This window comes from Arachis stenosperma, chromosome 1, assembly GCF_014773155.1.
Source record: "Arachis stenosperma cultivar V10309 chromosome 1, arast.V10309.gnm1.PFL2, whole genome shotgun sequence".
Lineage (NCBI taxonomy): Eukaryota > Viridiplantae > Streptophyta > Magnoliopsida > Fabales > Fabaceae > Arachis > Arachis stenosperma.
The window spans coordinates 134111438-134212791 of NC_080377.1; the positions used below are offsets into that span (position 1 = coordinate 134111438).

The window sequence follows — 101354 nt, forward strand, 5'->3', positions numbered from 1 at the left end:
TTGCTTGTCCCCAAGCAACTGAAAATCAAATAGGATAAAAGAAGAGAATATACTATAAAGTCCAAAATATCAATGAATATTAATTTAATTGCATGAGCGGGACTTGTAGCTTTTTGCTTCTGAACAGTTTTGGCATCTCACTTTTTCCTTTGAAGTTTATGAATGATTGGCTTCTCTAGGAACTTAGAATTTCGGATAGTGTTATTGACTTTCCTAGTTAAGCATGTTGATTCTTGAACACAGCTACTTATGAGTCTTGGCTGTGGCCCTAAGCACTTTGTCTTCCAGTATTACCACCGGATACACAAATGCCACAGACACATAACTGGGTGAACCTTTTCAGATTGTGACTTAGCTTTGCTAAAGTCCCCAGTTAGTGGTGTCCAGAGCTCTTAAGCACACTCTTTTGCTTTGGATCACGACTTTAACCACTCAGTCTCAAGCTTTTCACTTGGACCTTCATGACACAAGCACATGGTTAGGGACAGCTTGGTTTAGCCGCTTAGGCCTGGATTTAATTTCCTTAGGCCCTCCTATCCATTGATGCTCAAAGCCTTGGATCCTTTTTACCCTTGCCTTTTGGTTTTAAGGGCTATTGGCTTTTTCTACTGCTCCTTCTTTTTTTTTTTCGCCATTTTTTTTCTTTCTTTTTTTTTCGCAAGCTTTCTTTTTCACTGCTTTTTCTTGCTTCAAGAATCAATTTCATGATTTTTCAGATCCTCAATAACATTTCTCTTTGTTCATCATTCTTTCAAGAGCCAACAATTTTAACATTCATAAACAACAAGATCCAAAGACATATGCACTGTTCAAGCATTCATTCAGAGAACAAAGAGTATTGTCACCACATCAATATAATTAAACTAAATTCAAGGATAAATTCGAAATTCATGTACTTCTTGTTCTTTTGAATTAAAACATTTTTCTTTTAAGAGAGGTGAAGGACTAATGGATTTTATTCATAGCTTTAAGGCATGGTTACACACTAATGATCATGAAATAGAGACACAAAACATAGATAAACATAGTATTAAAAACCGAAAACAGAAAGAGATAAAGAACAAGGAATGAATCCACCTTAGTGGCGTCTTCTTCTTGAAGGACCAATGATGTTCTTCAACTCTTCTATGTCCCTTCCTTGCCTTTGTTGCTCCTCCCTCATTGCTCTTTGATCTTCTCTTATTTCTTGGAGAATGATGGAGTGCTCATGATGTTCCACCCTTAGTTGTTCAACATTATGACTCAAATCCTCTAAGGAGGTGTTGAGTTGCTCCCAATAGTTGTTGGGAGGAAAGTGCATTCCTTGAGGCATTTGTTGATGATGCACTTCCTCATGTTCTTCTTGGAGGCCGTGAGGAGCTTCCCTTGTTTGCTCCATCTTTTTCTTGGTAATGGGCTTGTCTTCTTCAATGGAGACATCTCCTTCTATGATAACTTCAGCTGAGTAACATAGATGGCATATAAGGTGGGGGAAGGCTAACCGTGCCATGTATGAAGGCTTGTCAGCTATTTTGTAGAGTTCATTGGAGATGACTTCATGAACCTCTACTTCTTCACCAATCATGATGCTATGAACCATGATGGCCCGATCCACAGTAACTTCAGATCGGTTGCTTGTAGGGATGATGGATCTTTGAATGAACTCCAACCATCCTCTAGCTACAGGCTTGAGGTCCAGTCTTCTTAGTTGGACTGGCTTGCCTTTGGAGTCTACTCTCCATTGGGCGCCTTCCACACATATGTCCGTAAGGACTTGGTCCAACCTTTGGTTAAAGTTGACCCTTCTTGTGTAGGGGTGTTCATCACCTTGCATCATAGGCAAATGAAACGCCAACCTCACATTCTCCGGACTAAAATCCAAGTATTTCCCCCTAACCATGGTGATATAGTTTTTCGGACTTGGGTTCATACCTTGGTCATGGTTTCTAGTGATCCATGCATTGGCATAGAACTCTTGAACCATTAAAATTCCAACTTGTTGTATGGGGTTGGCTATGACTTCCCAACCTCTTCTTTGAATTTCAAGTCGGATTTCCGGATACTCATTCTTCTTGAGTTTGAAAGGGACCTCATGGATCACTTTCTTCTTTGCCACAACATCATAGAAGTGGTCTTGGTGGCTCTTGGAGATGAATCTCTCCTTCTCCCATGACTCGGAAGTGGAAGCTTTTGCCTTCCCTTTTCCTTTTCTTGAGGAGACTCCGGTCTTGGGTGCCATTGATGGTGAATGAAAAACAAAAAGCTTAGGCTTTTTTACCACACCAAACTTAAAATTTGCTTGTCCCCAAGCAAAAGAAAAGAAGAGTAGAAGAAGAAGAAAATATGGTAGAGAGGGTTCGGCTATGTGGGAGAATGTGGGTTTGAGTTGTGTGGAAATGTAAAAGAAAAGAAGGGTATTTATAGGGAGAGGGGAGGGTATAGGTTCGGCCATATTGGGTGGGAAAGGGTGGGAAATTGAATTTGAAAGTAGTGGGGGTAGGTGGGGTGCATGGGGAAGAGGGGTTGATGTGAATGGTGAATGGGGAAGTTGGGAAGAGGAATTGAGGTGATTGGTGAAGGTTTTTGGGAAGTGTGACATTGAGAATGAGATTTGGATTAGGAGAGTGTGAATAGGATTAAAAGAAATGTGGTAGGTGGGGATCCTGTGGGGTCCACAGATCCTGAGGTGAAAAGAAATACCATTCCTTCATCATATAGGCATGTAACATGCCTTGATGCATCATTCTGGCGTTCAAACGCCCATTGATGCTAGTTCTGGGCGTTAAACGCCCATGTTATGCATGTTTCTGGCGTTGAACGCCAGTTTCATGCTTGTTTCTGGCGTTCAGGGCCAGATTGTCCTCTGTGTGCGCATCCTGGCGTTAAACGCCAGGTTGTTGCTTGTTTTGGGCGTTCAGCGCCAGAATGGTGCTCTGTTCTGGCGTTGAACGCCAGAAAGATGCTCCTTCTGGGCGTTGAACGCCAGCCCGTGCGTCCTCCAGGGTGAAAAATTTTTTTCTTCTGTTTTTGACTCTGTTTTTAATTTTTTTGATTTTTTCGTGACTCCTCATGATCATGTACCTAATAAAACACAAAAATAACAAAGAAACAAAATAAAATAAAATTAGATGAATAAAATTGGGTTGCCTCCCAACAAGCGCTTCTTTAATGTCAATAGCTTGACAGTGGCTCTCATGGAGCCACAAGGTGATCAGGTCAATTTAAGTGTGGTATTCCCAACACCAAACTTAGAGTTTGGATATGGGGTTTGGACACCAAACTTAGAGTTTGGTTGTGGCCTCACAACACCAAACTTAGAGTTTGACTGTGTGGGCTCTTCTTGACTCTGAACTGAGAGAAGCTCTTCATGCTTGCTCTCTTTTGTCACAGAGGGATAGCCATGTGCTTGAAACACAAGATATTCTCCATTCAATTGAAGGACTAATTCACCTCTGTTGACATCTATCACAGCTCCTGCTGTGGCTAGGAAAGGTCTTCCTAGGATGATGCATTCATCATCTTCCTTCCTAGTGTCTAGGATTATGAAATCAGTAGGGATGTAAAGGCCTTCAACCTTTACTAGCACGTCCTCTACTAACCCATAAGCTTGTCTCACTGACTTGTCTGCCAGTTGTAATGAGAACAAGGCAGGTTGTACCTCAATGATTCCCAGCTTCTCCATTACAGAGAGTGGCATAAGATTTATCCCTGACCCCAGATCACATAGAGCTTTTTCAAAGCTCATGGTGCCAATGGTACAAGGTATTAAGAACTTGCCAGGATCTTGTTTCTTTTGAGGTAGAGTTTTCTGAATCCAAGTATCTAGTTCACTAATGAGCAAGGGAGGTTTACTTTCCCAAGTCTCATTACCAAACAGCTTGGCATTCAGCTTCATGATAGCTCCCAAATATAGAGCAGCTTGCTCTCCAGTCACATCTTCATCCTCTTCTGAGGATGAATAGTCTTCAGAGCTCATGAATGGCAGAAGGAGGTTTAATGGAATCTCTATGGTCTCTAGATGAGCCTCAGATTCCTTTGGATCCTTAATAGGAAACTCCTTCTTGCTTAAGGGACGTCCCAGGAGGTCTTCCTCATTAGGATTTTCGTCCTCCTCCTCCCTAGTGCATTCGGCCTCTTTGATTAAATCAATGGCCTTGCACTCTCCTTTTGGATTTTCTTCAGTATTGCTTGGGAGAGTACTGGGAGGGGTTTCAATAACTTTCTTACTCAGCTGGCCCACTTGTGCTTCCAGATTTCTGATGGAAGATCTGGTTTCATTCATGAAACTGAAAGTGGCCTTTGACAGATCAGAGACTATATTGGCTAAATTAGAATTATTTTGTTCAGAGTTCTCTGTCTGTTGCTGAGAAGATGATGGATATGGCTTACTATTATTCAGCCTTGCACGTCCACCATTGTTAAAACCTTGATGGGGTTTTTGTTGATCCTTCCAGGAGAAATTTGGATGATTTCTCCATGATGAGTTATAGGTGTTTCCATAAGGTTCACCTAAGTAATTAACCTCTGCCATGGCAGGGTTCTCAGGATCATAAGCTTCTTCAGAAGCTGCCTCTCTAGTACTGTTGGATGCATGTTGCAATCCATTCAGATTTTGAGAGATCATGTTGACCTGTTGAGTCAACACTTTGTTCTGAGCCAATATGGCATTCAGAGCATCAATTTCAAGAACTCCTTTCTTCTGAGGTATGCCATTGTTGACCGAATTCCTCTCAGAAGTGTACATGAACTGGTTGTTTGCAACCATGTCAATGAGTTCTTGAGCCTCTTCAGGCGTTTTCTTCAGGTGAATAGATCCACCTGCAGAATGGTCCAATGACATTTTCAAAAATTCAGAGAGACCATAATAGAATATATCTAATATGGTCCATTCTGAAAACATGTCAGATGGACATCTTTTAATCAGCTGCTTGTATCTTTCCCAAGCTTCATAGAGGGATTCACCATCTTTTTGTTTGAAGGTTTGAACATCCACTCTCAGCTTGCTCAGCTTTTGAGGAGGAAAGAATTTGTCCAAGAATGCAGTGACAAGCTTATCCCATGAGTCCAGGCTATCCTTAGGTTGTGAATCCAACCATACTCTAGCTTTGTCTCTTACAGCAAAAGGGAAAAGCAAGAGTCTGTAGACTTCAGGATTAACTCCATTTGTCTTTACAGTGTCACAGATCTGCAAGAACTCAGTTAAAAACTGGTAAGGATCTTCAGATGGAAGTCCATAAAACTTGCAGTTTTGTTGCATTAAAGCAACTAGTTGAGGCTTAAGCTCAAAGTTATTGGCTCCAATGGCAGGAATGGAGATGCTTCTTCCATCAAACTTGGATGTTGGCTTAGTGAAGTCACCAAGCATTCTCCTTGCATCATTATTATTATTTTCGGCCATCACCTCTTGTGCTAGTGTTTCTGAAAGGTTGTTTCTGGATTGTTGTATTTTAGCTTCTCTTAATTTTCTCTTCAGAGTCCTTTCAGGTTCTGGATCAATTTCAACAAGAGTGCCTTTATCCCTGTTCCTGCTCATATGAAAGAGAAGAAAACAAGAAAAGAAGAGGAATCCTCTATGTCACAGTATAGAGATTCCTTTATGTTAGTAGAAAAAGAAAGGTGGTAGAAGAATGAAGAATGGGTTCGGATTTATGGATGAAGAGAGGTGAAGAGAAGTGTTAGTAATTAAATAATTAAATAGGATAAGAAAAGAGAAAAGAAAATTCGAAAATAATTTTTGAAAAGGGGTTAGTGATTTTCGAAAATTAGAGATAAAATGTAATTAAAATTAAAACATGAAACAATTAATTAATTAAAAAGAATTTTTGAAAAAGAGAGAGTTATTTTCGAAAATAGGAAAGAGAAAAGTAGTTAGGTGGTTTTGAAAAAGATAAGAAACAAACAAAAAGTTAGTTAGTTAATTGAAAAAGATTTGAAATCAAATTTGAAAAAGATAAGAAGATAGTAAGTTAGATAAGATATTTTGAAATCAAATTTTGAAAAAGATAAATTTCTGAAAAAGATAAGATAAAAGATAAGATAAATTTGAAAAAGATATTTGAAAAAGATTTAATTTTAAAAATTACTTAACTAACAAGAAACTACAAGATAAGCTTCTAGAATTTAAAGATTGAACCTTTCTTAACAAGAAAGTAACAAACTTCAAATTTTTGAACCAATCACATTAATTATTAGTGAATTTTCGAAAATTACATATAAAGATAAGAAAAAGATTTTGAAAATATTTTGAAAAAATTTTTGAAATTTTCGAAAATAAATAAAAAATTTTGAGAAAGATATGATTTTGAAAAAGATTTTGAAAAGATAAGATTTTTAAAATTGAAATTTTGACTTGACTTGTAAGAAACAACTAATTTTGAAAATTTTTGACCAAGTCAACCCAAAATTTCGAAAATTTGGAGGGAAATAAGGAAAAGATAATTTTTTGATTTTTGAATTTTTAAAGAAAAACACAAAAATGACCCAAAACATGAAAATTTTGGATCAAGACACAAGATGCATGCAAGAATGCTATGAATGTCAAGATGAACACCAAGAACACTTTGAAGATCATGATGAACATCAAGAACATGATTTTGAAAAATTTTTTATGCAAAAAAAATATGCAAGACACCAAACTTAGAAATCTTTAATGCATGGAAAACATGAATGCAAAAATGCACATGAAAAACAACAAACAACACAAAACAAGAAAACATCAAGATCAAACAAGAAGATTTATCAAGAACAACTTGAAGATCATGAAGAACACTATGAATGCATGAGATTTTCGAAAAAATGCAAGAAAAAATTTTTAAAGCATGCAATTGACACCAAACTTAAAAATTGACTCAAGACTCAAACAAGAAACACAAAATATTTTTGGTTTTTATGATTTTCTAATTTTTTTGTATTTTTATTAATTATTTTCGAAAATAAAGTTTTGAAAACACGAAAAATCAAAGAAAAATTTTGAAAAAGATTTTTGAAAAGAAAATTACCTAATCTGAGCAACAAGATGAACCGTCAGTTGTCCATACTCGAACAATCCCCGGCAACGGCGCCAAAAACTTGGTGGACGAAATTGTGATCACTTGTTATTTGATTTGACTTTTTGGTCTTGTATGATTTTACTCTTAGGGCACTGTTTATTTTCACAACTCCGTTCAACTAACCAGCAAGTGTACTGGGTCGTCCAAGTAATAACCTTACGTGAGTAAGGGTCGAATCCACAGAGATTGTTGGTATGAAGCAAGCTATGGTCACCTTGCAAATCTCAGTTAGGCGGATTGAACATTTGTAATAGTGATAATTGGATTGTTCTAATAAAAAGGAATAATAAAAGGGATAGAGATACTTATGCAGATTCATTGGTAGGAATTTCAGATAAGCGGAATGGAGATGCTGTAGAGCTCTCGGACGCCTGCTATCCCATTGCCTCTACTCAATCCTTCTTACTCCTCTCCATGGCAAGCTTTGTATAGGGGTTCACTATCAGCTGTGGCTACTTTCATTCCTCTCGGGGAAATAACCTGTACGGCTGTCACTCGCACAGCTAACCAGTCTGGAGGCATCACCCATGGTTGATAGCTACATCCCATCCTCGCAGTGAAAGCTAATGCACGCACTCTGTCACAGTACGGCCAATCACCAGTTGGTTCCTGCTCCTACTGGAATAGAATCCCTCTTTTGCGTTTGTCACTAACGCCCAGCAGGTTAAAGTTTGAAGCACGTCACAGTCATTCATGAACGGAATCCTACTCGGAATACCACAGACAAGGTGAGACTTTCCGGATTCCCAGGATCCTACTCGGAACACCACAGACAAGGTTGGACTTTCCGGATCCAGATGAATGCCGCCATCTATCTAGCTTATACCACGAAGATTCTGTTGGGGAATCTAAGAGATACACATTCAAGCTTGTGTTGCATGTAGAACGTAAGTGGTTGTCAATCACGCGCGCTCATAAGTGAGAATGATGATGAGAGTTATTAGCTCATCACATTCATCATGTTCTTGGGTACGAATGAATATCTTGGAATAAGAATAAAAGAGGAATTGAATAAAAGAAAATAGAACTTCATTAATCTTTGAGGTACAGCAGAGCTCCACACCCTTAATCTATGGTGTGCAGAAACTCCACCGTTGAAAATACATAAGTAAAAGAAGGTTCAGGCATGGCCGAATGGCCAGCCCTCTCCACGATCAAGTGACCGAATGATTAAAGAGTTTAAGGTGGTCAAAAGATGGTCAAAAGATGTCTAATACAATAGATAAATGTCCTATATATACTAGACTAGCTACTAGGGTTTACATGAGTAAGTAATTGATGCATAAATCCACTTCCGGGGCCCACTTGGTGTGTGTTTGGGCTGAGCTTGATCAATCCACGTGTAGAGGCATTTCTTGGCGTCAAACTTCAGGTTATGACGTGTTTTGGGCGTTTGACTCCGGATCATGACGTTTTTCTGGCGTTTTACTCCAGACAGCAGCATGAACTTGGCGTTTAACGCCAAGTTACGTCATCAATCTTCAAATAAAGTATGGACTATTATATATTGCTGGAAAGCCCTGGATGTCTACTTTCCAACGCCGTTGAGAGCGTGCCATTTGGAGTTCTGTAGCTCCAGAAAATCCATTTCGAGTGCAGGGAGGTCAGAATCCAACAGCATCAGCAGTCCTTTTGTCAGCCTTTTTCAGAGTTTTGCTCAAATCCCTCAATTTCAGTCAGAATTTACCTGAAATCACAGAAAAACACACAAACTCATAGTAAAGTCCAGAAATGTGAATTTAACATAAAAACTAAGGAAAACATCCCTAAAAGTAGCTCAAACTTACTAAAAACTATATAAAAACAATGCCAAAAAGCGTATAAATTATCCGCTCATCAGGGAGTCATTCTTCTACTACCGCTCTTGCTATCACCACTGATGGAACTTGCTATTGAAGAAGCATTACCTGTGTCGCTGGTGCGGGACCATTTCTGCCACTGTCTTGGACTTGCTCAGATCCATCGATGACACTACCGTGGCACTATTATGGTTCTGCTTCTTCTTCCCTCGAATATGTCTCGCGGCTATTTTTGTTCCTCTATTCTGATTTTGTTGATCCTCTACTTGGACTTTTCAGCACTATTCTTGTTGATTTCCAATCGATTCGAACCCATCATTTTTTCTGGTGCTGTGGTCTTTGTTGTTACAATGGAAAGTTAATGTTGATGCCACTATTGTAGTTGGGGTTGCTGCATTTTTAATTTCTGAGTTTTGACTAATTGAGGTAGGGGATGCTTATTTTACAAATTTGGAATGCTTTGAAAGTTTAGAAAAGACGTGTATTTGAGTTGATGAGTATTTTATGGCTTGATTATCTCTATTAAAGTTTGATTAATTAAATTTTAATAATTTATTATTATTTTTCGTAATTGAATGAAATTGATAACAAATTAAAAAGGAATTAATAGCTCCAACAATAAAATTAATTAGTAATAGTGCTCAAAGTCTTTTGGTGGATGAATTAGAATTTGGACAATTTTTTTTGTTTTCCTAATGTGTGAAAATTTAATAATTTAAAAATAAATTAAGATAAAAAATAAATACATTAATATTAGAAATTTGATTTGTATAATTGAAAAATTATTTGGTATTGGAAAGATTGAGAAGGGTTTGAGAGATGTTTGCTTTAGTTAAAATTCTTGAAGGGTGAAAAAAATCTGAGTTTTAGAAGAGGTTTTGTCAAAATTTTTGTAAGAATGAAAATGAAATTGAAAAGAATGATAAACAAATTTGTGTTGCCTAAATAAAAATATAAGATTTTGTCTTGGAGGCTAATTAAGTAATTTCCATAAAAGAATTATGTTTTGGAGCGTTTTAGCGAATTTAAAATAATAAAATTGATTATTTAAGGTTAAATAAAAAATGAGTTTGATGATCGTGTTAAACTATGAAATTGATTTATGAATTAACTTACTTGATTAACAACGAAAAGAATAAATAAGTAATTAAAGTTAACTTGAATAGAGATTTAATTAATTAAAAATTTTAAAAACTAATTAATTATCAACTCAAGAGTTGAAAATAGGAAGTGTGAAATGAGTTTTAAATGGAATTAAATATAAGAGTTGAGGAAAAGAGAGTTATTTAAAGAATATGATTACAAAGTTGTAGTTTTCAAGAGTTATAAGATAAATATTAAGGAGCTTTAGCTATATTCTAAAGTGAACTTGAGGATGACGAGAGTTTGGATTGTTACCCATAAAGTGAATAATTGAGCAATAATTGAATGAGATTGAATGAGGAAAATATGATGTATTTGAGTTAGTTTGAGGTAGGTTATAAAAAATTATGTTCTATCCGAGTTAGTTTGCAACCTTAACCTCGAATTTAGGGTAGTATTATTAGATACTTCAAACCCATAAACTGTATGTAACAGCTTAAGCTTAACCGGTGGATATTAAAACATGCGGAGTAGAAAGTAGAGTTGTGTTGATAATTTTAATGAGAATTATATTTGTTATGAGATTGATTATGAGAAATGAAACTTGATACGAGGCTTACAATAAAGTGAGAGCGATATGAGACTTATGATAAGAACTTTGGTTAAGTTGAGATATATGCAGTAACTTATGATTTATGATGATGATTGCATTATTGATGATACAATTGCTAATGATTATGATTATGATAATGGTTTTGGTTGATGATGGTATTAGCAAGGATGTGATTTTGTCTCGTTTGCATGATTATGATTGAAATGTGATTACTGATAGGCAAGGACGTGGATTTTGTCCTACTTACGTTACTAATGAGACACCTGCACCTAGTAAGAATGGTGGTTTTGTCCCGTCCTTATTCTTTTTTATCGTAAGGGAGGTCGGGCACAAAATCCTTCGATTAGCTAGCCCCCAAGAGAAGGTGACAGGGCACTTTTTCTACGAGACCAGTTTATATATGCATGAGATATTTTTCTTTTGGAAATGCACAATAGAAAGACGATATCTAGGTTAGCTACCGGATGTGTTGGGTTTGGCAATTTAACTGACACGTAAGCTCATGGCTAGTAGGACAGGTATACATCATATGCATTTGATTGAATTATTTGGGTGTATATTTTATTGTTGTGTTGTGCTTATGTAATTTATCTGATTATGTGATGTGTTATGTGCTTTATATATGTGCTTACTTGTGTGATTTGATTGTTTGACATGATTGTGATTGCTGGTGCATGGAGGTAATGGAGGTTGAGGCGGATTGAACTCAGTATTGTCCTTAGACTTTGGTTTATATGTTGAATGAATAGAAAAGAGAGATGGTAGTCTATTGGGTAAAAAATTCTAAGGTGTGTCTCTAAGCTCTGAAGAAAACATTTAAAGATTTATTTTGCTTTTCCAGCATGGTTAAGAAATATTAAGATATACAATTGTATATATGATTTAAAAATAAAAGAATAAAGAATTCAAGCTTTTATAAAGATAAATTTTTTTGAGATATGTGTTGACCAGGTGTATTTATTTCTATTACATTTGTGATATTCTCTCTTCCTACTGAGGACCGTGTGGTTTGATTCTCACCCTTCTATATCTCATATTTTTCAAGAAACAGATGAACGAAGCCTTCAAAAGAGTTTGTAGAGTATTGGGCGAGCTTTATTTGTTTTCTTAGATGTTCTATCGCCTTTGTTATTGTTATATCTTTTGAAAGAGGGATAGAAGTTGTAATTATATATATTTATATATTATTTATATAAACTATTGTAAATATGAAGTGTGGTTATGAATTATAATGTATTTATGTATATCAGTGTGATTTATTTTTAGAAGAAAATAAAGTGTATAAAAAATACATATCGATTTTTTTCAAAGAAAAGTCATTAAGAATTTCAGGTAAAGGCTTCTACTTATTATAGTTATATATAGATGAGTAGTCGTACTATCCTCGCTAGCAGAGTGGCGCAGCCGGAAGCGTGACATTTTGGTGGTGAGGGTGTTACACAATCTAAATGACCAGAGAAAAATTATATCAAGGTTAAGTCATAAAAGTTATTCTTCGATGGGTTAAAAACACAAAGATGATGCTGGTATTGGCATTTTAATTATATCTTCAGGTGATATTTCATCAAAATTTTTGTTTGATCTAAAGTATCCCTGTCCTAATAATTTGGTTGAATATGTAGCGTTAATACTAAGTTTAAAAATCTTGATTAACAAAGGAGCACAAGATGTTGAAATCTTAGGAGATTCCTTATTAGTGTTAAAATAGTTGTTGAAAGAGTTTAAATGTGCAAATGAAGTGTGGAAAAATATTTTTCGATGATATGAAAATTATTGGTACCATTTCGACAAGTATCCTTAACCCATGTCCCAAGGATGTTAAATGAAGAAGCAAATGAGTAGCTTAAATTATTTCAAAGTATAAAATCTCTCCCTATACTATGAAAAAATTGGCAAAGGTACAATAAATTCTTGTACCAATTAGAGAAAGAGAGGTAATGGTTATAAACAACTAGGATGATGATAATTGGAGAAAACCAATGCATAGGCTAATCGAAAATTAAAACTGCAGTCGATGAATTTTGTGATATTTGGAGATGAGTTGTACAAAAAGAGTATTGATGGGAATGTCATGAGATGCTTAAACAAATCTAAAGATTTGATTGTTCTTGGTGAAGTCCATGAAGAGATTTATTAGTGTGCTGTAATCGGGTTCCGAACAGATCGGGTGGATAGATGCAGGGGGGAGGACGCCTTGGCTTGAGTCGCACTGCTTGCGGGTTGTCGAGTAGCCGAGCTCTGGAGCACTTGGTCGTGGAGAGGTGTTGAGGGGGGGTGTCACCTGCAAAGACACTCCGACGCTCAAGTCAGCAATGTGCAGGCGAGCAGAATGATAGGGGAGAGGATGTGACGTACCTCGGGGGGAGAGCCATTCTTCCCCTTATATACATGTCAGTAGTGGGCCCCCAGAGAGGACAGGCCCATATCCCCAAGGACATTGTCCTGCAGCCGCGTGCCGGACCGTACAGGACGCGTGTCCGGGTCGGTTAAAGGGCGCGTGTCCGGGTCGGGTAGAACTTGGGTCGGGTCGACCCGTGCGGACCTTGGGCCAGGCCGTAACAGTGCCCCCACGCGCCAATGGTAGTCGTGGGGGCTACCAATGGCGCGTCGCCTCGCAACTCGTCTGGTCGGCCGCTCGTGGGGGGGACATGCCCCAGGCGCGCGTGTCCTTTGGTTGCTCAGCAACCGTTTCATCGCTTCGTTTCCTGCGTCGAGCATTAAATGCTCATAACGGGGTGGAAAAACCTTGTTTGAAAAGACAACCTTGCCCCCAGCCGTTTCGCGCTTCCTAGGGTGGTTTTTAAATGTTTGGTTTCGTACGTTCTGCTCTTTTTCACACTCCCTATTCCTCTCTTTCTTCGCCTCTGCTACGAGATTTCTGTGCATATTGTTGTGGTGCCTTGCGTTTTTACAGTTTCGCAACTTCATCTTCTTCTCATCAATTAAGGTAACTTTCGAATCATTCTCCCTTTTGTGCATTATTTTCGCATGCTTGTTGCTTGGTTTTGTTATGGTTGTGTGGCCTTCCAATGGCGGTTACTCGTGTTAGGGAGGGGGGAGCCATTCCAGGGTAGGATTTTTCCTGTCCGCCTCTAGTGTTTTGTCCTTAGTTGGGGAGTAGTGGTGTGCTTGAACTGAGCAACCGATCTACCGATCTCTTAGACTAACTGGATGATCCCCCCGTGTAGGTATGGCTCGCACGGTCTCCCGGGCTTCCGTTAACCCCGCGGCGTATGATCCGTATGCCTGGGTCGTTTCCGACGTGAAGGAATCACCCAATCAAATGGGCGAGGAGGAGCTCACCGAGTTCCGACAAGCCGGGTACCTATGTGGAGGGACTGACGAGGAGGCCAATTACGATGTCTTCGTCCCGGCTCCTCACGAACGATTGTACGAAATCAACTTCCAACCTCGCCAGGTCGCCGACTGGATCTGGTTCTATAAAGCCATGTTCACTCAAGTCGGAGTCCGTATACCGTTTTCTGCCTTTCAAATGGCGCTTTTGAATCGAATCTCCGTGTCACCGTCGCAGTTGCATCCGAACAGTTGGGCCTCAATCCGCTGTTTCGAGATGGTCTGTGAATATCTCGACCTGCCGGTGTCCGTGGATGTTTACCTCTTCTTCTTCACCCTCACAAACCCTTCCAAGGAGGGGAAACACAAAAAAGGGTTCATGTCCTTCCGGTCTGCCCAGGGTCGGAAGATTTTCGGGTTGTTCGAAGATTCTTACCATGGTTTCAAGGACAAATATTTTAAGGTCCGCCCTGTTAAAGGTCGTCATCCCTTTTGGTTGTCCTTGGAGGGGGTACGGCTCATCCCGACTTATTGGAGTTTCGGGGCGGGGTCCAATAGTTTTATTAAGGTAGCTTATAGGAGTATGTCGAAGGTGGATAAGCAAATTGCCGAGGTATTGATGGCGGTTTTTGGGAAGAACCCGGTAAATCCCCACCTCCTCATGGGTGACCGGGAATCCGGCCGTAATTATATTTGTGAGAAGCTCTTTACTTTGCCCTTTACCTTTTTTCCTTTTATTGATATTGTGTGGCGACTAACCGACTTTCCTTGCTTTCCTGCAGTGGATATGTCTGCGTCGGTTACAGGCCTTCCCGACTTGTTTCAAACCTTTTTGGGCGCTGATGACGAGGAGGGTGATGAGCAACCCGCTCCTGAGGGGTCTGCTGCTCCTCCGGAGGATCAGGATGCTCCCGAGCAGAAGGCCGCTACCGACGACATCGGCACCTCGGCCCAGGGTGCCGCGGTTGATGGTGGCACAGCAGTCCACGCCTCCCCTTTTCGCGAGGTGATCGAAACTGGAGGCTCTGTGCCTAATCCAGACGATGATGAAGAGGTGGAGGAGGTCCCCAAGCTTAAGAGGAAGAGGAAGATGTCCTCCAGTCCCGAGGGGGCTCTTACCGTTATGGAGAAGAACTTTGACGCTGGGAACTTTATTGATTCCCAGCTGATCCCTGGTACCGAGGAGCACTTCCAGGAGTCTTCCCTTGCCGGGCAAGCGAGGTGGATGTACCGTACCCTCCTGCGTGGCACCGTGATAGCCCGGAAGGCGGAGTTTGAGCTATCCGGGATGGAGTCCCTCCGTAGGAGGTTGGAAACTGCTGGCAAAGCAAATAATGAATTGAAAAGTGAAGTTGACACTCTCCGGGAGCAGCTGACCCAAACAAATGAGAAACTTGACGCCGCAGAGAAGAAGGCTACTGCTGCCGAGAAGAAAGCCGCCACGGCTGAAGAAAAGTTGAAAGAGTCTGGCGACACGGTTTCTCGTCTTGTGGAGCGTGAGATGACTTTGGAGAGTCAAGTCGGCGCGGCACAGAAACGGGTGGCCAAAATGGAGAGGGAAAAGCAAGCCGTGGAGGCCGAATTGGCGACGTGGAAAGCTAAGTATAAAGATGTCTTGAAGCAGGGGAAAGGTGCGATCCTGGCTACCGAGGACGCCCTCAAAGCTCAAATTAAAATCGTCGCCCCCGAATTCGACACATCGGCGATTGGTGTCCGCAAGGTTATTCAGGATGGCAAGGTTGTCGATGTTCCCAAGAAATGAGTTCTCTTTTTATAGTTTTAGCCGCTTTGTTTTGACTTGTAAACTATTTTGGTTTTAGCCGTTTTTGGCTTGTGGACAATTTGTTGTTTAGCCGTTTTATCTTGGCCCGTGATTAACGACTGCTTTAATCGTTTGCTCGTCTTGCCGTGATGAATTTCTCTTCGTTCATTTGGTTGTATTTTCATTTCTTTTAACCGTTTTTGGTTTATTGTCGTCACTTATATCAATGGCCCATGGCCTTTTGCGTAGTTGTTGCGATTGGGGTTGACGGGTTCCCGGGGTGATCAGTCCCGGGGACGTGCGTCGTCGTTGGACGCGGTGGTTTATCTGGAAAATTAAGTGACAAAATAGGAGAGAAAATTTGCACAAGTATATCTTATTCGGTAACCACATAAGGGACTTGAAAACTATTGTAAAGTTCAAACGACAAATTAACTACTTAGCTAGATTAGCCGGCATGTCGTTCTGTCCTCTAGGAGTAGAATCTTCTAAGGTTGTCCACGTTCCATGTCCTCGGGACCTCCTTGCCGTCAAGCTTTTCTAACTTAAAGGCCCCTTTCCCCATCACCTTTTTGACTCTGTAGGGGCCTTCCCAGTTTGCCGCTAGCTTGCCCTCTCCAGGGGTCGGCAGGCCGATATCATTTCGCCTTAAGACGAGGTCGTTTGGCTCGAACTCCCTTTTGAGCACTATGGTGTTGTAGCGTAGAGCCATTCTTTGCTTCAGCGCCGTTTCTGTCAAATGGGCCATTTCCCGAGCTTCATCTATCAGGTCCTTTTCCACGGTTTCCTCTACTCCTTTTAAAAGCAACCGCGGACTCAGTTCACTGATCTCTACGGGTATTACTGCATCCACCCCGTACGTTAGTCGGAAAGGGGTTTCCTTGGTGGAGGATTGCTCGGTTGTTCGGTAAGACCAGAGGACCGATGCTAGCTCGTCAGCCCAGGCACCCTTTTTGTTGTCCAGCCTCTTCTTTAGCCCTGAAAGGATAACCTTGTTGGCGGACTCTACCTGTCCGTTCGTCTGAGGGTGTTCTACCGAAGAGAACCTTTGCCTTATACCCAGGCCGTTGAGAAATTCTGTGAACTTTTTGTCAGTAAACTGTGTACCATTGTCCGAGATGACGACTTCCGGTATCCCGAATCGTGTTATCACCTGCCTCCACATGAATTTCCTGCAATTGGCCGAGGATATGCTAGCCAGTGGCTCGGCTTCTATCCATTTGGTATAGTAATCAATTGCCACTATGAGATATTTGACCTGCCCATGGCCGACCGGGAAGGGTCCTAAGAGGTCGACTCCCCACTGAGCGAATGCCCAGGAGGTCGTTAGCAAGCTTAGCTCTGAGGCCGGCGCCCTGGCAAAGTTGGCGTTCTGCTGGCACTTCACACACCTTTTGACAAACTCTTTGGAATCTGCCATCATCGACGGCCAGTAGTATCCAGCTCGGATTAATTTCCTCGCTAGGGCTTTGCCTCCGATGTGGTGCCCACAGCAGCCCTCATGGACTTCCCTGAGGACGTAGTCCGTCTGGTCGGGGCGCAGGCACTTCAGTAGGGGTTGGCTGAGCCCTTTCTTGAATAGCTGTCCTTGGATGACGGCGTATTTGGCCGCTTCTCTCCTTAACTTCGCCGCGTCCTTTTCATCGCCAGGGACTTGGCCGTGTTCTAGGAAGTGGATGATGGGGTCTAGCCATGAAGAACCTAGGCTCGTTACGTGCAGTGTGATTGCTGGCTCTCTTGTCATGCCTTGGATGAGAGATCGGTTGCTCTCCCCTGGCTTTGTGCTGGCCAACTTTGATAGGAGGTCTGCCCGTGTGTTTCTTTCTCTGGGTACATGATGAACCGTGATCTCTTCGAACTTTTGACTCAAGCTTTTAACCTTTTCCAAGTACTTTTGTAGCAAGGGGTCTTTGGTCTGGTAGCTACCGTTTACTTGGGAAGTGACGACTTGGGAATCGCTGCATATATCCAGCCTTCTCGCGCCGATCTCTGCCGCTAGGGCTAAGCCTCCTATGAGGGCTTCGTATTCCGCTTGGTTGTTCGAGATGGGAAACTCGAATCTAATCGACTGCTCGTATACGACCCCAATCGGGCTTTCCAGGATGATCCCGGCACCTCCAAAGGTCTGGTTGGAGGCTCCGTCCACATGGAGCGTCCACCGTGTTCCCATGTCTTTGCCTGGGTCTCCCGTTGCTTCAACTAAAAAATCCGCCATGGCTTGCGCCTTGATGGCTTGCCAGGGCTCGTACCGTATGTCATATTGGGAGAGTTCGATGGACCAAGTCATCATTCTTCCCGCCAGATCGGGTTTTTGGAGAACTTGCCGGATCCCTTGGTCCGTCCTGACGACAACTTGGTGACTTTGGAAGTACTGTTTTAACCTTCTCGAGGAAGTTAGGAGTGCTAAGGCTAGCTTCTCCAACTTGCTATATCTTAATTCTGCCCCTTGCAGGGCCCTGCTTATAAAATAGACTGGCTGTTGAGTTTTCCCGTCCTCCCGTACCAGGACTGCGGCCAGGGCTTCGCTTGTTATAGCGAGGTACAGGTATAGTGGTTCCCCGTCCTTTGGCTTCCCGAGAACGGGAGGTGCCGCCAGGATTTCCTTGAAGTGTTGGAAGGCTTCTTCACATGCGGGTGTCCACTCAAACGCCATCCCTTTCTTCATGAGGTTGAAAAATGGCAGGGCCTTTGTCGCCGAAGCCCCGAGATAGCGAAGTTAACCGTCCTGCCAACCTCTGGACGTCCTTGATGCAACCCGGGCTCTTCATCTGGATTATTGCCTGGCATTTCTCCGGGTTGGCTTCTACCCCTCTCTGAGTTATCATGAATCCCAGGAACTTGCCGGCTTCCATAGCGAAGGCGCACTTGAGGGGGTTCAGCCTCATACCGTGTTGACGAATGGACGCAAATACACTTGCCAGGTCGTTCAAGAGGTCGTCAGGTCGTGTTATTTTTGCCAGGATGTCGTCCACGTAAACTTCAACCGTTTTCCCTATGAGGTCGCGGAATATTCTGTTCATCAGCCTTTGATATGTTGCCCCCGCATTTTTCAAGCCGAATGGCATTACCTTATAGCAAAAGGTTCCTCCTGGCGTTATGAACGCCGTCTTGTCTTCGTCGGGACGGTGCATCGGTATCTGATTGTAACAGGAGTAGGCGTCCATGAAACTAAGATACCGGTATCCCGCCGCGGCGTCGACGAGTGCATCTATGTTGGGGAGGGGGAAGCAATCTTTGGGGCATGCTTTGTTAAGGTCTGAGTAGTCCACGCACATTCTCCACCTGCCGTTGTGCTTTCTCACCAATACCACATTCGAGAGCCATGTCGAGTAGTCCGCTTCTCGTATGAAGCCTGCTTCTAGGAGGCCGGCCGTTTGCTTGGCTACCTCCTCTGCTCTTTCCGCCGACATCTTTCCTCTTCGTTGAGCCACTGGGCGTGCTTCCGCTTTGACGGCTAGGTGATGTGAGATGATTTTTGGATCTATGCCTGGCATGTCGGCTGGTGTCCAGGCGAACAAGTCCCTGTTGGCCCTTATCATTTCAATCAAAGGCTCCTTCAGCTCACGTGGGAGGTTCTTGTTAACGAATGTAAACTTTTCCTCTTCGTCACCGATTCTAAACTTCTCGAGGTCCCCTTCCGGTTCTGGCCTCGGCTTGTCCTCTACTCTGGCATCAAGGTCGGCTAGGAACACGCCGGATGCTTCCTTGGACTTCTTCCTGAGGGAAAGGCTGGCGTTGTCACAAGCGACCGCCGTCTCGAGGTCTCCTCTTATGGTCCCTATGGATCCATCATCGGTGACGAACTTCATAACTAGCAGCTTGGTGTTGATTATGGCTTCAAAATCATTGATTGTTTTTCTTCCCAAGATGATGTTGTAGGCTGTGGAATCTCGGAGAATCACGAACTCGGCCATCGCCGATCTTCGTCCTTGGATCTGCCCCACCGAGATTGGTAGGGAAATGACTCCGTCCGGTTTGATGAAGTGGTCGCCTAACCCGATAACCCCGTGTTGGTGAGTCGTCAAGTCGGCGTCCTTTAGCCCTAGTGCGTCGAAAACGTTGCGGAACATGATATTTGAATCAGCTCCTGTATCGACAAGGATTCGTTTGACGAGGCCGGTTCCCACTCTGGCCGTTATGACCATGGGGGGGTTTCCGGGGCGTCGCTGAACCATTGGTCTTCCGGGCCGAAAGAAATGGACGGAGGTTTTTTAGAGCTTTGTACTGGCGGGGATGAGATCGCCAGAACCTTGGCATCTTTCTTGTGCGCCGACCGGGATTTTGGTGCAGCGTTTTTTGCCGTTACCACGTTTATCACAGTGAGGCCATGGTCTCTGTCTTCGGGTTCCTGTCGCCGCTTGGCCGAGCGCGTCTTTCCTTCCTCGTCTTGGTCGCGATAACGTCTTCTCGGCTCCCTGATGAGATGGGAGAACGCCGCTAGCTTTCCTTCCCTTATCGCCTGCTCTAGTGCATCCTTTAGGTCGAAACAGTCTTGCGTTTGATGGCCGTACCCCTTATGGTAATCACAATAAAGGTTCTTGTTTCCTCCTGTACGGTCCTTAAGTGGTCGAGGCTTCGGAAGAATTCCTTTCTCAGCTATTTGTTGATAAACTTCCACGATGGGGAGGGTGAGTGGAGTGTAGTTAGTGAATTTTCCGACTCGAGGGAACGACCTAGGTGCTTTGTTTGATGCCTCCTCCCTGGCCTTTTCTTTTGCTCTCTCACCGTCGCCACCGAACTGCCGAGCCTGGCCGTAACCGGACTGCCGCTTGTTGGCAGCCACGACTCGGCTGACTTCCTCGTCGTTTATGTACTCCTTGGCCACCGTCTGGATTTCGTGCATTGTCCAAACCGGCTTCGTGGTGAGGTGTTTTCGGAAGTTCTTGTTGAGGAGGCCGTTTGTCAGGCAGAGATTGGCCACCGAGTCGGTTAAGCCGTCGATTTCCAAACATTCATCGTTGAACCGATCTAGGTATCTCCTGGTCGGCTCTCCTTGTCTCTGGGTTACCCCCAGAAGGTTGATAGGATGCTTGGCCTTTGCTATTCGCGTTGTAAATTGGGCCAGGAATGCACGGCTGATGTCCGTGAAGTTGTAGATGGAACCTTGAGGGAGGCCGTTAAACCATCTGATCGCTGGTCCTGCTAGGGTTACCGGGAAGGCGCGGCACCTTACTTCGTCTCCTACTCCTTCTAGATTCATCCTGGCCTCAAAGGCCGTGAGGTGTTCTAGGGGATCTTGAGTTCCGTCGTACCTCATGTCCGTTGGCTTGTCGAAGTGTTTCGGCAGCCGGACCTCGAGGATAGATCGGTGGAACGGGGTGACGCCCATTATGACAGGTTGCCGTGTTCTTCCGTCTTCGCGACCTCTTGTCGCTCGATGGGTCGGTCTGCCGCGGGAGTAGATGATCGTATCATTTCGTCTCCTTCTCACGGGTGACTCCTCCCGCGAGCTTTCCGCTCCCGTCCTCAGGCGGCTTCGGTGGGAGTCTTCCTCCTCGCTTCCAGGAGACGGGGTGTAGCTCGGGTCGGTAGACCGTCCCTCCCGCTCCCGGTCGGCAAGCTGTCGTTCTAGGTTCTGAACTCTGTGGCGTAGCTCCTGCATTATTATGGCGCTATCGTCGCCCGTTCCTCCGAATGGTCGTGTCCTCGTGTGTCGATGGGGGGACCTCCGCCGCCCCCCTTGCGAGGCGACGGAGGCTGCCCGAGCGTGGTCGCCGGGACCCAGTACGACTTCCATTTAGACGTCCCCACAGACGGCGCCAATGTGCTGTAATCGGGTTCCGAACAGATCGGGTGGATAGATGCAGGGGGGAGGACGCCTTGGCTTGAGTCGCACTGCTTGCGGGTTGTCGAGTAGCCGAGCTCTGGAGCACTTGGTCGTGGAGAGGTGTTGAGGGGGGGTGTCACCTGCAAAGACACTCCGACGCTCAAGTCAGCAATGTGCAGGCGAGCAGAATGATAGGGGAGAGGATGTGACGTACCTCGGAGGGAGAGCCATTCTTCCCCTTATATACATGTCAGTAGTGGACCCCCAGAGAGGACAGGCCCATATCCCCAAGGACATTGTCCTGCAGCCGCGTGCCGGACCGTACAGGACGCGTGTCCGGGTCGGTTAAAGGGCGCGTGTCCGGGTCGGATAGAACTTGGGTCGGGTCGACCCGTGCGGACCTTGGGCCAGGCCATAACAATTAGGATAAAAGAAGAAAATTAAAAAGTCATTTTTTTGGATGAACAATCATGATTGTCAGTTGCAGAAGTTAAAGAAAGCTAATGAAAAAAAAAGCATAAGTTGTTGCTATAAATAGTGAAAGGTATACCAAATTGAAGTATTCGATGTAGATGTTGAAAGCTCGAAGTTTGGAGGACGACAATGACAGTAATGTCAACAATGAGAAAGGCGTTACTTCAAAGAAAGAAGAGGGTTCTGGAAGGGTGAAATTTAGAATGGAGAGAAGAAAACTAACATTTAAGTTTTATATGTGTGTCTTGAAGATGAAATTTGAGAAATGGAAAAGGCACAAAAAGATTGATGAGAAGTGAAAGGACGTGTACACATTTAATGGAATCATGATAATAATGGCAGTTATTTGAAAAGTGAATTATTTATATTTGGAGTATCATGAATTTATTTAAAATAAAATTAATTGTGGCAAAGGATCGATAATCCTGCCTCGAAATAAAGCCTCAACAATGATGATGATCCTAGGAAAAAATTTTTAGGCTAGAAAGTTATCTAAAAAATGAAGCGTTCGATCGAAAAAGTTTCGATGGCGATCGTCTCTACAAAGGTAAAATTGGTTAAAGAAATTGGTAAACTTGGTGTGCAAGACAGTTACCTGGTCTAAATTTGGCGAAAACTATTATTTTTGGTTTGCTCCAAAGTCGACATATGATAAGATTGGCTGAAGATGTTTATAAACAGAATGATAAGCAACTACTAAAAGATTAAAAATTCTCACTTAAAAACATACTTATTCTCTCACACATTCTAGCAATCTTTTATGACTTGTCTAAACTAATTCTCTTTGTAGATTTTCTTCCACATGTTTTACTTTTTAGTTTTGTATTTTTTCTTTTATGCAAATTTGTTATTTTAGTTGCATTTTATCAAGTTATTATCTTTTGTAATTTTTAATAATTCAGAATTCTGTAGAGTATACCTTGCACCGAAAACACTTTGAATTTCTTAAAGTGTTTGATTTAAATTTATTAAGTAAATATATTCTTGTTTCCTTGTTGGTTATTGATTCCGAAAACCCTTCTTTTTCTTCATCATTGATAAAGTAGAGATTTTAATAAATAAAAAACTAGTATTTGTAAAAAAAAATATGTTTTATTTCAAGTATTAGATTTCAAATCGTTTCTAAATATTTGCGATTGTTATTTTTTAATCATAATTCTTGATTATAAAATATTTACCTAATAGGATGTATCATCCTAAATTTGTTTACAAAATAGACTAAACTAAACAATAAACATAAATAATTTTTACATTGGCCTATTACATTTGATATCACTGAGATTAATAGGATCTCTCTATAAAATCAAGAGTTAGTTACTCAACATTTTCTATTATTCCATCACTATTTGATGTCTAAATATTACTCCAAATGACTTGTATAAATTATACTCTTGAAACCTTTGCAAATCCCTATGTTACCTCCCTTGAAGGTTAGCTATCTGAGAAAACAAAGCAGCATTAACATCTTTGATATCACCCAAATTATCTGCATTATCAATATCATTATCCACCGCATCACAATTTCCATTTTGCCCTCCTTGTTGAGAACAAATTAAATTCTTCCCGCTCAAATTATATTCTGGTGCATCAACATGTGATGCACCTTCTTGTAATTGCAAAGCACATTCCAAATGCCATAACACATCACCAATGCTAGGCCTATCAGCACCATGATCCTCCAAACACCTCTTAGCAGCTCCCACAAACATTTTTAGGGATTTAGGGTTTATACTCTCAAGAATGGAGGGATCAACTACCTCATGAACCATGCCTCTCTTGCAACGTTCCATTACCCAATCAACCAAGCTAACTTGTTGCGTCGAATTCGGACAAGTCCATATAACCGGCCTTCCACACAGAGCCTCAAGAAGCACCACACCAAAAGAATACACGTCAGATTTCTGTGTCAATTTCAGCTTTCTGAAGTACTCAGGATCAAGATATCCAAAACTTCCCTTCACTGCAGTGCTAACATAAGCTTTGTTAGGGACGGTTTTCGACAATCCAAAATCCGAAACCTTGGCGACGTAGTTTTCATCTAAGAGGATGTTTGTAGTCTTGACATCGCGGTGAATGATACTCTGCGCTGCGCCGGTGTGGAGATAGTACAATCCGCGAGCGGCGCCGATGCAAATCTCGAGCCTCTGTTTCCAAGAGAGGGGACGGAGGTTGGCACCGTAGAGGTGAGAGCGAAACGAGCCATTAGCCATGTACTCATAAACAAGAATCATTTCCGAGTTCTCATCGCAGTAGCCTATTAGCGACACAAGGTGGCGGTGGCGCAGCTCAGAGAGCATGTCTAGCTCGGTCCTGAATTCCTTTAAGCCTTGTCCTGAACCGCCATTGGCTCGCTTAATAGCCACATTCATGTTGTCTTCTTTCAATCTTCCAAGATACACCTTACCGTAGCCTCCAACACCAATCACTCTACTTTCCTCGAAGTTGTTGGTGGCGCGTTGTAATTCGCTGAGATGAAAGAACCTTTTAGGGCCTTTTCTTGGAGAGCGAACTCTAGAAAACGATCTTGAATAGAATGGATGGATCATCCACCAAGTGAAGCCTGCTTGCATTTCCCAGCTTTTAGTCGATTTACTCATTTGAACACATGTCATTAATAGCAACACTAGGCCTATTAATGCCAATACCAATCCAACAAAAGCTAACGTCCTCATCTCCGCGTTGGGTGGAAAACTCTGCTCTTTGTAATCTCCATCCACGGAGAACAAACCGTCGAAGCTATTTGCCGAGTTGATCATCTTCATGATCTCGATTCCGTTCAAGATCGCGTTGCTTGTCCCGAGCTGGAGATCCTCGGGTTCCACCTGAACGAAGATGAAACCGTTTTCGACGGCGGAAGCGTTAAGGACAAAGTCTTGGTAAAACGCTGTGGCTAGTTCTCTGGTTTGAGAAGAAAGGTCCAAATCAGGCACACCAACCATACCATTGATGTAGACACTGAAGACCAATTGGTTGAGACTCTTGCTTACAATGTCGCAGAAATGCAACCTTATCAAATAAGAGTAGCTATTCTCCACGTTCATCATCCAACTTAGATTCACCTTGCTTTGAAACTGCATGTCTTTATGATCTTTAATCTGCACCGCCGTTGCGTAAACCAAGCTAGGAGCAATCAAATCTGCTCCACCGAATTCAGGGTATTTGATTCCTTTGTAAGGAACAGCAACGTTTACAGAGCCATTTGGATTCGCATTATAAGTATCATCAGGCTCCCATGTTCTTGTTAAGGTGTCATTGTTAGGGGCTATGATTGCACCGCCGACGTTAACGCGGTACAGTACTTGGAACTCAGATTGCTGTAGTCCTTTGAATTCTCCGTGAGGCGAAACGGCGGTGGCGGAGTCGGAGATGAGCGTGTCAGGGGCGGAGACAACCTCTATTGCGTTGATGAATGCGAATGAGTTCTTTATGGGCTTGAACTTGAGAGAGAATCTGTTCTCAAAGACGGTAACGAGATACTCCTTGAAAACAAGATTGTCGTTGTTTCTGGGAGAGAATTCATGGAGCAGAACAAAGTGGTTGGTGTGGACGGAGAATGAAGCGGTTGCGAGATCATAGGAAGGGTGAGGGAGAGCGTAGAAGTAAAGACGGATCCAGATTCGACCGCCGGTTCGGGAGATGTAGAAGGTGTATGTGGATTCGTCTGCGAAGATTCTAGCGGTTTGAAACAATGGAAGTGATGATGGAGGAACAGAAGAAGGCATGGTTATGGCGATTGGTGAGTGATTTGAAGCTTGGATGTCTTCTGTTGTGGATAGGAGGGACGTGGTTTGACGATCGGATTTGAAGGTTCTGCCATCGTTGAGGTGTGTGTGGTTGTAGGCGCCACAATCAATGAGGTAGTTAACATAGGGTGTGTAACAATTTGTGTGGCTTAAGAGGAACAAAAAGAGAAGAAGAAGCAGAAGAGAAAGGTGGTGGAGAAGTGGCCGTGAAGACATTGTTATGTTTCGTAAATTCCAATACTGAGAATTGAATACGATACTCTACAATACATGAATAGTAATTAATTTTATGAATGAATTAATAGTCAGAAATTCAAAAAAGCTTAAGATATAGCAGTATTAAACTATTCATGCAGATATGCCTATGGTGTATACAGGATGGTAAAAGAGATAGAATTGTTCCGGATTTGGAGAAACTAAAGGGAATTATTAAAGAGAATGTATATAGTTTGTTCACTTTGTTGGGAGGGAGTAGTAATAAAAGGAAAAAAGGAGTTTAAAGTTGGTTTGCATGTTGGGGGGTTTGTTTGTGTTAATGCATAGATAGAATAGAACAGAAATAGTTACTCTTATGGTTGCTTAATGTAACTAAGGATGTAAATGAAACTGCAAAACGCGTTAACATTCATTGGCTTTCCCAGAATCACAGTCGGACGTGGTGAGTATAGTTAAAATGCAAAACCATATTTTTGTTCAAGAAGTAAATGATTCTGTTTGTTAGTATTCTATAAACCAATAGTTCCTATCACTTTGTTTTACCCGAGTATAAGGTTCAATCTTTCGAATAAGGGTTTATCTATCATTTACAAATTGAAATTTTTTTATTAAAAATATAAAAAAATTAAATTTTTAATATATTTATTTTATATTTATTAAATAAAAATTTAAATTTTTTATTAATAATAAATTTATCATATATCTTTAAAACACATATTAATTAAACTCTTTAAAATATATATGAATGTAAAATATTTGTTGTGTGTAAATATATGTATGGGACATTAGGTCATGTGTACTATTTAAATTAATAACTATATATCACATGAATACAAAAAGTTCAGCTTTAATTAGTTATTATATAAATATATATAGTGCTAATTTAATTAATTAGTTGTAGTGTTTATAGAATTTGTTCTTTAAATTGATTAAGTTTATTTTTATTTTCATATATATATATATATATATATATATATATATATATAAAAGTGATGTCTGTGATGGTCAAGGCAAACTAGTGGTTAAGATGATTAAAGATGACTTTTTAATAAGATTTTTATTTATGACAGTTTTAGAAAAATAAAACTAGTAATATTGACGGTGCTAAAGATAGTAAATTTTTAAAATGTAGACTATAATGTCTATATATATTTATCTAATTTATTAAAAGAAGATAAAAGTTAATATTTAATTTAAAAAATATAAAAATAAATAATTTTTAAATATTTAAAACTTATCATAAAGACCAAATTCAAAAAATTTAGTACCAAACTTATAGACACTAAAAATTTTTTTAATTTTTAACGAAGACTGGGTAAATATTTTATATATGTAATAGAAAGTAATTAAAAAGTTAATAGTGGATGTTGGAATGTTCAAGTCCAAAGTATGTAATAGAAAGTAATTAAAAAGTTAATAGTGGATGTTGGAATGTTCAGGCCCAAAGCAGGTTCGAACTCAAAAAACTCCAATCCTGACTTGATTCGACAAAAACTGTAAGATGACACTTTTTTTTTTCTTTTCTTTCTTTTTCTTGGAATTTATTATTCTAACCAAGACGACGTATTTCCACTGTGCTACGAGGAAGACCACTCTTCGAGTGCCTTCGCTTTCAGTATTTTCCGTTATCATCGTCAACTGTTGGTATTTGTCGTTGTCAATCGATTGCGAGATAAGGTTTCTCGAAAATGACTTGATGTTGCTGCTGAGATTCTCTCCTGAATGCAGCCTCGAAGATATCACCGCTGTTAATGACTGAAAGCCTAATAATCATGGCCGCTATTACTCAAAGTTAATGTCCAGACTAATTTCTTACCAGAGATTGCTGACGATAATTTTGTCCTTGCAATTTTTTTTTTTTGGTATAGAGTTAAATGCAATTCATTTTTAAAACTTAGATTAATTCATTGAACCATTTTTTTGAATAACTATTTTTTTGTGGATTTCGGTTCACCTGTATTAAAGTCTACATTACATGAAGAGTTTTTGGCTTGCGAAATTTCCAAATTTTTGGGAGGAAATTTTTTCTAGTAGAAAAAAAATTGGATTGTGTTCAATATTTAATCTTACCATTCATTGTTTTTTCTCTTTTTTTTATATTTGATCCCACTTATAAAATTAAAGGTGAGATATTACACTTTATTTTTTCAAGTGTTAAAATATAGGATCTCGCTATGAAAACAATGAATTATTTATACAATGTGTATAATAGATTATTGAGTTACAAAATGAACATCTCTCATATTATCTAGAATAATCATTTGAATACTAGGAATAATAAACATCTTTTCAAAAGTTTGAACTGATTTTAGAGTTTATTAAGGATCGAATACCATATTATGATACCACTCACTTCAAAAGTTTTAGCTGATAAAAAAAAAATAACACTAATAATTATATCTCTAATACTCCATAAACCTTTATTATTCATATTATACAAATATTTCATTGGCTACTCATACTTCTCAAAAAAAATAAAGAAGATCTATTTCTCAAACTCCCAACGCGGTAAATAAGAGAGTGTTATTACACTAATTACTAACAAGCGGCACCTATTTTAACACGGCTGCTCCTCAAACTTCTCTCTTGCTATATGTTACTTATAATGCCATTGACGGGTCAAATCTTGGCCACAGTTAGTCACTATAAATCATTTTAAATTTTTGTTTAAAATTTTCATCAACTTTTATGATGTTTTCTTAAATTATTATCATTCGAAGAATGGCCAATAGTAGTTTCCAATAATTCAATCTTTTAAGTTCCAAGTATGAATTTAACGTGAGAAAATGTATTTGAAAAAAAAGTTACCTATAATAAATTTAGTTTGATAAATCTTTTAAATAAATATTTATATTTTTTAAAAGTATAAAATTTTTATTTTATATTTGATAAATTAAAAAAATTTATGTATTTATACTTACTATCTTTAAAAGAAAGAAATACATTTAATTTTTTTTAATTGATATAATGAAATTTTATTAATAGAAAACAAAATCACAAAGAGTGTGTCCATGTTAGACAAAAAAAGGGTAAAATGTCCACAAATAAATAAAGCCATTTTTAATAATTTATTGCATGAAGGTATTTAAAGTGGATTTTCTTTTAAGTTTTTATTTATTAAAATTAAAAATTTTAATATGATTTTTGTTACGTTGGGTAATCGGAGATAATGGGCTTGACTCATTAGGTTGGCCCAAACGCTTGTGGAGGGAAACCTTCGAAAAGAATCGCGCTCTTAGGATTCCGTCCGACTTGTGAGTACGAGTGAATGGGGGTGGTACCTGCAAAGACACTCCGATACTTAAGTCAGTAAGGGTGTGAGCAGGTCTAGAGAGTATTGGGGCTTAGAGATACCTGAGGGATGTCAGTGTATTTATAGTGGTGAACCCATAACCACCGTTGGAGTAGTTCCGCCTTTTAAGGGGAATAACCGTCCCTTTATCTTAGGGAAGTTGAGATATGGCTCCTGGAAGTGGTTAGAGAGATTTTAGGGGCAGTTATCCTCTTGAGTGAGGGTTTATCTGCCAGCTAATCCCTCGTTCCCGACTTCTTTAGAGCAAGTCGTGGTAAGTACCGACTTCGTAGATTGAAGGTTGGTGTAGGGTGAGGCTCAATCCTTTGGATTGGGCCTTTCGTTGGGTCCTGGACCTTATCATTGGGCCAGGGTATGAACAGTGCCCCTACTCGAGCCCAATTTCTTTTAAGATTTGGGTTCGAGTATTCTACTTGGGGTCGTAGCCGACCTAGGAGGGAACCGACGTGATCATTGGGAACCGACATGACTTTTCGTGGCTTTTGATTTTCACAGTTACGTCTAATCAAACATCGCGTCCGTTAGAGGTTCGCGTAGGGATTGATTACCTTGGTAACGGTGCACTCATTAATGACCGCTTCTGTTTTTACCATTATGCCCCTAACGTGTTTATAAATACTTTCCCTCTCTTTCGTTGTTTCGTTTCTACGATTTTTCGAATTTTCTTCTTCTCATCCATTCGTGGGGCATTCCTTGTTTGAAGGTTTTCATCTTTCTCTACCTTATTTCCAAATAAAGGTTAGTCTTTTCTTCTCTTCTCTTTTTACAACGTGCTTTCTGTTTGTATGCTTTTATTTTTTAGAGAGAGAGAAGTTGATTCGTAGGCTTCTGTTTGATTCCGTACCCCCCCCCCCCTTAGAGACCATGTTTTTTATTTTCTTTTCTTTTTCCTCTGTAGGTTTCACTAACCCTTTTTAGGAAAAGAAATGTCTTCCGTAGAAATTCTTGCTCAGTGGGTCGATGTCACAGTCTTAGGGGAGGAACCTTGGGTTGACACTGATTTTATTACTGATCTTTGCACTCGTCACCGGCTCTGCACCTCTGATGAGGATGAGCCAAAGTATGAACTGTTTGTCCCGGATCCAGAAGACCGGGTTTGCTTCGGGAGGGCTTCGGAGGCAGTCCCTCATTTCTTTTATATGTATGAGAGCATGATCACCCGCCTGGGCATTTTTCTTCCTTTCTCTGATTTTGAGATTGCTATTTTACGTCACTGTCGTGTTGCACCTACCCAGCTTCATCCCAATTCCTGGGGTTTTCTGAAAATTTATCAGTTTGTCAGCCATGCCTTAGAATTTCCGACTTCTTTGAGGATTTTCTTTTTTCTTTTCCACATGACCAAGCCCTTCAGTGGGCAAAATAACAAGCAGCAGTAGGTGTCCTTCCGAGCTATACAAGGTCGGAGGGTCTTCACCCTTTTTGATGAATCTTTCCATGACTTCAAAAATTACTTTTTCAAAGTTCAAGCCGTAGAGGGTCACCACCCCTTTTTCTTGGATGAGAATTCTTCTCCTCGCTTTCCTCTGTACTGGTTAGAGGCCTCCCCCTATGAGAAATATGGTTTGGACGACCTGGATGAGGTGGAGGCAGCCGTTGTGGGGTTCCTCCGAGAAGTGTGGGGGAGGGCCCCATATTTGGATACCAAAAAATTTCTCCAGAGGTCACCGACCTTTGTCCAGACACAACTAGGTAGCTTTTTATTTATCTACTTTATTTCCGACTTGTTTTTACCGACTTGTTTCGCTAACTTTTTGGCTACTAATTGTTTTCTTACAGAGATGGCGAAGAAGAATTCCAGTGAGTCTTACCAGAGAGTCCAGGAGGCCAAGGCGAGATCTCGCGCCAGGACCGACGGTGCCAGGGTAACTAGCTCCTCTCTTCCTCCTTTTCCTCCTTCTTCTCAAAATTTGGGGACCCCTTCTCGACCTATCGTCATTTCTTCCTCGGCTTCTTCTCAGCCGCCCCCTCCCCCCCGACCTTCTCCTGAGCCAGAGAAGAAGAAGCGTACGACTTTAGAGTATGGCTCTTCTTTTGAAGGTGAGGCTAAGGTGGATGCTCCTGCGTTTATCTGAAAATACATCTATCCCCATACCCGTATAGGTATGGATGATGTTTCTATCCGGAACCACCTCACCATTCTGGCTCAGGAGAATATCAAGGCGGCGGCAGTGTACACCAAGTTTCTTGATATTTTTGAGAAGACTTCTCTTAGCTCTCTAGGTTCAACCTCGAGGGTTGAAGAGCTGGAGGAGAGGTTTCTCATGTATCAGAAACATGAGAAGGAGTTGAAGGAGGATGTCGCTAAGTTGAAGGAGGAGAGGGATGGCCTTCGGGAGAAGGAGAGCAAGTTACAAGCCCAATACAATATGGAGGAGGGCTTGAGGAAGAAGGCGCAGGAGAGTTATTCGAGTTTGTTCAAGGATCTCGTGGAGGTGAGGAAGGACTTGTTGAATTCTCGAAATGCTTACGCCGAGTTGGAGGACTCTATTGCTGAAGGAGCCGAAGAGGCCAGGAGGATTTTTAAGGAGCAGGTCGGGGTCCTTGCTCCCGACCTGGATCTCTCTCCTTTGGATCTTGACAAGATCATCATTGATGGTGCCATAGTTTATCCTCCTTCCTCTCCTAAGCCTATCACAGAATCCAATCTGAAAACTCGGGGGTAGAGGATAATTGAGTCCCCTCCTCGTTCCAAGGATGCTCCGAGTTCCTCGAAGGCTCACAGAACCTCCTCTCCGTCTCCTATGGATACTTCTCTCCCTGGACCTGATGGCACTCCGACTGCTCTTTCCGACTCTGGTGGTGATCCGACTATTCCTGGTGGTGATGTTTAAAAATTTGTTGGCTATATGGGGGCCCGGTCTGTGGGTCCCCTCCTTTTTAAATTATTTTTATGTTTGTGGTGGTAGTGGTCTGTTGACATTCCTCTTGGCCTTTTAAGGCCGTAAACAAAATATTTATAAATACCATTTTTTTGGATAAGGGTTTAAGTTACCTTTGGTGTGCATGCTTTTCTTTTGATACTTTAAAGAATTTTTGAAAACCTTTTTCTTTGGCTTGTCTGTCCTCTTGAGCTTTTTCGCTTTAAGGACTTAGGACAGTCTTTTGGATTTTTAATAGGTTTTTTTTATCTCTTTTCCATTATTTCTTATACTCAACTTTGTGGTTTATTGAGTTCCTATGACTTAGGTTATTTTTGCGATGCGTTTTTTCTTCTATTAGGTTATTCATTTCGACTTATGAGTCGGAATGTCTCCGAGTTTCTCACGATCAACTTTTATAACCTCTTTACACCGACTTGTACCTCGTCATTTTATCCTGACGACCATCTAGGTCGGTTCATGGGATTTTCACGCTTTGTCGAGCTTAAGTCGGCGCGTTTCGTAGAAAGAAAAACAGACGAGAAGGAATTTATAAGAGATATTGTGAAAGATCTTTATTTATTTGGGAAGGTACTTTACTGCTACTAAGGGCCTTTGATAGTCTATTTTCCCTTAGCCTCTACTGTGATGCCTCGTTAAAAACCCTACTTCAGAAAAAACCCTTTGATTTTTGGGAAAAAATCGTGAAGTTGGGAAAAGAGTACATTAGGGAGTAGAGTTTGCTTTTAACTATAGTACCTTTTCAAGTTACAAGCATGACACGACCTTGGTAACTCGGTGCTGTTTAGGTCGGTCACCTTATAATAACCTTTTCCTAAGACCTCACTAATTTTGTATGGTCCCTTCCAATTAGTAGCGAGTTTTCCTTCCCCCGATTTGTTGACTCCAATGTTGTTTCTGATCAAGACCAAGTCGTTTGGGGTGAAGCTTCTTCGAATGACTTTTTTGTCGTACCTGGTAGTCATCCTTTGTTTCAACGTTGCTTCTCTTATCTGGGTTTGCTCTCGGACTTCGGGGAGCAGTTCAAGCTCCTCTTTGTGCCCCTGTATGTTTCCAATCTCATCATGGAGAATCACCCTTGGAATTTGTTCACTGATTTCTACTGGTATCATGGCTTCTATGCCGTAGACGAGTCGGAAGGGCGTTTCTCCAGTGGCAGATTGTGGCGTCGTCCGGTAAGCCCATAACACTTGTTGGAGCTCCTCAGCCCAGGCTCCTTTTGCATCTTGTAGTCTTTTCTTTAGTCCTGTTAGTATGACTTTGTTGGCTGCCTCGGCTTGTCCATTTGCGTGTGGATGTTCCACCGAGGTGAACTGGTGTTTGATCTTTATACTGGCCACCAGGCTTCTAAAGGTAGAGTCAGTGAACTGGGTTCCATTATCTGTGGTAATGGAATATGGTATCCCATACCTTGTGATGATATTTTTGTAGAGGAACCTCCGATTTCTCTGGGCTGTGATGGTGGCTAATGGTTCTGCTTCTATCCACTTTGTGAAGTAGTCTATTCCCACAATCAAGTATTTGACTTGTCCTGGGGCCTGGGGAAAAGGGCCTAACAGATCCATCCCCCATTTTGCAAAGGGCCATGGAGAAGTTATACTGATGAGCTCCTCGAGGGGAGCCACGTGGAAATTTGCGTGCATTTGGCATGGTTGGCACTTTTTCACAAATTCTGTGGCATCTTTCTACAAGGTCGGCCAGTAGAATCCAGCTCGGATTACTTTCCTAGCTAGCGACCTGGCTCCGAGATGGTTTCCGCAGATCCCATTAACTGAACCTCCTCTAGTACTTCAGTAGTCCTTGAGGTCGGTACACACTTCAACAATGGCGTTGATATTCCTCTTTTATAAAGGATAATTTTCACCAGAGTGTAATGTTGTGCTTCCCTCCAGATTTTCTTAATCTCTTTTTCCTCTTTGGGGAGGATGTCGAATTTTAGGTATTCGACCAAGGGATTCATCCATCCGAGGTTTAGCCCAGTTACCTCTAGGATATCTCGTTTGTCCTCTACTTTTACCACAGAGGATTCTTGGAGAATTTCCTGGATCAAGCTTCTATTATTCCCTCCTGACTTGGTACTTGCTAACTTGGATAGGGCGTCTGCTCTGCTATTGAGATCCCGGGTTATGTGCTTAACCTCGGTTTCCGCAAAGTGCCCGAGGTGCTCTAGAGTTCTTTCCAAGTATCTTTTCATGTTCGGGTCTTTAGCCTAATACTCTCCATTTATCTGGGAGGTCACCACTTGAGAGTCATTGTATATCATCACTTTTGTTGCACCGACTTCTTCTGCTAGCTTCAATCCTGCGATCAGGGCTTCATATTCTGCCTGATTATTTGAAGCTGGGAATTCAAATTTGAGGGATACCTCTATTTGGGTTCCCCTTTCGTCGGCCAATATTATGCCTGCACCACTTCTTGTCTTGTTTGAGGATCCATCTACGTAAAGTTCCCATGCAGTTGGCTTCTCCTGATCTCCCGCGTATTCTGCTATGAAGTCGGTGAGGCATTGGGGTTTGATTGCTGTCCGAGTTTCATACTTTAAGTCAAACTTGGAGAGCTCTATTGCCCATTGAACCATTCTCTCTGCAACATTCGTCTTTTGGAGGATTTGCTTCATGGGTTGGTTCGTTCGGACTCTTATCGTATGAGCTTGAAAGTAAGGTCGTAGCCTCCGTGAGGCTATTACTAAGGAGTAAGCAAATTTCTCTAATTTGTGGTACCTTAGTTCGGGGCTTTGTAGAACTTTTCTGATGAAGTACACTGGATGTTGTCCGACCTCGTCCTCCCTTATCAGGGCTGATGCGACAGCTTTGTCTACTACGGACAGATATAGGACGAGATCTTCCCCAACTAGAGGTCGGGTCAGGATTGGAGGTTGGCTCAAGAACCTTTTGAACTCCTGGAATGCTCTTTCGCATTCTGGAGTCCATTCAAACTGGCATCCCTTTCTTAATAAAGAGAACAGTGGAAGGGATTTTAATGCTGATCCTGCCAAGAATCTGGAGAGGGCTGCAAGTCGGCCATTTAGTTGTTGAACCTCCCTTAAGCATGTCGGCCTCTTCATTTCCAGTATAGCTTGACACTTATCGGGATTGGCTTCAATCCCTCTTTGCGTCAGCATAAACCCTAGGAATATTTTGGCCTCCACTGCGAAGGTACACTTTGCGGGATTTAGCCTCATCCCGTGCAACCTTATGGTGTCGAAGACTTGCGAGAGGTCTGTCAAGAGATCAGCTTCTTCTATAGTTTTCACTAGCATGTCGTCTACGTAGACTTCCATTAAGCTCCCGAGGTGGGGGCGAACACCTTGTTCATCAGCCTTTGGTATGTGGCCCCTGCATTTTTTAGTCCAAATGGCATGACCACGTAGCAGAAATTTGCTCAGGGCGTGATGAACGATGTTTTCTCTTGGTCTGGCTCATACATAGGGATTTGATTATATCCCGAGTAGGCATCCATGAACGACAAGTATTGATACCCCGAGCTAGAGTCTACTAGAGTATCAATACTTGGGAGTGGATAAGGGTCCTTGGGACACGCCTTATTTAAGTCGGTGTAGTCGACACACATCCTCCATTGGCCGTTTTGCTTCTTGACTAGCACTACATTTGCTAGCCATGTTGGATATTTAACTTCTCTGATGAAGCCGGCTTCTAGGAGTGCCTGTATTGGCTCCTCCACCACTAGGGCTCGTTTCGAGCCGAGCTTACGCCTTCACTGTTGTACAGGTCGGGATCCTGGATACACCGAGAGCTTGTGGGACATAAGCTCGGGATCTATCCCCGGCATGTCGGAGGCTTTTCAGGCAAAGAGGTCAGAATTATCTCTTAGGAGCTTAGTCAACCCTTGCTTCAGGGTTTCCCCTAGGTTGGCTCCTATGTTGGTATTTTTCCCCTCCTCTTTGCTGACCTGTATTTCCTCGGTTTTTCCACCTAGCTGTGGTCGTAACTCTTCTTTGGCCCTTGCACCGCCGAGCTCTATGGTGTGAACCTCTTTGCTTTTTTCCCTCAGGTTCAAGCTTTCATTGTAGCACTTTCTTGCCAATTTCTGGTCTTCCCGCACCATTGCTACCCCCGCTGTTGTCGGGAATTTCATGCAGAGATGGGGGGTGGATACCACCGCTCCGAGTCGATTTAGGGTAGCTCTTCCGATTAGGGCATTATATGCTGACCCTACGTCGATGACTATGAAGTCTATACTCAGAGTTTTGGATTTTTCCCCCTTTCCAAAGGTAGTATGAAGGGGTAAGAATCCCAGTGACTTTATTGGCGTGTCGCCTAGCCCGTATAAGGTGTCGGGGTAGGCTCTTAGCTCCCTCTCGTCCAACCCTAGCTTGTCAAATGCGGGTTTGAAAAGGATGTCCACCGAGCTTCCTTGATCTACTAGAGTTCTGTGTAGATGGGCATTGGCCAGGATCATGGTTATCACCACTGGATCGTCGTGTTCAGGGATTACTCCTTGCCCATCCTCCTTTGTAAATGAGATGGTAGGAAGGTCGGGCGATTCGCTCTCGACCTGGTAGACTCGCTTGAGGTGTCTCTTGCGAGAGGACTTGGTGAGTCCCCCTCCCGCGAATCCACCTGAGATCATATGTATATGTCTCTCCGGAGTCTGCGGTGGTGGGTCTCTTCTATCCGCGTCATCTCGCTTTCTCTTCCCATGATTGTCCGACCTTTCCATGAGATATTTGTCAAGTCGGCCTTCTCTGCCAGCTTTTCTATCACATTCTTGAGGTCGTAACAGTCGTTTGTTGAGTGACCATATATTTTATGGTACTCGCAGTAATCGCTGCGACTCCCCCCTTTTTTATTTTTAATGGGCCTAGGAGGCAGAAGCCTTTCAGTATTGCAAATTTCTCTGTATACGTCCACTATAGAAACCTTTAGAGGAGTATAAGAGTGATATTTTATGGGTCTGTCGAGACCAAGGTCTTCTTTCTTCTTGGGCTCCCTCTCCCTTTCTTTTATCGAGGGAGGGTGCCCAGATCGCCAACTCGACTCTCTCAGTCTGGCATTTTCCTCCATGTTGATGTACTTTTTCGCTCTCTCCTGTATATCACTCAAAGAGGTCGGGTGCCTTTTTGATATGGACTGTGAGAAAGGTCCTTCCCTAAGTCCATTTACTAATCCCATGATAACTGCCTTTGTGGGCAGATCTTGAATTTCCAAACACGCTTTGTTGAACCTTTCCATGTAATCACGCAGAGGTTCCCCGACCTCCTGTTTAACTCCCAAGAGGCTCGGTGCGTGTTTTACTTTATCCTTCTGGATGGAGAATCGCATCAGGAATTTTCTTGAGAGGTCCTCAAAGCTGGTAACCGACCTTGGAGGGAGGCTATCCAACCACTTCATCGCCGCTTTTGACAGGGTGGTCGGAAAAGCCTTGCAACGTGTTGCATCAGAAGTATCAGCCAGATACATCCGACTTTTGAAGTTGCTTAAATGATGCTTTGGGTATGTGGTTCCGTCATAGAGGTTCATCTCAGGGCTTTTGAAGTTTCTTGGAACCTTCGCCCTCATTATGTCCTCGCTGAACGGGTCTTCTCCTCCCAAGGGCGACTCTTCTCAGTTGCCGCGGGAGTCTCGGGCTTTAAGGAAGGATTCAAGCTTTGTGAGTTTTTCTTCCAACTCTTTTCGTCGTTCTATTTCCTCCCTGAGGTTTCGCTCTGCCTCTCGTTGTCGTTCTAGTTCCTGTTCCAGTTGCTCCAAACGACCTTGGTAGCCGTGGACCAGCCCCATTAGCTCGGTTGCATGGGGTGGCCCTTCCTTTTCGGACTCTCGTCCTTCCGAGGAATTTGCCTTTGGGTTTTTGAGCCCAAAGGTGCCTTCTTTATGCTGGTCGCTGGTTCCTTGATGAAGGGTCAGGTCTGCGGCATTGTTTCCGGTATCTGGATTTTCTTGCTCGGAATCAGACACTGTATGTCCATCTTCTGGTGAGTTGTCCGCCATTACTGGTTGATCTCTCGGTCCCCCGGCAACGGCGCCAATGTTACGTTGGGTAACCGGAGATAATGGGCTTGACTCGTTAGGTTGGCCCAAATGCTTGTGGAGGAAAACCTTCGAAGAGAATCGCGCTCTTAGGATTCCGTCCGACTTGTGAGTACGAGTGAATGGGGGTGGTACCTGCAAAGACACTCCGATGCTTAAGTCAGCAAGGGTGTAAGCAGGTCTAGAGAGTATTGGGGCTTAGAGATACTTGAGAGATGTCAGTGTATTTATAGTGGTGAACCCATAACCACCATTGGAATAGTTCCGCCTTTTAAGGGGAATAACCGTCCCTTTATCTTAGGGAAGTTGAGATATGGCTCCTGGAAGTGGTTAGAGAGATTTTAGGGGCAGTTATCCTCTCGAGTGAGGGTTTATCTGCCAGCTAATCCCTCGTTCCCGACTTCTTTAGAGCAAATCGTGGTAAGCACCGACTTCGTAGATTGAAGGTGGGTGTAAGGTGAGGCTCAATCCTTTGGATTGGGCCTTTCGTTGGGTCTTGGGCCTTATCATTGGGTTAGGGTATGAACAATTTTATATATTAATTAATTTTTAAATTTAAATTTTATATTTATATCTATTATAATATTTTTAAAATTTTAAAATTATTTTATTAAATATATTTATTATTGATTATATTTATTAAAAATTATTTTTAATTTAATTTATTAAATATAATATTATAATGGACCTTTGGCCCCTTACTTAATTAAAAAATATAAATATTATTATTTTGTAAAAATTATTTTTTAAAAGTTAACTTTTATTGTTTTATAGATAGTTGTAAGAATTGAATTGAATTGAGAAAAAAAAAATATCTAAAAATAGATAAAGCCATTTCTAATCATTTATTGCACATTTTAAAAGTTTTTATTTATTAAAATTAAAAAATTTAATATAATTTTATATTTATGTCTGTTATTATATTTTCATATTTTAAAGTTATTTTATCAAATATATTTATTATTGATTATATTTATTAAAAATTATTTTAATTTAATTTATTAAATATAAATATTATAATGGACCTTTGGCCTCTTATTCAATCAAAAAAAATTATAAATATTATTATTTTATAAAATTTATTTTTTAAAAGTTAACTTTTATAATTTTATACATAATTGTAAGAATCGGATCGGACCAATTGGTTCGATCGAAAATTAGTAAATTGGTGATCTGGTAATAATTTGGATCGAAGGCACAATTAAACTGTTAATAACTGGACGGTTAGTCACAAACTAGTCAAAATCAGCCGGTCCATGTAGAAAGGCTCGAACTCATATCCTTTTGCTGCACTCCATCAACGCATGTCACCAGGCTGCTTTGTTCATTTAAGATCCAATTTGGATAAACAATTTAATTAAGTTTTTTTTAAATAATAGTTTAAATAATAAATGTCTATATTAAAAATAGTTTATAAATAATTTATTTTATATTTGAATTTTTAATTCTAAAAATGTTTATTTTAAAAAAAATATGATAAAAAATTTTTTATTATGAGAAAAGTCATTTTTTTTTACTTCTTTATAAACTCTTAAATAGCTTTTTAGAAAGCTACAATTTAGTTTTAAAAATTACACCAGACATTAATACTACTATTTTTCATAAGTCAAAAATTAAAAAAAATTATTTTTAAAACTTTTCAAAGGGCCATTATTACTTTATGTGCTAGTTATTACATATATTATATACATACACAATTGAATTATTTTATATTTATTTAATTTAATTTTAGTTTTATACTCACTTTTTTAATTTATAATTCTTTAGAATTTATACGATTATTAAAATAATTATTAAATATTTTAATATTTATATTTACATATTAAATTAATTTTTTTAAAGTATTGAGTGAAGTAGTAGATTTTCAAAAATTTTAATTTAGGACTAGTTAATAGAAAATAAAAATATATAAGTACTATCATTAAATTTCACATAATAAATTAATAGAAAAATATAACGTATTTATTATTTATTATCATAAAAAATTAAATTTATACTTTATTTTTTTATAAACAAATTAATCTAAAGTTAAAAACTTCAAACATCTAATTATCATTTTATTTAATTTTTTATTATTTTATATTTTTTATTTACATAAAACCAATTTTACTAAATGATTTAATGGTTAATAGAATATTTGTTGAGACTAGAAAATGGGAATTTAGTTTATTGAATCGAAATTGAACAATGGCACGGTGAAAAAAGCGGAGCCTAATTCCTTGGATCCTCTTCCAACTGGGAGATTCAATTGAAGCAATGGTGGAAGATCACCATCATCATCATCATCATTATTTACCTGTTCATGTTCCTTCGAATCCCTCAATGGTTGTAATCCGAAACGCCTTCGATTACGACGCCACGGGTGACTGCTCCGTCTTCCCACCTATCAACCATGAAAACCTCCCTCAATCACCGCCTTCATCTCCCTCCTCCTCCTCCTCCTCCTCCTCTTTCTTCTTCTTCTTCTTCTTCTTTTCTTCTTCTTCTTCTTCTTCTTCTTCTTCTTCTTCTTCTTCTTCCCACGATTCTGACACGTGGCGTCTCAATTCTTCGTGTCCCATCGATTCCCAGCTCGGCAAGCGCAGCGACTTCGTTAGATTGGTTTCCATCGGCATCGACATCTTGCGTTCCAAGCTTCTCACCTTCACCTCTTCTTTTAGAATCGCTGCTTCCACCCGAGGGGCGTTTTGGTCAATTTGGATGCCCGCTGCGGCGGTGCTGGTGTCACTCTGGATAATCATCCGGAGGAAAAGAAGGAGGAGGAGCTTCACGGACGGTGAGAATCGTTTGTTGGATATCATTCAGGAGAAAGATGAGGTTCGTGTTGTTTTGCATTCCATGTGTTCGTTTTAATGCTTGGTCCACTTGGTCTTTTTTTTTTTTTGGTTTTTGCTGCTGCTTGGTGTAGCTGTGTCCGAGAAAATTACGAATTTTGATTAGGGTTTTTATTTTTTGAGGAAACTTCATTGGAAGAAGAATTTGGTTATGTTTTTAGTCTTGCCGTGATTCTTCATTACATGTTTTTATTATTTGATATATTATTATAGATTGGTTGGAAGAAAAAACTCTATCTTGTCGTGAGAAATTTTGGTGCTTCCGTTACATAATTAAAAAAATATATATATATTATAGTATCATATTACAAATATAGGTTCAGTCTCTTAAAAGATAGAGGTTCCGGGTCAAGTCATAGGAATAGAAAAATCCAGTCTGTCTTTTAGGTTCTTGGAAAATGGAACTTGGATACTAGTGCTTCAATCTGGAGTTGCAAGTTTTTTGGTTATATAGTTGGCTGAGATTTTAGCATATCTGCGGCATAGATAGCTTACCCTTTATTAGTCCGAGACTGTGAATTCTATTGTCCCATCAGCTTCCTGTGTAGTACTCTCATGCATTAAGCTTGTCAATTGTCAACCATAGATGCCCCTTACAAGCATTGGTACTTGTTTCATTTCATTTGGATAGGATGATATTGTCATGCCTGTTCTGTTTCTGCTTTGTGTTTCTGTGGTGTTTGTAAACTTAGCTAACTTGTGCTTTCATTGCAGAGGATTTCCCAACTCTTGGACCAGATTGGACAAATGAATGAATTACTTATAGCTCGTTACAAAGCTTTGGCTGCAAAAGGGACTGAATGATTAAGACCTGTGATATGGTAGCTATTGAATTTGTGTGAGTCTCATCATTAAGATGATATCCTTTTTTTTTTTTTTCCAATTCCATTTTGAAATACCACTAGTAGATTTTGCATGGCTTTACGCCAAGCTGTAAATTAAGGACAGAAATTCCTGATTCTTATTCCTACTAGAGCAGAGTGATTGAACATCCATGCCCAGAAGTAGCATCTCAAGCCTAATCAGAGAGAATAGCCATTGAATGAACTGCCGGATTTTGGGTTATATCTGTGATGCATGGTGGTCCGCCCAGCCCAATGAATATGCCGCAGTCTGCCAGATTCGTGAATGACTAGCTCAGTTGGGAACCACGGAATTTATCAGGAAAGCTATAAAACACTCTTAACAGTAGTAAAATACTCATGGTTAGTGAGTTGTGTTTTGAAGCCCTTGATGTTAATGACTCCAGCATCCTTGGCTTAGCTAAGGAAAGTCCCAAACGAAAACTTTGTACCTTTAACAGTCCTGTAGAATATTATTCTTTTTTCTTTTTCTTTTGACAAACAACTCACACACATGACACACCCAAACATATTCTACTAAAGGGTTCTTCACCATTGTCTCAACTGAGACTTGAACCTGGATATCTGGTTTATGAGGCTCATGGGTTGTCCACTAGCCTCAGAGCCTCACCACAAAAGCTTCTGTGAATTGTAGCCGGACGTAGATATTTTACTGTGATTCAACTAAAAAAAATCAGATCCAGTTAATTAATGGAGACTTATTCAGTTATTTGACATTTGTTCTCATCTCATCAAATATGCAAGTATATTTGCAAAAGATTTTAAATCCAGATCTTTAAAATCAAATCTATACATGTTATCATTTGATTTGAAAACTGGTTAAAATAGATACAGGAAAAGTCGAAGTTTGTTTTGGCCTGTGAATTTCCACTAATTCTTGATAAATCTTCTTTTCAGAAAAATTATTACCTTACAGATACTTTATGGGACATGTAAGATTGAATTAGGTACAACAGAAGTTAGAATAGAATCATGGCTGGATTGAATTTCTCATTTTCCAGCTTTGCAATCATAAGTGAAACGATAAGAATGAGCATTAATGAAAAATAACTCCCGGATTCATTTAGTATTTTACCGAAAGAGAGCCATGAGGAGCATATCAAAATATGGTCTTCCTTTTAGCATTATGAATAACGTTTTGAAGTAGTGATCAATAAAAGGGATTCATGCAACGGATTCAAGAGGAAGTGCAAATATCTCTTAAACTTCTCGATTCATGCTCCACAAGTGAAAAATACAAAGTCAAGTATACATCAGATCACCAAATAAATTCTGTTTGCTGATTGCTCAAACATAACAGAAAGGAAAAAAATAAATAAACTATGAAAGAATTAGATGCTATCATTCCCAGAAGAGGTATCAAAGTTAAAACAAGCACAAGTTAACATGTGAATTATGTCACCAAAGAGAACAACAACACTTCTAATTGCTGCCTATAAAAATACCATTATCAAAACAGGTTTTTCTCACTGGCTTTTTGATTCACTGCTCACTGTAGAATGTCTTCTGATATCAAACTGATCTACATACTCCAAAGGAGTAACTGTCTCATTTCTTATTCTCTTGATCTTAGGGCTCAACAAGCCACGGTGACGGAAACCATAGAGCTTGAGCACCTGATTATCAGCAAAATTGAAAGCCCTCTCCATACTACTGAGGCACCTCTCAACAGGATAATCTCCATAGCTCCCACAAGGTTTACATCCCACAAAATGTGTCACGAAAGGCCACCTCTCATCTCCTAATCCGGGATGGTACTTCTCAACCATCTCTTCATACCGGTCAACCAAGCCAGCCCAGTAGCCGTGCAGGTAGTAAGAATTCTCAAGGAAAACCTTATCCATCCACTTCTCCTTTTTGGACAACAAAAGGTATATCAATGCAGATTGATCATCGGCCTCAAATGCCGGGCGACCCTTCAAATTTGCAGTTAAGACCTTACCAGCCTCCTCCCTCACTGGACCCTTGGGGCCCATGGGAGCCCAATCATCAAGCAAATCTAAAGACCACTGGCAATTCCGAAACAAGAAGCTGCCGGTATTCACAGCAATCCAAGACTTCTGCTCAAACAACAAATCAGGGTAACCATGAAGTACCAAATTGTAATCATCATACTTAGACAAAGGAAGCTCAAAAACCATGTCAGTGAAGAAAGCATCACTATCCATCCACCAAATCCACTCCACCTCAGGGTGTGAGAACATCAACCTTCTAATCATTGGCAATTTGGCCCAATACCCAGCAAGTTCCTTATCCAAATGCGCCAAATTGTACACAATCTCAATCCCGTGCAATCTACAGTAATCAATTTTGTTCTTAATCGACTTCAACAAATAATGATCACCAATTGGGTTGTCACAGGGTTTTGGAGGTGAACCAGTGAGGAGCAAGATTCGAGCTTTACCTCTCACGAAATTAGGGTATTCAGGGTTTTGCTGGAGCCATTGGTGGCGTTGTTGATCCCAATCGGAGATCTTGGGGCCTAGGGAGAAGGCGGCGGTGGCGTTGGGGCTGAAAGGGGTGTCGTTGTCGTCGGGGTCGGAGTCGGAGCGGATCTCAGCGAGAATGCGGTTGGTCTCCTCGATGAGGCTCTGGTTGACGGCATCAGCGTCGGAGGAGGAGAGGTTGACGCCGATGGTGCCGCGAAGGACAAGGATGGTGACGAAACCGCAGAGGATGGTGATCTTGATGTTGTTGAAGGTCTTCTGGATCTGGCGGCCACGGGGGGCGGAGCGTGCTCGGCCGTTGGTGGTTGGAAGGGCGTTGGCGGCGCTGCTTCTCTTGTGAGCTGAGAGGTTCTCTTGCCCCATCTCACAAACTCACCAATTATGTTAATGGTAATGCTACGCTCTTACAGTTACTGTATAGAAATGGAGGGGAAAACAACTTTCGACACGGAAATATGGAATCGGAATTCAACAAGAATTAGGAACGGAACAAAGCCGTGTTTTTTGTTTTTCTGCACAACAACTACTCTCTACTTTGGTCACCCGCAATTAGTGTTGGTAATGATAATGATAGCTGATACTGCTTCATATGCTTCAAAGCTCAAACGTGTCCTTTTTTTTTCTTCGTTAACTTACTTTTAATTTAGTTTTACAATCATATATATAAAGAAAATACGATAAATTTATTGCATACCTTCTTTTAAGAAAATATCTTCATAGATTTTTATTATTGTCGAAATTTGGATTCAAAAATAAATATCTATTAACTTTATCCCTAAAGATATTTTGATTATCCATGGTTATAAAAATGTAAGAATATAACCACTAAGAAATAACATAATCCAGCTCCGATCGTTCTGGCAATGGACCCCCTTGGGTGGTGTGTGTCTGAACTGTTAAGATCCAAGTACACTAAATAGTAACGCGTTCCTCAGTCAGTTCAAAATCACAAGATCCATGCACATATACATCATTTTGTGACTTGTGAATGTGTTTATACCGGAAAGTGCCCATCAAAGGAAAACGGTCCCACAATATCCTCATCTTCGGGCACCTTGTACTTTGTATTTGCCAACTTGTCCTCTTCTGCAAACTCTAGAATAATACACCTAGGAATATCGTTGCTAAAATGCTAACAATATGATTTCTTAGAATGGAATTACCAAATATATATTATTATCATATTTAATTTGTAAAAACAAGATTTATGAAATATTAATATGTCTAAAAATGCGTTGATTTTTGTTTAGTTTAAGTTTATTGTCTTTAAAAATTTCATATATTAATAACTAAATTTTATATATAAACTGTATATAAATATAAAATAATATAAATAATATATTGTTATTTTATAAATTATTTAAAATATTTCTAATATCAAATATTTTTAATAATTTTTTTCCTCTAACTTTTTCAAATAAATATAACTATAATAAAATATTATTTTCTATTCTGTTTTTTAAATTTATTAAAATATTCCTAATAATAGGTATCTTTAATAAAATTATTATTGATTTTTTTAATTTACTAAAATACTTCTAATATCAAATATTTTTAATTAAAATTAACAACATTACAATTAAAATGAACACAAAATACTTATCTAAATTTTCAAAAATCTCATAATTCGTCTCATAATTCATAGTTGAACTTATATAAAACAAATCCCAACAATTCTAAACACATGTATTAAAAACTGAAAACCTAATAATCCATAAAAATCCAAAAATAACCAGATTTAAATCAATATTTTCAAAAGTGATGATAGTTCTTCAGGTTGAAGTTGGAACACAATGTCAATTATATTATTGTTCCTTGCAATGCTAAGGGCAGCCTTCATTCTATCTTCAACATCCAAACCAGGAATATCCCTCAATAATGTCATTAGCTTCATTTTACGCTCAACTCTCTCTTTTGCATGCTTAAAACAAGAAACCATATCAACTAAAACGGCTGTGCGTTCTTAATAAGCACCTTTCATATTTTTAATTGATTTTGCTATTATGTCAAGCACTTCCTCACTTTTGCTCTCTCTTTTTCTTTTATTTTTTTTTTTTTTGGTAGATGAAGAACTTGCAGCTACAGCACTAGGAGCATCAGAAGCACCAGAAACACTAGGAGTTAGAGGCTCCTAACATATAATAAACCAAACAATTAGGGTAAACAGTCGGTCTTTTCCACCTAGAATCAACTTCACACAATATGATAAGCAGTTACTCTTTTTTCTACTACATAATTTTTTTTAATGTAAGACTTAAAATGATCAATCTAAATACTCATAGTCGTCTCTGAGATTCGCGTAAATACTCAATGTAATCCTCAAGATCCCGATTTCTCCATTTTAGTCCTCCAGATAGAGTTCCGAGTACTCAAAGTGGTCCCTAGGCATATTTCTAGTGATGAGTCATCACCGAAGCGCTGATGTGGCCTCTGTTTGCCACGCTGGAGGGGTCCAATAGCTATAGGAGCTGGCCAATTTTCAATTTATACCCACGTTGGTCCCTCCCTTTATATATAACCCTAAATCCCTAAATTTTTGTAAACTTCATCTCTTCTTCTTGTTCATCGCACTCTCTTCATTCTACAACAATCAATTTCCATTGGCGAATTGAAGAATGTGGTGAACGGCAGTGAGGCTTTAATGGCAAGAATGTCTGATAAGGATGGCATTGATTCTATGATGTTGGGTTGGTCGTTTGATGAAGTAGACGAGGATACAGTTAATTCCCAGATGGAAAGTGACAAGTTACGACCTCACGCTAAAATATCACTAGATCATTGCAGAAGTTGCTATATGCTTCCTTCACTATGACAGTTGCCCTCTTTGAAGCACTTATCAATTTCATATTTTGCAAGTCTGGCAATTGTGGATGCTGAGTTTTACTTTACCAGAACGGTGAATCTTGTTTCGAGACACTACCATTTCCAATACTTGAAACTCTTTCGATTCACTCAATGTGGTGATTTGTCCTACTTTGGCATCCCTCGTGAGAATGCATCCCCCTATGCAAATCAAATTTATTTGGTACTGATAGGAAGCAGGATGAGGAGTTGGATGAGTTTAGTTTAAGTGTATTTGTGAAGGCTTTTTCTTCTTTGATTCAATATTAGAAGCTTAAGTGGCAAGCCCAGGTAATACTTGTTTAGTTGTGTTAATGAAACTTATTCTCATACTTCACTCTATTCTTATGATAAGTCTTGTTTTTTAAAATGGTCAAAACGTTGATGCTTTTTCAGGAAAAGATTATAGATGAACTGGGTAATTAGATGGTCAAAACGTTGATGCTTTTTCAGGAAAAGATTATAAATGAACTGGGTAATTAGATGAACAATACATCCAATCATTTAGATTTTGTACAAGTGAGTTTCTGCATCTAGTTTTCTTAATCATGTTGAGGGGTTTTTGATATATACCTTTATGATTGCTGTCACTAACTAATTGAATATCTATTAAGTGAGCAAAGGATTCACTATAAAGTTAAGGCCCTCATTAGACATGCCTCTATATATTGATGAATATTGAAATGTTCTATTGGATTATGATTTCAAAAAAAAAATGGCAATGGTGTAGATAAAGGCTAGTGCAAAGGGTCAGATCATGAACCATTTATTTTCCTCTTCATCTTGGTGTTCTTCACCTAAACTCATTTGAGATTGGCCCTTGTTTGTACATGAAAAGAGAGATACCTCAATTTTTGCGAGAGGATACAAGATTGTTGGACATGCTTTAGTGTCTATTAATCAAATGGAAGCCATTTTGGTATTTCAAGGCAGTAGAATTTTATGATTGTGATGATAAAGGGACAATGTAAAGATTTAGATTCTCTGAACATTTGGATTACAAATATGATTGGATTTAGGGTTATTCGGATTAAACTTGGGGATATAGGGTTAGATATAAAGGGAAGGACCAACGTGGGTACAAATTGAAAATTGGCCAGCTCATATAGCTATTGGACCCCTCCAGCGTGGCAAACAGAGGCCACATCAGCGCTTCAGTGATGAATCATCACTAGAAATATGCCCAGAGACCACTTTGAGTACTCAGAACTCTATCTGGAGGACTAAAATGGGAAAATCGGGATCTTGAGGATTACATTGAGTATTTACGTAAATCTCAACGACGACTATGGGTATTTACTCCACAAATCAGCTACTATTTTGGGCTATGGTTCTTCCTCATGTAACTATGTTCTTGCAGAAAATAAACAACTAACCAGAAAACAAAATTAATATTAGCATAAATAATCAAGAACAACCCTGTCAAGATGGCTATGATAAAAAAAAAAAAAAAAAAAAAAAAACCAGTAAGATTTCTTTTATTTTACACCTCGATAGAGTTCAAAATTTTACAAAATTCAAAATTTTCCTAACTGGGAACTCTGTTAATAACATCCATGTTCAAATTGATGAAGGGTTAGAACTTAGGAGGTATGAGAATTTTGAGATCCCTTCATTAACTTGGTTAGAGGTAATTGTTACCCTTTACCAAGGTCAAGCCTGTGTGTATATGTAAGTAGGTGAGAAAAGACAGATATTGGTAGATGACATGTTATACTCAATTCGATAAAATTTTCTAGAGGGTGGGGTGCCCTGTTTTAAGAAGTGCTGTGAATGCATTGGTGATTGTTTCACATTGCAGAAACTGCTGACGCACCAAAACCTTTTTATGTAACTATGTTCTTGCAGAAAATAAACAACTAACCAGAAAACAAAATTAACAGTATAAATAATCAAACACGTTGAAGTCAATTGCTTACATACTTGAGAATTAACTTCATATTTAATTTCCGTCTCTTCCAAATTTACTTGGGTGTTTTCACTCATTTGCCAATCACTCGAGTTTGCTTCGTGCTCAGCCTCTATAATAGCAACTGCTTGAGCTATATTTTCTGCATTGCCTCCTTGAGTCCTATCTCTACCAGATGCTATTTCCAACTCTTCAAAATGTGAAAATGGTTTATTATAGAAGCCACTAGTATTAGAATGGGACTGAAATTAAAAGAAATATAATTAAGCCATAAATATTAAAATGCTAAGATAGATAAACTTGTATTAAGAAAGTTACTTAGAATTTATACTCTTTCTATTTATTGAAAATTTGTTGCTCCACTATAATCATTTTATCTTTGCTGTTCCAACCAAATCTACTCCGAACCGTGCTCACCATCTCAATTATTACAAAGTATTGTCTCTTTAGCAACATTTACCCTTGATTCAATGTATGGATAATTCAGAGTTTAGCACTAAAAAAGCTAATGATCTCGAGTATAAAATCACACAATTAAAAGTCTTATTCATTGCCACTACTTATTCAAACTCATACCAGTAGTTATTACTACTAAAACTAAATTCAATAAACTTACCTGAAAGCTTAAATTCTATACAGAAGAGTAGCAATGTATTTACCTAAAAGCTTAAAGATAAAAAATCAGTGACTATACAGAAGAATCATCAACCTGCTAAGAACATAATAGAAACAAAAAAAATAAAATAAAATAAAATCAGATTCCAAGAAATTCTATAGTGAGCACAGATGGAGGGGTTGAATATTCATTTGATCAGAAGTATTTACTAGCAAATTGAATTTCTATTAACAGAACAGTATCAATTCATTTTATTATTGTTAGCTCAACATAAAAGGAACAAGTAATAAATATACAAAAGTCCATCATAGGTTCAACACGTATGGCATGCTTCAACAGTACCAAATACCAACAAAATCCCCTTTCTCTATATTACATAGTCAATTATCATAGCAATTCTAAATAATAAAGACCATACTTACACCTAAAATACCACAACTCTTCTTATTATATTATGGTTCATTATATAGTGTTGACTCATTAATCAAGATTCTTCGTCAAGCTATTGAAATCTACAAGCCTGGCCAGAACCATGCAATTGGTCAACGATTTGAGTATTAGACACCATCATCTTAGCAACACACCATAAATTTCATGAATCAGTTTAACATGAAACAAACCCTAGAAATTAACCAACCAACAAGAAAATCACAAAACAAGAAAGCAAGGAAACCAAACCTTAACAGAAGCATGTGGCGATGGTTATGTCTTAAGAGAAGAAAATTCAACCCAAGTACAGTGTATGCAGGCAGTGAATCGTAGGAATTAATTAAACTCACATATAAAACAGTGTATGTAGGCAGTGAATAGTAGGAATAGACCTGTGAAGGCTATTATAGGCACACTATATAAATAGTTAATAGCAGCAAAATGTTAAAGAGAAGGCAGAAAAACAAAACACCAAACTTTAATGTGGGAAAAAACCTCTCAATATAAGAGAGATAAAAAAACCCACCAGAAGGTAAAAGCTTCACTATTATCCAAATCAAAGCTACAAAGACGCAAACATACACAACTCTTGTACAAGAACAGAAACGCATCAATAAAATGAAATCAATGTTGCAATAGACAGCCGCTGTTTACAAACCTTCTGGCAGTTCTACTAGAGGAGAACTCAGTTCTACTTGATCAGACTAATGCACTACGGGAATATAGAGAGACGCTCCAAAAAGTGTTTGCTTGGGCCTCACACATAGAAAAATGAACACAATTATCGAGCGTGATGTCTTCTCCTCCATTGGTTCCACATTTCTTGTGCAAGTTGATCCCTCCATCTACCCCAAGCATCGCTCGTCTCAATATAGTGGATCGTCCCACCATCTAATCCAAGCATATTTTGATTTTCTATCTCATCAATAAGATTCACAATCATCACTCTTCTAATGTGATTATGCAAAAGGCAACAAATAGTTATAACTCTTCCTTGACTCTTAAATAGGATAAATGGCCTTCCCCTTAAAATTCTCCATCTTGCTTTCAATACTCCAAATGCCCTTTCAATGACATTCCTAACTTGTGAGTGTTTCATATTAAAAAGCTCTTGGGGTGTATTAGATTGATTCTGTGGATTAAACTCACTCAAAATGATATTTTTGTCCTCTATAAGATGCCAAAAACCCTTCACAATTCATGTATCCAGCATCACTAGGTAGTAATGACCTAGTGTGACATAAAAGGTTGAACAAAATTAATGAAATATCAAATGGTTACTTTGATAACATACTAAAGTCTCAATAAAATACATTGGGAAACACTAAACCCATTGCGAGATAGTGCATCTCACATACCTTAGAATCCACCGCTGAACCCTCCCAACCCGCCAGTGCATTAGATAAATTGCATATCGGGAACAACCACTCCAAGCACATTGGTTGTTATGTCACCTTTTCTGTCGATATCTAGGCTTACCAGCCCCAAGGACATTGACTTTGATATGGGTGCCATCCAAGGCTCCTAGGCAATTCTAAAATCCAAAGAAAAGATCAATTGACTCAATCCTAAAGCACGCCAAGCATATTAGGTTTAACAACATTAGCAAGATAAATTACCTTGAACCATTTCCATCGTTCATCCATTCTATTCTGGCTAAATGGTTGAGGTTTCTTCAGTGAGAGATTATGACATCTCAAAATAGCAAGCAATACATCATTAAACCTCCTACTAATTGTTTCTTCAGATCTCAAAAATTGTATCTTTATTACTCTAATTTTGACGCCTTGTGCTATAATATGTAAAAACATGGCAATCATTTCTTCTACACTCATATTCCTACTTGGTTCTATCCTTCCAACCCCTCTAAGCATGTTACACAATGCATGAAAGGCACGCCTATCCATTCTTGTGTTTTCTATACATGCTAGATCACTAAAATACATAATCCTATCAACACTAACATCCCTTAATTCTTGCCTACTATAATTATCATTCCATTTTCTTTTCTTTTTTCTCAATTGCAATATAATCAAAACATAGCAAATCATCAAAAAAAAAAAAAACATAACCATAAGGTCATTCATTAATTCTAAATGTAAAATTGAGCAAGCAATAACTCTCATTTTCTATTTGGGATCCATTCTGTCAAAAAAAGAGGAAGAAAACATTAAAATGTTTAACTAGAAGATTTTATTGTTTATTTATTCTATATAAACTTTTTTCTATCCTTTAAAAAACTGAAATTCATAGCCAAAAGAACCACAGGAACAGAACTATTAATTGTATTGAAAAAATGAACTATAAAAGATATCATTGTTAGTTCATGGCAGAGTGCCTCAGGGAATCACTTTTCGAATGAAATAAAAATGGAAAAACAAGAATAAGATGTATGAATTAGACCATGCCAGGGAAATAAAAGACCATGTACAAATACAAGTTGTAAATAGACCATTTTAAAAGAGAACACAAGATACTACAATGATGATAAAATATAATATACTTCCCCTTTTTAAAATTTTTGTAGACAGGGATCATATATAAATATATAATTCTTGCTTTTATTTATTTTGTTTAGATAGTTCTAAAACAGTAAGCTACCAGCTCCAATTCCATTAGAGGCGTTAATATACAAGCCATAATTTCAGCAAAACTTATATACATAAGCTTAAAATAAAACTAATATATATAGGAGAAACATTAATCAAGTAACATTAAACAAATAAATAATCTGAAGCTTAAGCTTAATCTCTTTAGTCTTTATTGAGAAAAATCATCAAACACTTCATTTGCATCCAACATAACTACAGAGAACACAAAAAAACCAGTAAAGTGATACTTGCATATTTACAAATTCATGCTAGTTTGGAGATCTTGATAAAAAGCTGAGAAGTGAATATATAAAAATATTAAGAAATTTTATAATCAACCATTAAAATATTTTAAGAGATAATAAATTTTTCAATTAAAATCAATATTTCTATTCAGTTTTTCTTTTCTTTTAAAAAAAAAAAAAGGTTATCTGCAAGAAGACAGCGTAGGCGATGATGACAGCAATAGGGAACCAATCTGGGAGAGAGAGAGAGAGCAAGTAAGAGCTGAGAAGCAAAGCACGAGTTGTGGGGCAACTCAGACAGAACTGCAACGGGATGGCGGTGACCGGCGACTAATCTAAGGTGGAGACGCAAAGCTGCGATGGAGACTGCGATTTGCGAAGCTGAGAAGCTGCGATGGATGCTGTGGAGCTGTGGTGATGAGAACCGAGATGATGGAACACGAACGCAAACGAAAAAGAAAACTTCCTTCTAGAATGAAGTGTGCAATGGTGGTGGAAACTCAATTCACAGCGAGGCGGAGTAGAGGTCTCTACTAGGGTTTTGTTTGAACGTGAAATAAGAAAGGGAGAGAAGTGAATGCGAGGGTTGGGGTTAGATTAGAAGGGTAATTTAGTCTTTTTCTTTTGTTATTCAGATTTCATTTCCATGAAAATTAAACATACTCAAGGGAGAGATGCGAATTAAAATGATGGTATTTGGATTCTTATGAATAAAATTTACCTGGGAATAATTTTTTAAACCTTAAACCAAATATGAAAATATTATATTTCCATTTTAAAATCCGTGAAAATACTCTATAATTCTCCCAACCACCCAACCAGATACCCCCAAAGGTCCAAGCACATATTCTAAGGTGATTTGAAGAAAAATTTGAAGTTAATACAAAGTAAACTATGTCATTGACTGGCCAAGGTAATTCATGTCAGGAAATGAAATTACATAATTTCCCAGAATCTGGTATAAAAAATACAGAATATGCCCAAGGCTAGAGATAGCATACAGTTAACAATTAACTAGAACAACATGCAGGACAGCAGGAGTAGAATGCTAATCCAAGATAAGCAAGCCTTTATACTATGGAAGAGAGGGAACAGAGAACAACTATATAGATAATCAAGCCATTAAAGGTGCTGTAGATTTATTTATTTATTTCTTCTCTTTTTCTTCTTCATTGAAGCAGATTTTGTTCTCATCACCTTCATTTTACTTGAAAGTTTTTTTACTTTATTTGGAGGCTTAGTTATTGCACTGTCTTCAAGGCTGACTTTTTCTGGCCTTTTAGGTTTGAAAACTTCTGTTATTGAAGGATCCAAAACCTCCCTTGAGCACTGAAGAGAGATCCCCATGCCTGTCGCTTCATCCCATAGCTCTCTTCCCTTCTCAAAATCCCCTCCTCTACAAAGCTTTGGAATGAGCACATCATACACTGGTCCATAACCACCCAATGAACTTCTCTTCATTTTCTCAAAAAGTTCAAGAGCGCGATTCACCCTTTCAGCCCCACAGAGAATACCAATCAAACTGTAATAGAACTTATGGTTTGGTACCAAACCATTTCCGATCATTTGATCCACTATATCTTTTCCTTTGCCAAATCTGCCAGTCAGAAACAACACCTTTGCTACAAGATAATAGCTGACCCAATCTGGAGCACAACCAGAATGTTCCATTTTTTTTAGTATTTGACAAGATTCTTTAACCCTTCTGGTCTTTCCTAAACATGAGAGCAAGATGTTGTAACTGATCGAGGTTGGGAAAACCTTGTAAGACTTCATCTCCATCATCACATTTAAGGCTTCAGGCACAAGCCCTGAAGGATTACGTCTAAGATTCCGCTCACAAAGGCACCTGAGGAATGTGTTGTAACAAATTAAATCTGGGGCAACCCCATTTGATTTCATCTCTTGAATAATCCTCCTAGCTTCTTTCACATTCCTCTGCACAGACCACCCATAAAGGAGACTTCTGTATATGCAAAGCATTGAGCCTGCAATCTTGTCTTTGTGATGCCAAACTACCCCTTCAGCCCTCTTAGGATGCCCTCTAGAACAAAGAGCATTAATGATTGCAGTAACTGTGAATTCATCTATAGAGCACTTGTACTTGTCCAAATTCTTAAAAATACCCAATGCCTCATCTTCTTTCCCCAATTTGACCAAAGTCTCAGCTACAAGACCAAAAGTCTCGGCATCCATAACTCGACCCTCCTTCTTCAGGTCTCCAATCAAGATATCCATCGCTGTGTAGTCTTTCTTTTCTGTGAAAACTCGAAGAGCATAGTTATAATCTTTATTTTCTAACTTACAACTCAAATTCTTACTAGACCATAAGAAGAACCTGAGCAATCTCCTAGTATGTGCCTCATGCTTACAAGAATCAATAGCCTGAGTTACAAGAGATGAAGTCAAAGAATCTCTATACTTATTCAGACTAAACTCCAATTCATCTAACCCACCAACAGTGCTTGTAACAACACTGCACAGCTCTTGCAACTGGAGAGGTGATGGTGTTGATATTGGGGGCAATGTGGAATAAAGTGAGATTGAAACTCTCATAATTTGACCCAAAGGGCATTTGCAAGCAGAGTTGAGCAAGACATTCATGCTGAATTTGATTTGAGCAATTCTTCAAACACATTATGAGCATCAGTTGTAACTTGAAATCTTCATATCAACCACAAGGGCAGGGTAGCGGGAAAGTATGTGACTTGTTACTTTGGTATCATTCACATCCAAGTTATTCGTGGAATCAGATGTTTCTAAGCTTCAAGAAAAGTTATTCGTCTCCATTCACGCTTCCTCATTGGTTGAGGCAGAGAATAATGGAATTGCCATCCAAGCACGCTGAAATCGCGGAATCGAGCCACTTCCACCTCAAAGAGGGAAGAAAGTGGAGCCTATTGGTGCCGTTTAATTTGTCCTCGCCATTGAGGTAGTCCTCGGAGTTCATGAAATCCTCCGGTACCACTCCAGCTGGGACTCGTGGTCGGTGGGTTGTGGTTAACGTTAAGTAAGGATGGTTGGGTGGGGCGGAGATGCTATACCTCACACGCTTGTCATCGTAGCGCCACTCGATCTGGCCAATGAGGGGGTTGAGACATAGTTATTAGAACCGAACCGATAATCGACCCGGTAATACAACTGGGTCATTGATTCAACCGGTTGACCCAATCACAATTAAATATAAATATAAAATTACAAAAATAAGCTTAAAATTAAAAATTCAAAACCATGTCTTTACAAACACATTAATAACAATCAAGTATCAAAATTCTAGGGGAAAAAACAGAAAAAATAAATAAGTTAATGATAAACAAACTAATTAAAAATTAAATTCAACTAATTATACCAAAACAATACTGCTTATGTAAGAATCAAATCCATCAATTCTAAGAATCAAATCTATTCTTCCAGCAACAAATTCAGCTCACTGATAATTTCCAACAACAAATTCAACTAAGATAATTTTCAGCAACAAAAAGTTTAACTCCAAAGATGATTTACAGTAACAAAAAGTTTTGGCTAAGCAATTATTTCAGCATGACATCAACGAATTCATCTTTCAGTCATGATAATCAGCAACAAATTCAACAAATCCTAGTTCAGTCACGATTTACAGCAACAAGGAAAATTAATCGATTAGCAATTTAGCAACATGGAAAAATACAGGGAGAAGGGAAATCTGGAGAAGAGAGAATAGGGGAAGCGATGATGCAGGGACTCACCAACGGTCCATGGCGACTCGGAGAGGGCGAGGATCCCAAACCAGAAAACGATGAGCAACGACGATCCCACGGAAGGCGACAAAGAAAGCGACAACCCCACTAGTTGCTTCTGCTGCCAGCGACAAGGATACCGGGAAGGCCGCGAGACGTTGAGACGACGACAACGAGACTGACGAACGACGAGACACCGGCAGTGTGACTGAGATGAGACGAGACTCGACTCGAGTGAGACTGAGAGGCAGAATCGAGCAGAGACAACCACAGGTGCTGCAGTGCAGGCAGGAACAACCACGGAAGACGAGCAGCAAAAAACACACAGCTCGAGCACTCACTGGCGAAGGGAGGTGCCGCGAGACGCGAACAGCCAAGCACAGACGGTGGAGAGAGGCGAGACGCGAGCACAGGTCGCGGAGGATCCGGCGAGAGCACGGCGAACGTTCAGTGGTGACTGTGAACCGAGGTGAGCTGTGAGCAAGGTTCTGAAAACCAGATCAGTCATCAAACCGTTTGTCACTGGTTCATTAGTTTACTGGTCCAACCGGTCTAACCGTGGTTCAACCGGAAAAACCATTCCATAATAAAATAATAAATAAATTATAAATAAACATCCTAAATATCTTTCAAATTTAAAACCCTACGTAAAATATCACCAACTAAATGTAATTAATCATCAAAATATGCAATAACTTGCTGCAAATTTGTTGACAATTAACATAATTATACTTCCATTAAAAATAGCTGGATTGAATTACAATGCACAAGTTAAAGATAGAGAATATTGTCTTAATGTAGCTAAGTCAAAAAGTAAAACAAAAAATGATAGTGTTGCACAATAAACACACAACAGAGCCCGAAACAAGCACACAACACAACAGAGGCTGAAACAAAAACACAACAAAGCCTGAAACAAAAAGAATCCAACACGAAGGAGGGGTAGCAAGTCGGGGGAGATCGAGAACAGGGACAGTGCAACCAAACAATGAAAACAGAATTTTGTTTATATAACAAAACAATCAAAACATGAATCATACAATCACTAATTGCAAATTTTTTCTTCATAAGAACAGAACAATGAAAACATGAAGCATATAATAAATCAAAAATACCAATTGCAAATCTTTTAATAAGAACAGAAGTTAGAACAGTGAAAAATGAAGATTAGTAGTTTTCAACCCAATTTTAACAAAGCTCATCACAATGATTAACAACAACAAAAAAAGCAACGAAGGAACAGTGAATCAATAACATAGGCAGTGCAAATTCAAGAAACTTTAATAAAATTTAACTAGAGAGTACAGAAACAGACAGTAAAGCAGTAATAGAGTTATCAATTTAAAATTTATCATCAAATACATTCAGTGAGCAAAACCAATCAACCAAGTACTGACTGGGCATTCAGAAAAAAAAAAAGAATGAAAAGAACATTTAAATCAAAGCAAAAACACAACAACAATAGGAACATTTAAAACAAAGCAACCCAAAAAAAATCTAAAAATCACCATTGCTGAAAACAATGATTTGATCCGTGTATGCTCAGAATTAAAAGCTAAGCTCACAGGAAAGTGAAGAATACCAAAACCAAAGAACCTTCAATCACAGCTTAAATCAAGAACAGAAAATCACAACAAAAACAAAAAAAAATTAAAAGTAACAGAAGAACAACAGAACAACACAGGAACAATTAGCAATTAACAAATTCACAATAACAGTTAAAATTTACGAGAAGAACACTAATGCAAGTGGAATCATCATGCTAATATGTTTTCTGCAAAGATGCTATTTGTGCAGCTAAAATTTCCTAATTACTAAGATCCAATTATTCTAATTTCACATGCAATCAACTTACTAAGTTTCTAAAAGCTAGAAATTATAAAACCAACCAGAAATATGGTTAAAGCATTTCATCAAACATGTTCAGTGCCGTAAAATTAAAACAAAATAAGAGAATTCAAAGCTTAATATCAATGTGATAGAGAAGAGAACATAACTATTGTAACTTTAATTCAGTCTATGAAAAAATCCAAACCACTACCAAATCAAATAGTTACTTATTGTAATAGAAATCAGAAGTTGCAGAGTTTGAAGCAGAGTATTGGTGTTGTGTGAGCGTATTGTCCGGTGGCGGGTTTAGGGAACTCACGGCGGCAACAAAAGAGAGCAGTTGGACGGCTAGGTGGAGCGCGCGGGTTGGTCGCAGTGTTTGAAGCAGAGCAACGTGGCTTCCAGACGAACACGAATGCGAACTCAGAACGGCGAGTGAACGCGAACAGTGAACGCCGAGCGAACGTGAACGGCGAAGAACGCGAACGAAGACGACAGCTGAACGAAGACGCGAACGTGAACGGCAAACAAACGGCGACGGAAGCGCGGCGGACAAAGACGACGGACGCCGAGCTCGAGGAAGCAGCCGCGATCGGTGACAACGAACAGGGGTTGAAGACTTGGATCACGAGGGAAGCTAGATAGACGGACGGATGGCGAACTTTGAGGGCGACGGACGCGGCAGTATGCCACTCCTTGCGGCGGTGGTGTAGGCTTACAGTGCTAGGGTTTTTTGGCTGGGGTTGTGTGATTTGATTTCTTTCTATATGAAAGAAAGAAAGGGGGAAAGGGAGAAAGAAACGAAGGAGCTCCCGTTTTTGTGTAAACCGGGTGGGTTCCGGTTCGGTCCAACGATTTTTCACTAGTTTTCTAAACGATGGTTTTACATGTTTGACCAAATCGTTAATGTTGCCAGTTTGTGATTGAACCGATCCGACTGGTCGGTCTGGTTCAGTTTTCAGAATATTGGCTGAGAGAGAGAGATGGGGGTGAGGTGGGCAGCTTCAGAACTAGGGTTCTTTTTTATTAATATTAAAGACGTTAAACGACCTCGTTTGGAGGCACGGATTTTAGGGAAAAATAAATTCTTAACCAGTTCGGGTTTTTCAAACCCGGAGGTTCACTAATTTTTTTAAAACCCAGCTGGATCAAACTGATTCCAACAGTTTTTATTTTTTGTCTGGTCCATTGCACTGTTCGCACCAGCCTAAAGGTTGGATTGTCGACTTTTTTATCCGACCATTTGAGTCGGTCTAGTTTTTTCAACTATGGATTGAAGACCACCGAGTCCTGGTGGGATGGAGTAAGTCGAAAACGGAACAAAAGTCACGAGACAATAATCAAAATTTACGGCTAACTGCATAAATACATAAACAAATATTTAAAATTATCCACATGCAACAAATGAAAATTGGTTATATTTATTTTTTAATATTATATATACAATTAGTCGACGTCATCATAAAATAAAATGTTAATCCTAATTATATCTTAATGAAAATTTTAGTAGAGGTTAAATACTTTTTTCGTTCCTAACATTTCAAGTCAAATGAATAGGTTAGGGTGTGGATCCAATCCAAACTTTACCCCGCAAATGAAGAGTATCCCAACCTTAACCCTATCTGTTCTTAACCCGCGGGTATCAAAAAGATGCAATATTATTATATAACTTAATAATAATTTAAAATAAAATTAACTTTTATGTAAAAAAATGTATTAAATTATCAATTAATGATCTTCTTTTAGTGGCTAAAGATTTTTTTTACATTTAGTGAGAGGTTTTTGGTTCAACATCCAATTGAAACATATATTTATATAAGTATATAACATATAACATATACATATATGAAGTGCGGGTTGGTCGAGTAGGGTGCACGAGAACCGTTTTCGCACCCTACCCTATCAAACTGGATTTGGTTAGGTTGGATATCGACGAGTCGGGTGCATGTTGCCACCTCTAGGAAGGAGGAGTTGCTGCCGTTGGGTCGCCTCTGGTTCATTAAAGAGAGAGGGAGAGAGAAGCGATGAGAATAAAGGGAAAGAGATAATGATAAAAGGTGTTTTGGTCCAAGAATTAGAAAAGGATGATTTTATAACATTTTATAACGTTGAGAATAATATTAATAAGAAAAGATTGGGGCGATTTTAATTTTGATCCAAGATATTAGCGACAAAAAAAAGTACTTAACCCTTCTAACAACAATAATCAACTAACAAATTCCTATTTTTATAAATTAAAGTTAGTAAATGTCATCTAATATTCCCTAAAAATTCTAAATACAATGGCAATAACCTTCCCATCAAATTGTATAAATAAAAATTAATAGATAACAAAACTAACATATCTAACAATATATCATGAGCTATATAACTATCACCACAAATCTACTTTCTAATCAAACTTTCCAAAATCAAACTTAAAAATGACCCAAATGAATAATCACTAGTCAGCTATTGCGGTTTTAAAAGCAATTCCAACATAAAGCGCGACAGTCTATCGTAATTTTTTCAAACACCAATTTCATCATAAACCGCAATGGTAGATGGCGATGTCTGCCCCTAGCTCCTAGATTTGTTCATAATTCGTGATACATTATAGTGGTTTTTACACATAGTTTTTTGTTCATAATCCGCGATGAGCTAAAGCTGTTTATTCTTTTCATATATTTCATCTAATCCGCTGCACCTATGTGACTTATTTGTATATCTTGAAAACTTTACACCCTGTAAATCGAGTAAAAATATGACTGAAATGTAACCAATATTCAATTGTTACATTTGGATAATTTTGAACCACAATTTATTTAAATATGTGATTTATCCCAAAATTTATCTATTTAATTTAATATTTATAATTTTATATAGAAATAATATAAAAAATTAATCTTTAGTTAATTAATATTAGTCAATTTTAAAATTTATGATTTATAAGTTAGTATGTATGGTTAAAAATTTATGATTTAGGATCTAAAAATTAAAATAAATAAAATAATTTTAAAAAATTAACTAATATTAACTGAAAAATAATTTAATATCATTTTTTTATATATGCAATATCTCTATAGTTAGACATTCATTATATTCAATATAAATTGATTATTTTAATAGTAATTAATAAATATAAAATAATATAAACAATGATTATAACACATATAAAATAAGATAATTTTATATTGAGTTTTTATTTTTGTTACTTTAATGCAACATATAACGGTAATGGTAATATAACAGATAATATAAGAGAAAATTGAGGCGAAAGCTAGTGCACTCCAGATAAAGTAGAAAGTACAGTAGTTTTTAAAAGATAACCTATTATCAAAAGTTATCAGGTAAATTAAATTTATTTTTTATTATTATTAATTTCTTTTTTTATTGTCATGGGCTTAACAAACAAATTGATATAGACAAAAAAACTAATTTTCTCTTTCAAACACCAAAAAAGTACTCAGGAACTTGATGGAACTCCTTCATTACTCTATTATTAGCGATGTGATGTCTTTAAACATCTTCACTGCTTGCGGTGCTTCCACTGTCATTCTAGCCGATGATAGATTTAAACGTTCTTGAATCCACTCCCTTTTCTCCTTTGCCATGAATGACCTTTCAAACCCGAAAAATCGCTGCCATGGAAGAGGGAGACGACTGTTTGTCGCCGCTGTTGGCTGGCTAATGCCAAACGCAAAATCGATTCTAGAGAAGAATTCCTGTCTCTATGAAAGCGCCATGACTCCATTAGACCTACACTGGTGACAAAGAGACACCTGGATTCGCTAGGTACCTTTCTTCACCCTTCCTAAATTGGTACGGTTGCTAAAAAACCTATTTTGATGTGTCTAAGTTTCTCTTTAGCTCCGCTATGATTTCCAGTGGAAGGCTTATGCTCCATTCTCTCCCATTTATTATTAATTACACGGACTATTATGAAAAAATAAACATTCAGATTTCTTCTCTCTTTACAAAATTGGCAGATTCCATATGTTTCGGGGCGAATAAAAAAGGGTATGTTTTCAGGTATGGGCCAGTCAAAGCCCTCACCAGAAAGAAAAAAAAGGTTACATAAGTTATTTTTAGGTTTTTACCTATTTATGCTTCTCTCATGCTATTAGTGTCGCATCTTCTTGTCTGCTGCCGCGACGCTAGTCTTTTGTTTTTCTCTGTCTCACTGCTGAGTTTGGTCCGCTTTTTATATCATTATTAAGTCCTGCTGTTAGTTTTTTGTCTTCCATTGTTGTTTGACATGTTTATGCTTTTAATTTTATTTTTATAATAATTATCTTTTTTATTGTTATCTTTTGAATTTTGCTTTCGATTTGTGTTTTGTTATGTTGTAACTTTGTGTATAGTATGTCCAATTTTGTTAGTATTTTCAATCACGAATTTGTAATCTATTGAAAGAAAACTCAAGTAGTAATTGAATAAACTAATACCTCTTGTAAGGTTAGGATTATAATATTAGGAGTTGTTTTATAATCTATAATCTATAATCTGTAATCGGTAATAAATAATTTTGTAGTAATGTGATGTTAGTAGCTATTCTTTCTTTAGCTTTTATTGATTATGGAATTTTAAGTTGTGAATTTTTTTTGGTACGAGAGTGTGAATGTCTTGTTTAAACTATTTTTTGGTTGTTGAATTTTTTGTTATGAAGTATTGTAAAGTTCAAGCAAGTGGTTTATAATTTCTGTAAAAATTTTATATAACTCTTTTACAGGCACACAAGAATAACAAGGCAATTGAAGATTGGGGCTTTTTCAAATTTGTTATTTGGGTTGTAACAACTTTGTGACAGAGCATGATACAAATTTCTTGGTACGTACTATTGCAAATATATAATGTATTAAAATAGAATCCTAGTAATACCATAAACCAATACCTCTCACAATTCTATGATTGTAATACTAGGGTTTCTTCTATAATCTATAATTTATAATATAAAGAATTTTGTAGCATTGTCTTAACAAGAGTTCTTCTTTCTCTATCAACTAATAATTATAATACTTTGAATGGTTAATTTTCTTGTGATATGGGAGTGTTAAAACAAGTATTTTATTTGTTCAAAAATTGTATGAAGTTAATGTTAGATTATCAAGTCTAATTCAGTTTTTATAATTTGACTTAACATTTTATACAATTTCTCTATAAACATAAAGAAACAACTAACATTGAGGGCTTCTCTGATTTACTGTTTGTTGAGTTGTTACAAATTTGTCACAAAACGTGTCCCAGCTTTCTTGGTATGTGCATTCGCAAATTTCTAATCCATTGAAAGAGAACCCATATAGTGATACAATAAACTAATACTCTTGTGATGCAAGGAGATCTTCTATAATATATAATCAACAATTTTGTAAAATTGTGATACTAGGAACTTTGTTTTCTTTATCATTTATTGGTTATAAAATTTTAAATTGTGATTTTCTTTTGGTACGAGAATGTGAATATGTCTTGTTCAAACTGGTTTCATGGTTGCTCAGATCTTTTTTATGAAGTTAACATTAGATTGTCAAGTTCAATTTAGTTTTATAATTTCGGTAAAATTTTTATATATATTATTTTTACAGACACAAAGGTATAACCGGACAATTGAAGATCGAGGGATTTTTAGATTTGTTGTTTGAGTCGTGGCAACTTTGTAGCAGAGCATCGCACAAATTTTTTGGTACCTACTATTGTAAATATATAATGTATTTAAAATAGAATTCTAGTAATACCATAAACACATATCTCTAGCAATTCTATGTTTGTAATGCTAGGATTTCTTCTATAATCTATAATTTTTAATGAGAAATTTTGTAGTATTGTGTTAATAAGAGCTCTTATTTCTCTATCAATTAATGATTATAAAATTTTAAATAGTTCATTTCTTGTGATATGGGCAGGGGCGCAGGTACATATAAGTAAAGGGGGGCAATGGCTCCCCCAAAATTTTAGTTTTTATTTAAAAAAAATTAGTTTGGTCCCCCCTTTCTTTATTTCCCAGCCCCCTCCCATCTCTTTTTGTTCTATCTTTTTCAACCCCCCTTTTAATTCCTACAAAAAAAAACCCAGCCCAATATCCCATTCCCTATCCTTTTTTTATTTTCCAATCCCTATCCCTTTTTTTTATTTCCCAACGTCAGTTTCCCCATCCCCTTTTTTTATTTTCCAATTTCCAGCATACAACCAATCTCTCCCTTTTCCCCTTCTTGCTTTGGCTTTCCAAAATTGTAGGTAACAACTTTTTTTATTTTTTTTCTTTATCTCTTTAATCTTCTTATCTTTTACAGTTTTACCTCTTTGACTCTTATTTTTTTGTTTTTTTGCAGATTAAAAAAAAGATAATAGTTTAACAAGTGATTTTTCACTCTTTTTTCTCAAAAAAGGTTCTATTTTTATTCTTTTTTATATATTTAGTTATTTACTTAATTAGTTAATTTATTATTATTTGTTAATTAAGTTTATATTATTATATGTTAGTTTGTATATTTAGTTTTTTTTATTAGTTAACTATTTAAATTTAATTACAATTTTATATTATTTATAATTATACTAGGATGTTAGTATTATTGTTCTGAATTTTAATATTTTATTTTAAATTAAAATATAATTTTTATATTTTATAAAGATTTAGACTGTAATTTACACTTTTTGCTAAATATATTTTTAATTATAGGAACTTATTTGGCCATTTGAATTATGAGTAAGTTCAAAACCATTGATACATTTTTTAAAAAAAAAGATTAAGAGAATGAAGATGCTTCTACTATTACTACTCCAATACTTGAGGGATAATCAAAATTCATTACTTCAAGTTCTTCATTGAATAGCTCAAAGCGTCCACGACTTCTTCCAAATCAACTGGATGTTTTTCGTTTGGAAAGAGATCCTGGAATGCGACCAATGATTTGGAAGTTTTCTCCAAATAAAAGAGATGAAATCCGTCAGGCTTATATTAAAGTTGGGCCAAATCAACCAATTCTTGATAATTATCCATTTTCTGGTGATAAAAGTCATCGTCGCTTTCAAGCTTCATGGTTTAAATTGTTCCCATCTTGGTTAGAATATTCTATAGAAGATGATACTATATATTGTTTTCCGTGCTTTCTTTTTGCTAAGGAACCTTCAATCAATACGGGTTCAAATGCTTTTATTGAGAATGGTTTCAGAAATTAGAAGAAAGTAAATAGTGGAAAATAATGTGCTCTTTTGAATCACATTGACAAAGGTCCTAACTCATTCCATCATAAGGTGCTGAAATCATGTGATGATTTGATGAAACAATCACAACATATTGACAGATTTCTTCATAAGCAAACATCAGAAGAGATTGAAAAGAATCGAATTCGACTAGGGGCATCTATAGATTGCATTAGATGGTTGACATTTCAAGCTTGTGCATACAGAGGACATGATGAAAGCCAAAGTTCAAGCAACAGAGGTAACTTTTTGGAAATATTGAAATTTTTGGGATCTTACAATGAAAGAGTGAAAAAGAATGTTTTGGAAAATGCTCCAAAAAATGCTAAGTATACTTCAAATGATGTCCAAAAAGAAATTCTACATATTCTTGCTACTAAGGTGAGAAATTCAATTAGAGAAGAGATTGGAGATGCCAAATTTTGTATTATTGTTGATGAAGCTAGAGATGAATCTAAAAAGGAGCAAATGGCCATTGTTTTGAGATTTGTTACTCTAGATGGTTTTGTTAAAGAGAGATTCTTTGATCTTGTGCATGTCACTGATACTTGTGCAACAACTTTAAAGAATGAATTGATTTCTGTCCTTTCTCATTATAATCTCCAAGTTGAAAATATTAGGGGTCAAAGGTATGATGGTGCTAGCAACATGCGGGGTGAGTGGAATGGTTTGCAAGCTTTGTTTCTTAAAGATTCTCCACAAGCATACTATGTGCATTGTTTTGCTCATAGGTTACAATTAGCATTGGTAGCAGCTTCAAGAGAGGTACTTCAAATTCATGAATTTTTTACTCAATTAAACTCTATTGTCACTATTGTTAGTGCTTCTTCAAAAAGACATGATCAATTACAAGAAGCTCAAGCAATTGAAAATGCAAACTTGGTTGCTCAAAATGAATTAGAAACAGGCAAAGGTGCGAATCAAATAAGCACTTTACAAAGAGCTAGGGATACTCGATGGAGCTTTCACTTTAATTCTATTTGCAGTTTGGTAAAAATGTTTACTGCTACCAATATTATTCTCAATAATATCATTGAAGACGGGACAACTTATGCACAAAGAGGTGAGGCTTATGGTGTTAGTAAAATATTATTGTCATTTGAATTTGTTTTCACTTTGCACTTGATGAAAGAGATTATGGGAATCACTAATGTTCTTTGCCAAGCACTGCAACAACAATCTCAAGATATTCTTAATGCAATGCATATTGTTTCTACATCAAAGTTACTTCTTCAATAATTAAGAGATGGTGGATGGTGCAATTTTCTTGCAAATGTTAAAGATTTTTGTGAAAAACATGAAATTGAAGTCCCTAATATGAGTGAACAATATGTTTTTGGAAGAGGTCAATCTCGTCAACCAAGTGTGACAGTTGAGCATCATTATCGAATAGATGTATTCTTGGCAACAATTGACTCTCAAATACAAGAGTTGAATAGTAGATTTAATGAGCAAACAATAGAGCTTTTGACTTTGAGTTGTGCTTTGGATCCTAAGGACAATTTCAAATCATTTAATATTGAAGAAATTAGCAAGTTAGCAGAGAAGTTTTATCCCCTTGACTTTCCTTCTAATGAGCTAAATATTTTGAAATCTCAGTTGCAACATTATCAGCATGATATACCAAATCATTTAAAAGGCATTGGTACACTTTCTGAATTGTGCAACAAGTTGCAAGAAACGGAAAAATCAAGAACTTATCACATGGTTGATAGATTAATACGTCTTGTTTTGAGTTTACCAGTGTCTACAGCAACAACAGAAAGAGCTTTTTCAACAATAAAAATTGTTAAGACAAGACTCCGAAGTAAGATGGCTGATGAATTTCTTGCAGACAATTTGGTCATCTATATAGAAAAAGAATTAGCAGCTATTTTCGACACAAATTCAATTATAGATGATTTTGAAAATAGAAAAAAATGTCGAATAGCCTTTTCATGAAACAAAACTGTAAGTAGTAATTTTTATATATTTATTGTCTTACTTTGATTGAGATTATATATATATTTTTTTAATTTTATCAATAGAAATAGTAATATAAAATATAACACCGCCCCCCTAAATAGTTAGCCTAGCTTCGCCCCTGGATATGGGAGTGTTCAAACTGGTATTTTACTTGCTCAAAAATGGTATAAGGCTAATGTTAGATTATCAACTCTAATTTTTTTTATAATTTCTATAATATTTTTATACAATTTTTCTATAGACATAAAGGAACAATTAAGATTGAGGGCTTGTCCAATTGACTGTTTGTTGAGCTGTTACGAATGTGAAAATGTGTTCCGACTTTCTTGCCATGTGATTCTCAAATTTCTAATCCATTAAAAGAGAACCCAGTAGTGATACATTAAACTAATACTCCTTGTGATGGTAGGAGTTCTTCTGTAATGTATAGTAAAAAAAGTTTTAGAATTGTGATGCCAGGAGCTCTTCTTTTTTTTATCTCTTTAATAAACTAGTATCTCTTGTGTTAAACTTGAATTTTTGTAGCGTTTTTGTTACAAATTTTTTATTTTCACGACCTTTTTTTATTCTTTTTTACTCTTTATGTTTGATTCTTGTGGCATTTAAAATTTTTCTCATTAAGGAAGAATTTTGTTTCGCCACGTCTTTATTGTTGGTTATCTACTTTACATTCAAAATTTGAAAAATAAAAACTAGAGTTAGTTTTTTTATGTAGTTATATTGTATTGTTTCGAGTCAAATTTTGGTCTAGAGTAGGGGTGAAAATAGGCCAGGCGGCCTGCAGCCTGGCCTGTGTTTGGCCTGGCCTGGCCTGGCCTGATAGGAAATAGGCCAGGCTCAGGCTATTAAAAAAGCCTATATTCTTTAAAAGGCCAGGCCTAGACTTTTGAAATAGCCTGTTGGGCCTGTCAGGCCGGCCTGAGCCTGTAAATATATAGAGTTTTATTATACTAATAAAAATGCTATTGGAAGAATTTGAATTTGGGTCTTCTATCTTATGAAAATACCTTTATCCACTCAACCATTTATCTCTTTAATTATATATGTGCATTTTTATTTTCTTAATATCTTTAATCTTTGATATTGGAATATCAAAAGTCAATCAAATAAAATATTTCTAAAAACTTTCCCTCCACACTAATAAAGAAATACACATATACACGGTCTTTTTCTTTTCTCTTCTCCACTTTACACGCTCCTACCACTACCAGCTACCAATCTACCATCCTCTTCATCTTCTCTTCCTTTGACTGCAAGTACTTCTTCTTCTTTCTCATGTCATTATTTTTTATATTTGTTGTTATAATATTAAATATTTTTCATCAATTAGGATTTTATTCTGTCAAAGATCTTCTTTTAAGTTCGATTTTTTTGTTTGTGTTGTGATATTATTTCTACTTTTTTGAACATAAAATTTTATCAATTTTTTTCTTTATTAAAAGGTTCTTACTTTATGCCATTGATATGATGAAAGCCAAAAAAATCATGAGATAATGTTGTCTGTTAATTTTTGTTTAGGCATTATAATAAGCTTTAGAAATGGCTGAATCTATAATTCCAAGTAATCCATTGGCCAATTCTATTTCTTTAAATGGAGAAGAAATTAATCAGTCAGTACCAACAATACCAACAACAAACACTGGCATTGTACCAACACACACAACAACTATTACAAATTAACCAGTCACAGATGAAAATGGTAGTAATAAAACTGTTGTTACAAAAAAAGGAAGAAGACTTCACCAATTTGAGATGATTTTGATCAAGTTGAAAGTTCTGAAGGTACAAAAGCTATTTGCAAGTATTGCAAATCAATGTTTTCTTATGCTGGAAAAGGAGCTAGTACTTCACATTTATGGAGGCATTCTAGTAGTTGCTTACAAAGGAGATTGCATATTGCTGCACAAAAGAAGCAACCATTGATTCCATTTCAACCTTCCAATTCAAGTGTTAATCCCTTTTGTGACACCAGGTGCAAGATATTCTCAAGAGAAGATAAAGACAAATAATTGCTACAGCAATTATGGTTCATGAGCATCCTTTCAGCATTGTTGAGGATGAAGTTTGGATGTGGGGCTTCCAATATGCCAATTCTGAATTTCATAAAATTTCTTGTAAAACTGCTCGAAGTGATTGCTTAGCAATATATGAGGCTGAAAAGAAACAATTGAAGGCTTTGTTACAAGGTGTTAGGAAGATAAGTTTGACAACTGACATGTGGAGATCAAGCCATCAAATTGTTGAATATATGGTTATCACAGGTCACTTTATTGATGCAGGATTGAATCTTCAAAAAAGGGTTTTGAGTTTTGTTCAGGTACCTGCTCCTAAACGTGGCATTGATGTTGCGGATGCTATTTTCAAGTGTTTGAAGACTTGGGGAATTGAAAATAAAGTCTTCTCAGTATCTGTTGACAATGCTTCCTATAATGATTCATGTCTAAGGGCTTTTAAGGATACTATTTCAGATAAGAACTCATTACCTGTTGGTGGTAGTTTGTTTCATGTTAGGTGCTGTGCACACATTCTGAATTTGTTGGTACAAATTGGGCTAGGTAAAATTAAAGGTATTATTCATAAAGTTTGTGAGAGTGTCAAGTATGTCAATTTTAATGATTCAAAATTTAAAACATTTGTTGAGATTGCTGAAAACAAGCGTTTGAAGGAGAAAAAACTCATCATTGATTGTCCCACAAGATGGAATTCTACTTACAACATGTTATCTGTGGCTTTGAAGTTTAAATCTGTGTTTCCTGTGTATAAGGAAAGAGAACCTCACTACAGTTACGAACCATCATCAGAGGATTGGAGAAAAGTTGAGAAGATTTGCAAACTTTTAAAAGTTTTTAATCTTGCTACTCATGTCATTTATGGTAGTGAGTATCCTACTGCAAACTTGTACCTTCCTGAAGTTTGGAGAGTGAAACAAGTAATTGATGATGCTATTGAAGATAGAGATTCCTTCATGAGAGAAATGACAACCTCAATGAAAGAAAAGTTTGACAAATATTGGGGAGAATGTAATATAGTAATGTCTCTTGCTTGTGTTTTGGATCCTAGGTGCAAATTACATGTTATTAAATTCTGTTTTCCTTTAATTTACAAACCTGAGCATGTGGCTACTGAAAATATTGAAAAAGTGAAGAATACATTGCAAGAAATGTATGATGAATATGCTGAAAAATATCATGGTGAGACAATAATAAGTGGAGTTAACACTAATAGTCTAGTTATTTTTTCTAATGTGGTTAGTTCTGAAATTAGTGGAATTGATGAAATGTTGAATATGGTTCGAGAAAAAGAAGCCATTCATCCAACAAAATCAGAATTAGAAGTTTATCTTGATGAGAGTGCTTACATTCCTGAAGGCAATTCTAAGTCTTTTAGTGCTTTGGAGTGGTGGAAAAATAATAGCTTGAAATTCAAGGTTTTATCTAAAATGGCAGCGGACATATTAGTAATTCCTGTCTCAACGGTGGCTTCAGAGTCTTCATTTAGTGCTGGAGGAAGAGTTATTGATGAATATCGTTCTCGACTAAATCAAGAGTCCATTGAAGCTCTCATTTGTGGAGGAGATTGGCTTCGGAACAAGTATGGTTTGAAGAAAAAACCAAAAGTAAAAATTAACTTTCTAATATTTCTCTTTTTGACTAAGTATCTATGTTATAGAAAATATTTTCTCTTTTTAAATGTGAAAACATTGATATTGGTATGATGTGAGTAGTTAGAATAATAAAGTTGAATTTTCATGATATATAAATGAAGTATCATATCACTTATACTAAGATTATGACCACAATTTTATTTTGAACATTCTCTTTTGTACTAATAAAAAAGTATTTGTTGCATTTATATTATTTAAAAATCTAATGATATGTGTATGTTTTCTTTTTTCTTTCAATGTGTTGGAACAGAAAGATTAAATCACTTGCAAGCTTGGAGGATTAATCGATTAATTCTCCAACATTTTCTTTACTGTATTTTGATTTAAGTAGTTATTAGTTTTTATTTGATGTTATATTTAGTTAGTTTGTTACAACTCTTGATATTGTTGAACTCTTTTTCTTTTGATATGTTACATATTTTGGAAGTAGTCAAGTGGGAATATATTCATATATATTATCTTTTTTTTAATTAATAATAATTATTTATTGATATTTTGTATTTATTTTGTATCAATATTATTCATAAATTTATTATTTTATATTTTATAATTTTAAAAATCAAATTATATCTTAAATTTAATTATTATTAAAAAAAGGCCTATTAACAAGTTTCAGGCCAGGCCAGATTTAACAACAGATCAGACTCGATACTCATTAAAAAGCCTATACTAGGCTACAGGCCAAGCTAAGGCCAACATACTCTATTACAGGCCTGGCCTGTTAAGAGTAAAGCCTGGCTTGACCTGCCTGTTTCCACCCCTAGTCTAGAGTTCAAGAACTTGTGCTATGTTACTTTTTTTTCTTTATTTTTTTTTTCAAATCATTTCATTATAATAGTATTTTAAACTTGAAATATACAATAATATTGAATAACACAAAGCCTCTATTTTTAAAATATTTACTAGAATAATAATTTTATTATTATTTTCATTCATTGCAAGAAGCTAGTAACAATATGAAATGGAGTAGCATTCATTTCTCTAATAGAGTGCTAGGAGTAAAGGAAAGCAATATGAAAATATATTTTATAGTAATATTAATTCATGAATGCTATTTTTATGCTTTGTTATTATGCTATTTGCGTGATTTGGTTGTTGTACTTTGGAACTGTGAATGTTGTGTTGGTAAAAATTTATTATTTGTGATATATCCTTGTGATTTATTTGTAATTGTTTTTTCTTTTATTATTTGTGTATTTTGAAAAAGAGAATTTTGGACTTCATTTCATGGTGTCTTGTGCCTATTTTTGTCATATGGTACTTACTTTCATAGTTGTGAATATGTCTAATATTTTGTACTTTTGTCATTTCATAAATATAAATATTTTTTGTTTTATTTTATTGTAATAGTATGCAGTAAATATAGCATTCGACAAAAATGGTTGATTTGATTGGAAAGTCATCGCATAACCAAATAGGGAATGTTTCAACTGAGGTACATCTTTTTAGCTGGATTATTCCAACACTTAGGATGTTAAGCTTTATTATTGTTTGAAATTATGTTTATAACGTTGAGGTCTATTGTTGTTTAATGTCTTTCAGGAAATAGACAAATTGTTAGTTGATAGTGATGGCAATGATGTTGAAGACCTGTTATTGAATAGTACAAGAAGTATCGGTCGGGTTAATTTCGTAGGTTTGAGCATTGATGCTACTAAGAAGTATGTATTTTTAGACCTTGATGTTGCCTATGCCTTTTACAATGCATTTGGGAGGGTCAATGAATTTTCAATTAGGAAGTTCAAGGTTGGGCGAAGTGAGATTGATAAGCACATACTCTGGCAAATATTTGTGTGTTCGAGACAAGGATATTGTATTTTCAAAGGGGTCGATGAAACAAATAGGAAGAGAGTTCCAAAGCCAGAGACTAGGTGTGGGTGTGTAGCACAAATGCGAGTTCACATAGATATTAGCAGGGACTGGTGGTATACAACATTAATTCAAAATGAACATAATCATGAGTTAATACCCCCTACTTTGAGCCGAATATTGAGATCGCAACGGAGAATGACTGATGAAGAAATTTGAAGAATGAACGACATAAGAGATGCTGAAATTTTCACAACCCAAATCTATATACATTTTGTCGAGCAATCTGGTGGTTTTGAGAATGTTAAATTTCGAAGAAAAGACATGTACAACCAAATAGAAAAGCAAAGGCAATTGATGAAAAATGATGTGACCGAAACGTTGAAGTACCTAAAGAAGCGGAAGAAATTAGATCCAAAGTTTTATTGGAGCTACGAGGTGGATAACAATGGTGTGTTTTGGCACCTAATCTGGATGGATGGGAAGAGCCGTGTTGACTTTGAAGTATTTGGTGATGTTATGGCCTTTGATGCAACTTACCAGAAAAACAAGTACAAGTTTTCATTAGTAGTTTTCTCAGAAGTGAACCATCACCTTCAAACAATAGTTTTTGGTAGTGCAATTGTGGCAGATGAAGGAGAAGGAACTTACATATGGCTATTACAGAAATTCGTAGAAGCAATGAATGGTAAACGACCAGATGCTGTGATAACTGATGGTGCCAAGGCTATGAAGCTTGCAATTGAAAAGGTCTTTCCAGATGCACACCATAGGTTGTGCAGATGGCATTTGTTAAGAAGTGCCACAACCAATGTCTCCAATCCCAAGTTTACCCAACATTTCAGGAAATGCATTCTTGGCGGTTATGAGATTGATGAGTTTGAGGAGAGGTATGCGTCAATGGTTAATAGTTTTGGGATTAAGGACATGGAGTGGGTTGAGACCACTTATGGGATTAAAGTTATGTGAGCTACAATACATATGAGAGGCAAGTTCTTTGCAGGATTGAGAACTACACCGAGATCTGAGGCACTACATTCGCAAGTTGTTAGGTTTGTAAAATTTGGCTATATCATTAAGGAATTCCTCCATCACTTCCACCGGTGGATGGGTTTGTTGTGGAATAACGAGGCCGAGGCTGACTATTACACCTCATACGAGTTTTCGATAATGCAAACACAGGTGCAAGCATTGGAGCGATCAGGAGCAACTGTTTATACAAGGGAGGTGTTCTACTTGTTTTGATCATTATTGTTGAAAGCGTCAAGTGTGATAATAGTTGATTGGCGAGAGACTTCATGTAGTGTGAACTATGACGTACGAAAATATTGTGAGTTAACATGAAAATGGGTTGTATCTTATTGGCCTGGCAGCAGTAAATTTAGGTGTTCATGTCAACAAATGGAGTCATTTGGCATTTCATGTGTTCATATCCTTCGTCTGTTGATATATCTTCAAATTACAGAATTACTTGAGTCATTGATATTGAAGTGGTGGACCATGAAAGCAAAAGAGGCACATATAAGGTTGGAGCAGTAGGGATCGTTAGTTGGAGATGGAAGTTATGAGAGTAGGATTGCTGCTATGAATGATGAGCTGGAGGGCTTGCTATTTGCTACATGCGGAGATTTAGGTGATTTAAGGATGTTATGGAGTGGGTTAGAAACAAAAAGGCTGAATTATTTGCCAAACATAAAAAGAATAGAAAGGGAAGTTCTAATAGTGCGGGTGAGAAATTCAAAACACGGACGGATGCTACTTCAAAAGAAGCTGGGGACAAAAAGAAAATGCGAAGGATTCGGTGCAGCAGATGTAACGGTATAGGACACAATCGCCAAAATTGTCGCCGTGGAGATGACCATAATCAAATGGAAAGTGGAGATGGAGGAGGTAATGAAGATGATGACAATTGGTCTAGTCAAACCAGTAAGGAGGGAATCGATGAAATGTTGAATATTTAACATATTGCTTCTTATTAATTACATGGTTGTCTTGAAGGATTACCATGTGTTCATAACACGCAGCGGAAGAAAAGAAAGTAATCCTTAAAGATTTATTTTGTGCTTAAACTTTATTCCAATAATATAATATATAGTAGATCAGATCTAAATACCTGTGTACGCTAGTAAAAATCTTTTTCTCCTTCGATGGTACGAAGGTGCTATGCGTATTCACACCGAGACCAATCTTTGCTGTCAACTCTTTGACCAATGGGCATCTGATCTAAATTGAGAAACCTCTTGCAACTCTTTGCACGCCATAAAATTCTTCTCCAAGAATCAGGCTCACATATGTTTATGTGTGTAGAGGTAAAGGAATAAAAATCTTTGTTATTCTCTCACCTCTCCTTTCCTCTACTCTTGGCATACATATATATATAGTATGAGATTTGTTACTGATTTTAAATTTGATTCTCAATTCAAATTTAAGTCATATCTTAAAATTCAAAATCTGAATCCTTCAAATTTTATGAATCATATCATAACAATTTAAAATAGAATCAGTTAGAATCTCATCCAAATTTAAAATTCAAAGTCAGAAATAGAATAACTAATTATTCTCAAATCTCATTTAATATTTTCAATTATCATACTATTATTATATTCTTGGTGCTAGCAAAAAATATAATAATATTCCATTTGAATTAATATAATTATTTATTCGATCAAATCAAAATAATAATTAAATAATTCTACAACAAAGATTAGAACACTCGTTAGTGTGTGACTCCATAGGTTCAATACTAAGCGGGTAGTAAATTAGTCATACTGAATTTACTAATCAAGGTTGGCGTCTAGCAACACTCCTCAACGACCCGATAGTATGAAATAATATATTTTTACTAAGAACCTTAGAAGAACAAAGTATAATTCCTTCCATCTTTCCAGCTCTTGGTTAACCCTTAGAGTATGATTTAATTGTCAAACTCTAACTTGTTACCATTATTATAATGAACTGTGAATCACTTAAGAAACTCAATTCTTCATTCATTCAATTCTCTTGGCCAAGGTTTTATTCATTTAAGTCATTATAATCATAGAGCTCAAACTCTTTACCAAGAGTTGACGGATTCTTTATTGACTAATAATTAATTCTACAAGTATTTAAATCATAGCCAATATCCATTCAACTAGCACCATAGGGTATTAGGTATCCATAATCAAAGTATAATAAATACATTGTTAATTACTATGACAGTCGCAGGTCAAAGAAAACTCTATTACTATGTTCATCTTGAGAATATCCTATTGACAAATATACTGTAATTATAACCATTAGAAATTCTCAGAGTGAGTCAGTTCAATGGTCATATATATATATAATTTAATAAATGAGATCTATTAATTTTCATCCAATGAAGACCATTATATATATATTGATCTTTCCGGATTATTAATGTCCTTTTTAATAATCCTATGAACAAGAACAATTTAGATTAAATTATAAAAGATTTATCTCTCAATATTATGATCACTATCACAATGATGAATCTCTAAATTTAATCAAGAACCTTATTATATTAACATTTTAATATAATAGCAATAACAAATTATTTGACACATGATTGATTGGATTGTGGTCATACTACTTATTCCCAACATGTCTAATTTTAATTTTTTTGCTTCTTGTAGGATTTTGATGTGACTATCGGTAATCAGAAAGGCAAGTATCATTAGCTATTACTGTCTAGCCTTGGATGAAAGATGAATATGAATTTTATTTTTTTAGTTTTAGTGTAGGAAGTTTATTGGACAATAGTAAAAGTTTTTTTCATTTATTCTTAGTTTACTCTTTCGATACATTTGTTTTATTTATTTGCATTTGAGGACTTAAGATGACTTCTACAAAAAAAAAAAATATAGTAGCATAACCATACTATATTAGCTAGATCTGGTTATACACATCATATGGCAAGTGAATCTATTTTTATGGTTAACTCCCTAAATATTAGATGTAAAAATTATATTTGCTATTACTCTTAGAATACATTTGTGTTTAATAGTTATTAATGCAAGACATCATGAAAAGATATATTAATTTATATAATTTAAAATTATTTTTGCTTTTTCATATTGTAAAAAATATTTCAAAATTATGGTATTATTACTTGAACGAAATATGACGTAACTAGATACAAATATTAAGAATATTCCTAATCACTGTTTGGTCTAATCATCTAGGGAATACATTACAAGAATAATACATTTTAAATTATATGTTTCATATTATTTTGAATATTTATAATTTTTATATTCTTTTTATTTGTTATTAAAAAAATAATTTAAAATAATTTGTTAATTCTTTTAGAAAATTTTATTTTGATCTAAATGTTGGTTGATCTAAAAATATTCTTTTTAAAAAATACTTAACAAATTAGTAATTCTTAATTTTTGATTCTTAATTCCTGTTTGTATTTATTTAAAAAAGTTCAATGTCAATTTTTTTCTACCAAACATGACTTTTGTAAAATAAAAAAAAGAATCAAACACCAAACTTCCATTTTTCTTTTAATTTACTAAAGGTATTAAAAAAATAAAATATACGTATCAGTATAAACTAAAAAAAAAAGTTATCCGATAATATAAGAGGAATTTTATTGCGAATCATATAATGGGACTATGTCAACTCAACTATGAAGAAACAATAAAAGAAATCAGAGTCTAAATTTATTATTTATTAAATAAAATAAAACGTTATTTTTTACATATTAAATAAAATAAAAAATACTCAACACTTTTAGAATAAATAAATTAGAATCTTAAAAATGACTACACATATATTCAAAAACTGCTAGAACATGTGACTTTTGTATAAATTGTTTAGTGAATAACTAAATGTTTTTAAATTATAGTTTATAGTAGTAGGGATGAAACAGTAAAATAGAATTGGGGAGTACATAATTGAAATTCAACGAAAAAATAATATGCTATACGAAAGCTGTGTAACTAAAAAATCATAAATATTAAGGAGAACATATAAAAGGTAAATAAAAAAAGTAATTGATCTAATAGATCCTGTAACAAACAATATAAATACCAAACAATTAAATCAAATGCATTCTATCCTTTCTTAATAATAAATACCGTGACCATCTAATTGCTAACCAATGCTTTCCACCTAGCTGCAGAACGAGTGAGTCCCATTTAAAGTTGCACATGCCGCAAGCATTCAAATTTTAGAATCAGGGGGCTACAAAACGTAAAATTTAAATTAATTATTGTGTCAAAAGAAATGAGACATACACAAGGTAGAAATTTGTTAACTTACCCTAGCAATGAGATTGCGTTGAAACATGTCCTCTATTGCCATCCACTCAAGTAACCAAACTGCGGAGTTATCACTATAAAATACAAGTCATTTAAATAATTAGGATCATTACTATTCATGATCTAGTTAACAAGCATATCACAATCAAATAGGCTCTAAACCTTGTGTTGCAATCAGGGATGCCAGGAGCGTTACAGAGAGGCCAATTGTCCATTGAAATGCTTTTTTTTGTCTAATATATTAGTGCTGGAGTACGGACCAGAAAAAATGAAATCTAATAAACCGAGCTATGGCTCAAAAAAAATGAATTACAAAAACATGTTAATGACAAATGAACTTTAAATAACATTTATAGAAAAAATTTAAAATTAAATTAAAAAATATGTTTAAAAAATTATTTTCTATTACACATAATACATTTATAATGGGATCATATGAATTAGTAAGTAATAATAAGTAGCATTTAAAAATATATAATTTACTATGCTATCAACAACTAAAAATACACCAAGAAGATTTAATATATCACCATCCATCTCATGACAAATTTTTTAGAGATATCTCGCTTTGGGTTTGGATATGAATCAAGTTTGTAGACCTTCCCCTTGTCAATGGATATTACCATCAAGAACCAGTAAAAAATTTCGTCAATGAGTGGAACATATATCTGTATGGACATATTCATGGACAATTAGAGTAAAAAAAATACAAAAAATTCAAATAGAGAGTGAGTGAGAATAAAATACATATTTTAACGCAGAAGACTTCCGCATCTAGATGTTTTTGTATTTTTTATACACCTCTTGACGTAGCATATCTGGGTTAAGGGCATCAACATAATTTTTTTTTTATAAATCGTTAGTTTCAGTGGGACTATATATTTTCTGAGAGTCGGTTACCAAAATTTCTTACCCCAAATTATGGTGGTAGAGACTAAATTGTTATTTTGTTGGATATATCTTCAAAGGCATCAATAATACGTTGTGCCATTATTGTTGGACAGTCAGCATTAAAATCTACATGGAAATAAACATGTTATTAACTAAAGCATATTTTTCACAAACCTAATAAAAGTTACCGTATTTACTTACTTTAGAGTCTACTTCATTGCTAGGTATGAGACACTGAAAATCTGTTCGACTCATCTCAATATTTTTATGGTTGAACAGAGTCTCCCTATGTAGATACAATAAAGTTGTGGTTGTAAAAATAAACTTACAAATACAAAAGACACAGAAATAAATATTCGACATCAAAAATTAACTTATTTATATTTATAAGTTTTATTTTTGTTAAGTAGCTAACTGAATGTTTTTACCCTTCGTATAGGTCGTGGCCAAATACATAAGTGATATTTGACATTCTTGTAGTGTCAACTGCATTTCCTTGGTTGGACGGAATTTAGACTTCAGTTCAACTGGGAGTATACAACCAATTTCAGATGATAATATTCTAAGTCCATTAGATCCCTTTGGTCTGCCCCTCTTTCACCCAGAATAGAAATTTTCACTTGAGTTGTGACATTTGGGTGACGAGTTCAAGGCAGCTTTGAATGCTTTTTTTGCCTACACGAATTTTATAAAAAAATAATTAAAAAATTAGTAACTAAAATATACAAATGCTGCAAATGAAAAAAAGTAGCTAATATAAGGATATACCTTTTCACGAAGATAGGTATAAGTATAGTTGACATTTTTTTATTGTGCTATCATTTCTTCGTACAGGTTGATAATAGTTATCTTTTAAGATATTCCATTCAGGGGAGTACCAGTATTTTCAGGATCGCTTCCACCAAGAATGACATCAGTGTTTTCTTCTATGTTTGCATAGTCTTTCTCAAGTACTTCCTTCCATTTGACCGCGTCAGCTGGAACATGCCATTGTGGCATTTGATCAGGAGCTGCTGGGCGGTCTCCAATGTCCAATACTACAACTTGAAGAATGGGCATCTCTCTCTTCATATTGTTGTAAAATCTCTCATGGTCAGTTATTTTAATGGGCAAATCCTGCAAAATAATATATGAATATTAAAGAAAATTTAGTTGCAATCGTGCATAATAGATACACTTAAATTTAAACACATCGCACCTTCAAAGAGGCAACTATGCCATCAACAATACTGTTGGAGTGGAGGGTTTCAACCTGACAAGATCAGTTATTGTACATGACGTCTCCTGGACAGTTTTGAGAGATGAGTCGGGAGCTTGTAGATTGAGACGGATGCCGAATTACTTGAAGGGAGCAATGGGGGGTGGTACCTGCAAAGACACTCCGACGCTCAAGTCAGGGTGGATCTAAGAGGAGTAAGATGTGTGTTGGATTGATTCATACCTGGAGGGACTTGTGTCCTCTATTTATAGGTGAGGGTGAATATCTTATCTTATCTTATTTGGCTAAGATGAGGGAGACGTTTAAAAGTTGGTTAAGAGTTCTATCGGGTTGGTTTCGGGCCTTCTGGAAGGATGGAGCAGGTCGACCTTGGGTAATCGAGTTTGGAAACCGTTTCGGGTGTAGGATCTGTGGGCTGGATCCGTAACAGTAGCCTCCGCAGCGAGAGAGCAAGCGGGGTCGGTCTCTGTTGCTGGAGGATAAGGTTTTGGCTGTTCGGTCGGCTTGTCAGGATAAAGTAATTTAGTCGGCGGATTTGTTTTGTGTGTGGTGTCGGTGCGCCCCTGGTGCGCGAAATTGTGAACAATACTTTTTCACAACTCTCATAATCCCCGGTAATGGCTCCAAAAATGTGGTAGCTCAATACCATGGCATTACACAACTTCGCACAACTAACCAGCAAGTGCACTGGGTCGTCCAAGTAATACCTTACGTGAGTAAGGGTCGATCCCACGGAGATTGTTAGCATTGAAGCAAGCTATGGTCATCTTGTAAATCTTAGTCAGGCAAACTCAAATATATATGATGATGAACGAAAATAACATAAAAGATAAAGATAGTGATACTTATGTATATCATTGGTGTAAGAGCTTCAGACAAGTGTATGAAGATGCCTTCCCTTCCGTCTCTCTGCTTTCCTACTGCCTTCATCCAATCCTTCTTACTCCTTTCCATGGCAAGCTCGTGTAGGGTTTCACTGTTGTCAGCAGCTACCTCCCATCCGCGCAGTGAAAGCTAATGCACGCACTCTGTCACAGTACTGCCAATCACCGGTTTGGTTCCCTCCCCTACCGGAATAGAATCCCTCTTTTGCGTCTGTCACTAACGCCCAGTAGGTTACAGGTTTGAAGCACGTCACAGTCATTCAATCATTGAATCCTACTCAGAATACCACAGACAAGGTTAGACCTTCCGGATTCTCTTGAATGCTGCCATCAAGTCCTGCCTATACCACGAAGATTCTGATCTCACGGAATGGTTGGCTCGTTTGTCAGGCGAGCACTCGGTTGTCAGGCGATCAACCATGCATCGTGCAATCGGGAATCCAAGAGATATTCACTAAGCCTCAGATGCTTGTGGAACAAGAATGGTTGTCAGTCACCTTGTTCGTGAGTGAGAATGGTGATGGGCGTCAATCATCACCTTCATCATGTTGAAGAACAAGTGATATCTTGGACAAAGAACAAGCGGATTTGAATAGAAGAACAATAGTAATTGCATTAATACTCGAGGTACAGCAGAGCTCCACACCTTAATCTATGGTGTGTAGAAACTCCACCGTTGAAAATACATAAGAACAAGGTCTAGGCATGGCCGAATGGCCAGCCTCCCAAAGGCCTAAGATAGCATAAAACAAAGATAGCTACCAAAAGTCTCTCTTTATACAATAGTAAAAGGTCCTACTTATAGAAAACTAGTACATAGATGAGTAAATGACATAAAAATCCACTTCCGGGCCCACTTGGTGTGTGCTTGGGCTGAGCAATGAAGCTTTTTCATGTAGAGACTCTCCTTGGAGTTAAACGCCAGCTTTAGTGCCAGTTTGGGCGTTTAACTCCCAATTAGGTGCCAGTTCCGGCGTTTAACGCTGGAATTTCTTGAGGTGACTTTGAACGCCGGTTTGGGCCATCAAATCTTGGGCAAAGTATGGACTATTATATATTGCTGGAAAGCCCAGGATGTCTACTTTCCAACGCCGTTGAGAGCGCGCCAATTGGGCTTCTGTAGCTCAAGAAAATCCACTTCGAGTGCAGGGAGGTCAGAATCCAACAGCATCTGCAGTCCTTTTGAGTCTCTGGATCAGATTTTTGCTCAGGTCCCTCAATTTCAGCCAGAAAATACCTGAAATCACAGAAAAACACACAAACTCATAGTAAAGTCCAGAAAAGTGAATTTTAACTAAAAACTAATAAAAATATACTAAAAACTCAACTAAAACTACCAAAAACATACTAAAAGCAATGCCAAAAAGTATACAAATTATCCGCTCATCACAACACCAAACTTAAATTGTTGCTTGTCCCCAAGCAACTGAAGATCAAATAAGATAAAAAGAAGAGAATATGCAATGAACTCCAAAAACATCTATGAAGATCAGTATTAATTAGATGAGCGGGGCTTTTACTTTTTGCCTCTGAATAGTTTTGGCATCTCACTCTATCCCTTGTAATTCAGAATGATTGGCTTCTTTAGGAACTCAGAATCCAGATAGTGTTAATGATTCTCCTAGTAAAGTATGATGATTCTTGAACATAGCTATTTCTTGAGTCTTGGCCGTGGCCCAAAGCACTCTGTCTTCCAGTATTACCACCGGATACATACATGCCACAGACACATAATTGGGTGAACCTTTTCAGATTGTGACTCAGCTTTGCTAAAGTCCCCAATTAGAGGTGTCCAGGGTTCTTAAGCACACTCTTATTTGCCTTGGATCACAACTTTATTTCTTTCTTTTTCTTTCTTCTCTTTTTTTTTCGGTTTTTTTTTTTCGTTTGCTTTTTCTCTTTTTTTTTCTGCTTTTTCTTGCTTCAAGAATCATTTCTAATGATTTTTCAGATCCTCAGTAACATGTCTCCTTTTTCATCATTCTTTCAAGAGCCAATATTCATGAACCACAAATTCAAAAGACATATGCACTGTTCAAGCATACATTCAGAGAACAAAAGTGTTGCCACCACATCAAATTAATTAAACTACTATAAAATTCAGAATTCATGCAATTCTTTTCTTTTTCAATTAAGCACGTTTTTATTCAAGAAAGGTGATGGATTCATAGGACATTCATAACTTTAAGGCATAGACACTAAGACACTAATGATCACAAGACACAAACATGGATAAACATAAGCATAAAAATCGAAAAACAGAAGAATAAAGAACAAGGAAATCAAGGAACGGGTCCACCTTAGTGATGGCGGCTCTTTCTTGCTCTTGAAGATCCTATGGAGTGCTTGAGCTCCTCAATGTCTCTTCCTTGTCTTTGTTGCTCCTCCCTCATGATTCTTTGGTCTTCTCTAATTTCATGAAGGATGATGGAGTGTTCTTGATGCTCCACCCTTAGTTGTCCCATGTTGGAACTCAACTCTCCTAGGGAGGTGTTTAATTGCTCCCAATAATTTTGTGGAGGAAAGTGCATCCCTTGAGGAATCTCAGGGATCTCATGGTGAGAGGGGTCTCTTGTGTACTCCATCCTTTTCTTGGTGATGGGCTTGTCCTCATCAATGGGAGTATCTCCCTCTATGTCAACTCCAACTGAATAACAGAGGTGACAGATGAGATGAGGAAAGGCTAACCTTGCCAAAGTGGAGGTCTTGTCCGCCACCTTGTAGAGTTCTTGGGCTATAACCTCATGAACTTCTATTTCTTCTCCAATCATGATGCTATGGATCATGATGGCCCGGTCTATGGTAACTTCGGACCGGTTGCTAGTGGGAATGATTGAGCGTTGTATGAACTCTAACCATCCTCTAGCCACGGGCTTGAGGTCATGCCTTCTCAATTGAACCGGCTTTCCTCTTGAATCTTGCTTCCATTGTGCGCCCTCTTCACATATGGTTGTGAGGACTTGGTCCAACCTTTGATCAAAGTTGACCCTTCTAGTGTAAGGGTGCTCATCTCCTTGCATCATAGGCAAGTTGAACGCCACCCTCACACTCTCCGGACTAAAATCCAAGTATTTCCCCCGAACCATAGTGAGATAATTCTTTGGATTCGGGTTCACACTTTGGTCATGGTTCTTGGTGATCCATGCATTGGCATAGAACTCTTGAACCATCAAGATTCCGACTTGTTGAATGGGGTTGGTAAGCACTTCCCAACCTCTTCTTCGGATCTCATGGCGGATCTCCGGATATTCACCCTTTTTGAGTGAAAAGGGGACTTCAGGGATCACCTTCTTCAAGGCCACAACTTCATAGAAGTGGACTTGATGCACCCTTGAGAGGAATCTATCCATCTCCCATGACTCGGAGGTGGAAGCCTTTGCCTTCCCTTTCCTCTTTCTAGAGGTTTCTCCGGCCTTGGATGCCATAAATGGTTATGGAAAAACGAAAAAGCAACGCTTTTACCACACCAAACTTAAAATATTTGCTCGTCCTCGAGCAAAAGAAGAAAGAAGAGAGTAGAAGAAGAAGAAATGAGGAGGAGGGGGAAGGTAGTGTGTTTGGCCAAGAATGGGTGGGTTTGGGAGGGAAAGTGGTTTGAATTTGAAGGGTGAGGTTGGTGGGGATTTATGAAGGGTGGATGTGAGTGGTGAAGAGAAAGATGGAATTTGATAGGTGAAGGGTTTTTGGGGAAGAGGTATTGAGGTGATTGGTGAATGGGGGAAGAAGAGAGAGAGTGATGGTGGGGTCCTGTGGGGTCCACAGATCCTGTGGTGTCAAGGAAAAGTCATCCCTGCACCAAAACTTGCTCAAAATCACGTTTTGAGGTATTTCTGGCGTTAAACGCCGGGCTGGTGCCCATTTCTGGCGTTTAACGCCAGGTTGTTGCCCTTTACTGGCGTTTAACGCCAGTCTGGTGCCCCTTTCTGGCGTTAAACGCCCAGAATGGTGCCAGACTGGGCGTTAAACGCCCAACAGCTAGCATTACTGGCGTTTGAATGCCAGCTTCTTCTCCTCCAGGGTGTGCTGTTTTTCTTCCTGTTTTTCATTCTGTTTTTGCTTTTTTCATTGTTTTTGTGACTTCTTATGATCATCAACCTACAAAAAAAGATAAAATAACAAAAGAAAGTAGTTAGCTATAAAACATTGGGTTGCCTCCCAACAAGCGCTTCTTTAATGTCATTAGCTTGACAGAGGACTCTCATGGAGCCTCAGAAATACTCAGAACCGTGTTGGAACCTCCCAACACCAAACTTAGAGTTTGAATGTGGGGGTTCAACACCAAACTTAGAGTTTGGTTGTGGCCTCCCAACACCAAACTTAGAGTTTGACTGTGGGGGCTCTGCTTGGCTCTGTTTTGAGAGAAGCTCTTCATGCTTCCTCTCCATGATGATAGAGGGATATCCTTGGGCCTTAAACACCAAGGATTCTTCATTCACTTGAATGATCAACTCTCCTCTATCAACATCAATCACAGCCTTTGCTGTGGCTAGGAAGGGTCTGCCAAGGATGATGGATTCATCCATGCACTTTCCAGTCTCTAAGACTATGAAATCAGTAGGGATGTAATGGTCTTTAATCTTCACCAAAATATTCTCTACAAGTCCATGAGCTAGTTTTCTTGAGTTGTCTGCCATCTCTAATGAGATTCTTGCAGCTTGCACCTCAAAGATCCCTAATTTCTCCATTACAGAGAGGGGCATGAGGTTTACACTTGACCCTAAGTCACACAAGGCCTTTTTGAAGGTCATGGTGCCTATGGTACAAGGTATAGAAAACTTCCCAGGATCTTGCCTCTTTAGAGGCAGTTTCTGCCTAGACAAGTCATCCAGTTCTTTGGTGAGCAAAGGTGGTTCTTCCTCCCAAGTCTCATTTCCAAATAACTTGTCATTTAGCTTCATGATTGCTCCAAGGTATTTAGCAACTTGCTCTTCAGTGACATACTCATCCTCTTCAGAGGATGAATACTCATCAGAGCTCATGAATGGCAAAAGTAAGTCCAATGGAATCTCTATGGTCTCAATTTGAGCCTCAGATTCCCATGGTTCCTCATTGAGGAACTCAGAGGAGATTGGTACACGCCCACTGAGGTCTTCCTCAGTGGCGTCCTCCTCCTTTCCTTCCTCTCCATATTCGGCCATGTCTATGGCTTTGCACTCTCCTTTTGGATTTTCTTCTGTATTACTTGGAAGAGTACTAGGAGGGAGTTCAGTAATTTTCTTGCTCAGCTGTCCCACTTGTCCTTCCAAATTTCTGATGGAGGACCTTGTTTCATTCATGAAACTTTGAGTGGTCTTGATTAGATCAGAGACCATTGTTGCTAAGTCAGAGGTATTCTGCTTAGAACTCTCTGTCTGTTGCTGAGAAGATGATGGAAAAGGCTTGCTATTGCTAAACCTGTTTCTTCCACCATTATTGTTATTGAAACCTTGTTGAGGTCTCTCTTGATTCTTCCATGAGAAATTTGGGTGATTTCTCCATGAAGAATTATAGGTGTTTCCATAGGGTTCTCCTAGGTAATTCACCTCTTCCATTGAAGGGTTCTCAGGATCATAAGCTTCTTCCTCAGATGAAGCATCCTTAGTACTGTTTGGTGCATTTTGCATTCCAGACAGACTTTGAGAAATCAAATTGACTTGTTGAGTCAATATCTTGTTCTGAGCCAATATGGCATTCAGAGTGTCAATCTCAAGAACTCCTTTCTTCTGACTAGTCCCATTGTTCACAGGATTCCTTTCAGAAGTGTACATGAATTGGTTATTTGCAACCATTTCAATCAATTCTTGAGCTTCTGCAGGCGTCTTCTTCAGATGAAGAGATCCTCCAGCAGAGCTATCCAAAGACATCTTGGATAGTTCAGAGAGACCATCATAGAAAATACCTATGATGCTCCATTCAGAAAGCATGTCTGAGGGACATCTTCTGATTAATTGTTTGTATCTTTCCCAAGCTTCATAGAGGGATTCTCCATCCTTCTGTCTGAAGGTTTGGACCTCCACTCTAAGCTTACTCCATCTTTGTGGTGGAAAGAACTTTGCCAAGAAGGCATTGACTAGCTTTTCCCAAGAGTCCAGGCTTTCTTTAGGTTGAGAATCCAACCATATTCTAGCTCTGTCTCTTACAGCAAAAGGGAATAGCATCAGTCTGTAGACCTCAGGGTTAACCCCATTAGTCTTGACTGTGTCACAGATTTGCAAGAATTCAGCTAAGAATTGATGAGGATCTTCCATTGGAAGTCCATGGAACTTGCAATTCTGTTGCATTAGAGAAACTAATTAAGGCTTTAAGCTCAAAGTTGTTTGCTCCAATGGCAGGGATAGAGATGCTTCTCCCATAAAAATCAGGAGTAGGTGCAGTAAAGTCACCCAGCACCTTCCTTGCATTGTTGGCATTGTTGTTGTTTTCGGCTGCCATGTGTTCTTCTTCCTTGAAGAATTCGGTCAGGTCCTCTAAAGAGAGTTGTGCCTTGGCTTCTCTTAGTTTTCTCTTCAAGGTCCTTTCAGGTTCAGGATCAGCTTCAACAAGAATGCCTTTGTCTCTGCTCCTGCTCATATGAAAGAGGAGAGAAAAAGAAAATGTGGAATCCTCTATGTCACAGTATAGAGATTCCTTGAAGTGTCAGAGGAAAAGAGAAATAGAAAGAAGAAGGAGAAGAATAATTCGAACTTTAATTAGATAAGGTTCGAATTGTGCATTAAGAAAGAGTGGTACTCCATAAATAGAAGGATGTGGGAAGGAGGGAAGAGGATTTTCGAAAATTCAATTAAAAATTTTGAAAACATTTTGAAAAACACTTAATTGATTTTCGAAAATTGAAAGTGGAAAAGAAATCAAGTGATTTTTGAAAAAGATTTTGAAATTAGAAATTAAAAAGATTTGATTGAAAACTATTTAAAAAAAATGTGATTAAAAAGATTTGATTGAAAAGTTATGGTTTTAAAAAGATGTGATTGAGAAGATATGATTTGAAAACAATTTTAAAAGATATGATTTGAAAACAATTTGAAAAGATATGATTAAAAAATAATGACTTGCCTAACAAGAAAAGATATGATGCAAACATAAAACCTTCCTTAACAGAAAAGGCAAAAAATGTTCAATCAAATCATTAATTGTTAGTAAGTATCTTTTAAAAAGGAAAGAAATTGATTTTGAAAACATTTGATTGAAAAGATATGATTTGAAAAAGATTTGGTTTTGAAAAACTCTGAAAACTTGAAAAAAAATTGATTTGAAAACAAAATCTTCCCCCTAGCACCATCCTGGCGTTAAACGCCCAGAATGGTATACATTCTGGCGTTTAACGCCCAAAATGCTACCTCTTTGGGCGTTAAACGCCCAACCAGGTACCCTGGCTGGCGTTTAAACGCCAGTCTGCCTTCTTCACTGGGCATTTTTGAATGCTCAGCTTTTTCTGTATAATTCCTCTGCAGTATGTTCTGAATCTTCAATTCTTTGTATTATTGACTTGAAAAGACACAAATTAAAAATATTTTTGGATTTTTAATAATCAAAATGCAACAAGAATCAAATAACAATGCATGCAAGACACCAAACTTAGCAGTTTGTGTACTACTGACACTACATGAGACACATAAACACTCAAGCCAAAAGAATTCAAAGATCAGAGTAAGAAATCATCAAGAATTACTTGAAGATCCTTAAGACACATGAATGAATGCATGTAATTGACACCAAACTTAAGATGAGACACTAGACTTAAGCAAGAAACAGCAAATATTTTTTTTTGTTTTTTATGACTTTGTAATTTTTTTTTGTGTTTTTCGAAAATTAAGTGGAAAAAGGTATCAAAATTCTTAATGAGAATTCCAGGAATCAGTGCAATGCTAGTCTAAGACTCCGGTCCAGGAATTAGACATGGCTTCACAGCCAGCCAAGCTTTCAAAGAAAGCTTCGGTCCAAAACACTAGACATGACCAAAGGTCAGCCAAGCCTTAGCGGATCACTGTTCCAAAAGCAAAATTGATGAAAATCAACAAGCTCTTGTGGTGATAAGTTGAAACCTCGGTCCAATCAGATTAGACATGGCTTCTCAGCCAGCCAGATTTCAACAAATCATCATGAAACTCTAGAATTCATCTTTAAGAATTTCGAAAAAAAATAAATACCTAATCTAAGCAACAAGATGAACCGTCAGTTGTCCAAACTAGAACAATCCCAGGCATTGTTACCAAAAGCTTGCTCAAAACTTGAACAATCCCCGGCAACGGCGCCAAAAACTTGGTGCTGTTGCCGGATTTTGGCACTGATGTTACCGGACAAAGAGCCTGCTCAAAACTTGAACAATCCCCGGCAACGGCGCCAAAAACTTGGTGCGCGAAATTGTGAACAATACTTTTTCACAACTCTCATAATCCCCGGTAATGGCTCCAAAAACGTGGTAGCTCAATACCATGGCATTACATAACTTCGCACAACTAACCAGCAAGTGCACTGGGTCGTCCAAGTAATACCTTACGTGAGTAAGGGTCGATCCCACGGAGATTGTTAGCATTGAAGCAAGCTATGGTCATCTTGTAAATCTTAGTCAGGCAAACTCAAATATATATGATGATGAACGAAAATAACATAAAAGATAAAGATAGTGATACTTATGTATATCATTGGTGTAAGAGCTTCAGACAAGTGTATGAAGATGCCTTCCCTTCCGTCTCTCTGCTTTCCTACTGCCTTCATCCAATCCTTCTTACTCCTTTCCATGGCAAGCTCGTGTAGGGTTTCACTGTTGTCAGCAGCTACCTCCCATCCGCGCAGTGAAAGCTAATGCACGCACTCTGTCACAGTACTGCCAATCACCGGTTTGGTTCCCTCCCTACCGGAATAGAATCCCTCTTTTGCGTCTGTCACTAACGCCCAGTAGGTTACAGGTTTGAAGCACGTCACAGTCATTCAATCATTGAATCCTACTCAGAATACCACAGACAAGGTTAGACCTTCCGGATTCTCTTGAATGCTGCCATCAAGTCCTGCCTATACCACGAAGATTCTGATCTCACGGAATGGTTGGCTCGTTTGTCAGGCGAGCACTCGGTTGTCAGGCGATCAACCATGCATCGTACAATCGGGAATCCAAGAGATATTCACTAAGCCTCAGATGCTTGTGGAACAAGAATGGTTGTCAGTCACCTTGTTCGTGAGTGAGAATGGTGATGGGCGTCAATCATCACCTTCATCATGTTGAAGAACAAGTGATATCTTGGACAAAGAACAAGCGGATTTGAATAGAAGAACAATAGTAATTGCATTAATACTCGAGGTACAGCAGAGCTCCACACCTTAATCTATGGTGTGTAGAAACTCCACCGTTGAAAATACATAAGAACAAGGTCTAGGCATGGCCGAATGGCCAGCCTCCCAAAGGCCTAAGATAGCATAAAACAAAGATAGCTACCAAAAGTCTCTCTTTATACAATAGTAAAAGGTCCTACTTATAGAAAACTAGTACATAGATGAGTAAATGACATAAAAATCCACTTCCGGGCCCACTTGGTGTGTGCTTGGGCTGAGCAATGAAGCTTTTTCGTGTAGAGACTCTCCTTGGAGTTAAACGCTAGCTTTAGTGCCAGTTTGGGCGTTTAACTCCCAATTAGGTGCCAGTTCCGGCGTTTAACGCTGGAATTTCTTGAGGTGACTTTGAACGCCGGTTTGAGCCATCAAATCTTGGGCAAAGTATGGACTATTATATATTGCTGGAAAGCCCAGGATGTCTACTTTCCAACGCCGTTGAGAGCGCGCCAATTGGGCTTCTGTAGCTCCAGAAAATTCACTTCGAGTGCAGGGAGGTCAGAATCCAACAGCATCTGCAGTCCTTTTGAGTCTCTGGATCAGATTTTTGCTCAGGTCCCTCAATTTCAGCCAGAAAATACCTGAAATCACAGAAAAACACACAAACTCATAGTAAAGTCCAGAAAAGTGAATTTTAACTAAAAACTAATAAAAATATACTAAAAACTCAACTAAAACTACCAAAAACATACTAAAAGCAATGCCAAAAAGTATACAAATTATCCGCTCATCAGCCCCTATTTGGTTTCGTGTTTCAACTGGTTCACCTTCTTTGGGGTTCGTGCCGTTTGATTGATGGGAGCCTTCCGTATTCCTGCGTCCGTTTCATTTCTCAAGGCATGCTCTTTAGTTTTCCAAAGGAGCATTTATTGCGAGGGGAGACTTTTTCGATTTTACCCTTCGTGCTCTGGTTGCTCCTTGGGGTTTTGAAACCGTTTTGGTTTCTATTCCTCCTTCCCTCGTTCATTTCTTTGGTTTTGTTATGTGGAAGCTTTTTTCCCTCTCTTTACTCTGGTGTTTGCTCTGTTTCCCTGTGGTTGCATTCTTACATCCCCTGCTTGCATTCTTCCTGCTAGGTCGGGCTTTTGTAGTACTTGTTTAACCGCTTGGTTGGTTCGAACCGTCATGGGGTGGGCCTGGAAATATTGTTGCAGACGTCGAGAGGCCGTGAGGAGTGCGAGGGCGAGCTTTTCTAGGCGTGAGTAGCGGGTTTCTGTGCCTTGTAGAACTTTGCTTTTGAAGTAGATGGGTTGTTGTTCCCTATTCTCATTTTCGTGGATGAGTGCTGCTACGAGTGCTTCTTCTGTTATGGAAAGGTATAAGTAAAAGGTCTCCCCCATTTGGGGTTTGGCGAGAACGGGGGTTCTACTAAGACTTTTTTGAAATATTGGAATGCTTTTTCACATTTTGCTTCCCATTTGAAGGGGGCCCCTTTCTTCATCAGCTTGAAGAAAGGGATTGCTTTCTGTGCTGATGCCCCGAGAAAGCGGGATAGTGAGGTGAGCCGGCCGGTGAGCTTCTGGATATCGTTTAGGTTTTTTGGACTTGTCATTTCGAAGACGGCTCGGCATTTCTCGGGGTTGGCCTCTCCCTCGCGCTGTGTGATCATAAAGCCGAGGAACTTTCCTGTTTTCATTCCGAAGGCGCATTTTGTCAGGTTAAGGCGCATTCGGTGCCTTCGTAGGGTGTCTATTATGAGTTCAAGGTCGCTGATGAGTTGCTCGCCGGATTCGGTCTTGGCGAGCATGTCGTCTATGTAGACTTCCACCTTGGTCCCGGACAGGTTCTGGAATACCTTGTTGACGAGTCTTTGGTAGGTGGCTCTGGCGTTTTTCAGGCCAAAGGGCATGATTGTGTAGCAGTACGTTCCTTCGGGGATGATGAAAGCCATTTTTTTACGCGTCCATGAAGCTGAGGTATCGATGGCCGGATGCAGCATCTACTAGCCCATCGATGTTTGGTAGGGAAAGGCGTCCTTTGGACAGGCTTTGTTTAGGTCCGTGTAGTCGACACACATTCGCCACTTTCCGTTAGATTTTTTGACTAATACGATGTTAGCTAGACACGTCGTGTAGGGTAGTTCCCTGATAAAGTTTGCTTCGAGTAGGGCTTTGACTTGTTTCTTGACCTTGGCTGCTCGGTCTGGGGACATTTTCCGTCTCTTTTATGCCACGTGCTTGGCTTTGGGATCTACGGCTAGCCGGTGAGACATTAGGTCGAGGTCTATTCCTGGCATGTCGGCTGGTGTGAATGCGAATAGGTCTCTGTTTTGTTTTAGGAGTTGTGAGAGGTCCTCTTTAAGGTCGTACGGGAGGTTCCGATTAATAAAGGTGTACTCATCTTTAGTTTGCCCTATTTGTAGTTTTTTCATGTCACCCTCTGGTTCTGGCCTGGATTGGCAGTCTTGTCGGGCATCCAGGTCAGCTAAGAATATGCTGGCCACATTGCGGGACTTCTTTCGCAGAGCTAGGCTGGTGTTATCACATTCCGTTGCGATTTCCCGATCTCGGTGGATGGTACCGATGGAGCCGTCCTCTGTTGCAAACTTCATGAGGAGGTATTTGATGGAGATGACGGCAGAGAGGTTGTTGATTGTTTTTCTTCCAAGGATGACATTGTAGGTGGTGGAGTTTTTGAGGACCACGAACGGATAGGATTGTCTTCCTCTGATTTCCTGTTCCTATGGTGAAGGGAAGGACGATGGAGCCGTATGGTTTGAGGAAGTTGTCTCTGAGTCCCGTGATTCCGTTGCGGTGTGTTTGGAGATCGCTGTTGCGGAGTCTAAGCTTGTCGAAGGCTCCTCTAAAAAGAATGTTAGAGTCTGCTCCTGTGTCCACCAGTATCCTTCGCACTAGCCCCATTTCAATTTTTGCCGAAATGATAAAGGGGGCGTCTTCTGCCGAGGTGCCGTGTTGGCAGTCTTCGGGCAAGAATGTTACCGCTTTGTCGGCAGTGGTGGTTGGGGTTTGGTTTCGGACTGCCAGGACTTTAAGATCTTTCTTTAGTGTTGATTTTGACTTTTTCGATGTATCTTTGCCTGTGATGACATTTACGATTATGGTCGGGTCTATCTCTGGGCTTTCCCTAGGGGGTTGTCTCTGTGTTCTTGGGTTGCGTCCTTCTCTTTCTGGTGATCTGTCTCTTTCGGCGTGTTTCGGTTCTCTGATGATTTTGGCAAACTCGAGGAGCTTGTCGTCTCTTATAGCTTGTTCGAGGGCATCCTTTAGGTCGAAACAGTCTTGTGTTCGATGCCCGTAACCTCAGTGGTAGTCACAATATAGGGTTTTGTTGCCGCCGGTCCTTTCCTTTAGTTGTTAGGCTTTCGGGATGATACCTCGATCTGCTATTTGGTGGTATATCTCGGTGATCGAGGCCGTCAGGGGTGTGTAGTTAGAGCATTTTCCGATTCTGTGAGGTCAATTTATATTTGCTGGCTTGGGATGGTCCTTCTGATTTTCTCTAGGAGCGGGGTTATGCCGAGGCGCTGTGTTGTCATGTTGGGTGTTGCCGTGCTGCCATTTATTGGCGGCTATGACTTGGCTTACTTCTTCGTCGTTTATGTAATTCTTGGTGACGCTCTGGATCTCGTGCATGGTCCATACCGGTTTGGTAGTGAGGTGTTTGCGGAAATCTTTGTTCATGAGTCCGTTGGTTAGGCAAAGGCTTGCGACGGAATCCGTGAGTCCGTCGACCGTTAAGCATTCATCGTTGAAGCGGTCAAGTTATTTTCTTGTGGACTCGTCTTATTTCTGCATGACTCCTAATAGGTTGATGGGGTGTTTGGCTTTAGTGATTCTGGTGGTGAATTGAGCCATGAACTTCCGTGAGATGTCGTGGAAATCGGTTATGGATCCGTTGGGGAGGGCGTTGAACCATTTGATCGCTGGCCCAGCTAGTGTTACTGGGAAAGCTCTGCATCGGACTGCATCGGCGGCCGTTAAGTGTTCTTGGGGATCTTTGGTTCCGTCGTACTTCATGTCCGTGGATTTATCAAAGCCTTTAGGGAGTTTTGCTCTCAAGATTCTCTCAGTAAAAGGAGTAGCTCCCATTATTATGTGATCATTTCTCGTGCGTTTGGTCTCTCGATGTCGTCAGTCGTCGTCCGTGTCGTGTTGATGAGCTGGGTCGCGGGAGACACTGCGGTTGTACCTCTTGTTGTGTCGCTGTTCTGGCGACTTGCCATGTCTGGGATCATGCGAGATGCTTCGATTCTATCTCCTGGTGTGTCGTCGTTCTAGCGACCTGCCGTGGTGAGATCTCGATCTGGAGGTTGTGTGACTTCTGTTTTCGGCGTTGTGTTTTTCCTTGGCAACAACTCTGCCTTCGAGTTCCTGCACTCGGAGGCAGAGGTCTTGGATTATTTGGGCTGCTTTGTCCCCCGTATTTTCGGGATGTCATGCTTCGACGATAACAGAGCCGTTTTCTTTATTATGCACTGGAGTAGTCTGGCGGATGGCGCTTGCAATCCTTCCGTGGGGTGTAGCTTCTTAGTGTTCGGGAGTTGGATTTCTTGTTCGGGAGTTATCTTGGTGGCTTATGGAATGCTCTTCGAGTTCGTCCGCCATTCCGACTCAATCGGTGTAAGCTCCCCACAGATAGCGCCAATGTACAGGACATCTCCTGGACGGTTTTGAGAGATGAGTCGGGAGCTTGCAGGTTGAGACGGATGCCGAATTACTTGAAGGGAGCGACGGGGAGTGGTACCTGCAAAGACACTCCGACGCTCAAGTCAGGGTGGATCTAAGAGAAGTAAGATGTGTGTTGGATTGATTCATACCTGGAGGGACTTGGATCCTCAGTATTTATAGGTGATGGTAAATATCTTATCTTATCTTATTTGGCTAAGATAAGGGAGACGTTTAAAAGTTGGTTGAGAGTTCTATCGGGCCAGTTTTGGGCCTTCTGGAAGGATGGATCTGGTCGAACCCGGGTAATCGGGTTCGAAAACTGTTCCAGATATAGAATCCGTGGGCTGGATCCATAACAGTTAACATTGATGCTCTTATCAACACACTTGGAGGTATTATTGTCAATTTCCATTTTTAAGAGCATAATAGTCAATTATTAACGGGAATGAAAATATCTTTCACAGTTAAGAGGTTCTTATGTATGCAGAGTTATGATACTGCCCACTAAGAGCCCGAGACGGTTACACGAAGCGCATGACGCAGCCAAAGCACATAATACATGACAGTTACAACAAGTCCATTATCTTTTATTTCAGATTATCCTCAACGTTCACGTAAGTGGTTAACAGAATCAAAAATTAAAATGAAATTATATATAAACAATTATTCGCATTACGTTGTTATTAATTTATTCAAAAATTTATTAAAATTTGAAGCTATTTAATATAAAATAAAATATTACAGATATATGATTAAATAATTATTCTATTTAATATAAGAAAACTTTTAAGTATAACAATACAAATGTATTTCAGTAATTTTTAACTATTAATTTTAATTATATATATTATATATATTTTTTATGATTAGAATCAACGGTTAAAAAAATACTGAAATATTGATGTACTAGTACACTTGAAAATTTTCCTCTAATAATTAAGAGTACTTCTTTTCTCTATAAAAAAGGAATATATGTGCAACATTGCATTTTATTCACTTATTATAATTTACTAAGATAAAATTAGATAATTAACCTTTTTGAACATTAGTTATTTATTTTACATGCAATATAGATATAAATAAATATAATATTTGTTTCGTAGGCGCAGTTATGTAAAAAAAATTTGTTGTCATATTATTTGATTAACCAAAGAAAAGAAAATATTATTTGAAGAGAAACTAATAAATTATTTTTATTAATTCTTTTAATACAACATAATAAATTTTAAATGTTCTTTTGAATAATATATATTAAATAAAAAAATATAATTATTCTAAATACACTATTTTAAATATAGTAAAGTAACATATTTTAATTAAAAATTTATTAAAAATTATATCAATATTTTTCATATGCATTTTTTTATTAAATTTATTTTTCTTTTACAAGATCAATTATAATATAATCGACATATAATAAAAGTAAACATGAATATTTATCTTTATTTTCTATTTGGTTCGAATTTGATCAGTAATAAAATATGACATACATGCATATATATACATATATAGATTAATTAACATAACCTACCTTACTATATATACGAGTATATACATGATATTACTTAAAATATTTAACATATATATATGTAAATAACAGTTTTGACAAACAAATGTATTGTGTGGGAAATAATCAATACTAATTCTTCTATTTTTGTTGTTAGCTTTTTTTAAACGAATTAATTAGATATGTAACATACTTAATTCGTTTTATCGTTTTTACTAGTGACTCAATAGATTCTACCACTTTTCTATTGAATTTAAAAAAATAATTTTATATTTTAATTCTTAAAATTATAAATTTAATATTAAAAGTGAAAATAAATTTGAAAGAATAAAATATTCTAAGTTATTTAACATGTAAAATGTATAAAATAAATAAATTTAAATTAAAAAAATAAGATTAAGAAAATAGGTTGTTATTATATGAACAAAATCAATATTAAATTTGACTAATATTATTTAAAGATTACTTATTTATAAAATTATTAAATTTACTTATTTTCTCAAACTTATTTTGTTAGAATAAAATTTAAAAATTTATATACAAAATCCATCCGTATGAAATTATACTATTTATATTCGAAATACTTGTGAAATCAATATAAAAATATCATTTTTAATAATTAATTGTGTATTTATTTTATTTCTGTATTAACAAACTAAAGAAAAAACGTATTGCTTCACTGCTACAAAACGTTACTATCAAAAATCGTGTTTATTTAATTTATTTAGCTGTGTGTCAAAAATAAACATTGAAATAAACCACCATTTCAATTCTTTTTAAATTTTAAGCCATTTTAAAACGTGTACTAACATAAAAACTAAATTATCAAACATACTATTAGAAATATTTAAAGTATCAATAGAAAAATGTAGTTAAATTAAGTACATAAATAATTAAACATATGTTAAGTTCCAAGTATACTTCATAGCTGAATTAATAAATTGTTATTATTATTATTATTATTATTATTATTATTATTGTCAACAATATTAAACATTATATATATATGATGAATTATAAGATACAGAATTAAGTTTGTATCAAATATACAGATATTTTCATCTAATTATTACTGTAATACAAGGTCCTGAAAGCCAGTTTAAACCAGCCGATCAAATTGTAAACAGGTGAAAACACCGAATTAGTTAGATATTATAACTGGAAGATTCAGAAACCATAGTCGGTCGGTCAAACCGAACTGAGATCCTGTCGGTTTTCTCCCAAAAGTCCAAAATCTCATTGTTTGGTTTAGAGGAGAGGAACCCTAACCAAACAACCAAAGTCCAAAATGCTCAATATCACCTTCGTGCCTCGTCTATCTCACAATCTCATTCTCTATGTCCTTCCTCTCATCGATCTCCTCCCTCACTCCCTCACTTCTGCCCAGCCACCACCCTGCTGCGGTTGCTATCGCAACTTCTGGATGCTGCCTTCATCGCGCAGTCATTGTTGTTGCTGCAATTGGTCTCACCTCCTGCCTCCCTCATGTAGCACTGTCATGCCGGTGCCAACTCTGTTCCACCATGCTCCTCCCCTTCAGCTGCGTTAGCCCCTGTAGTTGTGCCTTGTCCCCCTGTGTATTCACTGTTCAGTCTGCTCTCTTTTAGGTATTTATTTTAACTGTCGTTGTTGTTAGTCAATCTGTGAACTCTGATTTTTCATTACTGTGTGGTGTAGGATTGTGAATAATCTTGAATAGTTTATCATATTACAATTTATGGTTGTTTTTTTTTATAATTTGACTTTTGAGTTTGTATTTGAAAGATATTATAACATTATGGTTTATGTAATATTTAAACTTTGGATAATATTTTAAAGTTTATATTAGACTATAATTATGTTTTACTGTGTGTCTATATATTATTATTATTATTATTATTATTAAAAATAGAATTTTAGTTGAACTACGGTCGAACCAGTTGAACCAAAAAATTAGTAGATAGAGCGATTTGATGTCCGGTTCAACTTCAGAACCTTGCTATAATGACACATGTATCGTGGGCATAGCAATTTTTAACTTTTGTTTTTAATCAGGGAACAACTTTACAGGAGTGGTTATTGCTAATTGGCTAACTTAGAGTGAACAGTGCAAATTTCTAAAAATAGTTTTCATCAATGCTTTATGCCTTTATGCGATAAAAATGGACATTTTTGAGTTTGTTTGAGATAAATTGGGATGAAATTCTTCTTCTTCTTTTTTTCTTAAGTAAAAAACATTTACATGAATAAAATATACTTTATCAAAAGGCATGAAAAAAATAATTTAAAATATAAATTTATTTTTTTAACCGAAAAAATATAAATTTGTCTCTTAATCAATTTAAAAAAATTGAATAATCAAGATATACTATATAATATTTTATAAAAAATTATAAACAACTTAGTCTATCTAATAAAAGTAAGTTATGTCACCAAGAAGTAAAAAAATAAAAATAAATTTCTAAAAATATTTTCAAGATTATAAGTGCCAACAAAAATAAATTTAAATGACAAAAATAAAAAATATCACCAATAATTTTAAGATCATGTTAAAAATAATAAAATGTGAATAAATTTGTCTCCATTAAAAACATAATTGTGATGAAAAATAACAAGACACATGTGTTATCTACGAAGATAGCATATTATGTGAATTTTGAGGTATTATTATACATTAATTTTTCAAAAGAGTTAAAGACATTTTTTAATATTAAACTGATTAAAATGTTCTTTTATGTTTAAGTTTTTTAAATTTTGTTACAAATTAATATTTTAATTTAATTGCAGAAGGATTTAAATACCCACCAAATTCATTAAAAAATATATTTTTAGCATTAATTTTAAAAACACTAAATTACGCTTTTAGAATAATATTTGTTTAATTGTATTAGACATAGTAAATGTGAACTCTAAAATCTAAAATTCTATGATAACTAATTTTGAAAAGAACAAAATAATTATACCTACTCCCATTAAATATGGGTCTAGCCCACACTTTGAATAAAGAATGGATAAACCACAAAATAAGCTGCATCTAAGTTGACTCAACAACAATAAGTCCAGTCCATATAACGTCACCCACACGGGTTGAAATTAACTACCGTATCGACGAACAAGTTAGAACCCTTAACCTTATTTGTTAGGACCTCTAGTCCACGTTCAAACACCACCTTAATTTCATATAACAACTCGGAACAATAATATTTTACCGTTAATTTTTTAAAAAATAAATATAATATGCCATTATAAAATTAATTCATCTAGTTTGATTGTATTAGAAATAAAAAATTCAAATTTGATTTAAAGAAATTTTAATTACACTTTTAGTTCATTTAAAAAAACCAAAATATCTTCTTTAAAACTCAAATAAAGTTAAACTTTAAAGAAAATTTAAAGTTTTTCCGTAGATTCTATTTCAAGAGATTAAAAGATCTTTATAGCGTTTAAAAAACAAAATAAAAAATACTCTTGTAGTTCATATTTAAAGTATGAGTAAATGGTCAAAGAAAGATAACTCGTTTTTCAAATTGGTCTTCGATTTTTTTTAATCAAACTCATTTTTTAAATATTTTAAATTAATCATGGTAGTCCTTTTGTCACTTTCTTTGTTGATGGGGTCAAAATTTGCTAATTTGACAGGTTAAGTGACACTACAACACACACCTAAGGGTGCGTTTATTTACAGGCACGGGATACTGAGACAAAAATACAGAGATACAAAATCGTATTTGATAGATAAGACAGATAGAAAAATTGTGTCTAGAGACACTAAATTAGTGTATTTTATGTTCATCCAACCAAGAAAGACACAGAGACACTAACAAAAGGCACAACTTATTTTTTATGTTTTCTTTCATTATTCTGGTTAACTTTTTATAATCATAACTCTTATAATTATATTTTTCTTCATAAATTCTTTGAATGAAAAAAATTGATAACAAATTAGACTTTCATAATTTGTTCTAGTTTATTACCAAACAAAATAGAAGAACACTAATTTGTGTATCTCTTTTCTTTCTGTCTAGTTCTCCATGTCTTGTCTTGTCCTGTTTTCAAAATCAAACATAACCTAAGAGTCTTAATTGACTATTAATATTATAAATTTATAAAATTATATTAAATCAAAGTCTAATTAAGGGAAGACCTTGAGGTATTGAAATTCCTCAATTAATTTGGGGTTTATTTGATCTAATGTCATTAACTAATAATGTTAAGAGTTAATTAGGACCACAAAAATGCCGCATGTTTAATAGAGATAAAAAAGAAGTCTTTAGCACCCAAAATCTCATATAAAAAACAAAGACTTCATCATCTTCATTGACTCTTCAAAATTAGCATTCAAATCAACTGACAAATTCAATATATTTAATCTATTGATATAAAATATGAAGAGAAAAATTACTCCTCAAATCACCTTTGATTGCTTTAAGTTGTTAATTGAAATGTAACTTTCAGTGTTCAATCAATTGACAAATTCAAGAATCTAAATAAAAAGGTGAATAAAAAAATGAAACCCGAGTAAAGAAATAAAAGGAAGAAAAAGAAGAACCTGAGAACTGAGATGGTGGTGGTGGCGACTGATGATGCCCAAAAGCCTAGGTTTGGATTTTTACTCTAAAAATAGAATTTGTCTATTGCAAGTATAGTCCAAACCCGACAATTGAACACAAATCAAATGTTAAATTCAAATAAATTATAAACCGAGATTAAGAGTAATTTCAACCTCGGGTCGTTCTTCATAGGAATGCAATTGAAAGTGTCATACCTTCGGTTGTTAAGGACA

The 101354-nt window shown here is 37.5% G+C and overlaps 10 protein-coding genes and 1 non-coding gene across 13 annotated transcripts; 6 read left to right on the forward strand and 5 right to left on the reverse strand.

Annotated features, from left to right (window-relative positions):
* Window positions 1-16051: 16051 nt before the first annotated feature.
* On the reverse strand, window positions 16052-17794 carry LOC130935331 (uncharacterized). The gene is made up of 2 exons (XM_057865035.1): window positions 16838-17794; window positions 16052-16732 (listed from the first exon to the last, which is right to left on the reverse strand). Exons 1-2 carry the CDS (start codon window positions 17792-17794, stop codon window positions 16052-16054), a joined length of 1638 nt encoding a protein of 545 aa, XP_057721018.1.
* Window positions 17795-23235: 5441 nt separating this feature from the next.
* LOC130935340 (probable receptor-like protein kinase At5g61350) lies at window positions 23236-29685 on the reverse strand. Its single transcript, XM_057865046.1, has 4 exons — window positions 29641-29685; window positions 28931-29060; window positions 27334-27542; window positions 23236-25824 (listed from the first exon to the last, which is right to left on the reverse strand). The coding sequence occupies exons 1-4, from the start codon at window positions 29683-29685 to the stop codon at window positions 23236-23238; spliced, it is 2973 nt and encodes a 990-aa protein (XP_057721029.1).
* Window positions 29686-35654: 5969 nt separating this feature from the next.
* LOC130935349 (uncharacterized) lies at window positions 35655-37490 on the reverse strand. The gene is made up of 4 exons (XM_057865055.1): window positions 36896-37490; window positions 36249-36698; window positions 35881-36143; window positions 35655-35708 (listed from the first exon to the last, which is right to left on the reverse strand). Exons 1-4 carry the CDS (start codon window positions 37488-37490, stop codon window positions 35655-35657), a joined length of 1362 nt encoding a protein of 453 aa, XP_057721038.1.
* Window positions 37491-40123: 2633 nt separating this feature from the next.
* LOC130935358 (uncharacterized) lies at window positions 40124-42119 on the forward strand. Its single transcript, XM_057865066.1, has 3 exons — window positions 40124-40400; window positions 40443-40775; window positions 41507-42119. The coding sequence occupies exons 1-3, from the start codon at window positions 40215-40217 to the stop codon at window positions 41594-41596; spliced, it is 609 nt and encodes a 202-aa protein (XP_057721049.1). The 5' UTR covers window positions 40124-40214; the 3' UTR covers window positions 41597-42119.
* Window positions 42120-42849: 730 nt separating this feature from the next.
* Window positions 42850-44719, reverse strand: LOC130937051 (probable xyloglucan 6-xylosyltransferase 5). Its single transcript, XM_057867054.1, has one exon. It carries the CDS (start codon window positions 44463-44465, stop codon window positions 43122-43124), a length of 1344 nt encoding a protein of 447 aa, XP_057723037.1. The 5' UTR covers window positions 44466-44719; the 3' UTR covers window positions 42850-43121.
* Window positions 44720-50284: 5565 nt separating this feature from the next.
* Window positions 50285-59041, reverse strand: LOC130937067 (pentatricopeptide repeat-containing protein At5g61370, mitochondrial). Of its 3 annotated transcripts, XM_057867057.1 has the most exons (6): window positions 58599-59041; window positions 56459-56937; window positions 51517-55809; window positions 51256-51431; window positions 51047-51127; window positions 50285-50961 (listed from the first exon to the last, which is right to left on the reverse strand). In XM_057867057.1, exon 3 carries the CDS (start codon window positions 55335-55337, stop codon window positions 53877-53879), a length of 1461 nt encoding a protein of 486 aa, XP_057723040.1. In that variant the 5' UTR covers window positions 55338-55809; window positions 56459-56937; window positions 58599-59041; the 3' UTR covers window positions 50285-50961; window positions 51047-51127; window positions 51256-51431; window positions 51517-53876. The 3 variants fall into 3 exon arrangements, with proteins under 3 accessions (XP_057723040.1, XP_057723038.1, XP_057723039.1); XM_057867055.1 differs by having other exon boundaries at window positions 50285-51127; XM_057867056.1 differs by lacking the exon at window positions 58599-59041 and adding an exon at window positions 58507-58594 and having other exon boundaries at window positions 50285-51127.
* A 6489-nt stretch (window positions 59042-65530) lies between these two features.
* Window positions 65531-66694, forward strand: LOC130935366 (uncharacterized). Its single transcript, XM_057865076.1, has one exon. It carries the CDS (start codon window positions 65531-65533, stop codon window positions 66692-66694), a length of 1164 nt encoding a protein of 387 aa, XP_057721059.1.
* Window positions 66695-69443: 2749 nt separating this feature from the next.
* Window positions 69444-71368, forward strand: LOC130935373 (zinc finger BED domain-containing protein RICESLEEPER 2-like). The gene is made up of 2 exons (XM_057865088.1): window positions 69444-71011; window positions 71335-71368. Exons 1-2 carry the CDS (start codon window positions 69444-69446, stop codon window positions 71366-71368), a joined length of 1602 nt encoding a protein of 533 aa, XP_057721071.1.
* Window positions 71369-72462: 1094 nt separating this feature from the next.
* LOC130935379 (protein FAR1-RELATED SEQUENCE 5-like) lies at window positions 72463-73112 on the forward strand. Its single transcript, XM_057865102.1, has 2 exons — window positions 72463-72519; window positions 72627-73112. The coding sequence occupies exons 1-2, from the start codon at window positions 72463-72465 to the stop codon at window positions 73110-73112; spliced, it is 543 nt and encodes a 180-aa protein (XP_057721085.1).
* A 3-nt stretch (window positions 73113-73115) lies between these two features.
* LOC130935385 (protein FAR-RED IMPAIRED RESPONSE 1-like) lies at window positions 73116-73862 on the forward strand. The gene has a single exon (XM_057865115.1). The coding sequence runs from the start codon at window positions 73116-73118 to the stop codon at window positions 73860-73862; it is 747 nt and encodes a 248-aa protein (XP_057721098.1).
* Window positions 73863-87051: 13189 nt separating this feature from the next.
* On the forward strand, window positions 87052-87159 carry LOC130949918 (small nucleolar RNA R71). The gene has a single exon (XR_009073487.1). It is a non-coding gene; the product is annotated as a small nucleolar RNA R71 (small nucleolar RNA).
* Window positions 87160-101354: the final 14195 nt, after the last annotated feature.

Coding starts and splice junctions, on each gene's coding strand:
- LOC130935331 (XM_057865035.1), bottom strand. CDS start 17,794: ATGGCGGATTTTTTAGTTGAAGCAACGGGAGACCCAGGCAAAGACATG. Junction 16,733..16,837: donor TCCCGGTCGGCCATGGGCAG/GTCAAATATCTC, acceptor ATGTGGAGGCAG/GTGATAACACGATTCGGGAT.
- LOC130935340 (XM_057865046.1), bottom strand. CDS start 29,685: ATGGTAAAAACAGAAGCGGTCATTAATGAGTGCACCGTTACCAAG. Junction 29,061..29,640: donor ATGAGTGCACCGTTACCAAG/GTAATCAATCCC, acceptor GTGTCTTTGCAG/GTACCACCCCCATTCACTCG. Junction 25,825..27,333: donor AGTGGAAATACGTCGTCTTG/GTTAGAATAATA, acceptor CATGTATTGTAG/AGTATCGTATTCAATTCTCA.
- LOC130935349 (XM_057865055.1), bottom strand. CDS start 37,490: ATGAGGGCGAAGGTTCCAAGAAACTTCAAAAGCCCTGAGATGAACCTC. Junction 36,699..36,895: donor CAAGAAGAAAGAAGACCTTG/GTCTCGACAGAC, acceptor TACGACCTCAAG/AATGTGATAGAAAAGCTGGC. Junction 35,709..35,880: donor GAAAAACCGAGGAAATACAG/GTCAGCAAAGAG, acceptor CGGTGTATCCAG/GATCCCGACCTGTACAACAG.
- LOC130935358 (XM_057865066.1), top strand. CDS start 40,215: ATGGTGGAAGATCACCATCATCATCATCATCATTATTTACCTGTTCAT. Junction 40,401..40,442: donor CTCCCTCCTCCTCCTCCTCC/TCCTCCTCTTTC, acceptor TTTTCTTCTTCT/TCTTCTTCTTCTTCTTCTTC. Junction 40,776..41,506: donor TCATTCAGGAGAAAGATGAG/GTTCGTGTTGTT, acceptor CTTTCATTGCAG/AGGATTTCCCAACTCTTGGA.
- LOC130937051 (XM_057867054.1), bottom strand. CDS start 44,465: ATGGGGCAAGAGAACCTCTCAGCTCACAAGAGAAGCAGCGCCGCCAAC.
- LOC130937067 (XM_057867057.1), bottom strand. CDS start 55,337: ATGAATGTCTTGCTCAACTCTGCTTGCAAATGCCCTTTGGGTCAAATT.
- LOC130935366 (XM_057865076.1), top strand. CDS start 65,531: ATGAAACAATCACAACATATTGACAGATTTCTTCATAAGCAAACATCA.
- LOC130935373 (XM_057865088.1), top strand. CDS start 69,444: ATGGTTCATGAGCATCCTTTCAGCATTGTTGAGGATGAAGTTTGGATG. Junction 71,012..71,334: donor GGAGATTGGCTTCGGAACAA/GTATGGTTTGAA, acceptor GTGTTGGAACAG/AAAGATTAAATCACTTGCAA.
- LOC130935379 (XM_057865102.1), top strand. CDS start 72,463: ATGGTTGATTTGATTGGAAAGTCATCGCATAACCAAATAGGGAATGTT. Junction 72,520..72,626: donor TAGGGAATGTTTCAACTGAG/GTACATCTTTTT, acceptor AATGTCTTTCAG/GAAATAGACAAATTGTTAGT.
- LOC130935385 (XM_057865115.1), top strand. CDS start 73,116: ATGAACGACATAAGAGATGCTGAAATTTTCACAACCCAAATCTATATA.